The sequence below is a fragment of the Ornithorhynchus anatinus genome, chromosome X1 (genome assembly GCF_004115215.2).
Source record: "Ornithorhynchus anatinus isolate Pmale09 chromosome X1, mOrnAna1.pri.v4, whole genome shotgun sequence".
NCBI classification, from domain to species: Eukaryota; Metazoa; Chordata; class Mammalia; order Monotremata; family Ornithorhynchidae; genus Ornithorhynchus; species Ornithorhynchus anatinus.
The window spans coordinates 48,261,085-48,404,798 of NC_041749.1; the positions used below are offsets into that span (position 1 = coordinate 48,261,085).

Here is a 143,714-nt window from a genome sequence, read left to right on the forward strand (position 1 = left end):
AGGGAAGGGAGTATTGCTGGGGAGATGAGCTGGTGGAAATGTTTTCTGAGGAGTGCAGGGTTGATTGCGTGTGTGGCTCCTCTCCAGGTTGGTCCAGTCCAGTCTGGTTCAGTCTGGTTCAGCCCAGTCTCTCAGCCACCACCTCACCACCCATCCAGTTGCTCAGACACCGAGCCCATTACCACTCCCCAATCCTACCCTTCCCCGAACCTGGGGATTGGGCTGTTTCTGGGGCAAAGGAGGCTTCTTTGGCCCATTAGGTCCCTCCGCCCTCGTTCCCACTGCTGCTGCCCTTGCCGCCAGTAGGGAACTTGGGGTGGGAGCTGGGGGCACTGCAGGCAGAGGGGAACAGAGAGCTTACTGCCCAGGCGGTGGAGGGGAGGATGGGGGGAAAATGGGGGGTGGGGGGAAAGAATGGGTGAGGGAGGGAAAGGGGGTAGGGCAGGCGATGGAAGGAAGTGGAGGAGGAGGAGGAGGGGTTGGCCCTAGGTTCTCCCCACTTCAGTGTGCTAGAGGTCAACCTTGGGCCCTCGTGGGAGGAGCCAGTCCATCCTATAGTCACCCCATGTGACACTGGAAAAGAATGCCTCTGTCCTGGCCCCAACCACAGCTTGGTCTCCCTTAGGACTCCCAACAGACTGCACAGAGAGAGCCACTCCTGGTGTTAGGGGCAAAGGGGAGAGGGAAAGCAGCCCCTCCCTGGAGGTTTCTGTCCTCTGCCCGACGGAGGGGTGGCAGGGGAGGAGTTGGGATGTCCATCCTCCACCCCCAGCCCTTGCCTCATCTAGCTCTTGTCTGAGGAGCTCCATCTCCTATTTCTATTTTTGGCCCTGCCTCAATCTGGCCCAGCCTGAGACAGCCTCATATGTTGTGTGTCCAGCAAAACATGTGTGCCATCATGGACTTGCTGGGAACAATTTTTTTTTCACTTTTATACTTTTCAAAAAAACTTTACTTTTATCTGGCCAGAGAGTTTCTGGCTGAGAGCTGCTAGGAGTTGGTACAATCAATCCCTGATACTTATTGAGCTCCTACTGGGGTTGAACACTGTACTAAATGCTTGGGAGAGTACAATAGCATCAGTAGGCATGATCCCCATGCTCAAGGAATTTACAATTTAAAGAATCCTATCTTTAAGACGGTGAGCCCCATGTGGGCAAGAGACTGTGTCCAACCTAATTATCTTGTTGGACAAGATAATTATCTGGGTATCTCGTTACCTCAGAGCTCAGTACAGTGCCTGGCACATAGAAAGCGCTTAACAAACACCACAATCATTATTATTATTATTATTGTTGATTTTGGTCTCTGCATCCACTCTCCCCAATTTTCCCAAGTCCTGCACCCTGAGGGGCCTGAGAAGAGGAAGGAGAGAGAGAGAGAGAGAGAGGGAGAGAGAGAGAGAGAGAGAGAGAGAGAGAAAGAAGAATGAGAGGAAAGGAAGGGAAGGAGTCAAGGGGAAAGAGGAAATGGAGAGAGAGAAGGGTGAGAGGGAAAATGTCAATGAGGAAAGGAGAGAGGAAAGCAGGGAGGCCTGGGAAAGAATGGTCATATGGAGCTGCAGTGATGAGCCCGTCCCCTGAGGGGCAGTTGCTAGTTATAGCCTTATTAAGTGCTTTCTATGGATCAAGAACTGTGCTAAGTGCTGGAGTAGAAGGAAGATAATCATATCAGACACAATCCCTATCCAGATCTCTAGCAGTCTAAGAATTGGGAGAGCAGATGTTTTATCCACATTATACATATGGGAAACGGAGACTTAGGACTTAGCAGTGTGGCCTGGTGGATAGATCATGGGCCTGGGAGTCAGAAGGATCAGGGTTCTAATCCCAGCTTCACCACATGTCTGCTGTGGGATCACAGGCTAGTCATTTTGCTTCTCTATGCCTCAGTTATCTCGTTTGTAAAATGGGGATTAAGACTGTGAGCTTCATATGGGACATGGACTGGGTCCAATCTGATTATTTTATATCTACCCCAGCACTTAGTACAGTGTTTGGCACACAATAAGCCCTTAACAAATACCATTAAGAAAAAAACAGCGACAACAGAAAAAAAACAAAACCACAGGGAATCAGGAGACCTGAGTTCCAGCCCCAGCTCTGCCACTGGCCTGATGTGTGACTTAATGGTGATGGTGATGATCAATTAGTGGTATTTGTTGAACACTTACCATGTGCAGAGCACTGTACTAATTGTTTGGGAGAATACAATACAACAGATTTGGGAGACACACTCCCTGCCCATAAGGAGCTTATAGAAAAGGGAGAGATAGACTTCAAAATAAATTACAGATATGTACATAAGTGTGAGGCTGAGGGTGGGATGAATGACAAGTGCTTAAAGGGTACAAATCCAAGTGCATAGGTGCGGCAGAAAGGAGAGGGAGTCGGGGAAGTGAAGGCTTAGTTGGGGAAGGCCTCTTGGAAGAGATGTGATTTTAATAAGGCTTCGAAGGTGGCCTTTGGTAATATGAAGGGGGAGGGAGTTCCAGGTCAGAAGGAGGATGTAGGCAAGGGGCCATTGGCGAGATAAACGAGACTGAGGTAGAGTGAGTAGGTTGGCATTGGAAGAGTGAAGCATGTCAGCTAAGTTGTAGTAGGAAATCAGCAAAGGAAGATAGGAGGGGGAGAGTTGATCGAGTAATTATTATGATGATGATGATGATCATTATTATTTTTTGACACTTGCTAAGTGCTTACTATGAGCCTAGGACTGAGCACTGAGGTAGAAACAAGATAACCAGATCGGACACAGTCCCTGTCCCACATGTGGCTCACAGTCTAAATAAGAGGAAGAAGGATTTAATCCCCATTTTATGATGAGGGAACCAAGGCACAGAGAAGTTAAGTGACTTGCCCAAGGTCACACGGCAGGCGAGTGGTGGAGCTATGATTAGAATTCAGGTCCTCTGATTCCTAGGCCCATGCCCTTTGCACTAGGCTATACTGCTTCCATGGGTGATTGAGAGTTGTTGGTAAGGAGTTTCTGTTTAATGTGTAGGTGGATCGGCAACCAATGGAGGTTCTTGAGTGGGGAGACATACATTCAACATATTTTTAGAAAAATGATCCAGGCAGTAGAGTTAAGTATGGACTGGAGTGGGGAGAGACAGGAGGCAGGAATGATGAGTTGATGGTGATGAAGAGTTCCAACTTGTCTAGGGCAAATACCACCAGTCTGATAGATAAGGGCCACCTGACTAAAATACTCAAAATGAGAAGCATCAGGGGCTCTTCACCAATCCGGCCATTCAAAAGAAATGAAAGATATGTGGAATCTGGTTGGAATCTGAAAGGGAACTCTTTTTGAGTTCTTTGAAGGACTATAAAACTCTGATTTTACATGTCTCCTAACAAATCATTTATCAATTGGATGCACAATTGAAAAGCATGCAAGAAAGTATATTCAAATAGAGATTTAAAACCACAAACTAAGATTTGCCCCAGAAAAACTCCAATATAGATCACCAATCCCCACTTTCCAGGCCTACCTTTCCATCAGATTAATTAGGGTAAATGAATTTCTTACCTGTGTGGAGAGAGCTCTGAAGAGGTAGATGAAACTCCCTTGGTTGCACCAGCACCAGGAGCTAAAGCCAGAGGAAGATCTTTCTACTCCACCTATCAAGGTCACTCAGGGGGCTTTGATTCCACCCAGGACCACCCCTTACTATGATGAAAAACAGTCATGAGTCAGCCCCTCTGCTTCCTGGGAAATGCAGCTTCTCTTTCCTTCCCTGCAATTCCCTTGCCAACCTTTGGGACTTTTTGAACCCGCACAACTTTCACCTCAAACTGACAGTGCTACAGCAGTCTTACACAGGAGTGAAAATTAGCTAGGAGATCCCAGAAGGGGCTGCTGAAGAAGATTCTGGAATCTCTCTCCTGGAAGTGGTTAAGAAGTAAGGGGCTCATCAGGATGGAATTTTGCTGGGCCACCCTGCTTTAAAGCAGGGGAATTCATTCATTCATTCAATAGTATTTATTGAGCACTTACTATGTGCAGAGCACTGTACTAAGCGCTTGGAATGAACAAGTCGGCAACAGGTAGAGACAGTCCCTGCCGTTTGACGGGCTTATAGTCTAATCGGGGGAGACGGACAGACAAGAACAATGGCAATAAATAGAGTCAAGGGGAAGAACATCTCGTAAAAACAATGGCAACTAAATAGAATCAAGGCAATGTACATTTCATTAACAAAATAAATAGGGTAATGAAAATATATACAGTTGAGCGGACAAGTACAGTGCTGAGGGGATGGGAAGGGAGAGGGGGAGGAGCAGAGGGAAATGGGGGGAAAAGAGGGTTCAGCTGCGGAGAGGTGAAGGGGGGGGGTGGTAGAGGGAGTAGAGGGAGAAGAGGAGCTCAGTCTGGGAAGGCCTCTTGGAGGAGGTGAGTTTTAAGTAGGGTTTTGAAGAGGGGAAGAGGTGAGGAGGGAGGGCGTTCCAGGACCACGGGAGGACGTGGCCCAGGGGTCGACGGTGGGATAGGCGAGACCGAGGGATGGTGAGGAGGTGGGCGGCAGAGGAGCGGAGTGTGCGGGGTGGGCGGTAGAAAGAGAGAAGGGAATGGCCACAGTGACCTTTGGAGATTCCTTCCAGCCCTGTGATCCTTCAGTGAATAATCCTGGGGTTGGGACAAGGGAGATGATGTTGGTTGGTAGGCAGTGGTTATGTCTGTTCACCATGGAGGAGGGCCCCCATCTGGTTGTGGGCAGGGGACATGTCTGCTAATTCTCTTGTATTGTACTCTCCCAAATACTTAGAACAGGTCTATTCAAACAGTAAGCACTCAAAAAATACCACTGATTGATTCTGGCAGGGTTAGCCATGCCATGATGGAGTCAGGGCTTGGTGGCTGAGTCCGAAAGCAACTTCTCTCACCTCAGTAAGCCTATAGCCGAATTCCTTCAGCTCTCTGTGGTCACCCTGATCAAAAATGTTCCATGTTGTCTCCCTTCCCCTTTCCCTCTCCCTTTCCTTCTCCCTCTCCCTCCCCCTTTCCTCTATTTCTCTCTCCTTTCATTCTTAAGTAACCCAATAAATTCACTCTCTGCTTCACCTCCTATACCTTCCCCAATGAATCAATAAAACACACTATCAAGCAATCACCCTTCAGAGACTTCAGTCCGCCTCTGGCTGTCAGGAGGTCTGGGTTTGCCAGGAAGATTCCCTCTACTTGGCTACAAGCACAACGTCAATCTGGTGAGAAGGAGCTAGGTCCCCAAGGGTTTAGATGGTCAATGGCAGCAGTGAAGCTAGAGGAGGACCGGGGCTTATATAGAGCAGGGGCTCATGCCATTCCCCCACTTGCAGAGAAATGTGCAGTGAGTATGTCTTCCCCAGTGCTAGTCCCAGATCTGCTACTGGACTACTGGGTGACCCTGGACAAGTCACTTAACCTCTCTGTGCCTCAGTTTTCTCAACTATGAAATGGGGATAATAATAATTGTGGTATTTGTTAAGCACTTACTATATGCCAAACACTGTACTAAACCCTGAGGAAGATACATGGTTGGACACAGTCCCTGTCTCACATTGGGCTCACAGTCTAAGTGGGAGGGAGAATAGATAGTGAATTCCCATTTTAAGGGTGAGGAAACTGAGGCACAGAGAGTTGAAGTGACTTGTCCAAAGTCACACTGCAGGCAAGTGACAGAGCTGAATCCCAGGCCTGAGCTCTTTCCATTTCTTAGGCTAAGCCTCATGTAGATCAGGCACTGTCTGATGTAATTATTTACCCCAGGGCTTGGTACATAGTAAGTACTTAGTAAATACCATCATTATTAAGGAACTCTCCACCAAGAAAACCAAGGATGCACATGAACAGATAGTACTGGCCGAGGGCATAATACCTGCTCTTCCCAGGGTGTAATCTGCCAGGGTAGATTCAGTGAGGAAGTCTGTTGGCACTGTTATCTGCAGTCCCTGCTTCTGTTCATACTAGTTTCTTCAGGGAAGTGACAGTGCCTTCCTCTTGACTGTTAGTTTTTTTTGTTTTGTTTTTTATGGTATTTGTGAAGCACTTACTATGTGCCAGCCACTGTACTAAGATCTGAGGTAAAGACAAAGGTAAGCTAATCAGTTTATACACAGTCTCTGTCCCACATAAGGCTCATGATCTTAATCCCCATTTTACAGAAAAGGTAACTGAGGCACAGAGAAGTTAAGTGACTTGCCCAAGGTTACAGAGCAGACATGTGGCAGAACCAGAATTAGAACCTAGATATTTCTGATTCCCAGGCTCGTGCTCTATCCGCTAGGCAACACTGTTTCTCAGTTAGTTGGCATTGGCTGCCTTGTCAATTTTAGCACTACTTAATGACTCCCTGGTCAACAAAACAGTGGCAGGCCTGTTTGATGCTGCTTGCCAGGTGAAGGAGCCCTCCCTAGACCCCACTTTCCATATACATCCAACAGTCTTGCCCCTAAGATCCAGGGTCCTTGCAGAGCTGAACCTGAAACTCGCCCCAAGCTATCTACCATTCACTTCTGTCCATTCACAGTGGGCAGCTCCCCAATGATTCTCTAGCTTTCTGTGGTGGTTTGGAGCATGAGATGGCCCCCTCCTGGCCTGAAAGAGTTAGTACAACTTCTCCGCCAGGGATGGGCTGCAGTGAGGCCTCATTTCTAGCACAACGTTCCGCTCACATCTCTCCTCGCCTCACAAACCTCCAGTGGTTGCCCACCTACCTCTGCCTCAGACCTCACCATCAGCTTTAAGGCACTCAATCAACTCTCCCCCTCCTGCCTAACCTTGGTTCTCTCTCACTACAACCCAGCTCATACAGATGGCTCTTCTAATACCAATCTACTCACTGTGCCTCAATTTAAAGTTTCTCACCTTCAACCCCTCCCTCATGACTGGAATTACCTTCCCCTTCTCATTTGCCAGAACACCATTCTCCCCATCTTCAAAGCCCTACTAAAATCACATCTCCTCCCAGGAGCCTTCCCTAACTAACCTCTCTAAATCTCTCATCCCCCTCACTATTTTCCCTTCCATCTGTGTCACCCCATTAGTACTTAGGCGCTCACCCCTCACCCACCCCCACAACACATATGTTCATCTCCTGCTGTTTCTCTGATTGGCAATTTTTAAAAATATCTCACTCCCCCAATAGATTGTGAACTCCTTGAGGGCAGAGATTATATAATAATAATATTAATAATCATAATAATGGTGGTATTTGTTAAGTGCTTAACTGTATGCCAGGCATTGTATTAAGCGCTGGGGTGGATACAAGTAAATAGATTTGGACACAGTTCCTGTCCCACATAGGGCTCACAGTCTCTAATCCCCATTTTACAGATGAGGGAAGTGAGGCCCAGAGAAGTGAAGTGACTTGCCCAAGGACACAGCAGGCAAGTGACTGAACCGGGATTAGGACTCAAGTCCTTCTGACTCCCAGGCCCCTGCTCTATCCACTACACCATGCTCCATTGCACTCTCCCAAACTCTGCACAGAGAAAGCCATCAATAAATGCCCTTGATTGATGGATCGACAGATTAAGTCAAGAGAAGGTCTTGCTCAGCAGGACCTGAATGCTGCCCTTTGGATCAGAGCACTTCTGCCCCGGTCCTGGGGTGCAGTGAGCCATTTGCTATATCTCCCCTGGGGCTGGGGTTCAGTGAGCCTGCTGCTATGTCTGTTTCCATGCTGGGGTGCAGTAAATTGCTGCTATGTCTAACCTGGTGCTGGGGTGCAGTGAGCCAGTTGCTATGCCTATCCCAATGCTCGGGTGCAGTGAACCAGCTGCTAAGTCTGCCCCCGTGCTGGGGTTCAGTGAGCCAGCTGCTAGGTCTGCCCCAGTTGGAGAGAGAATCTCTTTGGTGTCTTTATCAGCTAGTCAGAGAGACCAGAGGGACATTGGTGGTTACCAGGCCTGTCCTGTGGTACCCCAGGCTGAGACAGAGGTCTCCAGCTCCTCCCACCTGAGGTCTCCTGTGCTCTATGGCTCTGGCACTGGCTCGTCCAGCTCTCCACCCTCTGGAATGGTGTTTGCCTTCAGCTTCCAGGCAGTTTCCTAAATATTTCCTTGCAGGAAACACCCCCCACTTGGGGAGGGCATTGCCCCCGCCCCGCCCTGCCCCCAAAGAAAACAGCTCTTCCCACCCACAGACATTTTCTGGCAGCTTCTGGATGATTTCTACATCCAGCCATCAGCCAGGTACTTAGCTCCCACCAGCCCTGACCTTCACTCTCCTCACCACCAGTGGTAGTGTGTTATTTGGGGCATGTCCCCGATGTCAACAGTTCCACTCACTGAGAGCACGGGGTCCGGAGGGAGCCCTAAGTGCTTCCCCACACTGAAGAGGGTGAAAAGCTACGTCTCTGAAGGACACTTTCCCCTATGGAAGGGAAGATATTTCAGTCTTGAACCCGACTCCTGCCCCTTACCTTTAGGAATCAGTGGATCTGCTGGATCTGAGATTTTCGAATCCCATCCTGGGCCCTCCACCCCAGCAGAGCCCCCAACATGAGCTATGTTGGCTCCTCTCTGGCCCAGTCCTTGGGTTTGGAAGATCGAGAGTGGCTAAACACCCAGCTTGAGGGGACTACCCCTCTTCCTACCCTGAGGGAACAGAGGCCAGACCCTAGAAATGCTCAGGCTGCTCCTTTGGCTCTAAAGAGAAGCTGGACCTTTTGTCTTTACCCAGAAGAGGCTGGGGCTCCAGGCAGCCCTTCTCCCTTTTCCTGGAAGCTCTAGGCAGACACCCCCGTGTCCTGCACACCACCTGGCACTGGCATCCCAGGAATTTCCTGGAACAGTGACCACCTGCCAACAGGAAAAATGACCAGGTCAACTCTGGCACAAGTGAGGAGCCAGTGACAGGATCTGGAAACCCTGATCTGGGGCTTCAGGAGTCTGGGCCCCTCACCCACCCCTGGGCCCATGGTCTCTCCAGACCAGGATTCCGTCTATGACTAGGGTCAGAGAGATCTGCTCCTTTGCACATGGATGAAACAGAGTGCCAAAATGGTATTCAAGGATTCAGGTCTAGATGCCACATTTTTGAAGTCAGTCAGCAACAGCTCTGTTTCCTTAGAGCTGACTTTGTGCGGGGGCTTGTACAGTGGACCTTCAAATAGTTAGAGAGGCCTCTCCCACCCTTTCATCTGAACTAGTGAGAATGATAGTGTGTCGGTACACAGGCGTTAGCTCACCTTAGATTAAAGTGTGGATGGGTGAGTGCAGCTTTGGCTTATCTGTGTGTTTGTTTGTCTCACTGCCCTTTTGCCTCTTCTGTTGTGTCGCTCCTTAAGAACAGGATTTCAGGGACAGCCGATGTCATCCTTAATTTTTCCTTCATCACAGAGGAACAGACAGTATATTTATTGAGTCACGTGCCTACACACACACACATACACACAAAACAAAACACACTCCTAGAAACAATCCACTCCTCCCTCAGTAAGTGTCTTTCTGACATAGTTTGGGTTTTAGACAGTGAGCAGCAAGACAACAACTTCCACCTCTGGCATCTGCCTCTTTGGAGAGAACCAAGGATCGAAGTTCTACTGCACTGAGGCGATTCTGTCACTGATGTCAGTAATGTCACTGATTTAGAGATCAGTGACATCTCCCAGCAAGCTTGGGCAAGAATTAAAACACAATTCTGACCTAAATCAGTTGCCATGGAATCAAAACAAACCGGGAAACATCAGCTTTGTGGGTGCAATTGAAAGACTCTCAGTGCGATAGTTTCCAAGACAAGTCCGGGCAAGCAGTGATGATGAATGAAGTTATGTCAGAGAGGATCTAGTGTTTTTTCCTGAGGCTTCAAAGCCTCATTGCTTCCTAGTGGGGGCCTCCCACCTCCTGAATTCCTCCTGGATGAGGGATCCCTGAGCCTGACCTCTACCACATGTGACCAACAAGCTGAGATAGCTTGCTCCTGAATCCCTTCCCACCTTCCTCCAATGGGCTCTGCGACCATACAGTGTGCATGGGACTGTTTACCCAGCAATCTCAACGGGCTTCATCTCATCCATCCTTACTACTTTGCAAGGGGATTCTGGGCTGCTCACATTCCATAGGTGGGAAAACTGAGAAAGCCATGCATCTTCCTCACTGTCACTCTTCTAGACAGGGTATCAGTGGCAGCCCCAAGAAGAGAAGACCAGAGCCTCTGAGTCCCAGTTCCAGATCTCTCTCTGGACTCTGTCATCTGCCCTGGAGATGACTTCTAGATAGTTCTAGAATGCTTCACATGCCCTGGAGGCCTAGCAAAATCTGGAGCAGATTCTGGTAGGCAAGCTTGCATAGAGTGATGATGCTTCCCTCATACTTGGCAGTTATCTGAGAAAGGAACTTTAACTGAAGAGGGAGGTTAGCCTCATTGAGACAAGAGCATGCACTGGTTCCGAAGAGTTAGAGTAGAGAACCCGATCGTGTACTTACCATCGTAGGGACAGCTGGATCCCCTTATCACTGGGCTAACTGACTTGCCCAGCTTGGGGGTAGGAATGGTACCACAGAAGTGGAGAGCCAGAGAGAAAGGGTAGGGAGCCACGTGGGACTGGAGTCAGGACACTTCAAGGTTCAGAGAGAAAGGCCAGTTGATAGACAGACTGGATGGGAGCATGAAGGCTCGTGGGAGTACCCCCTGGTCACATGCCTTCCTTCTCCTGGTAACACCCACCCAGTCAACCAATCAATAGTATTTATTGAGCACTTTCTGTGTGCAGAGCATTGTACTAAGCAGTTGGAAAAGTTTAATGCAATAGAGTTGGTAGACACGATCTCCGCCCTCAGGGAGCTTACTTACAATTTAGTGAGGGAAACAGATATTAAAATGAAATACAGTAAAGGGAAATGGCAGAAGGTAGAGATAAGTGCTATGGGGCTGAGTGGGGTGAAGAAATGCCGAGTGTTTAATGGATCAGATCTGAGTACATAGGTGATGCAGAGGGGAGGTTGGGTAGGAGAAATGAGGGCTTAGTCAGAGATGACCTCTTGGAAGAGATGTGATTTTAGGAGGGTTTTGAAGATGGGGAAAGTGATGGTCTGTCACATGTGAAGAGAGAGGGAGCTCCAGGCCAGAGGGAGGGTGTGGGCAAGGGCTTGGTGGCAGGATAGATGAGATCAAGGTACAGAGACTAGGTTGGAATTAGAGAAATGAAGCAGGATGGGTTGTAGTAAGTGATTAGTGAGGTAAGTTAGAAGGGGGAGAGTTGACTGAGTGCCTCAAAGCCTACGGTAAGGAGTTTCTGCTTAATGTGGAGGTTGATGAGCCACCACTGGAGGTTTTTGAGCAGTGAGAAGCTATGGACAGAACTTTTTTAATAAAATTTATTCAGGAAGCAGAGTGAAGTATGGACTGGAGTAAAGAGAGGCAGGAGGCTGGGAGGTTAGCAAGGCAATTAATGCAGTAGTCAAGGTGGGTCATGGTAAGGGTTTGAATCAGTGTGGTAGCAGTTTGGTTGGAGAGGAAAGGGAGCATTCTAGAGATGCTGTGATGGTAAGACAGATAGGATTTAGTGATAAATGTGTGGGTCGAATGAGGGACATGAGTTGAGGATAATGCCAAAGTTAAAGCCTTGTGAGATAGCGAGGATGGTGGTGTTGTCTTTAGTGATAGGAAAGTCAGGGGGAGGACCGGACTTCATTCCAGTTCCCTGCCTCAGTTGAGCCATTCCAGCTAGAGCCATGTTAATGGAAATGAATGTTTCTTGTGGCTCCTGTAAAACCTTCATCCTGGGGCTGTTCTCTGGGCCACATCTCATTGGTTTCTCCAGTTCTGCCCAAGAAAGATTCATTGCATTTTTATGGTACACCTGAGAGCTGTGCCTCCATCACCTTTTACATCACCTTGGATCTAGACCAGCCCAAGAAACAGCTTGTAGTCTCAGTTTTAATGAACAAATCGCTCTTCACCAGGACCAATTCCCAGATGGAGTGGGGTAGACAAGGCAACAGGAAGGGCTGTTGACTTGTAGTCAGCTAGAAGTGAGAGAAAATTTTCCTGAAGGCTTGAGATAAGAAACTTGCTAGGCTGTAAAACCCTCCGGGTATCTTCAAATGAACAGGTTATGAGATTCAGTTAGTGGAAAAGAAGGACGGGGTGCAGGGCCTACACCCAGTAGCTACCCCAATAAAAGCTTTTTGATGATGATGATGATGATAATGTTGATGATGGTTGAGTAAGTCACAGTTCACATGAGGGCTGTTTGATTCTTGATTCTAGAGGGAAGGTGGGAGCTCAGGGCTTTCCTCCAGAGTGGCACAATCCAACCCCCTGCTAACTCCATAGGTCTCCATGGTAAACTCAGGCCTCACTAGCCCTAGCCCAAACCTTAGGCCCTCACTGGCTCCCATTCTCCTTTCTGGCCTACCTTGGGCACCAGGGAGCCAGAAGGATTCACAGAATGGCAGGTTTGCTTGTGGACTTTCAAGGGCCTTGTGAGGGAGTTTGAGCCATTTGGCGATGTTGGCGGTCTCTCAGAATTGGGGAGAGTGACAGGTTCATCACATTTCTATCAGCCACTCTGATGCAGTATCCTGCAGCTCTTTGCAAGTGTCATCCAATTGCACTTGGCTTCTTGCCTGTAAATATTCTGACTCTTGCCCTAATGAGAAAGGGGTGGACTTTGGCAAGCCATTGTAATGACTGGCTCCCCCATCTGATTATTTCCATTCTATAACTTGAGGAAAATTGGTCACTGACAGTTGATCTAAAGGTTGAATGTACTGCGAGCCAAAGTGGCCCACTGCTGCTGTGGCCTGTTCTGATTGGCTTGCCCAAAGGAGCAGAACTGTGGATTGTCTGGAAGATCGAAAGAGACACATAGGAGGAGAGAGGCAATGTTGAAATATTACAAGTGAGAGAGAATCCAAACCTCAGGCCCAAGGGGACTAGTCCCTGGTCCAACTTTCTGGGGCCTCAAACACATGGCTGTATGCACCCAGACTTCCCACCCATGACAGAGACCTAGGGTCCTCCTCACACCACCTCTGAGGTAAGTAACAGATGGCCCTGTAGGGCTTTCCCACCCCTTGAAGCTGAAGCAGGAGGTCAGAGGTCACTCTGAAGTGCCGGGGGCCCACAGAGGAGGGTTAGCCCACCAAGTTTCCCTTTCCTCTGCTCCAGCACCAACTGATTCAGTCCGAGTTGGAAAGTGCAGGGGGCAGGCTGCTTCTGGAATGGCAGAAATTCCTGTCATGCTGGTGACACAGAGGCGGACACCGTGGGAACCCTGCAGGCCCTGAGAGAGCTTTCTGATGAAATTTGGTGACAAGCGTGGCCGTAGAAAGAAATCTGTCTCAGATTCCTGCTGGGGGTGCCTCTGACCAGACCCTGACTCCAGGGTCTAGATGTAGTGTGGGTGTCCAAGCAGACCCCAATCCCCTCAGGCAGGGACTCCCCAGTGTGCTGGGTAACCCTTGAGACAGATGCCTTCTGTCTCGCTCCCAAGGACCTATTTTCCAGTTTAGTTTCACAGGGCACAGGCTAATTAAGCAACAAGACACAACAGGGTGGGGTGATACTACTGTGTGAGAGCGATCGCCCCACACCCACGGGAAGCCCGGCTTGGCTATGTGCCGCTCGCCACCCTGACAGCAGAGGACAAGGCTCAGGGAGCTCATGTTCCAACCACACCCTGGTAGCACGCTGTTTCTATTCTTTTGGGCTTGTCTGAAAGTCACGAATATTCCCAGACAAGGCTTTGGGGTCTTTTCCCTTCAAGTCTCAGAGGTGAAAGCTATCTGAGGTAAGCAGGCCACCCTCCCAATCCCACTCTGGCGGTCTAAAGCTGAAGCACTGTGAGGGCCAGGAATACCTGGGAAGAGAGGAACCAAATATCCGAATTCTGTACACTGAACCATTTTGCCCCTTGAATGCAGATCTTCTAGATCTTCCAGAACCACCACCTGCTTCTTTTGAGGCCCTGGATGGATAACCAAAACGACAGATTCTCCTCTATGCCCAAGTCCCGCCCTCACAGTAGTTTGATGCTCCTGGAAGTTCATTCCTTGTTGTGCCTTTTAGTACAGATCCAGGAAGGGCCCCAAATAGCCCCTGGGGACCTGGAAGAGTTGATGAGCTATAGTGAAGGGAGGGACAGGGGAGAGGGACTAGAACACAGGGGAGAATAAAGTCACCCAGAACATTTTTGTCCAAAAGGGAAGGGCAGAAGAATAATATTTTTGGCTTTGGCTTTGGAAAGGAAAGAGGCATGTTTTGATTTTTCAAATAGAAATTTCAAGACCTTCTGAAATACTTGCTTCTTGGAGTTGTATGAATCCAGCTCAGTTTTTCTCTTGCCTCCAAGGTCCTGCCACTCTGGCTGATACTCCTAGTCAGTGATAAGGACACTAGGAACTCAGGCAGAGCCCCAGACCCCTCCCAACCCTGGAGCCCCTTCCCACATGGGCCCAGATTGGGAGCAAACCTGTCTTCAGCCCTCTAGCCTTCAAAACAAAGCTCTAACTGTCAGTGCCCACTGGAAAGTCCCCCAGTCCTTTGTCAACTTCCACCATGCCCTCCCTTCCTAGGTCATTTCCTGATTCCTGAAGCCCACAGGTGAGATGGAGGCCACCTTGACTTCTCCCTCAGCAGGGAGAGATGTGGTGGGCAGGTCACAAAGTCAGAAGGTAGTCAGGTCTAACAGGCTGCTTTGATACTGCCTGCCCACATTTTAGCAGAGCTACCCTGCTCTGAAGCCCTTTCTCTCAGCAGGGGTGATGTGGGTAGAATGGCCAGTGGGAGAAATTGTCCTCCCTCAGGCTGAAATCAATTAATTTTTTTATCATATTTTTAAGTGCTTACTATAATATTGATGGTATTTGTTAAGCGCTTACTATGTATCAAGCATTGTTCTAGGCACTGGGGTTGATACAAATTAATCAGGTTGGACACAGTTCCTGTCTCACACAGGGCTCACAGTCTAAATAGGTAGGAGATAGCTATCAAAAGCTCGTTGATAGCTTTAGGAAGCCTAGGGGCCTGAGGTTTATTTTTATCTTGGACAATGGCTTCCTTGCTAGGTGACCCTGGAGACATGTTTTAAAAGATCTAAATTCTGATTTCTCAATCAGTCAAATGTCAGACAAATCTTGGCAATTCCTAGTTGACTCTTATAGAGCCAGAAAAAAATTCTCTGCTCATACTCTCATCAGAGGACCCACGGGAGGAGAGCTGATTCTAGGAGGAGAGGAGAATTCCCCTTCACAAATGTGGACGTGAAAATCAAGAAAATGCAATCTGTCTGACAACCATATCCTGGTTTCTTCTTGCAAGAACTCCCCAACTTGCCATCTCTAAGGGAGCCGGCTCAAGGCTACTGCAGGTGGAGAGTAAGCAGGCATGCCGTGATCTCAGTCCTCCCTTCAGGTCTTCAGAGAAGCCAGTTAGCAATGATGCCCTCATCCTGTCCCTCTTCACTCATTCAGTGGCATTTATTGAACACCCACTATGTGCAAAGCACTGTGTGCTAATCACAAAGATAAGAATTAGCCAGAGTCCTTGGCCCCCAAGGGATTCCCAATCTAAAAATAAAGGGGAAGAAGAGGTTGGCAACAAACACTTAGGGAAAGATGAAACAATAAAAACCCCAAAACAACATAAATAGCAAGAGCAGTGATCAATGCAGTAGGAGCAATAGAGCATTGTGGTACAGGATTCAAGTTCCTCAAGACTCAGGTGAGGCTGTTAGAAGTACAACAGTCACCACCAAAACCACAGTGACAGCCACAGTCACTGTCACAGACCCAGCCAGAGCCACAACCCCAATCCCAAACAAAACAGCAACCCTCGCCACAGCCTCCCCGGTTTTCTTAAAGATAGTTTAGGACCTGCTGCCTCTGTGTCATCATCCTGGCCAGGTGGAGATTAGGGCCCGAACCCTACTACCAGCCCATTTATGGAACATGGTTAATGTCCCAGTAGACAATGTAGAATCAAAATAATGAAATTTATCTGAGCTTGAGATGTATGTTTTCCCTGATAGGGAGCTTTTTGGCACAGCTGAATACATGAGTCACTGCAAGCCATGGACTCCCTCCATGGACTCCCATTCAGATTTTCAATTCCTCCTGCCTAGGTGGTCATTCATCTGACTTTAGGAAATCATGACTGCCCCGTTTCAGGTAGTCTGTCTCCTGTCCCGTGAGGATTCAACACTGGATGACTTCATGTTTGGTATTTTAATTTTTAAATGTCCAGCAACTGTAATAGTTCTGCAAATTCCATCGAATAATCTTTTTTGGCATATGTCCTGTGTGTGTGTGTGTGTGTGTGTGTGTGTGTGTCCTTAGGAAGCTCATCTGAACAGAATATAGTGCTTCAATTGTTGGATGCACCATGATGAAGCGAGAGCAGTTGACCGCTTGTCAGTTTGGAAACAAAAAATCTGATGAGTGGAACTAACAATGGACAGAAGTACAAATGTGAGTCATTCCCACTGATTTTTGTTTTTGAGGGCTGCTATTTACTTAGTAAATGAAATAAGGTGTGTGATGGTGTAGGGAGGCAGGTCAACAAAAGGGGATGGGCCCAGAATTCCCTTATGCCCTCAGAGATAACCTTCTGCTCCCAGAAGTCTGTGTCTTTCCTGGAAAAAGCTGACCCACTGCATTGGAAAAACTTGTGGAAGGGCCAGGTTTTGCCCTGGATCTGCATGGATCCCAACTCTTAGAGGTTGAAAAGAGAGGGGTTGAGTAATGAAAAGTGAGAGTGGAGGGCAGAGAGAAAATCTATTTAGATCAGAGAGGGAAATGAGGGCAAAGGATGGAAGAAGGAAGATAAGGAGGATGGGGGGGAGGAGGAGGAAAAAAGAGGAGGAAAGGGGCCGAGTGAGAATTCTGCCCAAAGTAGTTAGTTCTATTTGTTAATTAGATTGAGATTAGCTCCTGGTGAGTTCTTTTAGGCCTTCATGGTTATGAAATGTGTCAGAGTTTTGCAAAAGTCTGGACATAGTTCTGTTGGTCCAGCCATTTCACATGCCAAAGACGGCAGAGAGAAGAGAGGTAAATACAATTGAGTTGGAGTCATTCCTGGTTGGCTCTTATCCAGTCAGATTGGCAGGGATTTAAGTGGCAGCATACCCCCACAAGCTGTAGCATGTTGGGAAGGATTTGGCTGCAACTTTTGTGCTCTGGACCACGGGGGCTATAAGAAGTCTGCAGATGGCTCCTCCAACTGAAATGTTCTGTGACTCATTGTCTTCTCATGCTGTTTGATTTTATGTAGTAAATCCCTTCTAATGAACTTGCCACCAACCCCCTTGCTTCTCTGTTAGATCACAGTCCACTCTGGGCCAGAGCCACCGAGTCTTGTTTATCCTTGACACACTCTTACTAGGACTTACTACAGAGCTTTGTCTCCAGTAAGTGTTCAATCTGTATCATTGAATAAATAATGAATGAATAGGGTATTTAAGATATGTTGGTAAGAGATGTTGTGTGAACACAAGTACATGAGTGGGGTTTGGAGGTTGGAAATTAAACAGGGAAAGCCTTCTTGAAAAGATGTGATTTCAGAAAGTCTTTGAAGATGGGAAGAACTGTGGTCTGGTGGAGGTAAGCTCCAGGAAGAAGGAAGTGAGCAAGAGTTCAGAGGTGGGAGAAGAGAAGACCAGGTACAGTGAGTAAGTTGGCTTAAGAGGAACAAAGAGGGTGAGCTAGGGTGTAGTGGGAGAAGAGAGTGGATAAGTAGAAGGGAGTGAGCTGATTGACTGGCTTACAGCCAAAGGTCAGGAGTTTCTGCTAGATGTTGTTGGGTATGGACAAAAATTGGGGGTTCCTCTCATGCTGTCTCTTGCTGTCTCTCAATGTCCCTTTCTTTCCTCCTTCACCCCCTTTTCCCACACTCATTCTCTCACTTGGTTTCCTGCCTTCGTGTACTGGTCTTCAACTTCCTGTTCACAAACGCACTCTTCCTGGATGTCATCCTGGGTGGTTTGGGTTTGGGTGCCCTGCCTCAATACCTCAATGTTTGAACCATTAGACATTCTGAAGTAGACTCTGAGTACCATAAATTACCATGCTTATCTGCAGAACTCTAATAATAACTGTTGCCTAGTGGGTAGAGCATGGGCCTGGGAATCAGAAGGACCTGGGTTCTAATCTCCCTTCCACCACTTGTCTCCGGTGTAATCTTGGGCAAGTCATTTAACTTCTCTGTCCCTCAGTTACCTCATCAGTAAAATAGAGATTAAGACTGTGCATCCCATGTGGGAAATGGACTACGTCCAACCTGATTAGCTTGTACCTACCCCAGAGCTTAGTACAGTGCCTGGCACATAGTAAGTGCTTAACAAATACCATAAAAAATTACTAATAGCAACTGAGTGTACATATACAACTGGAATAAATTCTATGATTTCTACAGTAAGGGTTAATAATTGGAGGTTCGTTCCACACAGAGCTTCCTTAGGTTCTGGGGGACATATTTGATGATTTGGTCAGATTTAACTAGAGCTGTACTGGTAGTCATTCTATTTATTGAGCACCCTTTGGGTGCATTGCACTGTACTAAGCACTTGAGAAATTAAAACAGAAACAAATGACGCAAGAAGCTTATAATCTTTTTTACCTTGTGAGAAACAAAAGAGGGAGTAGGATGAGGATAAATACTACTACTCAGCATCCATTTAGTGTGGTATGCTGAACTAGGTGATTGAGAAGTACAGAATAAAGAAGTGGTATGTTCCCTGCCCACAAGGAGGTCACACTCTATTGGGGGAGACAAACATAAAGTAATCCAAATACATGCAAATGGACTGAGGATGGGTATAAAGGTTTTAGGTTCCAGAGTTGGCCAGTGGGTTTATATAGCTTTGGGTGCTGGGAAATTGGTCAAGAAAATGTTTTTGAAGGGGGTGGGATTTAGGGAGGGTTTTGAATGTGGGGAGAGCTGTCATCTGTTTAATGAGGGGAGGAATAGAGTTCCTAGACAGGGGAACAGTAGGGGTGAGGTATAGTTGAGGATGAGGAACAGTTAGAAGGTTGGCATGGGAGGAACAAAGAGAGCGAGTTGAGAGATAGTGGGTGAAGAGAGTAGAGGTGTTTGCAGAGAGAAAAGCTTCATATAGATGATTGGTGCGGTAACGTAGTGAAAATCATAGTAGGGAGAGGCTGGAAACTGGGAGACTTGCAAGGAGGCTGTTGCACTAGTCAAGGGAGCAAAAGACAAGAGCTTGTACCAGGGTGATAGAAGAATCAGCAGGATTTGGCAGTAGATTAAATGTGAGAGCTGAAAGGCAGCAAGGATGATGAGGGTGATGGTATTTTTGACCAAGATGGGAGTTAGGTGGAGGACTGAGTTTACAAGGTAAGATGAGGAGTTTTGTTTTAGATATATTGACTAGGGAGCAGGGCAGCAGGGGAGGAGATATGCTTTCTGTCCAGGTGAGAGCTTCAGGTTTCTGACCATTGAATTGAATTTTGTCTGCTCCTGGTAAGGTAAGAAATGAGGCCACAGAGAAGCAGTGTGTCCTGGTTTAGAATTGGCTAGAATTGGCATGGTTTAGGGGAAAGGGTCCCCTCTCAGGGTCACACCTAGAGAGTTTCCAGAACTCTACCGGTCTTGGCTACGGGAGGAAATGTGAAGCAGAAGCCTACCCATTCCATACCTAGCTTGGGCAGTGGCTAGTGAGTGGAAAGTAATCTGCTACAAGTCAAAACTTACCCATGCTGGGGAGCAGCAGCATGGGAGAGAGTCGAGGGCAGAGACCCTAGTTTACTGCATGGAAGACAGCAATGGTAAATACAGAAGTGGTTTACTTCTGTATTTTTATCAAGAAAACTCTATAGATACACTACCAGAATGGAGAGGAGGGCATTCTGGGAGAGATGTGACTGTGGTGTCTCTATGGGTCAGAAATGACTCGATGGCATAAACAAGGGCATGGGCCTGAGAGTTAGAGAATCTGGGTTCTAATCCCGGCTCCACCACTTGACTACTGTTTGACCTTGGGCAAGTCATTTAACTTCTCTGTGCCTCAGTTACCTCATCTGTAAAATGGGGATTAAGACTGAGAGCCCCAAGTGGAACGGGGACTATGTCCCATCTGATTAGCTTGTATCTACTCCAGCGCTGTGTACAGTGCCTGGCACAAAGTAAGTGCTTAACAAATGCCATTTTTTTTTAATAGACACCTGCCCACCCACAGCTCCCTTGGGACTGGGGAGGGTCAGCCTGTTAGGGGTCTGAAAGAGTGAAAGTGAGGGACCACCTATCTTTGTTGTTTCTCCCCTGAAGCAGGCCAGGCCTCCCCTCCCCTTTCCCCCAAGGTGGGCCAAAAGGATGGGTGGTTGAATGGTACCTACCTTGAACCATGAAACCATGAAAGTCTACTCCCAACTCCTCTCTTCTCCCATTGCTGCTTCCCCAGCTGGATCGGACTTGCTGCAGCCTCAGAGTGATTGGGCCCATCTACCTCACCAGAGCCTGCTGATGCAGCTGCCTTTCATGTGGAACTCAAATCCCAGTGCTAAGCACTTTGCTACACTGCCATCAGGGAGAAACGAATCCAACAGCTAGCCCAAGGTAATCTGATGTAGATTTGGGGTCAGGGGTACTCAGGTCACTACTTATTAATACTTGGAAATTGGAGATTCATTCTGGTTTGTCTTCCCTCCCTCCCTTTCATGGGGATCAGAAGCCTCTAGATAAACAGGAGGTTACTGGTCATTCCTTTTAATTTTACCAACTCTATTTAAAGTCCAAACTGAACAGCAACTCCACACACTCTCTCCCCTGAAGCAGTGCAGACCTACCCCACACCTCTCCCCCAAGTCACTGTTCCCAGCTTCCATTTCAGCCTCTTCTTCCCCATCCCTCCCAACTCCATCTCTTCTCATCACTGTCACTGCCTCCACCTCCAGCAGCCAAGTGACCTTTCCATGTCCCTCAGCCTCCCACACTCCTCCCAGCTGCCCCACCTGCCAGGATTTTCCAAGAGGGCTGAGGTGGGGAGGAGGGAGAGGAGGGGGAGGAGGAGGAGGAGAAGGAGGAGAAGGAAGACCAGGACGATGAAGAAAAGGCCCTCACCTCCCACTCTGCTTGCTGAAAACAATTGCTGTGTTTCACATTGCTGGCAGTGAGGATTGGGCGGGGGTCAGCTTCCCAGCCACTTTCCCACCCTTCCTTGGGAACGTGTAGTATCTTGCTCCCAAGGGGAAAGACCTGGACTCATAAAGTACCTTCACACTTGAGTAGCTTTCCAACTCTTCAGTGAGCCTTTGGGTGACTAAAATGAAACTGACACATATGGAAAATGTCTTTGCAATGAATAAGAGGTTGAAATCAAGGTTAAAACATCCAGCACCACAAAAATAACTGACATGTCAGATGAAAAGAAAATACAGTCGCATTTTCCCAGAGAAGGCATTAAAATCAGTAAACACAGGGACAACCAGCTGAATCAACCTGACCTTGTCAATCTAGGCTCCTGCTTTGATTGACCTTAGTCTTCGTCCAATTTTCAGAGTCCCTGCGTCCTCCAGATTCTGCAAGGAAAGTATAGGACCCTAGGAAGGCCTTTATCTTATTTTACACCAAGGTGCTTCCCAACACCTGCTCCCAACTCTGGTAGGGAGAGGGTCACCCAAAGCTGGGGTAGAGGCATCTGTACCAGAGGAAGAGGAAGGCAGGTGAGTTTTATTGGTTTTTCTATTTGGCTTCTGCTTAAAGGGCGAGCAGATGGATTGGAACCAGCTGGCTGGTTGGTAGATCCCACTAGTCTACAAGGTTGTGTCAAGACAATTCCTCTGAAATGCCCCATTCATTTCCACATCCCTGTTGTGGGTTGAGAGAAGGAACTCACTGCTCAGGCTGCTGACCTCAAAAGGCTTTTACAGTTCCCATCATTGGCCCCACTTTGATGGCCTGGCCTGGGTGTGGGCAGGGAAAGCCCTGAGAGACTGTAAAGAACTGTAGCCAATCAGACGCTTGAGCACATGTGCGGTAGAGGTAGCCCCTCCCATTCCCTCTTCTACCACCACAGTCCCTTAGGCTCCCCTTGGTGAAGGAGGCAACTTTGGAGCCAGAGGTAAGACTCAGGAACGACAGCAGCCCCTTTGCAGACAGGAGTGCTGCAAGGAAGAGCAGAGTTTTGGGGCGGTCCATCCATTTTGCTCTGAGCTGTTGAGTTACCCATTTCCCTGCTCCAGTGGCAGACAGAAGAAGAGGGTGACTTTGATAATAATAATAATGATGGTCTTTGTTAAGTGCTTACTATGTGTCTAGCCATGTTCTAAGAGCTGGGGGAGATACAGGCTAATCAGGTTGGACACAGTCCATGTCCCAAATGGAGCTCAACAGCATTAATCCCCATCTTACAGATGAGGTAACTGAGGCACAGAGAAGTTAAGTGACTTGCCCAAGGTCACAAAGATGACAAGTGGCCGAACCAGGATTAGAACCCAGGTCCTTCTGACTCCCAGGCCCATGATCTATCCACTAATGATTAATAATTAATGATTATTAATTATCCAGTCTATTCTTCACTCCACTGCCCGGCTCATCTTCCTGCAGAAACGATCTGGGCATGTCACTCCCCTTCTTAAACACCTTCAGTGGTTGCCTATCAACCTCCGCTCCAAACAAAAACTCCTCACTCTAGGCTTCAAGGCTCTCCATCACCTTGCCCCTTCCTACCTCTCCTCCCTTCTCTCTTTCTACTGCCCACCCCGCATGCTCCGCTCCTCTGCTGCCCACCTCCTTACCATCCCTCGGTCTCACCTATCCTGCCGTCGAGCCCTGGGCCACGTCCTCCCGCGGTCCTGGAATGCCCTCCCTCCTCACCTCCGCCAAACTAATTCTCTTCCGCTCTTCAAAACCCTACTTAAAACTCACCTCCTCCAAGAGGCCTTCCCAGACTGAGCTCCCCTTCTCCCTCTACTCCCTCTACCACCCCCCTTCACCTCTCTGCAGCTAAACCCTCTTTTCCCCCCATTTCCCTTTGCTCCTCCCCCTCTCCCTTCCCATCCCCTCAGCACTGTACTCGTCTGCTCAACTGTATATATTTTCATTACCCTATTTATTTTGTTAATGAAATGTACATCTCCTTGATTCTATTTAGTTGCCATTATTTTTACAAGATGTTCTTCCCCTTGACTCTATTTATTGCCATTGTTCTCATCTGTCTGTCTCCCCCGATTAGACTGTAAGCCCATCAAACGGCAGGGACTGTCTCTATCTGTTGCCGACTTGTTCATTCCAAGCGCTTAGTACAGTGCTCTGCACATAGTAAGCGCTCAATAAATACTATTGAATGAATGAATGATTATGGTATTTGTTTAGCATTTACTGTGTGCAAAGCACTGTTCTAAGCACTGGGGTTGATACAAGGTAATCAGGTTGTCCCACGTGAGGCTCACAGTCTTAATCCCCATTTTGCAGATGAGGTAACTGAGGCACAGAGAAGTTAAGTGACTTACCCAAAGTCACACAGCTGATAAGTGGCAGAGGTGGGATTAGAACCCATGACCTCTGACTCCCAAGCCCGTGCTCTTTCCACTAAACCACGCTGCTTCTTACTAGGTCAAGCACAGAAGTCTCTCCCCTGACATCCAGCACAGTTGCTCCATCCACTGCTTCCCCAATACCCCCAGCTTTCCATCCATTCCATTTCCCTATGGCCTTTCAACCAGCTTCCCTGCCCCTCCAGCTTCCTGCAGAAACAGTCTCCCAACCACTACCCTTTCAACTTTACTGCTCTTCCTGCCTCTTGTGGCAGTATCCTTTTGGGATGCAGCCTCACTGTGCATGCTGTTCACCAAAAGGACCAAGTAAATGGGTCATCAAGGGATGCCTTGTAAGTCAGTCCTCTAGACTGTAAGCTTGTTGTGGGCAGGGGACTTGTCTACCAATTCTGTTATACTGTACTCTCCCAAGCAGCTAGTATAGTGCTCTGCACACCGTAAGTGCTCAATAAATAGCATTGATTAATTGATAGATTGATCGGTTACTGCATGCTGAAGTCTCTGCTGTGACAACCATACAACCAGGAGAGATGCAGACAATTATGAGTTCCTTCACCGGACTCCAGACCAGCAAGATGTCTGAAAGAAACCAAGACGAAGGACAAGCCTACACCTAGGAAACACTACTCACAACTTAATTTCATCTGAAACCCAGAATTTAATGATGGATAGACAGCACCCATAGCAAGAGTAGATGAAGTAGCAAACAGAGTTAAAAAGTGTCATGTGGCCAAATACAAAAGAGTAGATAGATAGAGTTTAACAAGGTGTCCATTTGAAAGTCTACCGAACTGTGGTAGTGACCAATATCCTTCATGGCTCCCACAGAAGACAAAGCAGGTTCAAGAGCAGGTTTACCAGTGTCACCTGTGAGCCACAATCAGCAGCAAATGGCAGACAGGACCAACCACCAGCAACTAAGTCCCAGAATGCAGTCAGCTCACCAACACAGAAGCAATGTTCCCCTGAGCCCAGCTTTGCTGTGCAGGACTTGTGAGAAGAATGGACCACAGCAGTATCTCCAAGCAGCTGTAGTGTGATGAGCTGAAAGGGATCTCCAAGTTGGGAGAACAGCATAAACTACATAAAGACCTGGTGAAGCCCAGCCTAGACATGTCAAGATCATGGTGAACTGAAGGCAGACTACTGCAGTGAACTGATCAGCCTGTTAGGCAGCAATGGGGAGAGGGGCTGCTCCCCTCCAGCAAAGGCTTGGTGAATAATAATAATAACAATAATTATGGTACTTGTTAGGCACTTACTATGTGCCAAACACTGTTCTAAGCACTGGGGTCCCTCTTGGACACAGTCCCTGTCCCTCATGGGGTTCACCGTCTAAGTAGGAGTGAGGACAAGTATTGAGTCCCCATTTTACAAATGGGGGTAACTGAGGCACAGAGAAGTGAAGTGACTTGTGGGGCTCACAGTCTAAGTAGGAGTGAGGACAAGTATTGAGTCCCCATTTTACAAATGGGGGTAACTGAGGCACAGAGAAGTGAAGTGACTTGTGGGGCTCACAGTCTAAGTAGGAGTGAGGACAAGTATTGAGTCCCCATTTTACAAATGGGGGTAACTGAGGCACAGAGAAGTGAAATGACTTGTTCAGGGTCACACAGCCAACAAGTGGCAGAATCGGGATTAGAACCCATGTCCTCTGTCTCCCAGGCCCGGGCTCTTTCCACTAGGTCATGCTGCTTCTCAAGATGATTGAGATGCCAGGAGGCCATAGTAGAGAGGGGTCCTGGTAGTCCAACTCTCTAGCGCAGCAGGGATCTATCCTTCCCCGTGTACAATGTGGACCAGAGAGTCCATTCCTGATTGGTCTTTGACATCCAGATCTCAATGGCAGGAGGGGTCCCTTTGAATGTGAAAGTGACTAGAGAAGGGCTGTCCCATCCATGGTGGGCAGAGTAACCCGTGTCACCACCACTTGGGCCACTGGCACTTCTGTCCTCCCACTGGCCTTAGGCAGGTGATGAGACCAGGAGGCAAGATGCATGGGCTAGGTAGTGGTGAGGTCCGTGGCTGACAATGTATAGGTGTAGCTCTTTGTGTAAATCTGCATGAGGATAAGTGTGAGAACCGGTAAGTGGGCATTGGTTCAGTTTAGAGGTATCTGAATGTAGAGGGCAAGATTTCTGATTCAGGTTGGCTTTCTTTTTCTTTCTGTTTTTGTTTTTCAAAGTCCTCCGCGAAGGCAGATGGACCACGTATTTCTTCTTCATTTGATAATCCATATCGCAGTTTCCCCCTGTTGAGGCAGCGAAATTAACAGAGAAATCAGCAGACTCTTCAAACATCTAATTATCCTCTCTTTTTCCACTTCCCACCTCTTCTGCCTCAACCCTAATAACATAGCTTAAGATTCCTACTCTAGCTCACTCACTGATAAGCACAGGAATAGCCAGACAGAACTTGGATGGGGTGATTACTGACTGACAAAATGCCATTCCATTCTATTTTAAGACTTTTATCTGAGGCCTATCTCTCGGCCCCAAAGACTGTCCAATACAAACATGGACACATTGTTATCCTCTGGGTCAGGTTGGAGGAAGTAGGTGTTGAGGCAGGGTTTCAGTGTGATGGTGCAGCATCTGGGTGTGGGGAAATAAAGAGTAGAGGAGTTGGGAGTGGGAAATGGAGGTGGTGAAGGGAAAGGAAATGGGGTAGGGCTAGACAAGAGGGGAAGGGAAGAAACAAGGAAAGGCTAGAGAATTGAATTGAGGAAGGTGGTGTGGGGCCATCAGCCATGCCCCATCCAGTTTGTAGGGCTGCAACATCCTGCTGTCATTTCTATCCCTCTCCTTTGCTCCCAGAATACCCATGAGTGCATGTGTGACTGTGTGTATGTGTGTGCAAATATGTGTGTGCATGGGTGTGTGTGAAGGAGGATGTGGGTAGCTGAAGAGTAGTAAATTAAGCCTCTCCTAGAGGAAAATTTCATTCCCAAGGCCAAGAATCTTTAATGAGTCTACACTAGTAATAATAATAAAAATAATAACAATGGTATTTGTTTAGTGTTTACTATGTGCCAGGCACTATACTAAGTGCTGGGTTGGATTCAAGCAAATTGAGTCAGACACAGTCCCCGTCCCATGTGGGGCTCACAGCCTCAATCCCCATTTTACAGATGAGGTAACTGAGGCACAGAGAAATGAAGCGACTTTCCCAAGGTCACACAGCAAACAAGTGACGGAGCTGGGATTAGAACCCATGACCTTCTGACTCCCAGACCCGTGCACTAACTGAAGTGCAGGGTTAGGCATTTTTTGGTGGATTGGGACTGTGAGATCAAGTGGGTAATTCAGGGGCAAGCATCTCAATTTTCCTCAGTTGCAGTATTTCCCAAGAAAGATCCTGTTAATGGCCTCAGTTCTGCTCATTAATTTGCCCATGTAGACACAGTCTAGATTCTTCTTCCTTGCAAGATTCTGAAGTTCTCATTCTGCTAGTGAGGGTCCCTCGAGATTAGCCCATTTTCACTCTACAGGGGAAGAAAACTGCAGCAGGGACCATGGAGGGAAGAGGACATCAGTTCTACCCACTTCACTGAAAATTCACCTTAGGTTTCCAGCTCCAGCAATTGAGTAGACCTGACCTGGAGCTGGTCCCTAAAGAGAATTTAGGGATCACCAGGAATGGCTTCTGGAGAGACCATCTTCTCTGAGAAACAGGAAAGGCTCCCATGGCAGGGACTGTCCATCAGGAAACCCCCTTCCTGTCCTCCTTTCCCATGAACCATGTTTCAGATCATTCATCTCACTCATTTTTTCAGAAGCTTCCGGGTGTCAAAGTGTCCTCTATTCCAGTCAGAATCCTCCAACTCCCTCCACCTTTCCTCATTACTTAGATTCTTGAGTCTTGCTATCATCTCCTCAGGCTTTTGCTACACCCTCTTTCCATAGCAACGATTTCCACTCCATGGAATATTGTTTACACAAAGGGAATTGTTGGGGTCTAAACAGCCCATTATCCAATCACCAAGTTGGCTAATGAGCTACGACAGAGGTCTGGAAGCCCGTCCTTGGCATGCCTGACCTTCATCTGGCATGGGAGAGGTGAGGAGTGGCTGGAGCCAAGCATGAGAGTCTGCTCAGTGTCCTCTCCAGCCTGCCCATCCTCCCCTACACTGGGGCAATTCCCCACCAATCCCTGAACCTAGAAATTTTCTCAGATGTTCAGCAACTCCTGTAACTTGTTTCCTCCTGGGAAAGTAGACCACCATTCTTGTCATCATAAAAATGCAGCAGAGGTGGAAGTGGGTACCAGAGATGTAGAGGAAAGTGAACTCTGGTCCCTAACTTTGCTTAGCTCTGGGTTAGAATGCTCAGGAGTTATCTACTATAGATCACCTGCCCTTTAATAAGTTCTTCTCCCCCATTCCACTTTCTTTGGTCATCACTCACTTTGCTCCTGTTACTGAGATGCACCCCTTCTACCTCTCCTTATACCCACTGCCAATCCACAAAGGTAGGTGAGGGACTGAATTCTGGGAAAAACAGCTAGGCTCTCCCTACTTTAAATCAGGGAAATGCCAGGAAAATACTTAGTAGAGGCTATTTGCTCAAAATACGCTCCCTTGACCGGATCAAAAACTCATCCTAGACCTCTGGAAATGTAGTTGGTGGATTCATTAGGGCTGAGGGACTGCCCTCAACAAACAGGTTTCTATTAATGAGGGTGGCGTAATCAAGGTGGAGGAATCTATGCTATAATAGTCAGCTCGGTCTGTGAAGTTCACTCCTGGAGCATTGGCAGAACCTGACACTTGACAGTCAGGTCCAGACTTACATCCACCAGGTCTACCATGAGGTCGAGAGCTGTATTTCTCCTTCTCACTCTGGCACTGTGCTTCATTCCAGGTGAGTAACCTTGGTCTTTTTATCCAAGCTTCTCTACCCAACTCCTAAAACACTCTGGAAACCTGGCTTATTCAAAGGCAGTTTTGATCTCAGACACCTCCTTAAAAAGGATTATGATATCATCTGACTGAAGAAGGGATTTGCCTTGGAAGAATACCATATTCCCGAAAGAGGTCGCAAACAAGCAGAGCTATGAAGTGTGACTTTGGGGATCAGAAACTTCCCATATCTTCATTTATTGGGAATTTGATTTAGGCTCCAACCCCATCCACAGACAATATTAGAAGTGACTATATTCTTTGGAGGATGGGAGAATTTCTTAACCCAATTCTGGGGAAAAGTGATCTCTCTTGAGGCACTGCATGCTGAGATACACATAAAAGTCTTCCAATTGCCTTTCCAAAGCGAAGGCTACTTGTCCAATGACAGTGCTTTGCAGCTCAAAGCATTGATAACAAAGACGGTCTTTACATTTCAAATCAGAATGAAAAAGCATTTCCTGCTCCTCTAAGGCATGGAAATGTTGGGTGATGATGTGACAAGAGACATGGTTTCCAAGAGTAGGGCTTGTGAGGCTTGGATGTGGGCAGAAATCTGAGGCCCTGAATAGGGGCTGGAGTAGTGGGCCTGGAGTGCCCTGGGGGAGACTGGGGAATGGGGAGGTGGGAGGGGAGAGGGGCCCGGAGGGCCTCACGAGCCCTGCATTGATGCCTCACTGTGGATATAATTCTATGCAGGAGACATTATCAGCATTCCCTCCCTAAACAGAGAAATGATTCAGGGATTAAGCATAGTTTTGTACTAAGCAAGGCTGAGGATTTGCAGAATTGAACCAGGGTGCAAGCCTGCTGGAATTTAGGAGGACATTTAAAAATTCTAAGGGAAGGTTTGTCACCCTGAACTCTGGCGGGGATGATTGACTGGGGGATTGGTAAACGGGGAATTCGAATGCTTCGACAGGTGGGAGAACAACTGAGCAGTGCCTGGAGTTTCATGTACCATTTCACCACTGGATATCCTGCCCCAAAACACTTCTGCGGTTTTAGCAAGGAAAGCTACATGGCCACAGAGGAAGGGACCTTTCTTTTGCAAGATTCTGTTAATTACTCAGCTACTTTTAGTGCCACATTCCTCTGTCATTTTACCTGTTGCTTCTGTTTTTTTTATCCCAGATGTTTCCAGTGAAGATGAAAATCAGGTCAGTCCTGCTCGTTTTGTTTTTTATCATTGCTTTTCTCGAATAATAGAAGACAAATGTGGTTTATGACCCCCCCAAATAGACATGTTCCTGCAACACTGGGCAGGCAGGCGGGCGGGCATGAGGTAACTTGATGAAAAAGTTTTCTGGGCTGTGTAGGAGTGTGAATCAGGAATGAAAGGCTCTGGGCATTGCCACTGAAAGATAGGGTCTGTGGGGTTGAGTTTGTGTTTCTGGGTGAGTATTTGTGTTTCTGGATGAGTATTTTCATTTAATTGGTACGGTCCCCTTTCATTTGAGAAAATGACTTCTTGAGGGAGTTTCCCCAGCTGCCTGGTCCACGGGAGTTTAGACCGACCCTTGCTGGATCTGTAAAAGGCGCTCTCCACTGTTTTCACCCCTTGGAGTATCTTGCCCTCAGTCCTCATTCAAATTCCAGCTTGGTAAAGAACCTGGAGAATGGAGATCTCGGTGAACCCAGTAACCATGGTGGCCCCAAGCTCATTCCCCATGTTGGATCCTTTGGAGAGATTAGAAAAGGAAAAGCTAATCTGCAGGAGGATATGAAAGTAGGAACATGAAAACTGAACATCCGCAAGGAATTTTCTGATTTTTGGAGCAGAAAGGAAATTATTTGAAAGGAGTCAGGACTCTGTCTAGACACTGCATCCTGTCCGCTTCTTGAGTCTAATGACAGCTGTTGGAGAATTTGTCAGGACACATGCATGCTGACTGGGGCAGGGGAGACCGGGGCCAGAGTCGGTTTGCCCTCTGGTTTGCAGTGAGCTCTTCTTCCCTTCTTCTCAGTAGTGGAGAAGTGCAGTTGCAAAATTTGGCAGCCTCCATTTCTTCATCTTGCTTCTTATTCATAGTGGCAGCTGGGGTGGATTTCCCCTGATTCTCAACTGCTGTTACATAATGCCAAGGACCCTTGTCACCCAGGCAGTTGTGGGAAGAGGGTTTGGAGTGCCGGGGCTCTTTCCACAATAGGCAAGCATGTTTGCAGCAAGCTAAGTGAAAATCCAAGGGCAAATCCGCAGGCTTTCTGCCCTTTACTCAGGGTCACTGGGGACCCAGTCTCTTGGTGCCATCCAAGTAAAGGGCCTGGCAATTACTTTCATTGTCTGTGAGAGTAGAGGTCAGGAGAGCGAAGGTCTGTCTTTGGCAGCTAGGGAGCAAAATAGTCTGCACTCTCTCTGCCGTAGCCCAGGAATGTATTTGCTGACAGCACATATTCAGCAGAGTTGGTGGTCCTGCCCCTTTCCCTCATCCCCATTGCCTGGATCCTGGGGCAGCCCAGAGAGGGGATAGGGTAGGAGGGGGCAAAATATGGGGGGGAGGAAGGGGGCTGGAAAAGGCTGATATGCTTTAGGCCATCAGAGGATGCATGGATAGCAGGAGTCCTGGGCAGGTCAAGGGGGCAGGGGCCCGAGGGGCTGAGGATGTGAGTTTTCATAAGGAGAGGCTGAGGCCACACACCCAAGGACTGCAACTGTGAGTTAGATACTGGATTCTGGGGTCACCCTAGATGGTGACCATTGGCTGATTGATGGAAGAGGGAGAAATTGAATACTTCTACCCAAAACTCAGCTCTGAGTCACCCAAGTTACTTGCTCAGGCACAGTGGGAGACCCACGGAGAATTGTTGACCAGCCCTTTCTCAGCATCAAACTGTCAGGCAGTTTTGTCAGCGATGGGGTGTGTGACTGGCCGAAATGGGCCATGGCTACGTCGCCCTGCTGACAAATGCAGTTTTTGGGATTGGGTGTGGGATGTGTAGGGGAGTAGGAAGAGGTGGAGACCATAGCAAGTTTCTTCAAGGGACTGGCCTCAGCCCCGGGCACAGCACTGTATCTCTCCAGGAGCAGAAAGAAGATTCTCTCTCCCTTCACTTCTCCACATTTAAGATATGAAGATTAATGAACCCACTGGACCAAGGATGCGGGTGGGGGATGAGAAAGGGCCAAGGAGCAATGTTCTTTATTCCTCTTTACTAGTGCTACCCTATTCCTTGGACACCTGGTTGTCTCCTGGGCAGCCAGGATCTTGCTCTATGACTGCCCCTTGTGGCCTTCGATGCCTGCCAAAGCATTCCTTTAACCATCAATTGCATTTACTGAGTTTCTACTGTGAGCAAAGTAGTCTACCGGTTGCTTAGCATGCGCAGAGAATCGTTCTGACTCCTTTTGTGTTTAGAGCACTGTCCTGGGCACCTACTGTGCATTGAGCACAGGACTGGTGTGTGCACTCTACTGTGTATAAAGCCCTGTGCTGGAGACCCATTAACCACCAAATATTGTACAGAACACCTATTCATTCATTCATTCAATCGTATTTATTGAGTGCTTACTGTGTGCAGAGCACTGTCCTAAGTGCTTGGGAGCATACAATGCAACAATAAACAGACACATTCCCTGCCCAGAATGAGATTACACACCTATCAATCAATCAGTCAATCATATTTATTGAGTGCTTACTGTGTACTGAGCACTGTATTAAACACTTGGCAAAGTACAATATAATAGAGTTGGAAGACATGATCCCTGCCCACAAGGAGTTTATGTCTACAGGGGAAGAGAGTGCAGAGGGTTGTACTGTGCTTACTGTGTGCAGAGCACCATACTGGGTGCCTTCTATGCACAGAGCACTGTATTGGTTACCTAGTCTGTGCAGAGCTCTCCACTAGGTGCCTATTGAGGGCAGTGTTTAATTTGGCACCCTCTGGGTGTAGAGCACTGTATTTGTTGAATACTGTGTGCAGAGCTCTGTATTGAGTGCCTTCAGAGTGCCTCCTCTGCACAGAGCACTCTGGTAGGTGTTTGGGCGGTAGAGGAAAAGATCCGGTGGCTGCCCTTGATGAGTTTACCACCATAATCCAGACGGGTTAAACAATGTGTGTGGAAAGTACACATTGCATGCAATACAATAGGGTGTTCCAGAGGGTATTTGCCAATAATTAACCAAGGCTTGAGAAGAAAGTGGCCTGCCTTCTGTGCTTTTTGCAGCAAATGCTTGAGATTGCTTTTACTTGCATAGAAGCAGCCACTGACTTCGTTGGTCCAGTCCCAAGATCAGCCCCCAGAATGCATGGCACATAGTAAGTGCCTAAAAATAGGCCATATTTCTGGCCAAAGCTGGGCTCCTTTTAAGGCCATTGTTTCTAATTTTCCCCTGATTACCTAGCTTGTTTGGGGTGGGTAGTGGGGTGAGGGAGGGGTGTGTGTGTGTGTGTGGTCTTAAATTCATTCATTCAATCATATTTACTGAGCTATTACTGTATGCAAAGCGCTGTACTAAGCACTTGAATTCTCCAGGAAATGATGCAGTCACCCCCCCCGCCCCCCACTTCACTTAACTGGACTCTTCTGAGGAGCACCCCCATTTCTAATGGGGTTTGTTTGTGAAAACAGAGGTGAAAGTCTGGGTCCAATGTACTTTTGTCCTCTCCCCAGATGGACTGCAGTGAATTTCGAGTGGTGATGAAAAATGGAAAATTGTTCTGCAACAAGGACAGGAGCCCTGTTCGTGGGCCGGATGGGAGAATATACAGCAATAAGTGTGCCATGTGCAAAGTGATACTGTGAGTAAAGACCACCAGAGTGGAGCAACCATGGAGAGAGTAGAAGAAAAAGTGTGTGGGGCAGTCCTTGGGGAATGGTGACTCCTTGCTTCTGGCCCCACGAGTAGCTGGGTTTACGTCTGGCGAGCTTAGGGCCCCAAACCCTCTCTGGCCTGAGTTATCCCCGGACTGAGCCTTGTGTGGAGGAAGCGGAGAGACTTGGCTTTTCCCCTCCAGGCTGACTCCGCTTTGTCTCACTGCTACCTGGCTGCAGGGGTGTCTGTTGGTCCCTCCACCTTGGGCATTGCTCTCTACTTCCCTGAGGACAGCCAGCCCTACACTGGGCCAGGTTGGATCCCGGCCCAAGGTGGTGTCTCACCCTGGCAAGGGTTTCTCCAGGTTACATTGAGCTTCCTGGAGTGGAGCTTGGAAAACTGGCTGGCCCTGTCCCTCGCCACCTCCACCCCATGGTGAGGCGAGGGGCCCAAAGGGAGGTCTGACCTAAATGACATCACATGCCTGGGTCAGAAGCTGGGGAGAACAGGAGCTGGAGCAGATGGATGGGGAAATCCAGGACTCGGCTTATGCTCAGGCTGGATAAGTGGCTTTCTCCACCCATCCCAGTCCCCCCACTACCGGCTTCATGCTCAATGGAGCAAACTGGTGTGCAGGGGAAAGACCCAGAAAACCACAGATGAGATGAATCCTAGGTAAGAGGAGCAGAGATAGCCCAGATCAGTAAAATCCCAACATAAACCACAGCATAACCGGAGCCTTCAACAACAGTTTTTCATGGACCACAGCTTCTCTCAGAGCTGTTTTTGGTCCTAAAATCTCTGCACTTCCTGTCTTGCCCCTGATATTTCTCTAAGCTTCCTGTCCCTAATATGATGCTGCTCCAAGCTTGCAGTTAAACCCCTAATGTTGCCCTGAGTTTCCTGTCCTGCCCTTGATGTCCCAAAATTTCCTTTCCCATATCGACTCTGCTCTGAGTTTCCTGTCCCATCCCTAATGCACCTCCAAACTTCCTACCCTGTACCCAGTGCCACTCCACACTTCCTGTTCTGTTCCTGAATAGCCTCTGAACTTCCTGTTCCACCTCTGGTGCTGCTCTGAACTTTCTGTCCCACTCTGATGCTGTTCTGAGCTTTCTATCTTAACAAATTCTATGTGTTAATGGAAGAAGCAGCTTGACCTAGTGCAAAGAGCACAGGACTGGGAGTCAGAAGACTAATTTCGACTCTGATGCTGGCCTCCTGTGTGACTTTGGGCAAGTCACTTAACTTCTCTGACTCAGTTTCCTCACCTGTAAACTGGGGATTAAAAACCTGTTCTCCCTCCATCGTTGACTGTGAGCTCCACATGGGACAAGGACTGTATCTGATTTGATTGTATTTTATCTCACTTAATGCTCAGTACAGTACTTGGCACATATGGATTGCTTAACAAATTCCACAATTATATTTATTCTTTCTCTTATTATTGTTTTTATCATCATCATCAACCTGTCTTGCCCCTGACAGTTAGGGGTGGAGCTGAGGGGCCAGGTGTCAGCCTAAGACTGGTGTCAGCCTCAGACTAGCTGACCAAAGGGAGCAGGAGGAAGAGTGGACTATGCAGCCAGCCTTGCATGACTGAGAATCAATTTTAAGTAGTAACACTTGCCCAGAAAGTTTCTTTCTTGCTCCAGGGAATCTTCCTGACAACAGGATATTTACACTGGCATTAGAATTTCTGCAAAAAATGGGTGTTGAATAGTAGGAGGCAATTTTTAATTGTTTAGCGGTGTAGTGCTCTATTGATACGATTACTGTTGATATTTTTATCTTTACTAGGCAGAGTTATGGTAACATAACTGGACTGATAGCTCCAGGGGGCCACCTAACTACAAGTTGCTGCTGGTTTTTTCAAAACACCAACACCCCTCAAAATGCCCCTTAGACTGCAGGTTCGGATGGTCAGCAATGATAGGCCCTAGGTGACCCTTTCCTTACCTTATCTCTTCCAGAGAAAAAGAAGCCAGAGCGTGGGAAAGGACCAGTCGTGGAGAGAGATCAGTCACTCTGGCCAAGGTGAGGCTTATCTGGGTCAGGCCTTGGACCCACCGCTCTACCCCTCTGCCCCAACACCCAGAGTAGTTCACATTGGCCCTGTGCCCTAGGAAAGAAATAGGCACAGCTCAAGTCCAAGGGTGGCTTTCTTGGGAGAGGTGGAGCTGGAGGAAATCGCAAGTGCGGGGACAGAGGTGTCTCAGCTTCCCCCACCCCCATTGGCTACCTTGTAGCTTTGTGGGGATTGAAAGTTTCCTAGGAACCACTCTGGGAGATTGCAGTCAGCTCTAGCCCCAGCCTCAGACCCAGGTCAGCTGGAGCCCCACCTCCAGCCCTAGCACAACCCTAGCCCAAGGCCCAGCCCCAGTCACAGTCCCAGCAACAGCCTTAGCCCCAGCACTAGCACAACCCCAGCCCAAGGCCCAGCTCCAAACATATCCCAGCAGTCCCTAGCCCCCAACCCAACACAACCTTGGCAGCAGTGAAGCTGTCATGAAAATAGGAGGTTTCTGGTGACACAGTGACTTGAAGTTTGACTATGAAGACAAAATTTATGAGAGACTGACATTACATTCTTCTTTGCATGTTTCATTTTTCTCTTTGGATTTCTTCTCCCCACCTGAGCTAGGCCCTGTCTGAACTCTTGGGGCCACTGTATCTCGAGGTGGGGGATTTGGAGTTCTGCTCAGCCCTGAACTGGGGTGAATCCTCTAGCTCTCAGACTATCAATTAATCTTATTTCTTAAGCACTTACTGTGTGCAGAGCACTGTACTAAACACTTGGGAGAGTACAAAATAGCAGAGTTGGTAGATACATTCTCTGCCCAAAAAGAGCTTACAGTCTAGAGGGGGATACAGACATTAAAATAAATGACAGATATGTACAAAAGTACTGTAGGGATGAGGGTGGGATGAATAAAAAGTGCATATTCAAGTACAAGGGCAATGCAGAGCAGGGAAGGAGTAGGGGAAATGAGGACTTAATCGGGGAAGGCCTCTTGGAGGAGGTGTAATTTTAATAAGGTTTTGAAAGTAGGGAGAGTGATGGACTGTTCGTTCTGAAGTGGGAAGGAGTTCCAAGCCAGAGACAGGACTTGGATGAGGATTAGGCAGCAAGATAGATGAGGCTGAGGTACTGTGAGTAGGTTGGCCTTAGAGAAGCAAAGTGAACATGCTGAGTTGTAGTAGGAAATCAGAGGCGATAAGATGGGGTGAGCACATGTGGAGGTGGGTGGGCACCACTGGAGGTTGTTTGAAGAGCGGGGAGATTTGGACTGAACTTTTTTTAGAAAAATGATCCAGGCAGCAGAGTGAACTGTGGACTGGAGTGGGGAGAGGCAGGAGGCAGAGAGTTCAGATAGGATAGTCAAGGCAACTGGTTTGCATATCAGATTATCACAAAACAGCCTTTATGGGTTCATTTGCATGTTTCCATTTCCTTTTGATGACCCAACAAATTTGTATGCATAGTTCTTTCTGAATGGCTGAGAAAGGGTGGAGTGAAGGGACGACTATGCCTTTGCTTCAAAGAAACTTTAGCGTTCTAAGTAGCATGTCCAGTGTCTGCTCAACTGTATGACTCATAGTGGAGTGGTACCTGGGTAGGGATCTGGATCAGAGCTCCTCTGGAGCCATGGATCTCTGCAGAGTGTTCCTGCAGCTTGGCCTTCCTCTGTGGGTGAGAGAGAAGAGCTGTGATCCCTCCGTGAGAGGTAGAGTAGAGGAGAGATCTGTTCTCCCTGACGGACTTGCACTCTGGCTGTCTCCAAAACTGTGCTAGTTTTGCACGTTAGGGGTCCAGCATCATCTTGACCTTGTGTTCTATCAATTGACAGATAGTATTTACTGAACATGTTCTGAGAGCAAAGCCTTATACTAAGTGCCTGGGAGAATGCAATAGTTTAGAGACATGCTCCCAGTCCTCACGGAGTTTAAAATCTAGCGGGGGATCATTTCCAGATGGAAGAAAGAAGGAAAAGTGGATGTGTAGTGCTTCAGGTAGCTATGAGTACAGAAGGGCTAATTTGTTGCCAAGGTACTAAAATGGAAGGATAAAGCCTGGGAAGAATGGGTTGTGTACACCCACTGCCCCCATGTCCTCACCTCCAATTTCCTTCTTGGCCTTTCACAATCTCGGTTCCACCCCCTTCACTCCACTGAGCTCTCTCTCTTTCCCAAAGTCATCAACAACCTCCTTTCCCCAAATGTGACAGACTATTCTGTCCTAACCCTCCTCAACCTCTTGGCTGCCTTTGACACAGTGAACCACTTACTCCTGGAAACATGATCCAACATTGGTTTTCTGACAGTTCACTCCTGCTTCACCTCTTACTTTTTTTCTCATTCTTCCTCTTCCTCCCTCCAATTCCTTAACTGTGGGTGCCCCTCAATCTCTGTTCTGAGTGCCCTTCTTTTTTCAATTTACACCAACTCCCTTGGGGAGCTCACTCACAAAGCTTCAACTACTACTTCTATCCAGGTGACTCCCATATCTACCTCACTTACCCTAAGCTATTGCCTCTGCAATCTTGCTTTTCCCATGCTTTCATGACATCACTATGTGGATGCAGTGACTGTCTCTCCTGCTAGAGTGTAAGTTCCTTGAGGGCAAGGATCATGTCTACTAATTCAACTGTACTCTCCCAGGTACAATAGTGCAGTGCTCAACACAGAGGCATTCGATAAGTGCTAGAAGAGAAATTAATAGGGGAAGACCTGGAAGAGATGTGATTTCAGAAAGATGGGGTGAGCTGAGGGGAGGGAAGCTGGAATAAGTTCCAAGCAGGGGGAAAGAAGTGAGTAAGAGGTCACGGGGGTAGGGTGAGTAGGTTGGCTTGAGAGGAACAAAGAGTGTGAGCTGGGTTGCGGTGGAAGAAGTGCAAGGATAAGTAGGGGAGAGAAAGCTGAATGAGTACCCTAGGGTCAATGGTTAGGAGTTTCTGCTTGGCACAGAGATGGTTGGGCAGCCACTGGAGGATTTTGAGGAGTAGGGAGCAGTGAACAAATGGTGTTTTAGAAAGATGGTCTGGGCAGGAGAATGAAGTATGGCCTGGAGAGGGGAGACATTGGGGGCAGGAAGGTCAGTGAGGAGGCTGATGCAGTGGTTCCCATGCCCAGAGAAAATGGAGCAGCAAGCAGACCCCTACTTGAAGTACCCTAGGGGCCAGGGGGAGGGTAGAAGCAGCAAGCAGGGCTTGAGATGGGCCTGGAAGTGGACAACCTAGGTGAGGTAGAGAAATGTGGGATGGAACATGGGTTTGAAACAGTATCCAAACCAGGGCAGGGAAGGAAATGCATCCTCCTCTTTCTGGGGAATTTAGTCCAAGGTTACTGCAACCCCCTACAAGCCCTCACCCTGGCCCAGGTTAGTCTAATACCACTCAAAGGGCCCCCACACTCCAGACTCAGGTACACCTGAGCATCCCCTGTGTTGAGAGAATGATAATAATAATAATAATAATGATGCTATTTGTTAAGCGCTTACTATGTGCCAAGCATTGTTTTAAGTGCTGGGGTAGATATAAGGTTATCAGGTTGTCTCACCTGGGGCTCACAGTCTTAATCCCCATTTTACAGATAAGGTAACTGAGACACAGAGAAGTTAAGTGACTTGACCAAAGTAACAAAGCTGACAAATGGCAGAGTAGGGATTAGAACCTATGACCTCTGATTCCCAAGCCTGGGGTCTTAGCTGGGGCCTCACCCTGAAACAGGCTGCCCCTTCCTGTGGTGGCTTTTCAGTTCCAATCATGCCAAACCCCATAGTGCTACTCTGCTAGGAATAGCAGTGTTCCTCAAGCAGCTGGAATCATCTTTGAAAAGACTAAGTCTAGTTGTCTGGGCTGCAGCCAGCCACTAAATCCTGGTGTGTTTATTTTTGGGGCATTTGTTAAGTGCTTACTATGCTAGGCATTGTACAAAGTGCTGAGGTAGATACAAGCTAATCAGGTTGGACGCAGTCCATGTCCTGCATGGGGCTCACATTCTTAATCCCCATTTTGCAGATGAGGAAACTGAGGCACAGAAAAGTTAAGTGACTTCCCCATGATCACACAGCAGACAACTGGTGGAGCCAGGATTAGTACCAAGGTCCTCTGACTCCCAGGCCCGTGCTCTGTCCACTGGGCCACACTGCTTCTATGACAAATTCTTTGAAGATGTAAGCACAGAAGCAGAATGGTCTAATGGAAAGAGCACAGGCCTGGGGGTCAGAGGACCTGAGATCTAATCCCAGGTCTCCCACTTGTCTGCTGTGTTACCTTCCCGTGTCTGAAAAATGGGGATTCAATACCTATTCTCCCTCCTAGTTAGACTGTGAGCTTCATGTGGGACCCGATTATCTTGTATCTACCCTAGTGCTTCCTACAATGCTTGGCTCCACAGTTATTTTTATGCATGAATTAGGACCCTGCTCTTTGGCTGCAGCCTTTGTGTCTTGATTGTGTCTGCATTGCCCTGGTCTTCAGAGCAGGGAGTTATTGTCCCTGCAGTGTTTGTGCCCGGGCTACAATCACATCCATTGCCAGTCTGAACCTCTTTGCTTGAGTGGGAAAATCCAGCCCTGTCCCTGGCTGCTGGAGGAAGCTCTCAGGATAAGGACAAATAAGTGGTTTGGGATGACATGTGTGCATACTCATGTCCTAGGCGGGCCCAGGGCCAGGACTCCTGCCACAGGACTGGAGAAAAGGCCCCAGGGTCTGTGGGTTAGGCTGGCTCCTGGAGGAAGCCATTGGCCATAGAGCATTCTTTCTGGCAAGGGCTTTGGGCTTTGGGACTGCTCAGTACAGCTCTTCTCCCAGGGAAGGAAAGAGGCCTGGGTATAGGGGCTTGGGGGAGGTCCCCCTTTTGCAGGCACCCAAATAGCAAAGACAGGGGAGACTTTGGGGCCAACTCTCCCCTCCTCTCCTTCTCCCTCTCCTCTCCATCTCCTCCTCCTTCTCCCTCCTCCTCTGTCTTGTTTCATCCCTTTTCATCTTCCTCTCTCCTCTCTTTGCCTCCCCTCTTCTCTTCTTCCTTCTCCTCTGATTTCCTTTCCCCTCCCCTCCTCTCCTCTCTCTTGTTGCCTCTCCTTCCTTCCCCTCGTCTCTCCTCTCTTTCCCTCTTATCCCTTCTTCTCTCATCCCCTTCCCTCCCCTCCCTTCTCCTCCTCTCTCTTTGCCTCTGTTCTCCTCCCCTTACCTCTCCTCTCCTCACCTCTGTTCTCTTCTCACAGCTGGACTGTAGTGGCTTTCAGAAAGGAGAACGAGATGGAGACTTTCTGTGCAACCTGGATGACACACCTGTGTGTGGCACTGATGGGAAAACATACAGGAATCGATGTACCCTGTGTGCAGAAAATTTGTGAGTACATACAGGGCTTCTCACTAGTGCACATTCCTTCTGGCCAGAACTCAAGGTAACAAGAGTCTCAGCCTGCAGGCTCATTTCCTGTGGGGTTGCTGGATTCCAGTGCTGGCAGTATAGGGATCGGGTCCAGCCCCTCACTACCTCTCTCAGCTCCCACAGAGAGAAAGGGCTCAAAGGGGCTCCTGGATCCTCTCATCTGACCTGAGCAGGAAATGGCCAAGACAGTGACATTAGGAGCAGACCTGTCAGGGAATGTGATGACAGTGTGACCTGAAAATTCCAGAAGCCAAATGGGCTGGGACCCACCCACCCCAGGCCCATAAGCTCACACCTGCCTGGTGTTGACCTTCCTTGGGGCCCTGTCCCACCCTCCATGCCTCACCAAAATTGATCCTATCTGCCAGGTGTTTGTGGCCCTGGTTCAGGGAGGGAACATCAACATCTACCTTCCTTTCAGCTCTTCAGCTCTCCCTCTGGCCCCACCATACCAGCCCTCTTTCCTTCAAATAGCTGGTCTCAGTTCCCCACCCCACCCCTTCTGTCAACTGCAGATGGCCTCTCCACTGCCGATTTTTCACCCCCCCATCCAAGGGTGACACCTTGGCCCTTTCTGAACCAGGTCCCCGTGATGGCTGGAGTGACTGTAGCCAAGCCCCAAATCACAATGCCTGTAGATCCCTTGCAGCTGCGGGTGCTCTTTTCATTTGCTCACCCCATTCCCCTTTACGCCAAGGGCTCAGGCTCCTTGCATGAAGGCTCTCAGCATTCCCAGTATCCTTGCTGGAAACAGCCCAGGTCCCAGAGAACAGCTCCAAGGACTTCAGAAATTCCCTCTCCCTAACTTGGGACTTGAAAACATGGAGTTGGGGCAGAAGGGCGGGAGTTCATCAGTGCGTTTCTGTGCAGCAGAGCCCATGCTGAGGTAGCTGTCTCTTGACTGTTTCTCTAGGAAAACGAGGTCTCTAGTTGATGTCAAGAGTGAAGGGAAATGTGAGAGCCATGGACCAAAGGAGGTGAGATCACATTTCTTAGGGCCAAGAAACTACTTCTGCTGATCATGTTGAGAAGTCTGTCCTGGGAATATTTGCTCTGATAAGTCTCTGGGTAGGGTTTGGAGGAAAAGGGCTCTATACATCTCTAAGGTTTAAGTTCTGATTGGTTGGTTGCCTGGGGAAAAGAGAAATCTAGAAGAGGGCAAGTATGAGAGGCTTTGGGACCCCAAAGCAGAACATAAACAGAACTTAACTGAACCCCCAACTTAACTTACTCCTCATTTTCTTCTCAAACCCACCATAGAGGGCACTTAGTAGAGAGGAGGTGTGTGGCTACCCCCCAAAACTTCTGGGACCACAGTTGTTTTGCCTGTTCCAGCCAAATCCATCCTAAGAGCCCTGGATTAGTATTTGATGGATCTTTCCAACATAACAGTACATTTCTCCAGGGGGAATGAGGCTAAGGTCTGGGAAACTGATCAAAGTCCAAGAAATGTTAGCAGAGAAGGCAGATGGTACATTTTCCTCCATTTCCCAGGATGTGTGTAGAGATTTCCGGGAGTTCGTGACCGAAGGGAGGCTGTTCTGCACTCGAGAAAATGATCCAATCCAGGGCCCAGATGGCAGAACCCATGGGAACAAGTGCGCTATGTGTGCGGAGCTCTTGTGAGTACAGAAATCACTTTGTCAGTACAACTAGGGCAGGAAGGGGTATTTAGAGCACAGTCATGAGGTTTCTCACCTGGCAGTTGGCCCACTGAGATTTATAGACACCTCTAGGGACTCTGAGCCTGGACTTCTGTGGGAAAGAATGGGGTAGAGCCCTACCCTCCAGAGTCTTACCCTCTAGGGTAAGCAGAGGGGGGGTCTGTGGGTATCCCCTAAAACTGCTGAGACCCCAGTGGGAAACCAGTGGAAAGTGTCTGCCCCTGGACCATGTCTGTCTACAGTGACTGGTCCATGTCCCAGATTGGACTTTTTTCCTCCCTCCCCTGGAGGAATTGCTTTAGACTCAATGCTTTTGTTACCAAAATGGGAAATGTCAGGAACATTTCTGGTTGGAGAGCTGAAGATTGTCAGGCATGTGCTAAACATAACATTCTGGGTATTTTTCTTACCAGTGGGGAGGGAGAGCCATCAGGGACAGTTTCAGAAGACAACAGAGTAGAGGACAAGGAGAGCAACTCGTGTGTGGCTCTAAGCCCCAGGCCTGGGGCAAGATTCTCTCCTCACCTGCCCTGCTGCTTTAGCTCCTTCCTGGGCCCCTTGGATTCCCAGTATTGATCCCCATGGTCTGCACTCCTATGTATCTGCTCCCCCTCAGTGCTTGAACCTCTTTAGGGCCTGTATCCCCCACTGTGCCTGCTCCCTCTCAGTCCCTGATTCCCTTCAGGGACTGTATCTCCACTGTCCCTGCTCCCTCCCAGTGCCCGGGCTCTCCCAGGGTCTATATCCCCACTGTGTCTGCTCCCCTCAGTGCCTGTGCCCTCTCAGGGCCTGTATCCCTACTGTACCTGCTCTCCTCAGAGCCCATAGCTCCCACTGGGCCTGTACCCCCAGGGACTTGCAAACCTTCAAGTGACCACCCCTGATCTAGAGAATTTCTAGACAATTCATGGTCTATCTCTTGTGCTTTGGAGATGGGAGAAGGCGTTTTGCCTTCCAGGTCACAGGAAGACAGGTCCCTCATTGCTTCCCAGCCCTCATAAGGTCTCCTCCTCCATTGAAGGGGAGAATTCCTGCCAGCCAACTTGCCCGCATTGCAGTCAAAGCTTGGGGATGGCAAAGGGTCTCCCACAGGACAATGAGTCTCCAAAAGTCATCGAGGGCTGGACAGGAGCCCAGGGAAACTGATGTTCTGATGGAATGGGGAAGGGATGGGATTGGGCCCACTTCCACCATAGAGCCCATTTCCTGCCCCTTCCCCATCTTGTCTGCAGGTCCCTCCCCACCACCACCCTCTTCCTATTTCCATAGGTGATGGGATGATGTTGGGAAGAGTTTTTTATGGTATCTGTTAAGTGCTTACTATCTACTAGGCACTGTACTAAGCTCTGATGATGATGATGATGACGATATTTGTTAAGCGCTTACTCAGCACTGTTCTAAGCACTGGGGTAGAGGTAAGGTTATCAGGTTGTCCCATTTGGGGCTCACAGTCTTAATCCACATTTTACAGATGAGGTAACTGAGGGACAGAGAAGTTAAGTGATTTGCCCAATGTCATACAGCTGACAAGTGGTGGAACAGAGATTTGAACCCAGGTCCCTCTGACTCCCAGCCCCATACTCTGTCCGTTAGACCTCACTGCTTCTCATCATCCAGGGGGATGAGACACTCTACTTTCCCCACCAATCTCCTGACTGCTCTCCCCCGCCCCCCCATCCTGGCCTCAATCACTTGTCTCACAATCACATGGTGACTCTCTGCTCATGCAGGAAGGTGGCGGGTTTCCTCCAAACCTACCTGCAGTAGCAGGGCAGAGTACAGAGCAGAAACCCCATCTCTAGGTCCACTGTGTGTCAACTTCAGCCAGGGCTGATCCTGGGAGATTTTCAGCTGTGGGGAGGCAGCATTCTAGACATTTTCATTCTTGGATTCAGATTGGATCTTTATAAAACACTCATCCTGTTTCTTGCAGCCAAAAAGAAGCTGAAGGCAAAGTGGAAGGGAAAGAAGAAACCAAACTTGAAGAGGACGCCAGAGTTCGCAGAAGTTCTGAAGTGGTAACTACTGGCTTCCCTGGGAAGATGGCTGCAGAGTAGACCAGTAGGAGAAGGGCCAAGAATTGAGCAGCTGGAGGCCTTTCAGGATGGCTGAAGTCATACCTGTCTCATAGCTTGGGCTGGGCCAGAAGCCCTTGGGAACCCCCTTGGGTGAATCATGCTGTGTGAATGTAAATGATCATTGTCTCTCCAGTGGGAACTGAGGATGGCGCTTTATTTTATTATGGAGTGATTATCCAGTGACTGTTCTCTCCATGTGTGTCCTCAGGTCCTACCTGCGGCAGCTTGGAACAGGGCAGCTTGGAGCACAGCAGGCCATCCCCTATTTCAATATTCCTTTATTATTATTATTATTGTATTAGTAATAATAATAATAGTGTTTGCTAAGCACTTACTATGTGCCAAGCACTATACTAAGCTAGAGTAGATGCAAGATAATCAGTTTCCATATGGGAATCACCGTCTTAGTAGGAGGGAGGACAAGTACTGAATCCCCATTTTGCTGATGAGAGAACTGAAGCACAGAGAAGTTAAGTGACTTGCCCAAGGTCACTTAGCAGACAGGTAATGGAGGCAGGATTAGAACACAGGTCCTCTGACTTCAGGGCCTGTGCTCTTTCCTCTAGGCCATGCTGCCTTTATGATGAGACAGCCTAGGTAGTGGGACAGGCGTCCCCTGCCCGATCCGTTCTGGAGCCAGAAGAAGAGCAGGGAAGCTGGTGGCTCCAGCCTGGGATCAGTGTTAGGGCTGGACTTGTATGCTTTCAGGATGGCCAATGGGTCTGTGGGTGTGACTTGCCCACCTGTGGGATCCCATAGCATCTTTTCTGGGCATCTTCTTAGAATGAAAGAGATCACAGACTTCTGAGAATTCTGGTGTCTGTTTTACAGGCCCTGTGCAAGGAATTTCAAGACCAGCTGAGGAGTGGAAGACTCTTTTGTACCAGGGAGAGCGATCCAGTCCAAGGCCCTGATGGCAAGACCCATGGCAACAAATGTGCCATGTGTGCAGACATATTGTGAGTACCTATGTTGAGTTTTTTCCTACAGAGCAACTGGAAAGTTGCAATTTTGAGAATCTCCACTGCAATCATTGGTGCTCCAAGCTTAGAGCAGTATGCCTACCCACTTAGGCAAGTCAACCACTGTTTCAATGGTAAGTAGGGGATTGGGGGAAGATGATTTGAAAAGGATTGAAACAGAACTCAGGAGGGCTAGAAATGACCTGGAGCTTGTTTCAATCGATCTGCATCTAGTTTCTCTGACACTGTTAGTAGTGATTCATTGGCATTTTACCAGACTCTAGTTTGTAACTACTTTCAGTTCACTGTTTCCAGTAAACCTAGGTTCACAGTAACCTTTAATTACTGACAATTAATTCCTTATGAAATGTCAGTGAGCCATTAGGTGTTGCTGATCTGATGGAAGGCAGTCCTATTCTAAAAAAAATAATTAAGAAAATTTAGGAACTTCATTCTAGCATGCTTTCAGCAAATAACAAGGCTGATTCCAGATAATTCCAAAAGAGTATGAAATCTTATGCAGCCACAGAACCTACATCTCCCCAGGGGGTACTCTCCCTGAGTTGGAACCTGGTATTTATTTTAATCAATCAGTCAGTGATATTTATTGAGTGCTTACTATGTGCAGGGCCCTGTGCTAGGCATTTGAGAGAGTACAACATAAGAGTTAGTAGACATGTCCCCTGCCAATAAGAAGCTTATTTGGCCAGGGCTTCCAATGGGGTTTTTCTTTTTTCCTCTGAGGGCTTCCCTCTCCACATGGCTTCCTTTAACCTCTCCCGGGTGGTCGTGGTTAACAGTTCACCTGCTGGTAGCTGAGTCCAGTGGCAAAGGCCCCTTCCTTTCTGTTACCAGGATTTTTATGTCCTCACGCACCCCAGCTGCCTGAACCAATCCCCAAACCAGCATTGATTCAGCTCCAGCCAGGTCATCCAGTGCCAATGGAGAGCTGGCGTTTTATTATATGTCTGGACCAGAGACCCCCTTGTGCCCATCACATCCCACACATAACGTCCTCAGAGGCCCTGAGCCGTGGAGGCAGGCCAAGGCCCCAGGGGAGAGCTGACAATAGAGCATCTCAGAGTCTCCACACTCCCAACGCATCACCTGCCTTTCCCTCTGTCTTTTAGCAAAAGGCATTTTGCTGAGGATAAACAGAGAGCAGATGAGGAGAACAAACGAATTGGAGATAAAATCAAAGTCAAAAGGGAAACTGAGGTGAGCCTGCATCTTTATAATTAGACTATCATCTTTCCTCCCTACCACAAGGCAACAGCTGGCTCAGAGATCTGAAGTGGCATTTAGCCTTGCCACTTCTGGGGAACTCGAAGTGAGAAACAAGGAAAAGCCTCTGACTCTTTTCAATGTGGGTAGCACATCCAAGATCTAAATTCCATGGGTCGGTCCAATGTTCCCTTCAGGTTTGGTGTCTGGTGACATAAGTGCTCTTAGATGTGGAACGAGAGCTCTCTTAACCAAGCCCCCAGCTCTACTGATTTGGGCTATGGGGTCTTCCAGGCCTGTTATCTCTTGAACTGGGCCAGAGTTCTGTGGGCTGGGCTCCTTCCTCTTACCTCCTACAAGAGAATGATGCACTTGTCTGACACTGCCACTGAGCCTTGGGCAGCCGCACTGCCCTTCAAATCCTCCTCAGGGATGCTTCAGAATGTACGGGAGGAACCATTCACTCATTGTCCTTCTCTCAATCACTCAGAGCCTGTGTAGAGAATTCCGGAATTATGTGAGGGATGGGAGGCTTTTCTGCACTCGGGAGAGTGACCCAGTCCTTGGTCCAGATGGCAAAATGCACGGCAACAAGTGCTCCATGTGTGAAGCCTTCTTGTGAGTATGGGACTGGCTACTCTTGCCTTCCCTTCCTGTTCATCTTATTGCTCCCACCTCCCACCCACCTGCCCGTCATCATCTCCTGCTACTGAGCCAGCAAGGATCCTCACATCCCATGGTCCAGGAGAGCCCGGGGCACCATCACATGGTCAACAAGCAGGATAGAGAGGAATCTCTCTCTGAGATGGGGCGAGCTCAGACCAAACCTCTCCTTCCTCCTACAGCCGACAGGAAGCTGAAGATGCAAAAGCAAAAGAGGCCAGCCTGACTAAATCCGATGTTCTTCCCGAGGACTATCCCACATCCAAGAATGAGTCGGATCAGGTAATTTCCAGGGCACCAGAGGCACCTGTATGAGCTCTTTTCCTTTGGTGGCACCAGTGTCTCCAGGGTTTTAGAAGCAGTATGGTGTAGTAGATAAAGGACAGGCCTGGAAGTCAGAAGGTTGTGGGTTCTAATCCTGACTCTGCCGCTTTGCTGTGTGACCTTGGGCAAGTTGCTTCACTTCTTTGGGCCTCAGTTACCTCATTTGTCAAAAAGGGATAGAGATTGTGAGCCCAACGTGGGACAGGGACTGTGTCCACCCTGATTTGCTTGTATCCACTCCAGTACTTAGTGCAGTGCCTGGTACATAGTAAACACTTAAATACCATTATTAATATTATTATTATTGTTGTTCAGAAAAAGATGGTTCTGCAGGAGAAATCCAGAGGCTTTTCCCAGTGCCATTCTCTTGTGGGGAGGAATCCCGCCCTGTTTTCTCTATGAGCTGCTGCACTCATGGGGAAGCAATGATCCCATGGCATGGCCAGTAAGAACGTTCTGCCATAGCTGGAGGGGACTATTCTGACCAGTTAAGACCCTTCCCATCAACTGGGGGCATGAATACCCACCTGTGGGTATATGCATCTACATCTATACCCACCCCCTTACAAAACTCATTTGCTCCCATGACTTCAACTACCACTCTATGCAGGCATTACTCAAATCTACATGTCCAGCACTGATCTCTCTCCCTCTCTGCAGTCTCACATTTCCTCTTGCCTTCAAGACGTCTCTACTTGGATGTCCTCCCATTACCTCAAGCTTAACATGTTCAAAACAGAGCTCCTTATCTTCCCCACCCAAACTCTGTCCCCCTGCCAATTTTTCCATCACTGTAGATGGCACCCCCATACTTCCTATCTCACAAGCCCATAACCTTGGTGCTATCCTTGACTCCTCTCTCTCTTTCAACCCACATATTCAATCCATCACTAAATCCTATCAGTCCCTCCTTCACAACATTGCTAAAATCCGCCCTTTCCTCTCCATCCAAACTGTTACCACGTTAATACAAACACTCATCCTATCCCACCTGGATTATTGCATCAGCTTCCTTGCTGCCCTCCCAGCTTCCTGCCTCTCCTCACTCCAGTCCATACTTCACTCTGCTGCCCAGATCATTTTTCTACAGAAACTTTCAGGACATGTCACCCCACTCGTCTAAAAACTCCAGTGGTTGCCCATCCACTTCTGTATCAAACAAAACCTCCTCACCATTGGCTTTAAAGCATTCAATCACCTTGCCCCCTCCTACCTCACCTTGCTAGTCTCCTTCTACAACCCAGACTGCACACTCGCTCCTCTAATATTAACCTTCTCACTGTGCCTTGATGTCACCTATCTCACTGTTGACCCCTCATCCAAGTCTTGCCTCTGATCTGGAACACCCTCCCTCCTCAGAGCCAATAGGAAGTTTGTCTCCCCTTCTTCAAAGTCTTATTGAGGACACATCTCCTCCGGGAGGCCTTCCCTGACAAAACTCCCCCCCCGCCCCCGCCTTCCTCTTCTCCCACTCCCTTCTGCGTCATCTTGACTTGCTCCCTTTGTTCTTTCCCCCTCCCAGCCTCACAGCACTTTTGTAAATATCTGTAATTTTAAAAATATTAATGTCTATCTTCCTGCCTCTAGACTGTAAACTTGTTGTGGGCAGGGACTGTGTCTGTTTATTGTCATAGTGTACTCTCCCAAGTGTTTAGTACAGTGCTCTGCACACAGTAAATACTCAAATATGATTGAATGAATGAATGATATATGTGTAGCCATGGGGGTACATTCATGTGTGCACATATGAGGGTGTGTGGGTGTATGTGTGTGTCTGTTCCAAGAGAAGCAATGTGGCCTAATGGAAAGAGCACAGGCCAAGATGTCAGGGGACTGGGTTCTAATCCCAGTTCTGCTACTTGCCTGCTGTGTGACCTAGGGCAAGTCACTTAACTTCTCTGTGCCTCAAGTTACCTCATTTGTAAAATGGAGATTAAGACTGTGAGCCCTATGTGGTAAAGAAACTGTAACCAACCAGATTATCTTGTATTTACCCCAGCACTTAATAGAGTGCCTGGCACATAATAAATGCTTAACAAATGTCATTAAAAAAAAAGACCCAAGTCAAAACTGGGTCCCCAAGCCCTGATGTCGGAGAGAGACTGCCCATTGCCTCCCTGGTACTGACCCTGCCAGAGACCAAGTGCCTTTCCCTCTTAATGGCACCCAACTCAGGTCCAGACTGAATGAACAGTCCCAGACTTGAGCTCTGGGCAGAGCCTTGGCCAGTGGGTTGGGCTGGCTGCCCCAGGCCACCGGGATCATTTGGATGATTGTGATCATTGTTAATGGGGTCTGTTTCCATTTCTGAGAAGTCTATGACTGGAACACTATTGACTTCAAAGCTCTCCATCACCTTGCCCCCTCCTGCCTCACCTCTCTTCTTTCCTTCTACAGTGCACCTCGCACACTCCGCTCCTCTGCTGCTAACCTCCTCACAGTGCCTTGTTCTCGCCTGTCCTGCCGTTGACCCCTGGCCCACGTCCTACCTCTGGACTGGAATGCCCTCCTTCCTCCCAGGGGCCAAAGCTCTCTTCCCCCCTTCAAAGCCCTACTGAGAGCCCACCTCCTCCAGGAGGCCTTCCCAGACTGAGCCCCCTTTTCCTCTGCTCCTCCTCCCCTCCCCATCGCCCCTACTCCCTCCTTCTGCTCCACCTCCTTCCCTGCCCCACAGCATTTGTGTATATTTGTACATATTTATTATTCTATTAATTTTATTAATGATGTATATATTTCTATACTTCTATTTATTGATTTTGATTCTATTGATGCCTGTCTACTTGTTTTATTTTGTTGACTGTCTTCCCCTTCTAGACTGTGAGCCTGTTGTTGGGTAGGGATTGTCTCTGTTGCTGAATTGTACTTTCCAAGCGCTTAGTACAGTGCTCTGCACACAGTAAGCGCTCAATATATACGATTGAATGAATGAATGAATGAATATGGCAATAAATCATTTTACACATTTAATTTGACATCACTTTAGACATTTAATTTGACATGATTTGCTGCCCTCTAAAAAGTATAGCTGTAGTCTTCCTCCACTCCCTCCTTGTCCTCCCCTTCTTTCCACACACTTCTCCTCTTCTTTCTCCTCCCTCTCCTCCTCCTGCTCCTCCTCCTCTTTCACTCTTTCACTTCTTCCTTCTTCCCCCACTCTTTTCTCCTCTTCCACCTCCTTCTCCCACAGCTTCTTCTTCCTCCTCTCCTTTCTCCTCCTTTGCCTTTTATTCTCCCTTCTCCTCTCTTCCTCATCGCCTTCCTCCTCCTCTGTCCTTCTCCTCCTTTCTCACCTTTCACTCTTCCCCTGCCTTCTTCTTCTAATCAATCAGTTCTATTTATTGAGCACTTACTGTGTGTAGAGTACTGTACTAAACACTTGGGAAAGTACAGTATAAGAGTTGGCAGACACAATCCCTGGACACAAGGAGTTTACAGTCTAGAGAGAAAGACAAACATTAATAAAAATAAATCAATTATGGGTATGGATATAAGTCCTGTGGGGATGAGGGTGAGACAAATACAGGGTACATATCCAAGTGCCTCCTCAGTTCCTTGTACACCCTTTTCCACCTCCTCCTCTTTCTCCTCCTCTTTTTTTATCCTCATCAATCAAGTTTATCAATTAGCTTCTATGCACAAGTAACTCCAACTGCTCTCTTTGTCCCCAGGTGTTTCTGGCTGCTTAAGACTGCAGCCACAAAGGAACCAGAGCCTGAGGGAGATATAAGCCTCACAGCTAAAGGGAATTAGTTGCTCTTCTTCTGCCTCCCAAGCTGTCAAATCTCTAAGCTTTCCAGAGAAATCAGAGAATCAAGAATCTATCTGGAGTCAACCACACTCCTAGATGAGACATCCAAAGCTTTCAGCTTTTCAGGGTGGTCCCCTCTGGCCTCAGGATGTCTGCCTTGGGAAGTTTCTAAAACTCCATCTGGAAAAATGAGGGACTAATCAAACTTTAACTGCCCTTTTCTCAATCCCCTAGGCTTTCTGTGGTGAATTTCGAGATTACGTGAAGAATGGAAGACTTTTCTGCACCCGGGAGAGTGACCCAATCCGTGGCCCAGATGGCAAAATGCACGGCAACAAGTGCTCCATGTGTGAAGCCTTCTTGTGAGTATGGGACTGGTTGTCCTTGCCTTCCCTCTCTCCTCATCTCATAGATCCTACCTCCCACCTACCACCCTCTCATCGTCCTCTACTTGCCCTTCCTCCTCCTCCATCATTCCACCACCCATATATCTCCCATCACCCCCTTCCTACTGAGCCAGCAAGAATCAGGGCCCCACCGGCTCTCCTCATGAGAATCACTCAACTAGGGACTCAGGATATTGCCTTAAATTACAATAATCTTCAGGTGAAACTTGGGAAAGTTTACTGGATTATCCAAATCAGATCAGTGCAGTTTGGACCCAGTTAATCATATATTTCAGGCTTGAATTAACTGTCTAACTCATTCCTGTCTACCTAACACCAGAGAAAAAGAGTGTCATTCTCCCTAAGATGGATCCCCATGAGTAATGAGTAATCCTCATGAGTAATGTGCCAAAGCTATTCCTGAAACCCCCTCCTCACTCCCCCAGTAGTACATCCCTGACCATGCAGCATCTCAAGCCACCTTCATGGTCTAGTCTCCTACTTTCTGTTTGGAAAAAGCAGTTTGGAGTTTAAAATGGGAAGAGAGAATAGGAGTCACACAGTCAATCAATCAATTATTAAGCCCCTAGTAGTAGTAAGCATTTTTATTGAATGTCCACTGTGTGCAGTGCTCTGTGCTGAGTGTTTAGGAAATGCAAAAAAAGGACGTTTGACATTCCTGTCCAGGCAAGAACCCTCTAATGGGGAAGATGGAGATAAAAATATTTAGAAATAGAGTAATCAAAATAAAAACAGTCAAGCATATATACAAAAGTGCTGAGGGTGGGTATAAATAAGCATAAAAGTCAATCAATCAGTGGCATTTATTGAAAGCTTACAGTGTAGAGCACTGTACTAAGCACTTGACTGTAAGCTTGTTTTGGTCAGGGAATGTGTCTGCCAACTCTGTTATAGTGTACTCTCCCAAGCACTTAGTACAGTGCTCTGAACACAGTAAGCACTTAATGAATAACATTGATTGAGTGATCGATTGATTGAGAGGACAATGCAATGGAGTTTGTAAACATGATCCTGCCCACCAGTAGCTATGTGTCAAATACTGTTTAAGTGCGCTGGAAGATCCTAGATAATAATGTCAGATTGTCCCTGTCCCACTCAGAGCTCACAGTTTAAAGGGTAGAGAAGATCTTCAAAAATAAATAACCAGACATTGGTCTAGGCTGTTTTCAGTACATTCCATCCTGGATCAGGAAGAGCCAAATTAAATGATCCTCCAGTTGTAGGATTGCATGCAGAGAGAAAAGACCTTGATGCTCAAGGTCCTTGCCTAGTAAGGCTAATTGATTTTCCCACTGCAAAGGAACATAATTGAGAAATTCAAAGGTGACTTGCTTTCTGCAAATCCATTTAGTAAAGCACCCATTTTTACTTACAAAGCAGAGGTGTTTGCATTTTATCACTCCAGCAAGAACTATTGAACAGGCCATCTTCATGTGGTACAAAGCTACAAAGCTTTTATAATCAACAAAAAGTCATGAAAAAAGAAAAACTAGAAGAAAATATACATATTCACTGTACAAATGCCAAGGGTTTCAACAGAAACAGTTGTCTTTGAGAGATGGGAACTATTTAAAGACTGAAAACAGAAAGAAGCTGTTACCTTAACAGCTTGCCATAAAAGTGCTAGAGGTAGAGAATTGGAATGCTGAGAATAAATCAGGGAAGGCTTTTTGGAGGGAGTAGGAATTTAAGAGGGGTTGAAATATGGGGATAGCAGGGGTCATTGGGGTTGGGGCAGGAGGGAGTTCCAGGGCAGGGCAACAACCTGGTTGAAGTGAAAACAGAGGGAGGAGAGTCGAGAGTGAGGTACAGCTAGAAGGTTGGCTCGGGAGGAATGAGGAGAGTGAGGTGGGGAGAAGGGGGTGAAGAGGACAGTTAGCCAAGATGTGGTGAGTCCAATGAGTCCATGGATGGATATAATAGAGTTAGTAGACACTGTCCCTACCCTCAAGGAGCTTACACTCTAGCAGATTGAAAGTGCAAATGTTAATTATATTGGAGTTATTATCCTGGTTTGGTTGGAGTTTTTTGGGACCTGTTTGGAGAGGCACACTGATGTTGGTCCCTGAGAGAAGCAGCAAAAACTCAGTACTGGAAGCTCTAGCCACCTGCCCCTTGTCCAGGACCTGGAATGTTTGGACTGAGAAGAGATGTGCCTATTGAGGCTCCTTCCCATGGGGGTCAGACTTTGTTCCAGGGGCTCAGCAGTGTCCTTGTGGCCCTGTGCAGAAGTCAGTGGTACAAGCTGTCTCTTGGGGCCTCCATCCCTTGAGCCCTTCCGGCTCCCTTCCAAGTCCATAGGGGAGGTAGGGGCAGCCCCCGATGCTGGCTCTGTGCTCACTATTCCAGCAAGAAATAAGGCCTGATGTAGCTCCCAGGTCCATCTTGCCTTTTCTTTGCTCCTATTCCAGCAAGGCAGAAACTGAAAGGAAGAAGAAAGAGGAAGCTGAACTAAGACATAAAAGGGAATTGGAAAAAGCTGCTTCCACTTTAGCGGTAAGTTTGATGTGATCCTGAATAGCCCCCAAATTGGGCCCAGAACACGGTTCCCCAAGTCTTACTATGCACTGCGGTCTCCATTGGCCAGAGACCAGACTCCAGCTTGCCAGCCACCTCAGGAGCCCAGAATGTGCCACCCACTCTGATTAGGGCTGGAGACCAGCCATTTAATATGTACCAGGCTGGGCACCATGTGCTCATCTGCCCAGCCCCTGGTCCCGAGTCTGTGGTGGGAGATGCAGGGAGACAAAAACTGCTTTGACCGCTCCCCCCAAAAGCACAATCAATGGTATATGTGAGCACTTACTGTGTGCAGAACACTGTACCTAGCTCTTGGGAGAGTAAAATATAACAGAGTTGGTAGACACATTCCCTGCCCATAAGGAGAGTTACACACAACACACAGCTCACGGGGGAGGGCTGTGTTCTCCGTACTCAGCACCTTGGGCCAGTCTGGGTCAAATGGTCTCCCAGTTGAGGTCCGTCACCATCCTCTGGAGGTCCTCGGCTTGGTCAGGAGAGTTTCTGGAGAGTCAGTCAACTATCAGAGCCTCAACCTCCTGCCTCTCTTCCCCAGGAGCTGTGCAACGAATTCCGGGGCACTGGGCAAAATGGCCGGCTCTACTGCACCAGAGAGAATGATCCACTCCAGGGCCCAGATGGAAAAGTGCATGGCAACCGGTGCTCCATGTGTGAAGCCTTCTTGTGAGTAGCAACCTTGACCGGGTCCTGTAGTGGGAGCAAAGTGGGGGCAAAGCAGAGGCGAGGATGGGAGCCACTGCTTCCTCGATATCTGTTCTCCCTCCAATTAAACTTTGAGTCCCAAGTGAGACAGGGACAATATCTGACCTGATTATCTTCTTGTAGAGAAACAGCACGGCATAGTGGATAGAGCATAAGCCTGGAAGTCAGAAGGTCATGGGTCCAATCCTGCGTCTGCCACTTGTATGCTATGTGACCTTGGGAGAGTCACTTCACTTCTCTGTGCCTCAGTTACCTCATCTGTAAAATGGGGATTGAGACTGTCAGTCTCACTTGGGACAGGGACTGTGTGTCCAACCCGATTTGCTTGTATCCACCCCAGCACTTAGTACAGTGTATGGCACATAGTAAGCAAGCATTTAATAAATACCATTATTATCATTATTATTATTATTATTACTATCTACCCCAGATCCTAGCACAGTGTTGGGCACATAATGTATGTTTAATGAATACCACCATTATTATTATTGAGGGGCGATCCTTTACCCCTGGCTTTTCCCATGTAACAATTGAGCATTGTGTTTGGAGAGCTGGGTGCCCTTTCCCCAGTCCATTCCTCAGTTCACAGCAGCAGAGAAAAGAAACCCCAGCGGCCACTCTACGAGCAGGAGGCCAAAGGAATCTGCAGAGAGGAAATGACCCTACTCCCAGGTTGTTCTTATGAATAATGAAGAGGTGCCAGCCTCCAAGGGTCCCTTGGTTGACCTATTATAGTCATTTCTCACCATCCCCTGGCCATCCACCTGCCCATCTATCTTCTCTCATTCACTTTCTGTGGTGCATTCATCCATTCATTCGCTCTGTCCCCACCCCATCCTCCCCATCCCCATCCTCTTTCCTCATTACTCAATGGTTCTTGGTCCCACCCCTGCACTCATTCCCTGCTGTGCCATGCCTTCAGCCTCCAACGAGCAGAGAGCAAACGTCAGATACAACTTAGCACTTAGCCCCAGAGAGGAAGGGTGGTCCCAGGATGGGCAAACCTGGTGCTCATATTCCTTTGATTTCTCTTGCAGCCAACAGGAAGCTAAAGCCAAGGATGATGAAGCCAGAATGATTGCTAAAAGAGAAGCTGAAAAGGTAGATACCGCAGTGTGCCCCTGCAGGCATGCATGCAGCGTTGCTGGCCATGGACTCTGAGTCCCAGTGTGAATGATTCGGATGGGCCAGTGGTGTGCTCTTCTTCCTGCCCAATCAAAAATGTTTGATGTCCACTGAAGCCCAGACTGTGGCATCTCAATCTGGGCAGATTACTGGGGATTCAGACCTAACCCAGAATGGAAGCTTTTGGACATGTATCCTTAGCTAAGACACCCAGAAAGGCAGGAGGAGCAACAGAGTAGGTGGGGGAAAGGGCAGAGGTTGCCCACAGGAGAGAGGGAGAACACCAATGACACTTGACTCTCCTCTCTCTCTTAGGCCATGTGCAGTGAGTTCCGGGACCAGCTGAGGGATGGCAGACTCATGTGCACCAGAGAAAATGAGCCTGTGCAGGGCCCGGATGGAAGCCTGCATGGCAATAAATGTGCCATGTGTGCCAGTATTTTGTGAGTACGAACACCCTGGAGCACCTCTCGTGAATATACTTCATTCATGTACACACCTCCTGTAAACACCTCCTTTGTATGCACTATCCTATTTGTGGGCACCACATCCAGTTTATGTATACATCACATTCATGTCTATGTCTTGTGTACTCACCTTGGGTACAGTCCCTTGTGTGTACCCTTTGGAACCTGAAGTCACCAGGTCACCACACAGATAGATGGGTCTGGAAGGTGTATAGGATTTAGCTTCCTCTAGACATACAGGCACCTCCTCTCCATGCAGGACCAAAGCTGCTCCTGCCAAGGGAAATAATTTCCCATTGCTAGCTTTCAGGAAAACCCTAGCTCTGTCTTGTATGACTAACCCCCTCTGCTTGCCGTTGCGAGCCCAGGGCCCTATAACATGAAGTCAGGGCACAATGTGGGAGCAGGGGCAGCAGGGCCAGCAGCTCTCACAGTGGCACTTGGAATGACCAATGACCCCCACATTGGTTTTGGACTGTGGGCAAAGGGGAGAGGAACAGCATGGACAGGAAGCAAATTTCTCCTTTGAGAGGCCAACTCCTATGGACCCCATTCAGCTGTGCCGGCACAATGTTCATTGGCATTGAGCGAAGTGAGAACGGCCTTCCATCTTGGAGGACATCTATCTCAAAGAACTTATTGTGAGAACTGGACTGCGATCGAAGGATAGTTGTGTCCTTGAAATCCTCAGGGGGCACTTGAAGATGATGGTGATAATGATGGAGTCTTTCTTTGGAAATGCCAGAGGAGCCACCATACTTTCATGAAGATTTTGGGATCGACAACCTACTCCGAGGGATGGATTAGGTTGCTAGTGATTTGCATAGTGTCAGTCATACTCTCTCAGTCCATTAGTTGTTTTCCTCCCGGGGCAGGGGGTATGACTATCCAATTTTGGTTGGGGCCCATATGGGAGGGTGCCCTTCATTCTGAATGGTTCCTGTGGTGGTTTATGAGGACAGGGCGGAGCAGGGCAGGGCAGGGCAGGGCAGGAAGCTGGGGAAGAGGTGAGGAGAGAAGGCCAAGCAGGTTTGTTCTGTGGGGATCCCTTGACCTGGCAGCCTGGTGTAGGTTCACCTGGTGTAGGTTCATACCAAGAGCCCCCCAACCCCACCCTAGACCCAGCTACTAAACAGCCTTCCTTTTTTCTGCCCACTCAGCCAAAGAGAAGCTGGTGAGAAGAATAGGAAAGAAGATGAAGAAAAGAAAAAGGCTGATGATGAAAATAAAGTGAAACCAGATGCTGAGAAGGTAGTTACCAGTCAATCAATCAAACAATGAGATTTATTGGGAGCTTACCTGGTGCAGAGCACTGTTCTAAGATTTAGGGAAAGTAAAATACACAGTCAGGGTCCTTGTCAGCAGTTAATGCTTACAAAGTTAGGGCCAGCTTCATGGCTTGGGGCTTGCAGTACACTTCTATCTAGCCCTGGAGGCCTGTGGCTACCACCCGAGGAGATTATATAATTTGTACCTAGCCCTGGAGCCCAGAAGATTGCATTTAAAGGGACTCTCAGAAAATTTAATATTTTCTTCTACCCTGTCCCTTCCCTCAAGACTATGCTTCCCTCAGTCTTCTGCTGGGAGCAGGTGATGGATGGCTGCAAGATCTCCAAGTCCAGCTTCTACCTTAGTGACCTTTTGTAAGACTGGACTCTCTTTGCCACTTTCGCTCTGCCCTCCTGCCCTCTGTGCTTATGCCTGTGTCTTGCCAGGGCACAGATGGGGTTGGCAGGGAGCAGTGCAGACTCCCTCCTCCCTCCCCTGGGCTCTACTTTGGAGCTGCTCCAGATGGAGTAGCCAGAGGGTGGAGGATTGAGACCATGATTGGGGGTTAGGAAGATGAGCTCTTCTCCACCTGACTGATGCCAGTATTCCTCTGTCTTTCCTACTCTCCAGTTCTCCTCATTCCCTGCCCTTTCCCTCTCTCTGCCCTCTGAATATCCCCCTTCCTCCTTGGAGTTTCCTCCCCTCTCACATTGCTCAATCCCCACTCCCTAACCCCCATTTTTCTCCTTCCTTCTCTTCCTTCATCCTGCCTTTCCTCCTGTCTCTCTCCCCATTCTCTCCTAAGTCTCTCCTCTCTTCTTCTATCATCTGGCATCTCTTTCCATTTTTCTCTCTCCACTGTCCTATGGCTCTTTTTCTTTCTTTTTTCTGTCTCCTCTTCCCCACCTCTGTTTTCTTCTCTCCTGTCTGGGTGGAGGGATAATCAGACTGTTCATTTGTATATATTTTTATCACCCTATTTATTTTGTTAATGAGATGTACATCCCCTTGATTCTATTTATTGCTATTGTTTTTGTCTGTCTGTCTCCCCCGATTAGACTGTAAGCCCGTCAATGGGCAGGGATTGTCTCTATCTGTTGCCGAATTGTACATTCCAAGCGCTTAGTACAGTGCTCTGCACATAGTAAGCGCTCAATAAATACTATTGAATGAATGATACTAAGGAACAGAGTGGAAGTAAATCAGTAAGCAACATCTTTAATGATGGAAACATTTCAGTACATCTAAATGCCCAAGAATCAAAAAACTATTCCATGGCCCAGAATGGGCTGACACTGGGAAAAAATTACACAGAAGCACTCAGCTCTCTTCTCTGTTCCAATTCTGGGGAGCCACCTCTGTTGCCTGATGAGTCAGCATTCCTCTCAGGTTGCTATGGATACATTTCCCCTTCCTTCAAACTCCCTCCTTAATGTCCCCACCCCCACGAATCACAGCTAGTCCCGCTTGACACCACGTTTCTCCATTTGTCCATCTGTCTGCTTTCTCTCCCCTTTCCGCTTCAAGGACACTTTCCCTCTGCCCCTTGATTCCCTCCTGCCGCCTCGATTCCCATACACGTTCCCTCCGGCCTACTCCATAACCTTCATTCCACTGCTAACCCTCTTACAGTCCTGCTCCTCTGGAACCTGGCTTTCAGCAGGAAGAAGCAGTGCAGCCTAGTGGATAGAGTACAGGACTTACTAGAGCATAAGACCTTGGTTCTAGTCCCAGCTCTGCCTTTCTGTGACCTTGGGGAAATTACTTAACTTCTCTGGGCCTCGGCTTCCTCATCTGTAAAATGGGGACCTGTTCTCCCTCCTCTTAGATGGACAAGGATTGTGTCTGTTCTGATGATCTCGTATCTAATCCAGTGCTTAGTTCAGTGCTTGGTACAGAGTAAGAATTTTTTTTATGATATTTGTTAAACTCTTACAAAGTGTCAAACATTTTTCTAAGCACTGGGGAAGGTACAAGTTAAATAGGTTGACATAGCCCCAGTCCCTCATGGGGCTCACAGTGTGAGTAGGAGGGAGAAAAGGTATTTAATCCTCATTTTAGAGTTGAGGAATCTGAGGCACAGAGAAGTTAAGTGCTTTGCCCAAGATCACACAGCAAGCAATTGGCAGAGCTGGGATAAGAACCCAGGTCCTCTCAATCCCAGACCTGTGCTTTTTCCACTATGCCATCCTGATTCTCTAAACTTTTAACATATATCTAGTGATATATGTTATCTATTATTATTACTGGGGGTCGAGGCAACCTCTGGCCTCCAGGAGAGCAAATGGATTGTTTGTGAGGAAAGAGGGAAAAGCAGATAAACCAGGGGTTTGTCTCGTTGTGCTTAGAATGTTGGTGCCTGCAGGACAGGGCCATTCTCAGGACTGATCTCTTCCACATACAGCACATTTGAACTTTCATTTACTCAAATAGATCCCAAATTGGGAAATGAAAATGGGCTTTGTGAAAATTAGGGCTCAGAGGATGGGTTTTCTGGCCATTTGACATTTCTTGGAAATTCCATTTCAAGTCCAGCTGTTAAATTCTCCCACTGGGTTAAAATCTTTATTCCTAAATTCTAAAGTTTCCACTTGAATTACGTATATGGCTCCCTCTCGTGGACTCCCTCCGCTATTGCACCACAATACACGGATTCCCCTTTCCCCAATTATTTTTCACCTCTATTTTTCTGTAGGGCAGCTTATATGTATTCAATATGAATATACAACCTTATATTTTGTTGCTAACTGGTTGCTATGTTTTTCTCCAGTTAGGTTCCATTCTAGTTTCGAGAGAAGGGATCAGACTGCTCAATCAATGGCATTATTTAGGAGCTACCAAATGTACAGTTTCATGCTAAATGCTTGGAGAGTCCTGTAGAAACATGACACGTTTTTGGCCCTCAGGGAATTTACAATTAAATAGGGAACACGGAAAGGAAAAAAAAATGGCAAATAGTGTGAGCAAGGAAGAAGGATATAATAGGAAAAGCTACAAATGCATCAGGGTGAAATAGTAGGGACTGTAGTAATACTATTTATTAAGCACATAGTGTATGCAAATCAATGTGCTAAGCTGAAGGAAAGAATACACAGGTGGGAATTAGACAAGGTAGCCCAGCCCTCAAGGAGCTCACAAATTAAGAATATAAATGGGGGAGAAGGGACTAGCAACAATCAGTCAATCAATGGTATTTATTGAGTGATGTGCAGAGCCCCATTCTAAATGCTCAAGAGTATGATATAACAGAATTAGCAGACACATTCTCTGCCCACAGCGAGCTTATAGTCTAAAGACATATAAACATATAAAGGCAACAAACAGGTAAGGGAGAAACAATAAGACTATAAGGGCAGCATAAAAGATAAAGACAAAGATAAACACAGAAATAAAGTAAAAAAAAATCAGGGTAGAGTGGCTAGAAGAACAGAGTTTCCAGCAGCCACAGCCAAAGTGGCCATCTTAGCTACAGCCCTCCTGAGTTTGTGGGAGGCTTGAGCTGCTGCTGCTTCTGTGCTTCCTGCTGAGGTGTAGCAAAGGGCAGGGTAGGATCAAAGCCTCGGGATGACATGGTAGCTGGGTATAGGGGTGAGGGTGAGTGGGTGATTGGCTAGGAAGTTCGACTATCTGATGGACCTCGGAGGAGGGGGTGGGGTTGCTGAGGGCATGTGCTGCTGTTGCTCGTGCCCTTCCTGCCTGGTAGGGAATCAGTAATTAAATATTTAAATAAAAAAACATATCTGTGCTGAGAAAAAGAATGTGAAGGGTGGGTTTTAGGTTAGCATGGCTGGGGTGTTGGTAATGAACTGGGGAAGGCTGATGTTGTTGCCATTCTCTGGGCTGCATGCCAACTCTGAAGGTGGCTGGTCATGCAACCTTTTGGACTTTGTATCTGAAGACCTATGGATGAATCAAATGCATAGGGAAGTCCACCTGTGTAGTAAAGGTGGAATTTTTCTCTCTTCATGGGGACCACATCATAAGAAGGACAGGGGATGGTGTTTAGACAGATCCCCAAATGTGTCCTTGTTATACTGGATAGCTCTGTCTTGACAGACAAGAACAATGGTGTTGTACTAAGAAGATCAGGCCCAGAGATTGGATTACAGAACACTCAATGTTCCTAGCCAAGCCATCAGGTGATAGCCCAGTCTCATAAGGAAACCCATATGCTGTCAGACGATGTTGATGTTTTTCTTAATGACCAGGATTTCACTGGCAGAAAGCTGCTGAGTTCAGTGAACTCCAGCAGAGCCCAGCAAAGGGAACCCCCAAAGAACCCCTCCTCACAGCTTATCCTCTTCCCCACAGGACATGTGCACTGAGTTCCGGAGCCTTTTGAGGAATGGGAGACTTTATTGCACCCGGGAGAATGACCCAGTTAAGGGCCCTGATGGCAAGACCCATGGCAACAAGTGTGCTATGTGTAAAGCAGTATTGTGAGTACCGATGTGGACACCGTCCCCGGCAATGAAAACATCATGGTAGCCAGGGTTTTGTCCCAAAGCCTTGGCCAGAAATGGCCATCATGAGTCACAGGGCATGGGACATTTTCTTACTCTTTGCTGCTGGCAGTGCCACCATAATGAGCCCAGGGTTGAGAGATGGCATTTCCAGTCACCAAAAAGGCTCAGAGCTGGCAAGGCAGATGGGTTCAGCGTTGGCTGGGTGGAAAAAGTGCCACTTCCTCCCCTTCCCCTTCCCCCACCTCACTTCCTCACCATTTCAAACTGGAATTACATTTTTCTGGAGAATTATTAGTCAGGAATGGGCTTGACCCCAAGCCCTCCCAGACTAATGGGGCTTCCCTGCAGGTCAGCGTTCTCTCTGCCAGTATAAGAGGGGTCAGGCAAACACTAAGGAAGTCTGGGCCCTGTCTGGCTGGAGCCTCTGTCTGGCAGAGCCCATTTCCATGCACCCAGGAGGGACTTATTCCTGTACCCTGATAGATCAGCCCTCGGCCTGGGCTTCCCTGAGCGGGAGTCCAGGAGCAGGTGATGGATGGCTGCAAGATCTCCAAGTCCAGCTTCTACCTTAGTGACCTTTTGTAAGACTGGACTAACCCTCTCACCAGGAAAGCCCAAGTCTGCTGGGCTTTCCTTCAGAACTCTCGGGGTGGATGTCATCCGCTTCTGTGCATCACTTTGGTTTAAAACAGCCTGCAGAGTTACTGTAGTTATTGACCCCCTGCCATAGAAAGAGTTGGAGTGGGGGTTGCCTCCCTCTTCCTCAGGGGAGAGCAGCGTGGGCTGGTGGATAGAACATGGACCTGGGAGTCAGAAGGACCTGGGTTCTAATCCTGGCTCTGACACTTGTCTGCTGTGTAACCTTGGGCTAGTCACTTCACTGCTCTAGGCCTCAGTTTCCTCATCTGTAAAATGGACATTAAGACTGGAAGCCACATATGGGACATGGACTGTGTCCAACCTGAATATGTTGTATCTATCCCAGTGCTTAGAACAGTCCTGGGCACATAGTAAGAGCTTAACAAATACCACAATTAAAGGAATCATCTAGGCTCCCAGCTATTCCCCTCTTCTCCTCTAATTTCTCCTTCTCCTCACAAGCATCCAGTGAACCCACTGGGCTTGGCCATTTCCCTCTCTACCCTGAAAAATGCACCAGTGTCCTGTGACTGAGACAGCAATGTGGCTTGCTGGTTAGGGCTAAGAGAAAGCTTGAGAACTTCCTTCTTGTTCCAGAAAGCCGGTGGCCCCTGGCTCTTAAGAGCAGTTCTCCGCTGTCTGCCAGACTTCCAGACTTAATTTGATAAGGTTTAGCCTTTTGTAAGTGGTTTCTGGTTACTCCCTCTCTTACCCAGATAGAGGGAGTCTAAGAAGGCTACTCAAAGGGTAATAAGGGGCAGGGAAAGAATCAGCCTGAGAAAACAATTGGGAGCAGTCTTTCTTTGGAAACAGAAGCAAAATGGATGGGTGGATATTTCACTATTGAATTTATTTCAAATGTTATTGTCAATAGCGTGGTTTACTAAAATAGATCAGAAACCTATTATCAGAAGTAGGCCCTGCTGAAGTCCAGGGATCATAGAGGCATAGAGAACCCCCCTCTCTAGCAACAACAATCGTGTCACCCTGCTGACTATTATTTAGTTCAAAGACACACATGCTGCTGGGTCCAAACTGTTCTTCTCTACCCTCCACTTTGTACTCTACAGCCAGAAAGAGGATGAAGACAGGAAAAAGGAAGAAGATGAGACCCGGAGGAATGCTGGAGCCAATACGAACAGTGAGAATAGTACCGCAGAGGTGAGACTAAGTTGACACTTGCAGACCTGCTAGGAGGGGTGGGCTGGTAGCCTCTATTGTAAAGTACTTTCCCAAGTTCTTAGTACAGTGCTCTTTACAGTAGACACCCAATAAATACCATTGTTTGACTGATTGATTGGTGGGTCAGGCAGAGAGACTGGCTAAATCAGGAGCAGCGCACCCAGGCCTGTGATGCTGGGAGTTGGGAAAGCTGGGTTGTTGGTGATTTGGAATTGGACTGAGGGCAGCCCTCCACCTCGTTCATTCATTCTTTCATTCAATCGTATTTATTGAGCACTTACTTTGTGCAGAACACTGTACTAAGTGCTTGGGAAAGTACAATATAACAATAAACAGTGACATTCCCTGCCCACAACGAGCTTACAATTTATAGTGGGGGACAGACATCAATATAAATAAATAAAATTACACGTATGTACCTAAGTGCTGTGGAGGGGGGAAGAGCAAAGGGAGCAAGTCAGGGCGATGCAGAAGGAAGTAGAAGGCGCCACATCTGGACAATAGGGATCCAGTTTTCTTCCCAGGGTGTTCTGAGGAAGGTGAAACTCTGAATCTCCTTTCCCTCTTTGAAGGCAGAGGAAAGCTTGGTGGCTGCACGTTAGCACCAGAGTGAAGGGTGAGGAATCTGCAGCCTCCAGCAGTTCTCTCTCCCTTCCCCCAGCTCATCTGCACCAGGCTAGAAGAGGGGCCTGCGATCAAACGCTGTCCCTTCACCTGAATGCCTGCAAGGGAGAGGGCAAGCTTGGCTTCAGTCCATGGCTGGGCTCAGGTGGTGAGGGTTCTCAGGAGAGAGTTGGGTAGGAAAGTCCTGGCTAGAGCACTTCTCTCCTCCCTACCCCTTATCCAATGCACCCACCAGCCACCCCTCGACATCATGGCCTGAAATGGCCATTTCCGGCTCCACAGCCCTCTGCAGCAGGGCCCAGGAAGGCCTCGCGCCCCCTGGTGGCCTTTTGGGTTAGGGGAGTCCTTTGTTTTTCAAGGAACCTGGAGGGGGCTGTTTGGGGCCACTGGAGAGGGTCCAGACTGGGTAGGCAAACACGGGGATAGAGCTGCAGGAGCCACTGACCCACAAGGAGGTCAAATTCCTCCCCTTATTCCTTTCCAGGATCCATGCCAGGAGTTCCGGAGTCAAGCACAGAATGGGACGCTCAGCTGCACCCGGGAGAGCGAGCCGGTTCGGGATGCTGATGGCAAATCCTACACAAACAAGTGCATCATGTGCAAAGCCATCCTGTGAGTGCCTGTAGGTGGGGTGAGGGCGTCCTTTGGTCTCCCCCAACTCCACCTTGGGGCGGGATTCTCACTGTCATACCATCATTCCTGACTCTCTGCCTCTGCCACGGGGATCAGAGAAACTTCAAGGGCTCACCTGTCTCTGAACTTTGTTTCTTTCTCTCACACTACCATGACAGCCAGATTTGGTGATCTGATTAGGTTAGTCCCCAAAGCCATACCTCCAATTGCCATCTTGCTCCAAACCAGCCTGGTGCAACTGGTGGTATTTTGTGTGCTCTGTGGAACTAGTCTCCTGCAAGGTTAGGCTGTGAGCTCTCTGCCTATATTATATCTCCTCTAGTGCTTAGCCCAGTGCTTGGCACATACCAACCACTTAACAAATGCCATTATCATTATTACTATTATTATGGCATTATGGCCCTCTTCTGTTGTCCATATACACTCAGTCCCTCAGTGAACTCATTCACTCTCACGGCTTCAACTATCATCTCTATGCAAATGACACAAAGATCTACATCTCTGCCCCTGTCCTCTCCACCTCCCTTCAGGCTCGTATCTCCTCCTGCCTCCAAGACGTCTCTACCTGGATGTCTACCTGCCACCTAAAACTCAACATGACCAAAACTGAGCTCCTCATCTTCCCTCCCAAGCCCTGTCCTCTCCCTGACTTCCCTATCACCGTGGATGGTACGACCATCCTTCCCGTCTCTCAGGCCCGCAACCTCGGTGTCATCTTTGACTCGGCTCTCTTGTTCACCTCGGCTCTCTCGTTCACCCCACACATCCGATCCGTTACCAAGACCTGCCGGTTTCTCCTTTATAATATCGCCAAGATCCGCCCTTTCCTCTCCACCCAAACGGCTATCTTACTGTTACAGGCTCTCGTAATATCCCGGCTAGATTACTGTGTCAGCCTGCTCTCTGATCTCCCTTCCTCCTCTCTCTCCCTGCTCCAGTCTATTCTTCACTCCGTTGCCCGGCTCATCTTCCTGCAGAAACGCTCTGGGCATGTCACTCCCCTTCTTAAAAACCTCCAGTGGTTGCCTATCAACCTCGGCACAAAGCAAAAACCTCTCACTCTAGGCTTCAAGGCTCTCCATCACCTTGCCCCCTCCTACCTCTCCTCCCTTCTGTCTTTCTCCTGCCCACCCCGTAGGCTCCGCTCTTCTGCCGCCCACCTCCTCACCGTCCCCCGTTCTCGCCTATCCCGCCGTCAACCCCTGAGCCACGTCCTCCCGCGGTCCTGGAATGCACTCCCTCCTCACCTCAGACAATCTAATTCTCTTCCCCTCTTCAAAGCCCTACTTAAAGCTCACCTCCTCCAAGAGGCCTTCCCAGACTGAGCTCCCCTTTTCCCTTTGCTCCCTCTACCCCCCCTTCACCTCTCCACAGCTAAACCCTCTTTTCCCCCCTTTCCCTCTGCTCCTCCCCCCTCCCTTCCCATCCCCTCAGCACTGTACTCGTCTGCTCAACTGTATATATCTTCATTACCCTATTTATTTTGTTAATGAGATGTACATCACCCTGATTCTATTTATTTGCTATTGTTTTAATGAGATATTCATCCCCTTGATTCTATTTATTGCTATTATTCTTGTCTGTCCGTCTCCCTCGATTAGACTATAAGCCCGTCAAAGGGCAGGGACTGTCTCTATCTGTTACCAATTTGTACATTCCAAGCGCTTAGTACAGTGCTCTGCACATAGTAAGCACTCAATAAATACTATTGAATGAATGAATAATAATAATAATGATAATAATACCAACTAGAAGGGGAAGTAGGTGTTCCCCATTGTGCAGTAGAGCAAATCTACCATTTCAAAACTGGAACAGGATGGGCTGGTGCTGGCTAGGGGGTCAGTCTTCTGGTTTCACAATGGACAATTCGGTTTTCAACTGTTCTGCCCCTGTCTGGCACAGATAATAATAGTTATTATAATAATGTTGGTATTTGTTAAGCGCTCACTATGTGCCAAGCACTGTTCTAAGCACTGGAGTAGATACAAGGTCATCAAGTTGTCCCACATGGGGCTCACAGTCTTAATCCCCATTTTACAGATGAGGTAACTGAGACCCAGAGAAGTTAAGTGACTTGCCCAAAGTCACACAGCTGACAAGTGGCAGAGCCAGGATTAGAACACATGACCTCTGACTCCCAAGCCCATGCTCTTTCCACTGAGCCATGATGCGACACTGGGCTGACACCGGGCACCTTTCTGATAGTTTTATTTTTAGTTCACAGACCTGGAAAGGGAACATGACTGCTCAGCTGCTCAGGAACAAGTGGGTGGTGGGGAGGGTAAGGGTATCTCAGAGGAAATGCTCTAGTTTTAGTAAATTTGGTCAGCATCGGGCAGACTTCTGTGAAAGGGGCATCTGGGTGACATCACGTTCATCTCAATGACAGGCATTTCAGCGTGCCATCACTGGCCACCTGAAGACTGACCCGGATATCGATCCCAGGCACCATCTCTTGAGCACAAGGAATAGACTGGATTCTGACCCTTTCAAAAAGGACTAGGGATATTTAATTGACTTTATCTGGAATCTGGCAGACCCTGGATTTCCAGCCCATCCCTAAAGTAATCTAAAGCTTTAGAATGGAGAAACAATTCCATATCGCAAAATACACTGTCCCTCTGTCTCTTGTGTCTTCTCACTGACCAATGAGTGTGTGCCCCTGTTGGTTTTATCTATCCTCACTGTGGCTGAAACTGTCTAGTTGAAAGCATTTCCTTGAAGCTTTCTCTTCCCGTGGCCCGCACTGCTGATGGACAGAGGGAAATGAAATGTATTCTGAGAAGTCTTACAGCAGAATTCTTCCTTTTGTCCAATGAGCACATACATACATGAGAACTTGTAAAGAAAGTCTCTTAGAGAAATACATATTTGGTTTATGAGCTTATGTAAGAAGACCAATGGGTAGCCATTGGCAACCAAGGTAGGACCTGTGAAGAAGACTCATTTCCCAGAAGCATGTGGAATTGCATTTTATTTATTTAACTCATTCCCCTCTTTCCTTTATAGAAAGAAAGAAGATGATGAGAAGAAAAAGAAGGACCAGGACAGAATGGCTGATTTCAGCTCCCAAAACAGCACTTCACAACAGGGAGAGGTAATTATTCCCCTGTCATTGGCCGGTATCCAGCCATCACTGGGCTGTAACTTGCTCACTTTATTTCCTCCAAAATCCTGAATATGTCCTTCCTTACCTGGTTTTCTGTAGAAATTCCATACGAGTGTACATTACTTGAGGGCAGGGAACATGTCTCTTGCTACTGTTGTTCTCTCTCAAGGATTTAGTACAACACTGAGCACTTGGTATGTCTTCAGTGTATACCATTGATGATGATGATGATGATAAAGAAATTCTCATTTCCCAACTTGTTCCCAAAGTTAGCTTTGACCACTGCCCAATGCTGCTTGACCTCACATATCAAGAGTTGCAGAAATGTGAAATTTTTCAATTCAAAGAATGGGTGAAGCCACACCTCCTAGTCATCATCGAGAAGACCAGTTCAACATTTTCTGTGTTTTGTTTGGCTTTTTTTTTTCAGAACAATTGCAGTGAGTTCCGGAGCCAGATGAAAAATGGAACACTGATCTGCACACGAGAGAGTGCTCCTGTCCGTGGCCCTGATGGCAAGATGCACGGCAACAAGTGTGCCATGTGCAAGGACATGTTGTGAGTAGCACGAAAGGGCCACCCTGAAGAATACATGCCTGGACATCTCTGGGGGCAGCCCCTGGCCATGTCCTACAAAGCCGCCGCTCAGCCTTGGGCCTGTGGGAGCCAGAGAATGGGGGGCACACACAGGAACAGAGAGAGAGAAGAGAGAGACAGAGAGACAGAGACATGGCTCTTTCCTCTTGGCCATTGGTCAGTAGTCGGATCAACTGTATTGATGGAGCGCCTCCTGGGGGTAAAGCTCTTTGCTTAGGGGCATGGGAAGAAAGCCAACATTCTGCCCCCAAGGGGCTTGCCTTTAGCACTGCTCCTGGGAATGCCGCTCCTGGTGCTTTGGAAAGGAGCCTGCGCCTTTCCTTCGGTATGCTCTGCTCCCCTTGTCCCAGTGGGACTCTGTTACTCTGTTTCCAAGCGGTGGGAAAATGCTCACAGAAACCATTCTCCAAAGACCTTCCATTTGGCATCAGTAGCATTTGACTTGGAAGTTCCCATCAGAAAAAGATTTGATTTGACAGTCGGGGTACTTCTCTCTAGGGCAGAATGATGCCGGTTCACATACCCCTCCCCTATTTCTTCCAGCGAGAGAGAAGCTAATGAAAGAAAGCAGAAAGAGGATGAAGAGAAGAAAAGGACTCATGAGGGGGCTAACAGTACGCAGGTGACAGAAGGGTTTCTTAGCTTCTGGTCTCCGTGGCCTGGAATGGCACCATGACTGCCTCCTGCCACTGAGTGTTCTCTTTGCCCCGGTGACCGTGGCGCTAGGCCACGGTCTGTGGAAAGCGCTTTTAAGCCAACCTGAGCTCCCATCTGGAGCTTGCTCCCCTGCTCGCTTGCTCGCTTACACATGAGGCTTGGTTGCTGCCGACAATATCGAAAATTCCCTGAACTGAGTTCTCTCAGGATCCTGCTGCTTCTGGGGGTTCCCAGCAGCTCATGGATCGGGGTGCAAATGTTGTGCGGGCATGTAAGCCATAGGTGAGGGCCTCAGCATTGGTGGACATAATGCTAATACTAATGATTGTGGGTTTTGTTAGCACTTGCTATGTGTCAAGCACTGTGTTAAGTGCTGAAGTAGATATGATACACCAATATCAGGCAGAGTCCCCTGTCTCACATAGAGTTCACAACCAAAAGGGTGGGGGTGGAGAACAGGCATTTAATCTCATTTTACAGATGAGGAAACAGGGACACAGTGAAGTTGAGTGACTTGCCTAAGGTCATGCAGCAGGCAAGTGGTGGCGCTGATATTAGAACCCAAGCCTTCTGGCTTTCAGAAGTTTGCTCTTTCTACTAGGCCACAGCTAAACCTGGGTGCTTACTCTTTGTGGAGTGCCCTACTGGATACGTACCCTGGGTAAAGCACTATATTGAGCACCTACTATATGCAGAACCCTTTACTAAGCCCCTACTCTTACATACTGTACAGACTGTACATAGTACCTCCTCTGTGCAGGGTACTGTACTGAGAACTCTGGAGATAAAAAGACATGGGCTTGCCCTAAAGGAGCTTGCAAGGACCTTACCTCCAGCCATGTAGAGTAGGGAGTTAATGTCTGAGAAACATGGACTGTTTGCTCCCCTGTGACTGTACAGTAGATTATTCCACTCTTGAAAGCATCCTAGAGCTCGGAAGATGGGAGAACATATAAAGTTGAGCAAAAAATAAGTAAAACGCAAATGGAAATTTATGGAGATTTTCCCTACAGTTTTCCACTTATGTAGAAAATGGATATGGTGGCTTTTCCTAGTATTTCATTGGACATTTTGCCACCAGAGCAGCACTTTCAGGTAAAACCAGACCAAGAGAGACCTCTGAGGGAAAGGTGAAGCCATATTTTTATCCAGCCAAATGCCTGGAAAACTTTATGCCACAGGGCTGACAGTGGGACAGGAAGGACTTTGGAGTAAGTGCTGAAGCTGAAGGTGAATGGAGTCCAGATAATTTAGATTATTTATACCCACCCCCCGCAAAAGACTTGTTACCCAAAATGACTCAGACTGACAATCTACACAGCCTGGGTACGTTCTTTGTCTCCTCCATTAGCATCTAAGTAAGCATTTTGTGAGCAGGGAACATGTCATTTCTTTGTTTTGTGCTTGCAGTGCATTCAATATAGTGTGTTGCACCAAGGAAACACCCAACAAATTCTACTACAACTACTACTCCTTGATCTTAAGCCCTTTTGGGTCACCCTGTTTTAGAGCAGGGACTGGAAGTGAATGTCAGTAGAAACTTTAATACCTGTGGTATTTGCTAAATGTTTAATACATGACAAGCCCTGGGACAGACCCAACATAATCAGGCTGTATATAGACTTGTTCTGAATGGGGCTAAATCTCTAAGGAGGAAGAAAGAACAAGGTATTTAATCCCTACTTCGCAGAGGAGAAAACTGAAGCACAGAGAAGTTCAGTGATTTTCCCAAGGTCACAGAGCAGGGAAGGTAGAGCCAGGATTAAAACCCAGGTCATCTGGCTCTTTGTATGATGTCATGCAGTGTCTAGGCCACATTGGCCCCTCCCTTTGTTTTGGGCCCTGTGCCTTGAGAGCTATAAAGTCCTAAGGAAAGAAAAATACTAAAAGGCTGGGAAACAGACCCATTAGGAAGAGAGGGGCTAGAAATTGAGGAGTGATCTGTCTGCAGAAGAGACAGAGGATTCCCTGTAAAGGCAGGGGTCACTGAGGTCAGCTGAGAGGAAGAACTGATGATTGGGTTGGGAGATTTTAACCTTGATTCTCTGAAGGATTGAGGAATGTACTGCAGTGCAAGTCGGGCACTGGTGCCTGGGGGTCCACGGCTGGGACTGAGACACTCTGAGTCCAACCCTGCCATCCTCAAAAGGAAACAGGTCTGCCCAGTATTGGCAGGGGATGAGGATTGCGGGGCCATGCTCTCTGTCGTCACCCTAGTGAAGCTGCATGGTCTAGTGGAAAGAGCACAGGTGTGGGCATCAGAGAACCTAGGTTCTAATCCTGGCTCTGCCACTTCCTCTCTTTGTGACCTTGGGCAAGTCACTTCACTTCTCTGAGCCTCTGTTTCTTCATCTGTAAAATGGGGATTCAATACCTGTTCTCCCTCCCCTTTACAATGTGAGCTCCATGTGGGACAAGGATTGCGTCTGAACTCAAATATCTTGTAGCTATCCCAGTTTTTGGCACAAAATAAGGACTTACCAAACTCCACAATGATTATTATTATTCTTTTTCTGAGGCTCTAAAGGTGCCTCTTGCTATCACCACACTGACAACAGTGGTTATCTGGCTCCAGCCGACCCAGCCAGATATTTGGGCCAATCGGGTTTCCAAAGATGCCCAGCACAAGCTAGGGTGGGAATCTCTCCCTTTCTCCCAATTGGCAGTTCGACTGCAGTGAGTTCCGGAGCCTGATACGGGATGGCAAACTGATTTGCACGCGAGAGAATGACCCAGTTCGTGGCCCAGACGGCAAGATCCACGTCAACAAATGCGCCATGTGTAAAGGAGTATTGTGAGTAGAGAAATCCGCTTGTAGGCTCACCACCCAACCCCATTCTCCCCATGGTCATCATCATTCCACCTGGGCTAGGTCCAGTGTGGCAACAGGTCTAACTTTTCTAGGGCCTCTCCTGGCCTGAGCATTTCTTCATTCAGATGGGGTGGGGGCAAAAAGACCATGGGCTGTGTGTGTGTGTAGTGGGAAGCTATCCTCTGGGGAGGGGCAAATGCACCGATAATTTCAGGGGAACCATTTTCCACTTTAGGGTATTTTCTTGCTTCATTCTGTGGGGGCTTGGTACAGGAAGAAGAAGCCTTTCTAAGATTTAAAAAGTGGAGTTGATTTTTCTGTAACATTAGCCAGGGTTAGGCAGGGTAAGAAGGGACATAGTTAGCCAGGTGCTTTAGGCCAAGTATACGGTTATTGAGGGGGAACGTAGAGAACACGAGAAGCAGTGAGGGCTAGTGGAAAGAGTACGGGCCTGGGTGTCAGAGGACCTGGGTTCTAATCCCAGCTCTACTGCATGTCTGCTGTGTGACTTTCAGTCAGTCACTCGTGTTTACTGAGCACATAAGCGCTTGGGAGACTTACTGCTCCGTGTCTCAGTTACCTCATCTGTAAAATAAGGATTAAATCCTACCCTCTCCTACTTTAGACTATGTGGTTCATGTGGGACTGGGACTGTGTCCAACCTGATTAACTTGCATCTACCCCAGTACTCAAAACAGTGCTTAGCACAAAGTAAATGCTTAACAAGTAAGTAAATGCTTAACAAGTACTATTATTATTATTATTATTATGATCATCATTATTATTAGAATTAATTTTGGCTGAATTGAGAAGCAGCATGGCCTACTGCAAAGAGCATGGGCCTAGAAGTTAGAGGATCTAGGTTCCCATCCTGGCTCTGCCACATGTCTGCTGTGTGACTTTGGGCAAGACACTTAATTTCTCTGTGCCTCAGTTCCCTCATCTGCAAAATGGAGATTCAGTACTTTCTCTCTCTCCCTCTTACTTGAACTCTGAGCCCCATGTGGGACCTCATTATCTTGTACTTACCCCAGCACTTAGTATATTGCTTGACACATAGTAAGCACTTAACCAATGTTATTATTATTTAATAATAATAATGCATCTCCTGGAGAATACCCCAATTTTTGCCTTCTATGCAGTGGGTATAGACATGGATTCTGACAAACTTCATGGATCAGCTCTGTTTTCTATTGCTCAGCAGGATTCAATACATAACCTCTGAAACCTAGCAGAGGGGTCCTAGGTCTTCCTGGAAAGAAGAGAGATGGTCCTTGTCACTTCCTGCCCCATTTCAAACTGAGAGGGCAGGGACATTTGTGTCAGTCAAACAAAAACGTTGAGATTACCCCAAATTTTTTAATTGAATTAAGAACAGTGCCTGATTTCTGAAAGTGGCTGAGGTGACAACTGGAGAAATGGCTAGGTAAAATTGAATGACCTAAAAGAAAACCACTCCTTTCCCCTTGTCTTTTCCAGTGACCGGGAAGCCCTCGAGAGGAAAAGGTTAAAAGCGAATGATAGTCATCCGGGAAATGAAAAGGTACCGTTCCCATCACTCAGAGACCGCATTGTCCTTTTTGGACACATCCCAGGTTTTGTTCCATTCCTCCTTGTGCTGACAGGTTCCCTCCAGCTGTTCCCAGGGCACATTGGCCTTCCACATAGGCGAGTTCACTGCCATCAAGCTTGGGAATGGTTTCGGGCTCTGAGCCCTCCAAGACCTAGATATGGGCTAGTCAAAGGAAGGGGCAGACTGAAGACATTTGCTTGGATAATTGAAGAAAATTAGGCTTTTCCTGAATTTTCCAGAAAAATGCCCAGCCCTCCCTTAACCTTCTCCTGCCAGTCTTGCCCTCAGGACCCCCTGAGTAATCTACCCTAGTTCCTTCTGTGAAATGTCCAATGGAACCATGCTGCTATTTCTCTGATGTGCCTTCTCACTGGTTTAATTTGACCCTGGTAAGGGCAGCAGAGTTGGTTAAGAGAGTTTTCCAATTCCCAATTCATTTGGTTGCTATAGATAGCAAGTTTGAATAATTTAGCTTCCACAGCTCAGACCACTGGGCCTCAAGGGGAGGTTTTCTTTGTCTGAATAATCCAAATACATGCCTGTGTGTGGTAGGATAGGACAGTAATGTTCCCTACTGTCATGGCTCCTCTCCTAATCTTGGATTGAGCAGGTGGTAGGTACCTCCTTTTTTTAAGGTATTTGTTATGCATTTACTAAGTGTCAAGCACTGTTCTAAGCACTGGCATAGATACAAGTTAATCAGGCAGAATATAATGCCAGTTCTAAATGGGCCTAACTGCCTAGGTAAGAGGGAGAACAGGTATTGAATCCCCATTTTGCAGTTGGGAAACTGAATCACAGAGAAGTGAAGTGATTTAGCCAAGGTCACAGAGCAAGCCAGTGGTGGTACTGGGATTAGAACCCAGGTCTTCTGGCTCCCAGGCCTGTGCTTTATCCACTAGGCCATGCTGCTTCCAGCTGCTTCCTAAATCCTTACAGCTCTGAAGAGCATTGCTCTATGGGCACATGGGGCATAAGGAAAAGTTGGTTCCTTCTATGCCTGATCCTTAGCCCTTCAATAGCTTTGGAAAGTCTGGGTGTTCTGGGCTGCAAACAACGACCTGCTTCGGAGTTCCCCGAGCCCAAGGCCATGCGCTAAAGCCACTCTTCAGACTCCAGAATGCTCTTGGATGGGGGAAGAGGCTATTCACATGGACACTTCTGATTTTGTTTTTGGTTCAAAAGAGGTGGGTGGGTGAGGGCCCCCATTTGTTACTCTCCATCATGGCCACAGTTTGGCTAGTCTATGTCTCATGTCTGCATTTACTAACCAGGCATAACTCCTCAACCTCTCAGCTGCCTTAAACACTGTCGACCACCCCCTTCTCCTGGAAACATTATCCAACCTCAGCTTCACTGACACTGTCCACTCCTGGTTCTCCTCCTGTCTCTCTGGCTGCTCATTCTCAGTTTCTTTCACGGGATCCACCTCTGCTACCCACCCCCTAACTGTGGTTGTCCCCCAATGTTCAATTCTGGGTCCCCTTCTACTCTCCATCTCCACCCACTCCCTTGGAGAATTTATTCACTCACATGGCTTCAACTACCACCTCTATGAGAATGATACCCCAATCTACAACTCCAGCCCTGATCTCTCTCCCTCTCTGCAGTCTCACATTTCCTCCTGACTTTACTTGGATATCCTTTCATCACCTCAAACTTAACATGTCTAAAACAGAACTCCTTATCTTCCCACCCAAACTCTGTCCTCCCCCTGACTTTCCCATCACTGCAGACAGCACCACCATCCTTCCTGTCTCACAAGCCCATAACCTTGGCGTTATCCTTGACTCCTCTCTCTCATTCAACCTACATACTCAATCCATCACTAAATTCTATCAGTTCCACCTTCAAAACATTGCTAAAATCTGCCCTTTCCTCTCCATCCAAACAGCTACCATGTTAATCCAATCACTTATCCTATCCCACTTTGATTAGTGTATCACCCTCCTTGCTTACCTCCCAGCTTCCTGACTCTCCCCGCTCCAGTCCACACTTCACTCTGCTGCCCAGATCATTTTTCTACAAAAACGTTCAAGACGTTTCCTCTCTCCCCAAGAACCTCCAGTGGTTGCCCATCCACCTCCACATAAAAGAGAAAATCCTCACCATTGGCTTTAAAGCACTCAATCCCCTTGCCCCCTCCTTCTTCACCTCACTACTCTCCTATAACCCAGATTGCACACTTCGCTTCTCTAATGCTAAACTTCTCACTGTACCTCAATTTCTTCTATCTTGCTGCCAACCTCTCCCCCACATCCTACCTCTGGCCTAGAATGCCCTTCCTCCTCTTATCTAAAAGACAATTCCTCTCCCCCACTTCAAAGCCTTATTGAAGGCACATCTCCTCCAAGAGGCCTTCCCTGACTAAGACCTCCTTTCCTCTTCTCACAGAGAAGCAGCGCGACTTAGAAGATAGAACACGGGCCTGGGAGTCATAAAGTCATGGGTTCTAATCCTGCCTCTGCCACTTGTCTGCTATGTGACCTTGGCAAGTCACTTCACTTCTCTGGGCATCTGATACTTCATCTGTAAAATGGAGTTTGAGACTGTGAGCCCCTCATGGGACAAATACTGTGTTCAACACAATTTGCTTGTAGCCACCCCAGCAATTAGTACATTGTAAGCACATAGTAAGCACTTAACAAATACCACTATTATTATTAATTATCACTCCCTTCTGCATCACCCTGACTAGCTCCCTTTATTCACCCCCCTCCCCACCCCACAGCACTTATGTACATATCTGTAATTTATTTATTTGTATCAATGTCTGTTTCCCCCTTTAGACTGTAAGCTCATTGTGGACAGGGAATGTGTCTGCTATATTGTCGTTTTGTACTATCCCAAGCACTTAGTGTAGTGCTCTGCTCACAGTAAGCACTCAAATATGATTCACTGATTGAATGACAAGACAGCAACCTGCAGTATATGAACCCCAGGAGATCATCCCTTTTAACAGAGTCTCTTCCCTTTGGAGGGATTGGCCAGCTGGGTAAACAAAAATTCCCTGGGCAACTGCTGGATCCCTTGGAGTACCGTGCTTCAGTCTAGACACAGCCTTCCATGATTGAATTTACAGCCCGGGGCACACTCATTTTTCTGGTCACTCTGGATTCCAGGGAAAGTGACTAGCTATAGAGAAGGTTTGTCCCAAATATGCTGGATCTCGTCCCTGCTCCTTCCTTAGAGCCACTGACTAGGAACAAGACAAAACCCAGAGTGAGCCCCAAGTGACCCTTCAAGGAGCCCAGAATGAGCCCTGGGTGAGCCCTGGGAGAACCTGCTCCTCTCTGTCTGACCCTGGGGAAGCACCCACAAGTAGTTGAGGAGGAAACCTACCCACCACCTCATTCCTACGTTTTCAGCCAGTGCAGAGAGGCTCAGAGTGAAACACAGAATGGGAGAGTAGAAAACCCTGGCAGTTCTTTCTCCTCCTTTACCAGGTGTCAAGTGGTGAGTTTCAGAATCAAGTGAAATAGAGAAGTCAGAAAGTGACGTCTTGGAGCACTAACCCGGCCGCAGGCAGAGGAAGATGAAGCTCTTGTCTCCCCCCTCCCTTTTTCCAGGACCAGTGCAGTGAATACCGGGACCAGGTGAGCCATGGAAATCTCATCTGCACAAGAGAAAACGATCCTGTTCGTGATGCAGATGGCAAATCATACAACAACAAATGCGTCATGTGCAAAAGTTTGTTGTAAGTAAAAGCTAACTGTATTCTTCCAGGAGAAAGCGGGGCAGTGGGTATTCTTGGAGAGAACAGCAAGGGGCATGGAGTGTAATCCCCAAAATGTGCCAGGGATCAAACCTCACCAAACATCGAAGACTAGGGGAGATCCCAAGGAAGGAGGACAGGCAAGCAACCTCTCGGGAACAGGGAACTGTCTTAAAATTTTTGGGGGGACTAGATTTCTGCGAGATGACAAAACCTGAGTTTCTCTTAGGCTGCTGTGCCATCTAGTGAGTTCTCAGCCATGTTGTATTAATTTAGAGAACTCTGTTTCCTGCTATGGCTCCTCTCAGTCATGTCTCCACAATGAACATATCTGAGCAGCGGGGCCCAGTCCTCTGTGCAGCAGGGTCCAGTTCTCTGAGCAGGTGCAATTTTCTGAGCCGGGGGTGGGGGGAGGGGCACTACTCCAAAGAGCAGGGCCCAGTGGAGCCCAGTGCTCCGAGCAGTGGGACCCAGTTCTCTGGGCAACAGGGGCCCAGTACTTCAAGGAGTGGGGGCGTAGTGTTCCAAACCATCCACACCAAGGTGAGTGGGGACATTGGCAGGATGGGGATTTGGGAGACTCAGGGTGGGTCAGGCCACAGATGGGCAGGACCAGATTTGGTCTTGTCCCTGCCCTGCTCCATGGTGAACTTGTCTTGGGTCTCTGCCAGGGCCATAGAATTGACTCTCCCCTTTCCTCCCACTGAACCCACTGACTGTAACCAGAGGAGGGTCCCAGGCTCTGGGGAAGGTCTAACCCAGGCAGACCAAGGGATCCATTGGCTTCCTGTCCTCTCTCCAAGGAAACACCACTGATGTTATTCCCATCAGCCCAGAAATCCAGAGCTGGTGGGGAAGAGGGAAAGCGAGGGAGAGAAAGAGAGAGAGACTGAGAGACTGAGAGACCTGGCAGATGGACAAACCCAGACTCTCTCCAAAAGATTGGCCACTTCTTTCATCTCCAGGAAAAAGGAGGCTGATAAAAAGAAGGAAGAAAATGACAAGAACAAACCTCACCATAGGTCCTCCAATGAAGAAGAAAGCCCAGTTCTGCATTTTTCAAACATGGTGAGTGCCAGCATTTTCAATGGTTCTTCAACTTCTCCTTCAACCTACTCGACCTACTCCCCAGGTGATTAGCCCATACTCAACTTCCCTTCACGGGAGGTTGGAGAGAGAAAGGAGCCAATGGGCCTGATGACAGCAGCCCCTGATACTGACTGCCTGGAGCTTTGGCAGGGGAAGCCAATAGGTTTCCTCTTAGGAATAGGTGAACCCTGGGAAAGAAACCCTTTCTCCTCTTCCTATGCCTTGCGTTCCACTTCCTTTGTCTTCCTACCTTTTCTCCTTTCCCTCCTTTTCCTCCTCATTGCCTTTATAACCACAATAATAATAGTGGCATTTGTTAAGCCCTTACTATGTGTCAAGCCCTGTACTAAGTGGTGGGGTAGATAGAAGATAATCAGGTCCTACAGTGGGTTCTATAGTTTAAATAGGAGGGAGAACAGGTATTGAATCCCCATTTTGCATGTGAAGAAACGAAAGCAAAGAGCATTTAAGTGACCTGCCCGTGGTTACACAGCAGACAAGTGGTGGAGCCAAGATTAGATCCGAGGTCCTCTGACTCCTAGGTCCCTGCTCTTTCTCTTAGGCCATGCCACTTCTTTTTATTCTTCTTGTCCTCTTCTTATTCCTATTCTTTCTCCTCTGCCCTTCCCCTTCTGCTTCCCCTTCTTTTTCTCCCTCCTTATTCATCTTCCCCTCGACTTCTCCTCAGCTCCCCCATCCCCTAGCCTGGGTGGTTGGAGGCGAGGAACCAGTTCTGAGGAAAGTGTGTCTGCCTGCAAGTGTTTGACTGACTTCCTTCCATATCCAGGGACTTGATGAGCTGTGCAAACAGTACAGGGTCATCCCCAGGGTGGGCTTCCTCTGCCCGAAGAACCTCCATCTGGTGTGCGGCAATGATGGCCAGACCTACAACAACCCATGCATGCTGTGCCACGAGAACCTGTAAGCCCCAAATATCACATTTGGAAGAGCCAGGACCTTGCCTGGACCCTGTGGTGGTAGCCTGCTCTGCTGTGCCTGAGGTTTGGGGGCTGCCTGTTCTGGGTCCTGCAATGAAAGCCTGCTGTGCTGCATCTGCATCCAGCGGGTGGAAGCCTGCTCAGCTGTAAGAGGGTTGCCATTCTGTAGCCACCTTGCCTGCAGGAATCTGCTCTGAAATTGCCCAATTTTTCTTCTCTCAATGTCTTCTTGCCTGACTGCACTTGGTCTGGACTCTCTCCATCTGGCTCGGCTTCCTGACTCCTGGGCCACAAGGTCCTATGTTCCCAGAAGAACCAGCAGCTGCCTCACCCAACTATGTCCAGCACTGGTGAATGGCAGGTCGCCAATCCTGGGCAGGAAACTGGCAACTCCATCTGAGGGAGCTGGGAATATTGGTACTGGGTTCCTGACCAACCTGTCTTCCTGGGGCACCTCTGGAGAAACTGAGCCACTGAGCCATCAACCCAGAGCCTGTTGTGCCTCAACTGGTGCTCTTGGAGGAGTCTCTAGGCAGCAGGTGGACAACCTCACTGGTCTGGAGCTCACTTTAGTTAGGGTGAATCTGGTTCCCTCCTGAAGGAGAGCTCAAAGCTGTGTCCTGGGCAGACTGGGCCCATCACAGCATATTCTTCCTGGCTTCTCTGCTACCACTGCTGTAGAGTTTAGGTGAGACATGAATTGGAGGGAGTGTTGGTCAGAGTAAATGTCACCCCGGGCCTTAGCCTCTACCCTCCAGTCTCCCAGCTTCCCAGCCCACCTCAACCAGCATCTGGCACCATGAAGGAGGCTGGGGCTCGGGCTTGGAAGCAGTTTTTCTGGAAACTTGTAATGGAAGGGGCAGGATGTGGCAGCATTTCCCTTCCAAGACTATTTCTGTAACTCAGAAAAGTGAGCCATTTCTCGCTTTGTTCCTTCCCAAGCCCCAGCTCTCTGTGGGCCCAGGAAAATTGAAGTGGACCACTGAGGAGGCTTGGACTATGTAGGCAGCCAATCTGGCTAGTTCTTGCTGTTCTTTTTGAATCACCCCCTGCTCCTTTAGTTCACTTTGCCTGAGGAGATGTTGCCTAAGTGGTTCCTTCTTTCCCCATCTCTCTTCTACCCTGGGCATAGAAGACATAAACCAAGGATGGAAATGAAATGGGGGCAGGGGTAGCCTAGGGTGGGGGTCCCAGTGCTCTTAGAGAAGGAAACATGATAAGATCTAAACCTAGCAGGATTAAGGTCTCCTCTGGGAGGCAGGGAGAGTTGCCTCCCACCCCACCCCTCCACCCCACTCCACACTTGTCCATGCACAGCCCCTGCAGTGTAGAGGGCTCTGGGGGATGCTGGTCTGAATCATGGCTCAGTGCCTGACCATGGAGGTTCTGCTCCCACAGTTCTCCCATCTCCCTTCTCCAGGGTACGCCAAACCAACGTCATCATTCTGCATGAAGGCAGATGTGAGGACAGCAACGCTGCAGGAGTCTCCACACCAAATTTTCCGAGAACCGTAAGCTCACTGGACATTTGGAAGCTTGTTAGTGATGGAAATATTGAGTTCCTATTCTGTGCCATGCTCTGCATCAAACCCCACTGTAGATGCAAGAGACTAAAAGGAGCAGAGAGCAGACCTCTTATTCCCACTTTACAGATGAGGAAACTGAGGACCGAAGAGGCCCAGAGGCTTGCTTAGAGTCACAAAGCAAGTCAGTGGCAGAGCTGGGATGAAAACCCAAGTCTTTTGGCTCACAGTTACCTAGATCTTTCTACTGGTCCTCTAGGCCAGGATTTCTCCCATCTGCAGGATCCAGGAGACCTGCCTATGTGAACCTGAAGCCACTCTGTTCAGTTTGGCCAGTGGCGTGAGGAGTGACCGAAGAGCCGTTGGGCCAAGCACAAGTCAGGTGGATCCTGGCCCATATTCTCTTCACACCAGATCTTCTCAATCAGAAATCAGAACAATTACTCAGCAAATTGGGGCAGCGTGTTGAGAAATTACATTTGGGTAGAATAACTTCATGAATTTAGGCAGTGTAGACCACCGATCGGGACTGTGGGGGCCTGAATCTTCCACGCTGACTCTCTTCCATGGCTAAATTCCCCTGACAATTGTTCAGCTCTAGCTTTCCTCTGACTAAGTATTGCGCCCCAGAGCTGATGAGGTGTCTCTGCCCAAGAAAGAGTCCCCTAGTGACTGTAAAGATAGACCATGCCCTTTTCCACATGTGTTCCACCATTCTGGGGGATAGTGAAAGACCTTGAACTTCTCCATGACATCCTGTAATTGGCCTCTCCCACTCTGCCAGACAAGAGACAAGCATGCTTCCACAGAGGGTGGGGTGGTGGGCAGGGAGGGTGTCACGGAGAAGAAAGGGGGTTGGAGCATTCTGAACCACTCAGAAGGCCCTGCTTGCTGCGCCTGCAGCTTCATGGTCAGCATCTTAGACAATCCTGACTGGCCAGCATCCAGGCCATAGTGAATTCTCTCTGCTGCAGAGAGCGCGTGCACGCACACACACACACACACACACACACACACACACACTCATTCATTCATTCAATCATATTTATTGAGTGCTTACTGTGTGCAGACCACTGTACTAAGCACTTGTGAGAGTGCAGTACAACAAAACACAGACACATTTCCTGCTTATAGGCTAGAGGTGGGGAGACAGACATCAATATAAATAAACTACAGATATGTACACAAGTGCTGTGGGGCTGGGAGAAGGGATGAACAAAGGGAGCAAGTCAGGGAGACACAGAAGGTGCATGCTTCCACAGAGGGTGGGGTGGTGGGCAGGGAGGGTGTCACGGAGAAGAAAGGGGGTTGGAGCATTCTGAACCACTCAGAAGGCCCTGCTTGCTGCGCCTGCAGCTTCATGGTCAGCATCTTAGACAATCCTGACTGGCCAGCATCCAGGCCATAGTGAATTCTCTCTGCTGCAGAGAGCGCGTGCACGCACACACACACACACACACACACACACACACACTCATTCATTCATTCAATCATATTTATTGAGTGCTTACTGTGTGCAGACCACTGTACTAAGCACTTGTGAGAGTGCAGTACAACAAAACACAGACACATTTCCTGCTTATAGGCTAGAGGTGGGGAGACAGACATCAATATAAATAAACTACAGATATGTACACAAGTGCTGTGGGGCTGGGAGAAGGGATGAACAAAGGGAGCAAGTCAGGGAGACACAGAAGGGAGTGGGAGAAGAGGAAAGGGGAGCTTAGTCAAGGAAGGTCTCCTGGAGGAGATGTGTCTTCAACAAGGCTTTGAAGGAGGGTAGAGTAATTGCTAGATTTGAGAAGGGAGGGCATTCCAGGCCAGAGGAAGGATGTGGGCGAGGAGTCAGCAGCGAGATAGGTGAGATCAAGGCACACTGAGAAGGTTAACATTAGAGGAGCGAAGGGTGCAGGCTGGGTTGTAGTAAGAGAGTAGCAAGGTGAGGTAGAAGAGGGCAATGTGATTGAGTGTTTTAAAGTCAATGGTGAGGAGTTTTTGTTTGATGAGGAGGTGACTGGGCAACCAACTGGAGTTTCTTGAGGAGTGGGGAAATATGTCCTGAGGGGTCTTGTAGAAAAATGATCTGGTAACAGAGTGAAGTATAGACTGGAGTGGGGAGAGACAGGAGGCTGGGAGGTCAGCAAAGAGGCTGATACAGTAATCCAGGTGGAATAGGATGAGTGATTGTATTAACATGGTAGCATTTTGGATGGAGAGGAAAGGGCATAGTTTAGCGATGTTGTGAAGGTAGGACCGACAGGATTTAGTGATGGATTGAATATGTGAGTTGAATGAGAGAGAGGACTCAAGGATAACGCCAAGGTTATGGGCTTGTGGGACAGGAAGGATGGTGGTGCCATCTACACACACCCACACACACACACTCACACACGAGCAAACACACTGCACACATGCACATGATCATGTCTATGAATATACACCCTCAACATGCATTCACATGGTAACTCTCCAATCACACATGGTTACCGGACACACAAACACACATGGTCTTGCACACATACATGTGGTAGCACCCACTGATATATGGTCACCCCTACACACACACACACACACACACACAAAACCACACAGTCACCCGATCACTCACTGTATCTATTCAGGCGGATGTTACAGATCCACACTGACTGTGAACCTATGGACTCCAGAGGCATAGCAGGTCCCTGCTCGTATTTCCTATTTGGGACCCACTCTGCGGTGGCATGGGGAGATTGCTGTGATGAGAGAACTCACTCTGGGTGATACCCTTGAACGTCTGTTCACCATGGTGGCATTGGCATGGGGAAGCAGTCTGAGAAAAGACTTTTAAATCCCCTTCCTGGCGAGGCTCAAGCATCTTACCTTCTCTTCAGTTTATTATTTGGAATTAATTTATTGACTTTTATATAAGGATAAATATTGACAGCTACAATAGCTGCCTGTTCCAGTTTCCCCAGATCAGATAACGAACATTAAAGATTGTCGTTGTTTCAGCAGTTGGCACAGGTCTTCTACTGCTCAGCGTTTGAAGGTTCACAATTAGTTTTACTCATCTAAAGGCTGAAGGGAAACTCTGAATCTTCCCCTAACCACTAGGTCAGCCAACGCCATGTTTTCATGGGGGAAGAAGAGAATCAGGGATAGGCACTTATCTCTTGTCCCTTCTAGGCTGATCAGCAATTCAATTACAAACAGCTGAGGCCTCTCTCACCTCCTACCTAAGGTCATAGAGGGGCCACAGGTGGAAGGCCGGGAGTCAGGAGTAATCTTAGGTCATGGGTTCTAATCCAGATTCACCACTTGTCTGCTGTGTGACCTTGGGCAAGTCACTTTGCTTCTCTGTGCTTCAGTTACTTCATCTGTAAAATGGGGATTGAGACTGTGAGCCCCACATGAGGCAGGGACTGTGTCTAACCCGATTTGCTCATATACACCCCAGCTCTTAGTACAGTGTCTGGCACATAGTAAGCACTTAATTAATATGTTAATTACGATTATGATTATTATTATTATTACTGTGCAGTTCAGACCTGGTGGGGCCAAACCAGTACTTGAGGGTCCCTCAGAGAGTCCGAGCCTCCCAATATGACCTGCTGTGGAGGCTGAGCAAAGGGTGCAGGGCCTGCCAAGGGACAGCAAGTGGCACTGTTCAGGAACAGGGCCCAGGCTATCTGGAACTGGCACCACACAAGTAGCAGTTTCCACGAACTAAATTCTAGCCTTCAAATACAAGTTGACTTCAGTTATCAGGATAATTCCAGTGGATAATGATAATGATAATGTTGGTATTTGTTAAGCACTTACTATGTGCAGAGCACTGTTCTAAGTGCTGGGTAATATAGGGTAATCAGGTTGTCCCACATGAGGCTCACCGTTAATCCCCATTTTACAGATGAGGTAACTGAGGCACAGAGAAGTTAAGTGACTTGCTCACAGTCACACAGCTGACAAGTGGCAGAGCTGGGATTCAAACCTATGACCTCTAATTCCCAAGCCTGGGCTCATTCCACTGAGCCACGCTGCTTCTCTGGATGGGCTTTATGGTCATGAAAGAGCCAGGTAACTCAGGCCACGTGTACTTGTCAGGCACTGTGAGCTGGATAATTTGCTCATGTCTTGTCAGTTGTGGTTTTGTGTGTGTGTGTGTGTGTGTGTGTGTGTGTGTGTGCACTTGCACATGCCACTGAGGTTTGATTTGTGCAGCTCCTAACTTCTCCCTGGTCTCCCTGAGCTCACGGCCTCTAACCTCTCCTGTCCCTCCTTCCAGGACCAGTGATGGAGGAGTTGGTGGGAACCTGCAGGGGAAAGTTGAAGCTTGCAAAGTGTGCTCTCACCCTTCTGTATATACCAGGAACCCTTCTGAGTCTGTCTTCCTGCCTGTACAGAACCATCTTGAGCTGCTGGGAGAGGCACCAGCTGATTCCGTCCACCGGCCTTGCCCAGCTCTCTCCTCTAGGGTTATGGGATGCTGTGGGGAGCCCCCACCCTGTCTGTCCAGCTGCTTCTTCAATTAAAGCAAACTCAGCAGAATTTAGTCCTTGGCTTTGTGGGAACCGGCTGCGTCAGAAGAACCTGTGCCGTTGGTGGCGGGTTCATTCATTTCTCATCTCCACATCCTCTACCTTCACAACTGCCACTTAGGCACTTCCATGCCACCAAAGCACTTGGGTATTCTCACCCATCTCGAGGCACTTATGTACATATGTCTCTATTCTCCATTACTCCCTCCTGTCTGTAATTTATTTTCATGTCTGTCTCCCGTGCTAGACTGTAAGCTCCTTGAGGGCAGGGATCATGTCTACTAATTCTATTGTATTGCCCCAAGCATTTAGTACAGTGCTCTGCACACTGTAGGCACGCAATAAATACTATTGATTGATTGATTGATTGTATTAGCATGGGGCCCTTCCTTCCATGGCAGCAGAGTTGATGGGTGGATGTGCCTTTCCCTGGAGTGAGTCTCAGGCTTGGCTGTTGTGCCAGGGCAAGCAGAAGAAGCCAGTGGAAAGTGAACACAGAGCGCTGGGATTGGGGGAGGGTGGGGAGGTGGGGGCAGCACCATGAAGCAGAGAATGGGAACACACTGCCTGCTTTGTAATCAATAAGAGCCAAGACAAGATTTCCCTGTTCACCCCGACTAGCTGGTTTATGATTTCTGCTGAAACAACCACTTGATTGTCAGCTCATACCTCTTCCTTTGAGGGAAACCACGGTTCAGTGAATTTCCAACAATCACAGGCCTTGTGCCGGAAGGTTTGCCGGCTGTTTCTAGCCTGACTGCTCAGGAGATAGCATAATCTAGTGTAAAGAGAGTGGGGCTGGATTTCAGGAGGCCTGGGTTCTAGTCCCAGTTCAACCCCTGGTCTGATGTGTGATCTTGGGCGAGTCACAGCCCTCCTAATAATAATAATAATGATGATGGTATTTGTTATGCTCTTACTCTGTGTCAAGCACTGTTCTAAGTGCTCGGTAAATACAAGCTAGTCAGGTTGGATACAGTCTCTGTCCCACATGGGGCTCACAGTCTTAATCCCCATTTTACAGATGAGGTAACTGAGGCACAGAGAAATTAAGTGACTTGCCCAAGTCACACAGCAACAAGTGGCAGAGGCAGGTTTAGAACCCAGGTCCTTCTGACTTCCAGGCTTGTGCTCTAACAACTAGACCGTGCTGCTTCCCTGTCTCAGTTTCCTCATCTGTAAAATGGGGATAATAATATCCGCCTCTCCCTATCCCTGGGGATATTGGGAGGGTACAATGAGATAACTGATGTAAAAGCACTTTGGAAAAATTAAACCATTATACAAAAAAACAAGGTATTATTCATAATAATTATGCTCACAGCAGTCTGTAACCAAGGGCTGGAACCTCTTTGTACTACCTGCAGCAATTCAGGCTGCCACTATTCCCACCGCTCAACCACTCCAGGAACAGGCCCCAGACATATGGAACTGGGGGTACTTCAGACAGCAACCATCCAAGAAGGGAACTGTGCCATGGTTGCAGTCAGAACACTGATCTGGTGCTAGAAGTAATGCATTTATTAAGCACCTACTGAGTGCAGAGTCTGGTACTAAGCACTGGGGAAAAATAGATGGGTGAGAACTAGACATGGTCACAGGCCCCAAATGTACTCATAATCTAAGAAACAGGGGTAGGAAAGACTGTCAACAGACATGTAAGGAAAGATGAAACATTGAAATCACAAAAACAGTGTGAAAGATAAGGACAAAGATAAATACCACAAATTAAAAACCAGACCAAAAGAGCAGTTGGACACTGTCTTGGGAGCAGAATTTCGGACCCCTCACAACTCGATCCCAACAGCCACAGCCACAGTGACTTGCCACAGAGGCCACTGCAGCTCTTCTAAAAACCCAGTGTCCTTTCAGTGGCTCAGGGTGGGTCAGAAGCAAGGCCCTAGAACAGCACAGGAAGGTGGGGATAGCGGGAGTTACTGGCAGTGTTTCTCAGTGATCTGATGAAGCTGAGGCTGTACACTGCCAATTCTGGATTTCCCCCAGAACTTAGACCATCCACTTTTTTTCATGGTATTTATTAGGTACTTACTATGTGCCAGGCACTGTACTAAGCACTAACTAAGCTAATCAGGTAGGACACAGTCCATGTCCCACATGGGGTTCACAGTCTTAATCCCAATTTTACAGATGAGGCACAGAGAAATTAAATGACTTGCTTGAGGTCACACAACAGACAAGTGGTGGAGCTGGGCTTAGAATCCAGGTCCTCCTGACTCCCAGACCTATGCTCTATCAGATAAACCACACTGCTTCTCTGTTATTCTTCTCTCATATTCTTCCAGTGGTGTCTTCAAGCCCAGCATCTGTGACCTTCCAGGGGGTCATGGCTCAACCTTCAGCTTCAGAGTTGAGGAGAAAAAAATGCAGGCACACAGTGGTCAGTCCACATCCAGATTTCCTGGTCAGAATCAACAGCATTTACTGAGCTTTTATATCTGAGAATGTGCTGGGCATGTGGGGAACATACAAATGACATGATTCTGCCCAGAAAGAAAGTTCAATCCAGTGCAGCAGTGAAGAGAAAAATTGGTACATATACCAAACTGGCATACCCCACAATGAAGCTGGGTTATGTTTCCCAGTAATGTGGATGACTCGTGAATGGCTGTATAGTGGGGCTTGTTTTCCCATAAACTTATATGTCATTAGTGAAATTCCATTCCAGAACCAGCCCTGAATGATGGTTGAATCTGACAGGTAAGTAAAAAATTATTCTGTACATCCCTTTGAGGCTCCTGTATCTTTGCCCCTTCCCCTCACCTGTCCCTAGAGCCTTTTCTGGCCCCTACCTGCACATCAAACTTGGATTCCCCCTCCCTTGTCTCACCAGCCCCCCACCACACCCTTTCCTAACTCCAGTTTTTTTTTTGTTTGAACTTTAATCATTGCAGGTAAGTCAATTTCCTCCCTGCCATCCCCTGCCCTCATCTTGCTCCCTTCTCACTCTCCCCTGCCTCACTCAGTTAGATATTCCAGAGGAGGGGGTGAAGTGGTGGGGGAGTCCGCAAGAACGACTCCGATTGCTAGATATTTAGGTCCTGGCCCTGCCTTTTTGCTCCAAGCAATGGGGAGCTAGCTTCATCTATCCTGGCTATCTTTCTGTTGGAATGCGCTTTGGCCTGTTCCCACCCTCTGCCCTTCCCACGCAAACATTCCCAACATCATTCCCTGGCAAAGGGAGTCCAGTGGCTTCTGGTGTCTCTTCCTCCAATAGAGTGACCAGTTCTATTGCCATGGAAACCAGCAGTGGCATCCACCCTAAGACAAAAAATGTGAGCAAGGAATTGTACTGGTTGGCTTGGAATGCCTTCCCACCCCACATTAGGCAGACCACTGCTCTCCCCACATTTAAGTTCCTCCTTTAGGGTCTCAAAATCCAGAACATGAAATATTAGGCTACCTTGGTAGCCTCCTTCATACCAAGTAGTTTGACTCAGACAGCTGTATGAGGTCCAAAATAGCCATTTATTTTAGTGTTTGGTTAATATCTCTATCTTGTTTCTGTGCCCCTTCTGCCTATTTAAAAGTGGAATTTACTAATGGTCAAACACCATGCTATGCACCTATACTGGGCAAAGGCTGAGTCTCTTAATCCTTTCAATCCTGGTTCTCCTTTCAGATCTTACTGGAAACCAAGAACAGAGGTTTCTATACAGTGGAGGGCATTGGGTTTGGAGGATGGGTACTCAGACATGAAACACAGTGCTCATCCTATTTCCACCTACTGTGGGGTTGGTTAGGACTCCCCCCCGCCCTCTACATTACCTCCATCCAGCAGGATAACATTGGAACTCACCCAGTCTGAGGAGACATCCCCCACCCTGCCCCACCAGAGGGTCTGAGAGCTCAGGGAGGTGGGACTAAGGGGTAGTGCGCCCCACCCCACAGTTGCCCCGCCATAGTCAATGACAAGTCCATGAGGAAACATTAGGGAGATGATTGCATTGGGAATTTTGGAGGGAAGGAAAGTGGCTAGTAGGACCATGATGTCCCCCCTGGATGAGAGGCTCCTTCACTCTAGCCTGCCAGAAGAAGAAGGGCCCTGAAATCGTGGTCTCAAAGGGAGTCTCTGACCACGTGGACCTGGGAAACTCAGCAGGGTAGATCTGGGGAAGGAAGCAGTGAACTCAGAGAAGGAGGGCTTGAGGGAGGAACAGAAAGTGTTCCTGTTGGCAATCCTGGGCCAACTCTTTTGCCTCGCTCCATGCTCCAGGTTTTCCTGCCTCCCCTGGGCACTTGCGGCAGGCAGGCAAGCAGGTAGGCACCGAGTTAACCAAGGTGGAGCAGCCAGATTGAGTCCAGGGAGCTAAAAGGGGTAGGTAACAAGGAACTGGGCATGACAGATACAGGCAGGGACTGTCCCCTGCCAGCAGAGAGGCTAAGAACTCAGAGCCAGAAGCTGATGGTCCATTCCTCAGGTTTGGGGTGCACTCTACGGACCACCACTCAAAATGACATGGAGTGCATGTCCCACAGAGCATGACGTGGGAACTTCCTGGTCAGCCCATGGAAATTCAAAGGACAGAATAAAATTGGGTTTGGCTGGACATGGTTGATTATTTGCTGAGTTTGACGCCATGCCCCTGACACAACTAGCTCTGTTCCTGAGAGTCCAACATGGGCTCAAGATTCCATCTTGGAGCAGAAACCCCATTTTATGGGACTCATTTTTGCCAAGGAACTCACCCTCCTAGCTCAGTGGCTGGGGAGAACTAGACCAGATCAAGATGGTTGAAGGGACAAGCATCCACCAAGGGGAGGAGCAGGCTGTGAAGGACACAACGTGGGGGAGGGTGGAGAGCTGGCTCCGGTGCTGACAACTTCAATAACCACAGTAGCCTGGAGACTTGGCACCCGGGCAGGGCTAAGGGTTGATTAGATTGTGCAAAAGCCCTGGAGTGGGACCAGAGTGGTTGTGTGGGAAGACGTTGGGAAACACAGGAGCATTATGCAAATGACAACAGAAAATTCCTGCTGATCCAGGGTTATCTCCACACCCCTCCCACTGTCCCTCCCCACTTCTGTCCATTCCTTCTCAAACAGAGCATTAGACCCATCCATAATTCCATTATGTGCTCAGGCTAACAGCCCATTCAGCCCGGAATTCTGTCGGGGAGTAATCTTGGAGGTGGCCAAGAAAGTCACCCTCATGGATAGGAATGGGCCATCGAATGCCTCTATCTTTCCCCTCACTATGGACTTGCCAACCATGAGTATATTTAGCTTTCCACTAGCCTTCTACTACTCCTTTTTTATAGTATTTGCTAAGCTCTTACTGTGCGTCAAGCACTCTTCTAAGTGCTGGGGTAGATACAACACATTCAGGTTGGACACAGTCCCTATCCTAAATAGGGCTCACAGGCTAAATCAGAGGGAGGAGAATTTAGCTCTCATTTTATGTTCCAGGCCAGAGGCAGGATGTAGGCAAGATGTCAGCAGTGAGATAGATGAGGTTCATTCATTCATTCAATCATATTTCTTGAGTGCTTACTGTGTGTAGAGCATTGTACTCAGTGCTTGGAATACACAATTCAACAAAAGAAACAATCCCTGCCCAACAATGGGCTCACAGTCTAAAAGGGGGAGACAAACAGCAAAACAAAACAAGTTGTCAGACATCAGCCATCAAAATAGATAAATAGAATCATAGATATATACACATCATTAATAAAATAGAGTAGTAAATAATATATACAAATATACACAAGTGCTATGGGGTGAAGAAGGGAGTAGGGCAGAGGGAGGGAGTAGGGATGATGGGGAGGGGAGGAGGGGGAGAGGAAAAGGGGTGCTCAATCTGGTAAGGCCTCCTGGAGGAGGTGAACTCTCAGTAGGGCTTTGAAGGGGGAAGAGAACTAGTTTGGCAGATGTGAGGAGGGAGGGCATTCCAGGTCAGTGGTAGGACATGGGCCAGGGGTCAACGCTGGGACAGGTGAGAACGAGGCACAGTGAGGAGGTTATTGGCAGAGGAGAGGAGTGTGCGGGCTGGGCTGTAGAAGGAGAGAAAGGAGGTGAGGTAGGAAGGGGCAAGGTAATGGAGAGCTTTGAATCCAATAGTGAAGAGTTTTTTCTTGATGCGAAGGTTGATAGGCAACCACTGGAGATTTTTGAGGAAGGGGGTGACATGTCCAGAGCATTTCTATAGAACGATAATCTGGGCAGCAGAGTGAAGCGTAGATTGAAGCAGGGAGAGGCAGGAGGATGGGAGATCAGAGAAGAGGCTGATGCAATAATCCAGTTGGGATATAATAATAGATTGTACCAACAAGGAAGCAGTTTGGATGGAGAGGAAAGGGCAGATCTTGGCTATTTTATGAAGGAGAGTCTGGAAGGTTTTGGTGCTGGATTGGATGTGTGGGGTGAATGAGAGAGCAGAGTCCAGGATGACACCAAGGTTGCAGGTTTGTGAGATGGGAAGGATGGTAGAGATCAAAGTATAGTGAGTTGGTTGGGATTAGAGGAGCAAAGTGTGTGAGCTGGATTGAGGTAGTTAATCACCTTGCCCCCTCTACCTTGCCTCACTGATTTCCTGTTTTAAAGCCGATGGTATGGAGTTTCTCTTTTATGTGGAGGTGGATGGGCAACTCCTGGAGTCTCTTGAAAAGTGGGGAAATATGACCTGAATGTTTTTGTATAAAAATGATCTGGGTAGCAGAGTAAAAGTATGGACTGGAATGGGGAGAGATAGGAGACTGGGAGGTCAGCAAAGAGGCTGATGCAGTAATCCAGGAGGGCTAGGATGGGTGATTGTATTAACATGGTAGCAATTTGGATGGAAAGGAAAGGGCAGATTTTAGCAATGTGAAGGTGAGACCAACAAGACCTGGTGAGAGACTGAAGATGTGGGTTGAATGAGAGAGAAGAGACAAAGATAATACCAAGGTTATGGGCTTGTAAGACAGAGAGGATGGTGGTGCCATCTATAGTGATGGGAAAGTCACAGGGAGAACAAGATGTGGGTGAGAAGATACGGAGTTCTGTTTTGGACATTTTAAGTTTGAGGTGTTGGCGGGACATTCAAATAGAGATGTCCTGAAAGCAAGAAGAAGTGTCTGACTGTGAGATGGAGAGAGATCAGGGCTGTAGGTGTAGATTTGGGAATCATATGATTAGAGATGGTAGTTTAAGCCTTGAGAGCGAATGAGTTCTCTAATGGAGTGGGTGTAGGTGGAGAATAGAAGGGGACCCAGAACTGAGCCTTGAAGGACTATCACAGTTAGGGGGTGGGAGAAAGATGAGGAGCCTGTGAAAGAGACTGAGAATGAGAGGCCATTCATTTATTCATCCATTTACTCATGATAGGAGGAGAACCAGGAGAGGACAATGTCAGTGAAGTCAAGGTTGGACAGTGTCTCAAGGAGCAGGGGGTGGTCCACAGTGTTGAAGGCAGTGAGAGGCCAAGGAGTATTAGAATGGAGTAGAGGCCATTGCATTTGGCAAGAAAAGGATTACTGATGACCTTTGAAAGAGCAGCTTCTGTGGAGTGAAGTGGGTAGAAGCCAGATTAGAGGGGGTCAGGGAGAGAATTGGAGGAGAGGAACTTCAGATAAATAAATAAATAAATGGTGGTATTTGTTAAGCGTTTACTATGTGCAAAGCACTGTTCTAAGCGCTGGGGGATACAAGGTGATCAGGTTGTCCCAAATGGGGCTCACAGTTTTAATCCCCATTTTACAGATGAGGGAACTGAGGCACAGAGAAGTTAAGTGACTTGCCCACAGTCACACAGCTGACAAGTGGCAGAGCCAGGATTTGAACCCGTGACCTCTGACTCCCAAGCCCACGCTTTTTCCACTGAGCCATGCTGCTTCAGATAGCGGGCATAGACAACTCGCTCAAGGAATTTGGAGAGGAATGGTAGAAGGGAGATGAAATCATAACTGGAAGAAGGTGTGGGGTCAAGCTTCCCCTTGACTCTATTTATTGCCATTGTTCTTGTCTGTCCATCTCCCCCGATTAGACTGTAAGCCCGTCAAGCGGCAGGGACTGTCTCTATCTGTTGCCGACTTGTTCATCCCAAGCGCTTAGTACAGTGCTCTGCACATAGTAAGCGCTCAATAAATACTATTGAATGAATGAATGAATGAATGTGGGGTGAAGGGAGGGTTTTTTTTAGGATAGTGGAGACATGACCATGTATGAAAGTAGTGGGAAAAAAGCCATTGGAGAGTGAGCAGTTGAAGATGGTGTTCAGGGAGGAAGAAGGAAGGGGACAAGTGGTTTGATAAGGTGCAAAAAGATGCATGGCCTAGTAGATAGAGCATTGGCCTGGGAGGCAGAAGGACCTGGGTTCTAATGCCAGCTGCCAACTTGTCTGCTGCATGACTTTGGGCAAGTCACTTCACTGGGCCTCAGTTACTTGTAAAATGGGGATTGAGACAGTGAGCCACATGTGGGACAGGGACTGGGTCCAACCTGATTAGCTTGTATCTCCCCCAGTACTTAGTACAGTGCCTGACACATTGTCTTGTCTTGTCTCATGCTGTCAAGTCACCTCTGAACATAGTGAATCTCTCCCTGAACACCCCACCTCCATCTGCAATCGTTCTGGTAGTATATCCATAGAGTTTTCTTGGTAAAAATTTGGAAGTGGTTTATCATTGCCTTATGTGCAGTAAACTTGAGTCTCTGCCTTCCACTCTTTCCCAAGCTGCTGCTGCCCAGTGCAAGTGAATTTTGACTTGTAGCAGATTGCCTTCCAATCACTAGCCACTCCCCAAACTAGGAATGGAATGGGTATGCCTCCGCTTGACTCTCCCTCACGTAACTGAGATTGGTAGTACAGTGCCCAGCACTTAGTACAGTGCTCTGCACATAATAAGCACTCAGTAAATACTACCGAATGGTAGAGTACTGGAAACTCCAGGTGCGATCCTGAGGGGGGACCTGGCGCATAGTAAGTGCTTAACAAATACCATAAAATAAAATAAAAATGTAGAGGGCATGGTGTTTGAGAGGAGGTAGGAGATCTCTTCTTGAGGTGCTGCTGGGAAAGGTGGGAGAGTCAAAGAAGGGACAGGAAGAGGGAGGGACTGGAGAGGAGCAGGGGAGATTTCAAGTTTAAGACTTTAGATTTTAGGGACCCTGTGGTCATCCATTCTCCTTGCAGGTCCCATCCAGTGCAGTTGTGTTGAAGTCAGCATAGGCGGCTGACTGCAAAGAGACTGACTCCAACCCAGGATTTCATTGTGGTTGTGGTTTGCCACTTGATGTTCAATTTGACATTGAGAGATCTGTCCAGAGAGTTAGATGAAACATCTGCACGGGTCCAGGTCTCCCAGATCTCCTATTCAGTAAAGGGATTTGGTTGCATATGAAGTTTCCCGAGCCATTCCTTTATTTTACCTCTGCCTGCCCATTGGACTGAATATGCTGGAAACACACACAAAACAGGTGTGACTGACAACCTAGTGAGGATTTTTGCATATCAACAGCTGCCTCTTTCATGTCAACCCTGCTCTCCTTTATTCTTAAACATTAGCCTCTTTACTCTCAAGGATCTAAAAATCTGCATTCAATTTAGCAGTTAATCAGTGGGCCACCAGATTAAGCAGTTATTGCTGCTGAAAACCTCTGCTATAACCCTTAACTTCTTTGACCTCACCATCAATCATCCCATCTCTGACCTTCCTTCCTGCCCTGCACTTTCATCCCCTTCCACCCAATCCCTCCCCACCCCTCAAACCATCCCCTGATCCCTCTCCCACCCCATCCCTGTCCTTTTTTCTCAGCTTCGACCCTCATCACTGCCCTCCAACCCCTAACCTCAGAGGCAGACCCCATTAGATGACTCTAATCCAAACCTTCCCCACCCTATGCACTGTCTTCTCACCCAATCCCCATCCCACAGCTTCAGCCAAGTGGGACCTGTGGAACCTCTGTCCTATCATGGGAAAGCTTCTCTTCATTTGTGACGTGCTCTGGAACCAGTCACTGCTCCTCTTCGCCATCACTGAAAATGGGCTCTCCCCAGGGCTCTTGCCTGCTGCTTTCTCCAGAGGGAGCTTCACTTTCTCCCATTCTCCAAGACTCCTTCTTTCTCCCCAGTGCTACTTTCACAACATCTCACCTCCCTCAACTCCAGTTACTATACAATCTCTACCTTCACCAACTCTAAAATTCTTCCTCACCTGCCTTCTTTCCCTCACACCCACTCCCTGCAAATCGCAAATCTGTCCTGGTTCCCCACAGAGACCGCCAATCTTTTTACCACATGCAATTCTCTAAAGTTATTATGCCCCATTTGATCTCTATACCCAAACTACCTTCCCTTGACACACAAATTTACACTCTCAACAACTGTCCTCTCCGCTGAACTCGACTCCTTCATTCCCCCGTCTCTTCACCAATCTTATACCACTAACCCACAGATCTGGATCACCTCTACAGTAAGCTTCCCCTGCTCCTTTGCACAAGGTGCAGACAACTGCTGATGGAAATCCTGACATTAGGCCAACCTCATCCATCTCAAATACATCCTTTCCTCCTTTAATTCTGCCCTCTCCTTTATCTGACAACACAGTTTCTTTATCCTTACTGAATCCCAAGCCTATTGCCCATTTAATTCCTTACTCAAGCTCCCTATCCCCCTGACCCCTCCGTCTCTTATCCCTAATGATTTGACCACTTACTTTATTAATTGTGGTACCTGTTAAGCACTTACTATGTGCCAAGTACTGTTCTAAGCACTGGGATAGATACAAGTTAATCAGATAGGACACAGTACCTGTCCCACATGAGGCTCACAGTCTAAGTATTAGTCTTTATTGACTAAATTGAAACCATCAGGTGGGGTCTCCCTTAAATGTTTCCTGCTCCTTTCAAGCCTTTCCTTCCTCCTTCCCCTCCTTTGACTCTCCAGATTTCCCAGCTCTCAAAAGGAGATCTGCCTTCTCTTAAAATCTACCTCTTCTACCTATGTCTCTGATCCCATCCCTTTCTACCTTATCAAAATTCTTGCACCCCCACTTTTTCTCTATTCAAACACCATTTTCAACCATTCACTTTCCAATGGGTCCTTCTTCACCAATTCCAAACATACCCCTGTATCCCCTAGCCTAAAAAAACCCTCCCTTGACCCCATGGCTTCCTCCAGTTTTAACCCCATCTTTCTCCCATAATTCCTCTCCAAACTCCTTAAGTGAGTTGTCTATGCCTGCTGTCTCCACTGCGTCTCCTCCAATTCTCTCTTTGTTCCCCTCCATTCTGATTTCTTCCCCCTTCACTCCAAAGAAATTGCTCTCTTTCAGATCACCAATGACCTTCTTCCTGCCAAATCCAATGGCCTCTACTCCATCTACTCTCAGCTGCCCATGACATAGTGAATCATCCCTTCACCCCCACACACACAACTGCCCCGCTTTGCCTTGAAATGTTATCTAACCTTAGCTTCATTAACATTGTCCTCTCCTGTTTCTTTTCATGTCGGGCCACTCTTCATCTCTTTGACTGTTAGAGAGAGGGAGACAGTCGAGGTGCCTGCAGAGTCTCTCAAGGCCCAATTCTTGGGTCCCTTTTTATTCATTCATTCAATTGTATTTATTGAGCACTTACTGTGTGCTGAGCACTGTACTAAGCCATTGGAAAGTACAATTCAGCAACAAATAGAAACAGTCCCTGCCCACAATGGGCTCTCAGGCTAGATGGGGGGAGACAGACATCAAAGCAAGTAAACAGGCATCAGTAGCATCATTATAAATACATAGAATTATAGATATATACACATCATTAATAAAAATAAATAAAATTATAATTATAAGCATGTACATATATACACAAGTGCTGTGGGGTGGGGAGGAGGGTAGAGCAAAGGGAGGGAGTAGGGATGGTGGGGAGGGGAGGCGGAGCAAAGGAAAAGGGGAGCTTAGTCTGGGAAGGCCTCCTGGAGGAGGTGAGCTTTCAGTAGGGCTTTGAAGGAGGGAAATATGCTAGTTTGGTGGATTTGAGGAGGGAGGACATTCCAGGCCAGAGGTAGGGCATGGACCAGGAGTCAACGGCAGGACAGGTGAGAACAAGGCACAGTGAGAAGGTTAGAACTAGGCTGGGATGTAGAAAGACAGAAGGGTAGTCTCCATGTATACCACTCCCTTGGTCAACTCATTCACGCCCATTGCCCTAACTACCATCTCTACATGTATGATTCCCAAATCTGCCTCTCCAACCCTGATTTTTCATGTTAATGTTAATAGAAACTGAACTTTCGTTTTCATGTTAATAGAAATGCAGTCAGTGTTGTTAACCTTGGATTTTTGAATTTTTAATTGGCTCCTACTGGTTGCAAATATATTCTTTTTTTAATGTGCCTGTCCTCCAGCATTCAGATCATAACCCCCTTGTGGGATTGGAACCATTTCTGCATTATTTGTCTGTCTCTACCCTAGGTCCTGGTCCAGGGCTTGAAACAAGGCCACTAAGGAAAACAGAGAAAATATTTGCCCAATCTCCTGTGGATCACAATAATGAGGAAGTATTCCTCACAACGTGAAACATTCCCTATGAAACAGTTTTGTATTCCGGGAATGTTGTAACTGGGGAGGAGACCCAGCTGAGCTGTATTTATAGGAGAGCTGGATCTGAAGGAACTTACCCTGAACTCACACCGACTTCTACCCCAGCTAACCAACTCTCCCTGCCGCCTCCACCATGAAGAGAACCAGTGTCTTTGCTATCCTCGCCCTGGCTGTGGCCTTTTACGTTGGTGAGGGTTTCGTGTTGCTCTGGACCAACTGTATGCTAGATTTTTCAGAGGCAGCAGTGGTGAAGTGAGAAGTTGATGATGATTGCTAAAATAGGGCTAGGTAGATGGTCAATCTGATTCATTTCATCTCTAAAATGGTTATAGGAAATCCATATTTTTTTGTAGCTATTAACCAACCCCACCAAGAAATTGTTCAACCCTTTTTTTCTGTGGAAATGGAGTTAAGGGCTTTAGACCCCGATTTGCAAATGGAATGGTACGCAGTCTGGGAAAACTCCAAATTGCTATCCCAAACCTAAATTATAGTTAAAAACAGCCCCTGATCCCCTGAGCTCTGCTCTGTAATCAATCAAAAGTATTTATTGAGTGCTTACTGTGTGCAGAGCACTGTATGAAGCACTTGGGAGAGTAGAATACTATGGAGTTGGTAGACACATTCCCTGCCCACAACAACCTCACAGTTTAGAGGACTGTAGCCGCAACCCATAGGTTCAATCGCAGGAATCTGTCTGCTAAGGAGTGAGCCAGAGTCCCCATCCCTTAATCCCCTCTCCCTGGGGCCATTCAGCACTAGAGGGGGGTCACTGATGAAGCCAAACTCTTGGCCAGGAGATTATTGTTCCTCCTTACCCACCGGGTGGCTCAGGCTCTGGGAGAAAGTGGCTCAGTGGGTGAAGAGGGAGCACGGGCATCCATCTAGATACCAGAGTGCTAGCCCCCTGTCCAGGAGTCCTCTGGTCCTCTAGAGGTCCTAAGCAGGAAACCCAGCCCCAGCCCTGCCCCATCCCCACCCTACCCCTCCAGGCTGAGCTCTGCTTTCCCAGAGACTTGAGAGAAGCCCCCATTCCTCCCAGTTGGGTGGGAAGAAGCTTATGTTGGAGAAAGTTCCCCTTTCATGTTAGTTTCTTTATGAATGAACTTCTCAGGGGGAAATGTTTGTTAATTGCATTGTTTTTGTGACAAATCATGACTGAATCATCAGCCTCTGAACAAGTTAAATTGTCACAAATTCATTAAATGTATACAATTGTCATTTATCTCTGTTTGTGGAGTTGAACAATGGATTCCTGACCTTCAACCTGACTAATTCATTTGAAGACCTCTAACTCTTAGCAATGTGTTTGTTTTTTTCTTTTCTAGATACTGTCACTTGTGGGACTGAGGTGAGTTAAATGTTTTCTCCTTGCTCTTGTGTTTCCCAGCCCCTTGTCTGGGAGGAATAATTTGGGCAGGAGTGCTAACCGAGTCAGGGAAACCAATTTAGAAAGGAACAAACTGTTTTAGCCTCGTTGTGAACAGGAATTGCATCTACTAATTCTAATAGGGCTTAGTATAGAACTCTGCACACAGTATGTGATCAATCAATAGCATTGACAGATAGGCTGATTGATTAACAGAGAAGGACTTCCATAACCCTTGGAGATGTATGAAGGGGACAGCTTCCATTCATGGAGGGACAGGAATTCTCAGCCTGAAATGGTGAAGCTGAAGGACCATCATTGAAATCTACTGTATCCTGAAAATATTAATAATAGTATTTGTTAAGTGCTAAACTATGTGACTAGCACTGCGCTGGGGTAGATACAAGACAATCAGGTTGGACACAACTCCTGTCCCGCATGGGGCTCACAGTCTAAGAGAGAGTGAGAACTGAAATTGAATCTCTATTTTTATAGGTGAGGAAACTATGGCATAGAGAAATTAAATTACTTGCCCAAGGTCACAAGCAAGCAAGTTGCATAGCTAGTATTAGAACCCAGGTCCTCTGAATCCCAGGACTGGGCTCTTTCCACTAGGCCCCCCTACAAGTATGGATAGGGTGGACAGAGTATTATTAGCCATATACTATGGCTCACATATTCCATTCCCACCACAACTGCACCACTAGCAGACACCCATTGAATTTTGAAGACAAAGTTTAGACAAATCCAATCCATCAATCTGTGGTATTTATTGAGTTCTTACTCTGTGCAGAGCACCATTTTAAGTCTTTAGGAAAGTGCAATAGAGTAAGGAGACACAATCCCAACTCTCCAGGAGTTTATAATCTACCAGGAGAGAGAGATATTCAAATAAATGACAGGAGAAGAAGCTGAGTACAAAGATATGTGCATAAATGCTATAGGGGTGGGGGTGGGGGATAAGTGCCTAAGGGCTTAAGGGGTGATGAACTCAATTGCATAGTTGATGTAGTAGGGAGCTAAACTAGGATGGGGTGATGAGTGATTAGTCAGTGAAGGCTTCCTGGAGGTGTGATTTTAGAAAGACTTTGAAAGTGGGGAGAATACTGGTCTGCCAGATGTGAAGTGGTAGGAAGAACCAGGCATTTAGGTAGGCATGAGCAAAGGGTTGATGATGAGAAAGATGAGAGTAAGGCACAGTAAGTAGGTGCCTTTCCCATCACTGTTGATGGCACCAATCCTGTAACCTCGGTTTTATCTTTGACTCCTCTCTCATTCAATCCATTCCAAGTGCTTAGTACAGTGGTCTGCACACAGTAAGTGTTCAATAAATATGATTGAATGAATATTCAATCCATCACCAAATTCTGTCAGTCCCACCTTCACAACATAGCTAAAATCCTCCCTTTCCTCTCCATACAAACTGCTACCACGTTAATACAATCACTTATCCTATACTGCCTAGATTACTGCATCAGCCTCCTTGCTGACCTCCCAACCTCCTGTATCTCCCGACTCCTGTCCATGCTTCATTCTGCTTCCTGGATCATTTTTCTACAAAAACATTCAGTACATGTCACTCAGCTCCTCAAAAAACTCCAGTAGTTGCCCATCTACCTCCACATAAAACGAAAACTCCTCACCATTGCCTTTAAAGCACCTTGCCCCCTCATACCTCACCTCTCTTTTCTCCTTCTACAACACAGCCTGCATACTTCACTCCTTTAGTGCTAACCTTCTCACTGTCCCTCGATCTTGCCTGTCTCACTGCCGATCTCTTGCCTATGCCCTGCCTCTGGCATGGAACACCCTCCCTCCTCTAATCCAACAGACAATTCCTCTCCCCCACCTTCAAAGCCTTATTGAAGGGACATCTCATCCAAGAGGCCTTCCCAGACTAAGCTCCACTTTTCCTCATCTCCCACTGCCTTCGGTGTCACCCTGACTTGTTCCCTTTGCTCTTCTCCCCTCCCAGCCCCACAGCACTTATGTACAAATTTGTAATTTTATTTATTTATTTCATGTATTTGTATGTCTGTCTCCCTCACTCTAGACTGTCTCTCCATTGTGGGCAGGGAATGTGACTATTGTTGTATTGTACTCTTCCAAGTGCTCAGTACAGTGCTCTGCACACAGTAAACACTCAATAAATATGAATGAATGAATGAAATTGGTAGTACAAAAGTTGGTTGTAGTAGAAGAGGATTAAGTAGGAGGGAAAGAGTAGATGGAGTGACTTAAGGCAATGGTGAGGAGTTTCTGTTTGATGTGGAGCAGGATGGGCAAATTTTGAAGTTTCTGAGGAGTATGGAGACATACAGACTGATGTTTTAGAAAAATTATCCAGGCAGCAGAGTGAAATATGGGCTGGAAAAGGGAGAGGCTGGATGCAGGGAAGTCATTGAGGAAGGTGATCCAGTAGCCAAGTAGCCATCTGTTCTGGTCCTGGGCCTGCAAAGGGGCTTGGCAGGGATGGGGTCTTTCAAGGCAAAGAGTCAAGGTCCCAGGCTGCGGCTCCCCTCACCTGTCCTTGTCACTGCCCCCAGCCCTGCTGTGATGGGTTGGACAGGGTTCGGAGAGGCTGAACAGGCCTCGTTATATCCCAGCTAGACTACTGTGTCAGCCTTCTCTCTGATCTCCCTTCCTCCTCTCTCGCCCCGCTCCAGTCTATTCTTCACTCCTCTGCCCGGCTCATCTTCCTGCAGAAATGATCTGGGCATGTCACTCCCCTTCTTAAACAACTCCAGTGGTTGCCTATCAACCTCCGCTCCAAACAAAAACTCCTCACTCTAGGCTTCAAGGCTCTACATCACCTTGCCCCTTCCTACCTCTCCTCCCTTCTCTCTTTCTACCACCCACCCCGCACGCTCCATTCCTCTGCCGCCCATCTCCTCACCATCCCTCGGTCTCGCCTATCCCGCCGTCGACCCCCGGGCCACGTCCTCCCGCGGTCCTGGAACGCCCTCCCTCCTCACCTCCGCCAAACTGATTCTCTTCCCCTCTTCAAAACCCTACTTAAAACTCACCTCCTCCAAGAGGCCTTCCCAGACTGAGCTCCTCTTCTCCCTCTACTCCCTCTGCCACCCCCCCTTTACCTCTCCGCAGCTAAACCCTCTTTTTCCCCTTTTCCCTCTGCTCCTCCACCTCTCCCTTCCCATCCCCACAGCACTGTACTCCTCCGCTCAACTGTATATATTTTCGTTACCCTATTTATTTTGTTAATGAATTGTACATCGCCTTGATTCTATTTAGTTGCCATTGTTTTTACGAGATGTTCTTCCCCTTGACTCTATTTATTGCCATTGTTCTTGTCTGTCCGTCTCCCCCGATTAGACTGTAAGCCCGTCAAACGGCAGGGACTGTCTCTATCTGTTGCCGACTTGTTCATCCCAAGCGCTTAGTACAGTGCTTTGCAAATAGTAAGCGCTCAATAAATACTATTGAATGAATGAATGAATGAATGTCTGTCCTCTAGGCGATTTCTTGCTATGCTCCCAGGGAGCATGAGAACACTGGAGCAACTGTGTCCCTGTCCTGGCCCCTTGAGTAGAGCAGAGTGTATCTGCCTGAAAGAGTGGGGGGCCACACCCGCAGAGACCCTCCCCTCCAACCTCCCAGTTGGGCTCTCAGGTTGTGTCACAGGACATGTCTCACACAGCGTGGTGCCTGCAACTTCCTGGCTGCATGGCTGGGAGCACAAAACTGCTGTCACTACTCCTGGCCTGTCCGCCCCATTGCCCACCCTATCTGGGCCAAGAAGTGCATGGAGGACTGCTCCTATTCTCTCCACCACGAAAAGACAGAGGTTCCCTCATGCTACGAACACTGCAATTTTCTATTCTTATGGCAGAAAAAGGCAGTGAGTAAACTAAATCTTATCGGTCCCATTTTTCAGTGAACCACCAGACTATTCCCTTTAGAGCTACAGAGGGAACCATATGGGATGGGCACCTGGAGGGTCCTCAAGGCCCCACAGCAATAACAATATTCACTTGCTTCATACACAGGTTGACTGCAGCAGGTACCCTAGTGGTGAAGAAGGCAAACCAATACCATGTCCAAGACACTTGAGTCCAGTGTGTGGCAGCAATAATCAGACCTACAGTAACGAGTGTTTGCTCTGTTCCTACAACTCGTAAGTACTGAACATTCTTTGTCCTGAATCACTGAACCAAAGGTCAGAAAGGCAAATGATGGACTGAGGGCTAAGGGTAACCCAATTAAAAAGGGCAGATGAATTAATCAATCATTCAGCCAATCGTGTTTATTAAGTGATTACTGTGTGCATAGTACTGTTCTAAGTGCTTGGAAGAGTACAATAAAACAGAGTTGGTAGACAAGTTCCCTTCCCACAAGAAGTTTACAATCTTGACAGGGCAACAGGCATTAAAATCAATTATGGATATGTCTATAGGGCTGAGGGTGTGGCTAATAAAAAGTACAAATCCAAATGCAAGGGTGGCACAGAAGTGAAAGGGAGTAGGGGAAATGAAAGTAGACCTCTTGGAGGAGATGTGATTTTAGGAGGCTTTGTAGGAGTCGACAGTGATGGTCTGTTGGATATGAAGAAAGGGGGAGTTCCAGGCCAGAGGCAGGATGTGAGCAAGGGGTCAGCAGTAAGATAGACAAGCTAGAAACACAATGAGTAGGTTGGCATTAGAGGAGGAAAATGAGTGGGCTGGGTTGTAGAAGGAAAGCAGTGAGATAAAGTAGGAGGGGTGCTTTAGAGTCAATAGTAAGGAGTTTCTGTTTGATGCAGAGGTAGATGAGCTACCACTGGAAGTTTTTGAGGAGCAGGGAAATATGGACTGAATGTGTTTTAAGAAAATTGATCCAAGAAGAAGAGAGAAGTATAGCCTGGAGTGGGGAGACACAAGAGGCAGAGAGATCAGCAAGGAGGCTGATGCAGTAGTCAAATTGGGATAGGAAAAGTGCTTGAATCAGCATGGTAACTCTGTGGATGAAGAGCTCTAACACATGACATTCCAGAGGCACAGCACTAGTTTCAGCCAGCCATGGGGAGAGGGAGAATGTATGCAAGATGGGGCAAGAATACAGAGGATGGGGGCACTGGTTGATCAACAGCTGGGCTGCTAACCCAAATAAAGGGACTCAACTCCAGAGGTCCCAGCAGAGTCAAATACCATGGACAGTTTCAAGACTTGTCAACAAGATGTTCACAAGTCAGGTGGCCTGGCTTTTGTCTCCATAACTGTCCAGTGTCTTTGCAATGTTGATGATAGTGAATCTCAGTTACCCACTTCAGACCTTTCCTAGCCAAAGCACAGCAAGGTTTGGGGGAGGGTATCAACTGTGAATGGAATGGAGTTTTACAAACTGGGGCGTGATCCTGAGAACAGTTTTCCAGGCGAAAGAGAGATGAATGGCTATGACTTCATCCAGTCCCTCCTGGCCTTTGAGGGTTAACACTTCCTCTTGCTCTGAGTGATAAACACCCAACTCTGGCTTTGAAGGGTTAGCACCCTCCCTGGCTCTGACTGACTGACCATGGCGATTACTTCTGTAATCTCCCTTCTGGGTCCAGTGCAATTGTTCTGCATCCTGTTTCTGTTCATTCCATGATTCAATTTGACACCAAATGACTCTTCCTCCTGACTGCAGGGAAATTGGACTCAATATGACAAAACTTCATGATGGACCATGTGTGAGTATAAGGAACTTTTCACCCCCTACAAAGTTCCCAGAACTATCAAGTGCAAAGACAAGTCTAGTAATATGTCTATATGTGTGTGTGTGTGTATTTGATTCCTCAGTACTTTTCAATCTTTGGTCCTGATTCCTGGATGTGGAAACTTGGACCATCTGGTACCTTTCTGTGAGCCCTGCCTACTCTGACTTTCCCCTAGTTTAGGTGTGTGCTCTCCTACTGGGTTTCTTAGCAGCATGGCTCAGTGGAAAGAGCCTGGGCTTGGGAGTCAGATGTCATGGGTTCGAATCCCGCCTCTGCCACTTGTCAGCTGTGTGACTGTGGGCAAGTCACTTAACTTCTCTGTGCCTCAGTTACCTCATCTGTAAAATGGGGATTAAGACTGTGAGCCCCACGTGGGACAACCTGATTCCCCTGTATCTACCCCAGCGCTTAGAACAGTGCTCTGCACATAGTAAGCGCTTAACAAATACCAACATTATTATTATTATTAATTACTGAGCCCCCTATCTTCTCTCCCTTTCTCTGTCCCTCCATTTCCTGTGAGTGTCCTCCATTCTTTGTCCCATTCTGCATCCCTCTTTCCTTTTGGTTGAGTCAGAGCCTGGCAGCCTCTCTCCTTTTCCATCCCCTCCCACTCTGCCTGTTTCTCTCCCTAGGCCTGGATAGCTCTCTTTCTGTCTTTGGCCTTTTCCATTCACACCCTTTCACTCACTCTGACCTCATTTGCTCTGACTCCCTTTGGGCTGTCTCTCTGCCTTCCTGGTTCTTCCCCTAACTGCCTTCTCTGGTCTGGCTCTCTTTATCCCCTCTGTCCTGTTTCATTCCTGCTCTTCCCACCCCCAACAGGCAGAGGGTCATTCTATGGTCCTACTGAGCTCTTAATTGAGATCAGATCCAACAAAAATGAAGGATATGAAGAAAGAAATTGGACATTTTTACAGATCGACTGCCAAGAAATCAAGCCCTTTTGCACATTGGAATACTTTCCTATCTGCGGCTCTGATGGAAAGAATTATGGCAACATATGTGCCTTCTGCAATGCCATTCTGTAAGTATACAATTTCATGATTCAGTGATAGAAATTACCTTACCTACCACCATGCACTAAGGGCTTCAGTGACTCCCTACCCCAAGGTTTCTTTGTGCCAATACAGATCAGGGTGATGAATGTAGAATAGGGAAAGAAGTCACTGCCCACCTTCTTCCTGTTCCACCCTACATTTCTGAGGTAGTAAGAAAGAGTAGTAATAGTGTTCATTAAGTGCTTACTGTGTGCAGAGTGCTATACTAAGCACTGGGAAAGAATACACAGTTAGGAATTAGACAGGCTCCCTGTCCCTCCCGGGGCTCACAGTCTAAAAATAAAAAAGGGGAGTGGAAACTGGCAACAGGCACAGGGAGAAATGAAACAAAAAATTAAGACAACATGAAGACAAAAACTAAGCTCAGTAGGGTGCTGTAGTTACAGGAGCAGAATTTCAGGCATCTCGCAGCCTGTGTGACTGTGTGTCCACAGTCACAACCATAGCCAGCAGCTGCCACCACAGTCTTTTCGAGGTTCTGTGGACCTAGCACCAGGTTGCAGCTGCTTTTCTCCATATGCCAGTGTGGGTACATTGGGTTGAGATGGAAGTTCCTTGATGACATGGAGAAGAGCTGGGGTGGGATTCCAAGGAGGCAGTGGGGTAGTCCGATAGAGGAGAAAGGCTAAGAGCCCTGGGAGACATGATGAAGGGTAGCAGGCACTGGGAGGATGCTGATGGAGTGGTCCAGGATGTGATCAGCTGCTGCTTAAGCCCATGTAGGCAGCCCAAAATGCAGAGTCCATGCTGGGAGGAAAGCTCTTGCCTTAGGTTTCAGCTACCAGGTCCAGACTGGGACCCACTGGGATCTCTGATCCAGACACAGTCCTCAGAGTACACGGTCTTCGATCCAGTCAGGTAGCCAAGCTCCAGTCCTCTTCCCAGGTAAACCTGGCCCCCAGATGCGAACCTTCCCTGCTCCAGCCCTGCCAGCTCTGCTCCCTCACTGCCACCTTTCCCTCTCATCTGGCTCCTCAGATGCCCTGGATTCCCTTTTCAGGAGAAACCTTTTCCACAATGCTTATACTCCACCCATCACCTCATTATACCAGTTTCCTTTCCTCTCAAATCTCTCACCTTAGATAAGAGGGAGCCCAGACCTGGGGATGAAATCACTGAGTTATTCTAAATAACTGGAGGTAATCTAAAGGGGCCAAAGTAGGAGGAAGACAGAGCAATTACCCTCTAAATTTGCCAATGCCAGTTACCAGGGAGATGGCAGGGCAATTTGGAGTCTGAATGATGCCGTGGAATCATCTCCACTGGCTGAATTCTTGGTTAATTGTTCAACCCCCTCTCAGTGTGACCAGGGTTGGGGTGGGGGGAAACTAGTTCTGTAGGATGGCATTTGTGGTCTCCATGTGCTCAATGTGTGTTGTGGGTGTCTCTTACAGGAGAAGTAATGGAACTCTTCACTTGGTCAAATTTGGAAAATGCTGAAATACACAATGGCTGTGATCTGAAATGCCCTTTCTGTTTTCGCTTTCTGCTCCTCAACCCTTTGTAGAAGCCTCACTTCTTCCTGGTCTGTGTTCCTGGTTGTATGCCATAGCATTCCTCTCTTTTCAATAAAGACTCTCAATAGCTGCATTGTTCTTCTCACTGATGTCTGTCAATAAGATGATCTCCTCCTGTGTCCTAAGTCTTTAGAACAACAAACAATCTTGGCTTGGAGGGAATGGAAGACCCTGGGCCATGTGTGGTAACCTGGGACCCAGCTGATATCAGTAATAACCTAGGGACATTGGCCTATATTTCCAAAGCTGATTCCATCCATCAGTCAGTCAATCAATCAATCAATTGTATTTAATGAGTGCTTATCTGTGCAGAGCCCTGCAGTAAGTACATTAGAATTTGTAGACATGATTTTTGTCTTCAAGAAGCTTACAACCTAACCAGAGAGACAAACACCAAAATAAAATGCAGGTAGGGGCAAGCAATAAAGTCTACAATTATCCACTTAAAGGCTCCAAGGGAGTTGGGGTTGAGTCACAAAGTTCTCTGGTGACACAGTAGTGCTGAAGTCACTTCTGGAGAATAGGATGGAGAGATGAAAGATTAATCAAGAAGAGCCTGGAAGAGATGTGATTTCAGAAGGACTTGGAAGGTGGGCAAAGTAGTGATCTGCCAGATGGGAAAGTTGAGAGAGTTCCAGGCAGGAGGGAGAATGTGAACAAGAGGTCGATGGCAAGAGAGATGAGAACACAGCACAATGAGTTTGTTTGGCTAAATGGGGAGGCAGACAAAATACATTAGGGGAAATACAATTACAAATTTAGACACAATCAGATTTCTTCCCCCACCTATATCCATCTTTGCTTTTTTCCCACCACACGCCAGCTCACAAGCTTCACTCTCCCATGCCAACCCAACTCAGTGAGCTGTGTGCTCATCTCTCTCGCTATCAGCCTCTTATTCACATCCTCCCTAATATAATTATGCAAAGTTCTCCAATGGTTGCCTATTCCTTTTTGCATCAACAGAAACTCCTAACAGTGGGTACTTAGTAAGCACTTAAACATATTAATCAATCAATCAATCATTGGTATTTATTGAGTGCTTATTGTGAGCTAAGCACTTGAGAAAGTGCAATACGTGGAGTTAGTTGTCTGCCTCCACCTCTAGAATGTAAGCTTCATGTGGGCAGGGATCACAGCAACCAACTCTATGTATTGTACTTTCTCAAATGCTTAGCACACAATAAGTGCTCTATAAATGACCAGTAATCGATTGATTGATTACTATGTGCCAACTGTTAGAACTGTTAGAAGTTTCTTCTTGATGCAGAGAGGAATAGGCAACCATTGGAGGACTTTGCAAAATTATGTTTTCGAAAGATGCTGTCAGTAGAGAGAAGGCAGGGAGGTGGAGGCAGGGATGTCTGTAAAGAGGCTTATGCAGTAATTGAGTTGGGATATAAGTATTAGGACCAGTATAATGTCAATTTGGATGAAGAGGAATAAATAGATTCTGGAGATGTCATGAAGAAAGAATTGACGGGATTTAGTGACCAACAGAATATGAGGGTTGAAAGAAAGAGGTGTCAAAGATAATGCTAAAGTGGTAGGCTTCAGAGATGGGGAGAATGGTGGTGGTTTTCAACAGTTATGGGAAAGTTATGGGGGAAGGTTTGGGAGGGAAGATAAGAAGCAATATGGCCTAGTGAAAAGAGTAGGGGTCTGGGAGTCAGAGGACCTGAGTTCTAATCTCGGCTCTGCCAAATGTTTGCTGTGTGACCTTGGGCAAATGACTTAATTTATCTGTTCCTCAGCTTCCTCAACTGTAAAATGGAGATTAAATCCTATTCCTTCTTAGTTAGACTGTGAGCCCCATGTAGGACAGGGACTGCGTCCAACCTAACTTGTATCTACTCCATAAGCACTTAATAAATATAAAAATAAAAATAATAATGATTTCAGTTTTGGACATGTTGAATTGGAGATGATGGGGGGACACCTGATCCTTTCCATTCTGATCTCCCAATCTCCTGTCTCTCCCTGCTTCATTATCTTTCTGCAGAAACACTCTGGACATGTCACCCCCCTTCTCAGAAGTCTCCAGTGGTTGCCTATCAACCTTCACATCAAGAAAAAACTCTTCACTATTGGATTCAAAGCTCTCTATCACCTTGCCCCTCCTATCTCACCTCCTTTCTCTCCTCCTACAGCCCAGCCAGCACACTCCGCTCCTCTATCACTAACCTCCTCACAGTGCCTCATTCTCTCCTGTCCCACCGTCGACCCCTGGCCCACGTCCTACCTCTGGCCTGGAATGCCCTCCCTCCTCACATCTACTAAACTAGCTCTCTTCTCCCCTTCAAAGCTCTAAAATGAGAGCTCATCTTCTGCAGGAGGCCTTCCCAGACTGAGCCCCCCTTTTCCTCTCCTCCTCTTCCCCTCCCCATCGTCCCTAATCCCTCCTTCTGCCCTATCCCCTTCTCCACCCCACAGCACTTGTGTATATTTGTACATATTTATTATTCTATTTATTTTATTAAAGATGTGCATATAGCTATAATTCTATTTATCTATTTTGATGCTACTGATGCCTGTCTACTTGTTTTGTTTTGTTATCTGTCTCCCCCTTCTAGACTGTGAGCCCGTTGTTGGGTAGGGATTGTCTCTGTTGCTGAATTGTACTTTCCAAGCGCTTAGTACAGTGCTCAGAACACAGTAAGCACCCAATAAATACAATTGAATGAATGAATGAATCTTTTTACCTCCTCCAATTCTCTAAAGTTATCATGCCTCATTTGCTCTCTATACCCATACTACCTTCTCTTGATGCATAAACTAATGCCTCAACACCACCTTCTCTATTGAACTCAACTCCCTCACTCCCCTGCCTTTCTGCTGTTCTCATACTGCTAACCCATATACCTAGATAACCTCCATTAATACACTTCCTCAGTTCCTGTGCATGAACTGCATAGCTCTGCTGGTGGAAATCTTGACATAAGACTAATCTCTTCCACCTCAAATACTTCCACACTTGCTTTAATTCTGCCATCTCCTTCATGCTTATTGAATTCTATGCCCATTTCCTGCACCAGCTGTTTCAGACTTTCAACTCCCTTCTCAAACTCTTTGCCCTGACACACCCCTTCCATTTCTTTTCCATAATGACTTGGCCATGTACTTTATTGATTAAATTGAAAACATCAGGCAGTATCTCCTTAAAATCTCCAGTCCCTCCTTCCTCCTGCCTCTCTCTCATCTTTCCCAGTTGTATCTCAAGAGGCAATCTCCTTACTCCTCTCAAAATCTACCTCTTCTACTCTGACCCCCAACCCTATCCCTTCACACTTTATCAAAACACTTGCGTCTCCTTTCTTCCCTCTCCAACCATCATCTTCATTCAATCATTCATTCAATCGTGTTTATTCACTCATTCATTCAATTGTATTTATTGAGCGCTTACTGTGTGCAGAGCACTGTACTAAGCGCTTGGAAAGTACAGTTTGGCAATAGATAGGGTCAATCCCTAACCAACAACGGGCTCACAGTCTAAAAGGGGGAGACAGATAGCAAAACAAAACAAGTAGTCAGGCATCAATACTATCAAAATAGATAAATAGAATTATAGATATATACACATCATTAATAAAATAGAGTAATAATATATACAAATATACACAAGTGCTGTGGGGAGGGGAAGGGGGTAGAGCAGAGGGAGGGAGTAGGGGGAATGGGGAGGGGAGAAGGGGCAGAGTGAAAGGGAGGGCTCAGTCTGGTAGGGCCTCCTGGAGGAGGTGAGCTCTTAGTAGGGCTTTGAAGAGGGGAAGAGAGTTAGTTTGGCAGATGTGAGGAGTGAGGGCATTCCAGGTCAGTGGTATGATGTGGGCCAGGGGTCAATGGCGGGACAGGTGAGAACGAGACACAGTGAGGAGGTTAGCAGCAGAGGAGCGGAGTGTGTGGGGTGGGCTGTAAAAGGAGAGAAGGGAAGTGAGGTAGGAGGGGGCAAGGTGATGGAGAGCTTTGAAGCCAAGAGTGAGGACTTTTTCCTTCATGCGAAGGTTGATAGGCAACCACTGGAGATTTTTGAGGAGGGGGGTGGTGACATGCCCAGAATGTTTCTGTAGAAAGTTAATCAGGGCAGCAGAGTGAAATATAGACTGAAGTGGGGAGAGACAGGAGGTTGGGAGATCAGAAAGGATGCTGATACAGTAATCCAGTCGGGATATGATGAGTGATTGTACTAATGTGGTAGCAGTTTGGATGGAGAGGAAAGAGTGGATCTTGGCGATGTTGTGAAGGTGAGACCTGCAGGTTTTGGTGATGGATTGGATATGTAGGGTGAATGAGAGATCTTCAACCATTCTCTTTCCAATGGCTTCTTCCCTACTGCTTTCAAACATGCTCATGTACCCTATTCCTAAAAATATCCTCCTTCAACTCCACAGCTTCCTCCTGTTATCACCCCATCTCCCTTCAATCATTCCTTTCCAAACTCCTTGAATGAGTTAACTCTCACAGCCTCCACTTCCTCTCCTCCAATTGTCTCCTTGACACCCTCAATCTGGCTTCCATCCACCCCCATCACTCCATGGAAACTGCCCTATTCTCACCAAATCCAGCGGTCTCTAGTCAATACTAATCATCCTTGACCTCTCAGCTGCCTTTGACTCTGTGGCCCACTCCCTTATCCTGGAAACATTATCCAACCTTATCTTCACTGACACTATCCTCTCCTTGTTCTCCTATCTCTCTGGCCACTCCTTCTCAGTGTCTTTAGCAAGCTCCTCTTCTGCCTCCCTTCCTATAACAATAAGAGTCCCTCAAGGTTCACTTCTGGATCCCCTTTTATTCTTCATCTACACTCACTCCCTTGGAAAACTCATTTGATCCCAAGGTTTCAACTGGCATCTTTATGAGGATGATTCCTAAATCTACCTCTCCCTTCCTGAACTCTCTCCTCTACACCCTCACATTTTCTCCTGCCTTCAGGACTTCTCTACTCAAATCTAACATGTCCAAAAGAGAACTTGCCATCTTCCCACATAAGCCTTACTCATGACTTACTCATCATTGTAGACAACACCATTATGCTCCCTAACTTTGGCATTACCCTTGACTTTCTCTCTCATTCAACCCACATATTCAATCTTTCACCAAATCCAATCTGTTCTGTTTTCACAACACCACTAAAGTCTGCCCTTTCCTCTCCATGCAAACTGCTAGTATGCTCATCTGAGCACTTACTATATCTTGCCTGGACTACTGCATTAATTTCCTCACTGACCTTTCTGCTTTCTGTCCCTCCCCACTCCAGTCCATACTACATTCTGCTATTCATACAATTTTTCTAAAAATACGTTCAGTCTACATCTCTTCACTCCTCAAGAACCTCCAGTGGTTGACTGTCCACCTCCATATTTATTTATTTATGTATCATGGTATTTGCTAAGAACTTACTATTTGCCAAGTAATGTTCTAAACCCTAGAGTAGATACAAGTTAATCAGGTTAGACACAGTTCCTGTTCCACATGGGGCTTATAGTCTAAGTAGGAGGGAGCACAGGTATTGAACCCCCATTTTAGAGTTGAAGAAAATGAGGCTTAGAGGAGTTATGTGATTTGCCCAGGATCACACAGCAGGCAGCTGGCAGGGCTAAGATTAGAACCTGACTTCTAGGCCCGTGGTCTTTCCCCTAGGCCACGCTGCTTCCCTAAATAGAAACATCATACAGAAACTCCTTACCACTAGCTTTAAACCACTCAATTTGCTAACTCCCTCTTACCTTACCTAGCTAATCTCCTACCATAACCCAATCTGTACACTTTATTCATGTATTGCAAATTTACTATACCTTTTTTTATCTTGCCATTGACCCCTTGCCCACACCCTCCTCTGGCCTGGAACTCCTTTTCTTTCCTATATGACAGACCACCATTCTCCCCACCTTCAAGGCATTGCTGAAGTCACGTCTCCTCCAAGCGTTTTTTTCCGAATAAGCTCTCTTTTGCCCCAGCCTTCTTCCCCCTGTGATGCCTACGCACTTGGATCTGTACTCTGTAAACAATTATTATTCACCCCACCCTCAGGGTCACAGAACTTATGTATATAACATTTTATTTATTTATTTTAATGTCTGTTTCTCCCTCTAAACTGAAAGCTCCATTTGGGCGGGGAATGTGTCTACTAACTCTATCGTACTATACTCTCTCAAGCACTTAGTATAGTACACTGCACACAATAAGTGCTCAGTAAATAACATTGATTGATTGTCACCCACAACAGAGATTTTAGCCTGGGGATCATTGAAGACCTGTGTGGGATCTAGCAGTGAGTGGGACTATTTCTACAGCTGATTTGTGGGATTTGATACTTACAGAAAGGTATCTCAAAAGACACATTTGTTGCTATAAGTGATGCCATCAGAACCATGAAGTGGATTATATTCCATGGTCCAAAAAGACATTCTTTTGCTATAGATAATCTGCCAAAAATAATCACTTTTTCTCTTCCCTTCCTTTATTGTCTTTGAGCCCAGTGCTCTCTGGTGTCTTCCTCTGCCTGTTTGTGGAGGCCAGGAATGGTAATGAGATAGGCTACAGGAGATATAGAGAGCCAAAGCAGAGAGGTCAGTTAAAGGTAGAACTGGATGGGCAGAGAGAAAGAGGGCCCAAAGAGAGTCAGAACAAATAAGGTCAGAGTGAGAGGGCGAGGCTAGGAAAAAAACAAAGGTAGGAAGTGAGCCAACCAGTCCCGGAGAGAGAAACAGGTAGAGCAGGAAGGGTCAGAAATGACATGATTGGGAAGAAAGAGATATACAGAGCAGGATAGAAGATGGAGGATGCTCACAGGAAACAGAGTGGTGGTGAGAGGGAAAGAAGTGGCTAAAAGGAAATGCAGGAAATAGCTTAGTGGAAAAAGAACAGGTCTAGGAGTCAGAGGACCTGGGCTCAAATCTTAGTTCCGCCACTTGTCTGCTGTATAACCTTGGGAAAGTCACTTAGCTTACCTGTATCTCCATTACCTCATGGGGATTAAGACTGTGAGCCCTGTGTGGGACAGGGACTGTGTCCAACCTGATTATCTTGTCTCTACCCCAGCATGACACAATGCCTGACACATAATAAGTGCTTAACAAATATTATAAAAATGTGGGCAGGAGAGGGACAGAGGTGTTCTTTTATGTTCCTTTGCCCAGTGTAATTTTCCCCATTCTCCCCACACTCCTCAGGGTTTAGGAAGAATGGGACCAAAGAGAAAATTGGGTCTATCAGATTCCCTAAGGTGGCACCTCCTGGAAAAAAGCAGATTTCAGTGAATTAGTGGACAGAAATCTCATTTCTCAATTCCCCAAACAGAGTTGAAGCACAATTACAATGTATCAGTGAATTTGGGAAAACTTTTCTTTATCAGTGCCTAATGATTCAGCTTGCTGTGGGCTGGGAACATGTCTGTTTATGGATGTATTGTCCTCGCTCAAGTGCTTAGTGCAGTACTTTGCACAAAGTCAGTGCTCAATGAATATGATTGAATGAATGAATTCAAATATGGTTTGTCATGAAGACAATATAATCAACAAACACTTCCCCATGATTCACAAACAAACTGATCTGAAAAAAGAATTTTCATTCATTCATTCAATTGTATTTATTGAGCACTTACTGTGTTCAGAGTACTAAGCGCTTGGAAAGTACAGTTTGGCAACAGATAGAGACAATCCCTACCCAACAATGGGGTCACAGTCTAGAAGGGGGGAGACACACAACAATACAGAGCAAGTAGACAGGTGTCAGTGGCATCAAAATAGATAAATAGAATTATAGATATGTATACTCATTAATAAAATAAATGGAATAATAAATATGTGCATATATTCACAAGTGTTTGGAGTGGTGAGGGGGTAGAGCAGAGAGATGGAGTAGAGGTGATGGGGAGGGGAGGAGGAGCAGAGGAAAAAAGGGGCTCAATCTGGGAAGGCCTCCTGGAGGAGGTGAGCTTGCAGTAGGGCTTTGAATGGGGGGAAGTGAGTTAGTTTGGCAGATGTGAGGAGGGAGGGCATTCCAGGCCAGAGGTAGGACGGTAGGGTCGATGGAGGAACAGGTGAGAACGAGGCATAGTGAGAAGGTTAGTGGCAGAGGAGCGGAGTGTGCAGGCTGGGTTGTAGAAGAGAAGGGAGGTGAGGTAGGAGGGGGCAGAGTGATGGAAAGCTTTGAAGCCAAGAGTGAGGAGTTTTTGCTTCATACGAAGGTTGATAGGCAACCACTGGAGATTTTTGAGGAGGGAGGTGACATGTCCAGAGCATTTCTGTAGAAAGATAATCTGGGCAGCAGAGTGAAGTATAGACTGAAGTGGGGAGAGATAAGAGGTTGGGAGATCAGAAAGGATGCTGATGCAGTAATCCAGGCAGGATATGATGAGTGATTGTATCAACAAGGTAGTGGTTTGGATGAAGAGGAAAGGGCAGATCTTGGCGATGTTGTGAAGGTGAGATTGGCAAGTTTTGGTGACGGATTGGGTAATAATAATAATAATAATAATAATAATAATAATAATGTTGGTATTTGTTAAGCGCTTACTATGTGCCGAGCACTGTTCTAAGCACTGGGGGAGATACAAGGTAATCAGGTTGTCCCACGTGAAGCTCACAGTCTTCATTCCCATTTTACAGATGAGGTCACTGAGGCACCGAGAAGTGAAGTGGCTTGCCCAAAGTCACACAGCTGACAGGTGGCGGAGCCGGGATTAGAACCCATGACCTCTGACTCCTAAACTCGGGTTCTTTCCACTAAGCTACGCTACTTACATGGGCTGAATGAGAGATTGGAGTCAAGGATGACACCACGTTTGTGGGCTTGTAAAATGGGAAGGATGGTAGTGTCGTCCACAGTGATGGGAAAGTCAGGGAGAGGACAGGGTTTGGGAGAGAAGATAAGGAGCTCAGTCAGAGATGTTGAGTTTTAGGTGGTGGGCGGACATCCAGATGGAGGTGTCCTGTAGGCAGGAAGAGATATGCACCTGGAGGGAGGGAAAGAGAACAGGGAAGGAGATGTAGATTTGCGTATCATCTGCATAGAGATGATAGTTGAAGCCATGGGAGCAAATTCATTCATTCATTCAATTGTATTTATGATGATGATGATGATGATGGCATTTGTTAAGCACTTACTATGTGCAAAGCACTGTTCTAAGTGCTGGGGGAGATACAAGGTTATCAGGTTGTCCCACATGGGGCTCACAGTCTTGATCCCCATTTTACAAATGAGGTAACTGAGCCACAGAGAAGTTAAGTGACTTGCCCAAAGTCACACAGCTGACAAGAGGTGGAGGTGGGATTAGAACCCATGATCTCTGACTCCCAAGCCCATGCTCTTTCCACTGAGCCATGCTACTTCTGCTTACTGTGTGCAAAGCACTGTACTAAGAGCTTGGAATATACAATTCGGCAACAAATAGAGACAATCCCTGCCCAACAACGGGCTCACAGTCTGAAAGGGGGAGATAGACAACAAAACAAAACAAGTAGTCAGGCTTCACTAACATCAAGATAAATAGAATCATAGATATATACACATCATTAAGAAATAATATATACAAATATGCACAAGTGCTGTGGGGAGGGGAAGGGGGTAGAGCAGAGGGAGGGAGTAGCGGGAATGGGGAGGGGAGGAGGGGCAGAGGAAAAGGGAGGGATCAGTCTGGGAAGGCCTTCTGGAGGAGGTGAGCTCTCAGTAGGGCTTTGAAGAGGGGAAGAGAGTTCGTTTGGTGGATGTGAGGAGGGAGGGCATTCCAGGTCAATGATAGGACGTGGGTCAGGGGTTGACAGCAGGACAGGAGAGAACGAGGCACTATGAAGAGGTTAGCAGAAGAGGAATGACATGTATGGGGTGGGCTGTAGATAGGGAGGTAGGTAGGAGAGGGTAAGGTGATGGAGAGCTTTGAAGCCAAGAATGAGAAGTTTTTGTTTCATGTGAAGGTTGATAGGCAGCCACTGGAGATTTTTGAGGAGGGGAGTGACATGCCCAGAGCATTTCTGAAGAAAGATAATCCAGGCAGCAGAATGAAGTATAGACTGGAGCGAGGAGAGACAGGAGGATGGGAGATCAGAGAGGAGGCTAATACAATAATCCAGTAGGATATTATGAGAGCTTGTACCAGCAAGGTAGCAGTTTGGGTGGAGAGGAAAGGGCGGATCTTGGCGATGTTGTGAAGGTAACACCAGCAGGTTTTGGTGACGGATTGGATGTGCAAATGAGTTCACCACGGGAGTGAGCATAGATGGAGAACAGAAGGGGACCAAGAACTGTCCCTTGAGGAACCCCTACCGTTAGGGGATGGGAGGGGGAGGAGAAAGAGCCTACGAAGGAGACTGAGATTGAATGGCCAGAGAGACAAGAGGAGAACCAGGAGAGGACAGAATCCATGAAGCCAAGGTTGAATAACGTGTTGAGGAGAAGGGGATGGTCGACAGTGTCAAAGGCAGCTGGGCCCTCAAGGAGGATTAGGATAGAGTAGGAGCCATTGGATTTGGCAAGAAGGAGGTCACTGGTGACCTTTGAGAGGGCAGTTTTGGTAGAGTGGAGGGGACAGAAGACAGATCGGAGGGGGTCCAGAAGAGAGTTGGAGTTGAGGAATTCGAGGCAGTGAGTGTAGATGACTCATTCTAGGAGTTTGGAAAGGAAGGGTAAGAGAGAGATGGGGTGATAACTGCAGGGGACAGTGGGGTCAAGAGAGGGTTTTTTATGATGGGGGAGACTTGGGCCTGTTTGACAGCAGAGGGGAAGAAACCATTGGAGAGTGAGCGGTTGAAGATAGAAGTTAAGGAGGGAAGGGCTGAGAGTTTTTACAAGGTGAGAGGGAATGGGATCAGGAGCATAGGTGGAGGGGGTGGCACTTGAGAGGAGGGAGAAGCTCTCCCCTGAAGATACTGCTGGGAAGGATGGGAAAGTAGAGGAGGGAATCGAGAGTGGGGGTGATGAAGAGGAGGGAGGGGTGACTTTGGGGAGCTCAGACCTGATGGTAATTTTACTAATGAAGTAGGTGGCCAGATCGCTGGGGGTGAGGGATGGGGGAGGGGGAGCAACAGGGGGCTTGAGGAGGGAGTTAAATATCTGGAACAGCTGATGAGGGTGATGGGCATGGGAGTCAATAAGGTAAGAGAAATAGTTTTTCCTGGCAGAGGAGACGGCAGAGTTTAGGCAAGAAAGGATAAATTTAAAGCAAACAAGGTTGGCCTGGTATTTAGACTTCCTCCAGCACCTGTCCAGTAGCTCAAGCATAAGAGCGAAGGAGGTGGAGTGACAGTGATCCAGGGCTGTGGGTTAGTGGTGTGACAAAGGGATAGAGGTGCAAGTGAGTTTCACATTTCTCCAATGTGGCTTCTCTCAAAGTTCAGCCTAGTGAGGTCCGGAGGGGGCTGGGCATCTTGCTCAGGAGCTTTAGAGGACCAGAAAACTCCTGCCCAAGGCATCTAGGTGGGTGCCCATGCTCCCTCCTCCCCTACTGAGCTACTCTTTCCCAGAGTTTGAGCCACCCTCAGGCTGAAGAGAAGAAGGAACCTCTGGAAGACACAGAAATAATGTCCTGGTCCAAAGTTTGGCTCCATCAGTAACTCCCTCAGGTGCTGAATGGCCCCAGGGAGAGGAGGCTAAGGGACAGGACTCTGGCTTCCTCTTGCGGTCAAATTCTTGCAATTGTGCCCATAGAGCGGACAGAGTTCAGGGGGCCTCATTTGTAATGATGAGGTTTGGGTTTCCTGTGGCAAATCACCACCTTGGAGCAGGAGTGCATTTGGGTTAGCTCTGCTCTGGGAGACACAGCCTCCATTCATACCGACACAGAGGACTGAGCAATCACCTGTGAATTTGTTCTGCCTGACAGAGTGTGGCTATGTCCAGATCCTGAATGCCAAGTGGTCTGTCTAAATGCCCAGATTGGCTATCTACTCAGCTCACACCATCCTTAGTTGCCAAATCTTCGCTTCACTGGGTGCTGCAGAGACCTTTCCTTAGGGAATCTGAGGTATGTGCTATTCAAGGCACAGTGGAGTGCACTTACCAGCGTAGAAGGCTGTGGCCAGAGCAAGGAGAGTCAAAGCATGACAGCCATAGCAGGACAGAGTTAGTAAGCCTGGGTCTGAACCAGTATGTGTGTGTGTGTGCATGTGTGTGCGTGCATGCATGTGCATGTATTTCCTCAAACCAATCTCCCCCATCCTAAAAAAACCCTCTCTCGACCCCACTTGCCCTTCCAGGTATCGCCCTATCTCCCTACTACCCTTCCTTTCCAAAATCCTAGAACGAGTCGTCTACACTCACTGCCTAGAATTCCTTAACTCCCATTCTCTCCTGGACCCCCTCCAATCTGGCTTCCATCCCCTCCACTCTACCGAGACTGCTCTCGCTAAGGTCACCCATGACCTCCTTCTTGCCAAATCCAATGGCTCCTATTCCATTCTAATCCTCCTTGATCTCTCAGCTGCCTTTGACACTGTCGACCATCCCCTTCTCCTCCACATCTTATCTCACCTTGGCTTCACAGACTCCGTCCTCTCCTGGTTCTCCTCTTATCTCTCTGGCCAGTCATTCTCGGTCTCTTTAGCAGGCTCCTCCTCTCCCTCCCATCCTCTAACTGTTGGAGTTCCTCAAGGGTCAGTTCTTGGCCCTCTTCTGTTCTCCATTTACACTCACTCCCTTGGTGAACTCATCCGCTCTCACGGCTTCAACTACCATCTCTACACAGATGACACACAGATCTACATCTCTGCCCCTGTCCTCTCCCCCTCCCTTCAGGCTTGTGTCTTCTCCTGCCTCCAGGACATCTCCACCTGGATGTCTGCCCGCCACCTAAAACTCAACATGAGCAAAACTGAGCTCCTCATCTTCCCTCCCAAGCCCGGTCCTCTCCCAGACTTCCTTATCACCGTGGATGGTACGACCATCCTTCCTGTCTCACAGGCCCGCAACCTCGGTGTCATCTTTGACTCGTCTCTCTCGTTCACCCCACACATCTGATCCGTTACTGAGACCTACCGGTCTCACCTTTATAATATCGCCAAGATCTGCCCTTTCCTCTCCACCCAAACGGCTACCTTACTGCTACAGGCTCTCGTAATATCCCGGCTAGATTACCGTGTCAGCCTTCTCTCTGATCTCCCTTCCTCCTCTCTCTCCCCACTCCAGTCTATTCTTCACTCCGCTGCCTGGCTCATCTTCCTGCAGAAACACTCTGGGCATGTCACTCCCCTTCTTAAAAACCTCCAGTGGTTGCCTATCAATCTCGGCACAAAACAAAACTTCTCACTCTAGGCTTCAAGGCTCTCCATCACCTTGCCCCTTCCTACCTCTCCTCCCTTCTCTCTTTCTACTTCCCACCCCACACTCTCTGCTCCTCTGCCGCCCACCTCCTCACCGTCCCTCGGTCTCGCCAATCCCGCCGTCGACCCCTGGGCCACGTCCTCCACGGTCCTGGAATGCCCTCCCTCCTCACCTCTGCCAAACTAATTCTCTTCCTCTCTTCAAATCCCTACTTAAAGATCACCTCCTCCAAGAGGCCTTCCCAGACTGAGCTCCCCCCCTTTTCCCTCTGCTCCCTCAACCCCCCCTTCACCTCTCTGCAGCTAAACCCTCTTCTCCTCCCTCTCCCTCTGCTCCTCCCCCTCTCCCGTCCCATCCCCTCAGCACTGTACTCGTCCGCTCAACTGTATATATCTTCATCACCCTATTTATTTTGTTTAATGAGATGTACATCACCCTGATTCTATTTATTTGCTATTGTTTTAATGAGATGTTCTTCCCCTTGACTCTATTTATTGCCATTGTTCTTGTATGTCTGTCTCCCCCGATTAGACTTAAGCCCGTCAAAGGGCAGGGACTGTATCTGTTGCCAATTTGTACATTCCAAGCGCTTAGTACAGTGCTCTGCATATAGTAAGCGCTCAATAAATACTACTGAATGAATGAATGAATCTCTCCTATAAATACAGCTCAGCTGGGGCCCCTCCCTTTTCACCACCTTCCTGGTACACAAGATTTTGCTTCTTAGGGATTGTTTCACATTAGGAGTTGTAAACTTCTTATTATTGTAAACTATTTGAGACTGAGCATTTCCATTATTTCCAGAACCACGTAATGTAGAGGTAACCTCTGTAAATGGAGAATAAGATGCCACCTGAAAGGCTGCAGCCCTCTAGTGCAGGGTATGGTGATGGGTGTTGGGTGATTTAGGGTAGGTTTGCAACCGTCCGAACTTGCAGGGCAACCTGAAATTCCTTTCCAGGGTTGGGACTGGATATCCTGGTTTCTCAGGATAGTCTTGCATCTTGTGGAGATGACCTGATCCCAGAAATTCCCCTGTTTTGAAATGCCCCAGCTGCTGAGACAGGAAGGATTTCTGGGGTTCTAGGTCCCAGGATCCCTGCCAGTCTGTGTGCTCCAGAAATGCTGGAACCATAGCCTCCCTGCCTCCACCTTCTAGGCTTGGGCAGTAGGGGCCAAGGGACAGGCAGCAAAGGGAAAAATGAATTGAGAAGAACAGCACATCCTTTGGGAAAGTGTCAAACAGAGGTTAATGGCAACATAACATCAGACTCCAGACCTAACTAAGGGCTTCCAGAGGTTCCTTCTTCTCTTAGATACCCAAGGAACCAGCCAACAAATTAAGAGGTCTGAGGCAATGCATTTGCTGTATTGTACTTTCCCAATCTCTCAGTACAGTGCTCTGCACACAGTAAGTACTCAATAAATATGATTGAATGAATGAATGAATGTTTTTTTATGGCATTTGTTAAGCACTCACTACGTGCCAGGTACTCTTCTAAGTGCTGGGTTAGATACAGGGTAATCAAGTTGGACACATCCATGTCCCACAGCCTTAATTCCCATTTTACAGATGAGGTAATTAAGGCACAAAGAATTTAAGTGACTTGCCCAAGGTCACACAGCAGACAAGTGGTTGAGCTGAAATTAGAACCCAGGTCCTTATGGCTCCCAGGCCCATGCTCTATCCAGTAGGCCATGCTGCTTCATTTGCTAACTTGGTATTGTTAAGCACTTATTATATCACAAGTATTTCACTAAGCATTGGGGTAGATAAAAGATAATCAAGTCAGACACAGTCTTTGTTATGCACAGGACTTAGAGTCTAAGACAGCCTAAATAGGAAGAACAGGTTTTTTACCCAAATTTTCAGATGAGGAAGCGGAGGCATAGAGAAGTTAAGTGATTTGCCAAAGTCACAGTAGGGAGGAGGCACAGCCAGGTTTAGAACTCAGGTTTCCTGCTTCCCAATCCTCTGCTCTTTCCACTAGATAATGCTGCTCCTTGTGTTACTGGATCTAAGTGCCTATTATGACCATCACCTCACACTTAACATATCTAAAACAGAACTTCCTAGTTTCCTATCCAAACTCTGTTCTTCCCCTGACTTGCCCATCTCTGTAGATGGCACCACCAGCCTTCCTGTCTCACAAGCCCATAACCTTGGCATTATCCTTGACTCCTCTCTCTCATTCAACCACATATTCAATCCATCACTAAATCCTGTCAGTTCAACCTTAGTAACATTGCTAAAATCCTCCCTTTCCTCTCCATCTAAACTACTATCATGTTAATACAGTCACTTATCCTATGCCACCTTGATTACTGTATCGGCCTCCTTGATAACCTCCCTGCCTCCTGTCTTTCCCCATTCCAGTCCATACTTCACTCTGCTGCCTGGATCATTTTTCTACAGAAATGTTTAGACCATGATTCCCCACTCCTCAAGAAACTCCAGTGGTTACACATCCACCTCCGCTTCAAACAGAAACTCCTCACTATTGGCTTTAAAGCACTCAATCACCTTGCCCCCTCCTACCTCACCTTGCTACTCTCCTACTACAACCCAGCCTGCACATTTCTAACACACATTGCTAACTCTCTAATCGTACCTTGATCTCATCTATCTAGCCACCGACCTCTCTCCCACACCCTGCCTCTGGCCTGGAACGACCTTCCTCCTTAAGTCTGACAGATAATTACTCTCCCACCCTTCAAAGTCTAATCAAAGGCACAACTCCAAGAGGCCTTCCCTGACTAAGCCTTCCTTTCCTCTTCTCCCACTCCCTTCTGCATTGCCCTGACTTGCTCCCTTTATTCATCCTTCCTCCCAGCCCCACAGTATATATTAGGTGACTCCAGCCAGCTGGCCTGGTAGTTCTGGGGAATCTCACATCCTTCTTTCCCAATGTCCACTGTCCATCTTTCCTGTGACTCCTCTTCCCATGTCCCCGGCCCTTCCTTCTCCTCCGCCACCCACACAGGCTTGTACGTCAGGGCAATGGGGTGGGATGATGGGGACTGCAGAAGTGTGCATGTGAGGGGGAGGTGTGTGGCCTTGGAGGTTCTGGGTACTGGTGGTTCAGGATGGAGGAGTACCCACGGACTGCCCCAGCCATCGCCTGACACATTTTCCCCTGTTGGACACTGTACACCAAATGGCTCTCAGACAGCTAGAAAGTCTGGGTTTCTCAAAACCTGCTCAAAATCATAGCTCCTCTAAGAGGCCATCCTTGATTAAGCCTTCATTTCCCCTATCTGTCCTCCCCTCTGCATTGACTATACACTTGGCCGTGTATCCCTTAAGCACTTTGATACTCATCCCAGCTCCACAGCACTCGTGAATATATCCTTAAACTATGCCATTTCCCCTATCTGTAATTTACTCTAATGTCTGTCTTCCACTGTAGCCTATAAGCTTCTTGTAGGTAGGAATCACATCTACCAACTTTATTGTATTTTACTTTTCCAAGTGCTTAGTACAGTGTTCTACAGACAGTGGGTGCTTAATAAATACTTCGATTGACTGATTGATTGATTGATCCCCCAGCTACCATTTTATCCCTTCCATTGTCTTACTGTCCTCCCCGTTTCTACTCCCAGAGGCAGATGTCCTGCAGAAATGCTCTGGGCATGTCACTCCCCTTCTTAAAAACCTCCAGGGATTGCCTATCAACCTCTGCACGAAACAAAATCTTCTCACTCTAGGCTTCAAGGCTCTCCATCACCTTGCCCCCTCCTACCTCTCCTCCCTTCTCTCTTTCTACTGCACACCCCAAAGGCTCCATTCCCCTGCTGCCCACCTTCTCACCATCCCCCCTTTCTAGCTTATCCCGCTGTTGACCCCTGGCCCACGTCCTCCCACTGTCCTGGAATGCCCTCCCTCCTCACCTCTGCCAAACTAACTCTCTTCCCCTCTTCAAAGCCCTACTGAGAGCTCACCTCCTCCAAGAGGCCTTCCCAGACTGAGCTTCCCCTTTTCCCTCTGCTCCCTCTGCTGCCTCTCTGCCCCCCCTTCACCTCCCCTCAGCTAAGCCCCCTCTCACCCCCTTTCCCTCTGCTCCTCCCTCTCTCCCTTCCCCTCCCCTCAGCACTGTGCTAGTCTGCTCATTTGTATATATTTTTATTACCCTATTTATTTTGTTAATGAAATGTACATCTCCTTGATTCTATTTATTACTATTGTCTTTGTCTGTCTGTCTCCCCAGATTAGACTGTAAGCCCGTCAATGGGCAGTGATTGTTGCCAAATTGTACATTCCAAGCGCTTAGTACAGTGCTCTGCACATAGTAAGTGCTCAATAAATGCTATTGAATGAATGACTGAATGAATGAATGAATGAATGTCCGTGTATCTGATGTCACTTCCTGGATGATCTGGGCATTTCTACCTATTCTGGGGTATGTTTGAATATTGTCACAGTTGAGTATCTCCTCCTAACCCTCACCCTCCAGGGTGGTTTCTGCACAGTTCTATCTAAAGTTTAGCGTTGGCTGACATGACTTCTGAGCTTGAAGAATCTTGATTGGCAGGATCAGGGGAAAGGGCAGGGGGAGGGTTGTCCTTCTTCTTCTGCTTGTTTCTCTTCCATCGTGGGAAAGTCATCTCTTTTGTGCCCCTGCAAGATTGTGATCCGGTCACTGTTCAAAAATGAATACATTATCCTACCGCCTGGCTTAAATTTGTTTCATCCTAAGCAAACCCCCATACACTTATATTCCCAAGCCCCCAACCCTTGTACCACACAACTGTTCTCAAATCTATTTTCTTACTCCCCAAATCCCCAAACCTTACATTGCAACTTCTTCCAACCCTGCCCTCTCTTTTCAGCAACTGAAAGATCTGGAGTCCCCACTGATGCCCACACAAACTCTTTGAGCAGTTTCATCAGCTTCACATCTACAGAGATGAGGGCTGTTTCTGTGTGATGCTTATATATGCTTCTTGGAGATGAAGGTCATGGGGAATCTGGAAGAACCTTGACTTAGACTTGGTTTTTTGAGGTCCATTAAGTAATGCTTAATACTACATAGTTTATCTTAATGTTGACCCCACATCACTGGTTAAGAGCAGGGTTAATTTACCAGGCTTGTGCAGTTCTCTGTATGGTATCACTCTTCTTTGACAAACAATAGCAGCCTCTGGCTTCAATCCCAGCCTTATTTCCTAGTCACCAGGCCTCTGCTCCTGTTCCCCCTTGCCCTTTTCTCCTCTTTCTCCATCTTCTACCTTCTTTTTATTTGATTCTCCACTCTCAGCCTCACCCTACCACATAGCCCTGGTCCAGTATCCCTTGTGAGGTTTGGTCCAATTGCAAGGAGACCCCCTTAATAATGATGGTATTTGTTAAGCACTTACTATGTGCCAGGCACTGTTCTAAGCACTGGGGTAGATACAAGGTTTTCATCTACATGGTCCTGGGAGTGGAGGATGCTGGTCATACTTCTGGGCCTAGATTCTAAGGGAACATAACTTTTTCAATCTTTTTTCCCAGTCACCTGCAAGGGTAAGCTACCATTGCTTTCTGCTCTAATTTATTTTGGTAACTTGGTACAAGGGATGATCATCAAGCAAAGTGCAGTGCTGTCCTGACTGTAGAATGGAAGACTTCACCATTATAATTCATATTGGCCTTGTGCTTCCCCAGTATTGGCATTAGTTCTCCTCACCCTCTGCCTTCATCCAAGCTACTCCCTTCCTAGTAAAGCTAAAGGCTTTGATCTGGGAATAATGATAATAATAATAATAATAATGATAATAATGATAATGATAACAATAATGATACTATTTATTAAGCTCTTACTATGTACTAAGCACTGTTCTGTTCTAAGCACTGGAGTATATAGATATAAGTTGATCAGATTGGACACAGTCCCTCTCCCATTCTAAGTAGGAGGGAGTAAGATTCAATCTCCATTTTACGGATGAAGTAACTGAGGCACAGAGAAGTTAAGTCTCTTGCCCAAGGCCATACAGCAGACACGTGGCAGATTAGAAGGAAGTTCCTCTGACTCCCAGGGCCATGCTCTTTCCTCTAAGTCCCGTTGTTTCCATGGGGCTCTGTCCTGTCTCTGATAAGAATGGGCCCTCCACCCACAAAGAGACCTGGACATGATTATCTGCCTGTCATTAGCCCTCTAAAGAGGCTACCACCTTAGACCCATTGCATTGTGGACTGTAGGGAAGGGACCAGGCTCCCGCCCTGATGGCTGCTACTCTCGCCAATCATCCTAGTGGATGGGGCAGGAAGGGCACCAATGGCTGTCTCAGGGAGGGCCACAGGGCCCCCAGGGCCCCCAGGGCCCCCAGGGGCTGGTCAGCAGAGTGTACTCTTCCCTTCCTTACCACTGGGAAACATCTGTTACTCCGGAGGCCGGAAACCATCTCATTCATTCTGCTGCCTGGGAAAGCACTCAGCCCTGTGGAAGGGATGGAGGGCAAACCAATGTAATTAGTTTGACCCTGCCCTTGACCTCTAGGAGTTCACAGTCAAAGGGAGAGGACAAGTGGATAAAAACTGATACGGTTCAAGTCTTCAAGGTGAGCTGCCTTACATGGTGACAGCAAGACTTGGGACTCCTAGAGTCCTCAATGCTGCCTTGGGAAATTCCCATTCCAGCTCCCCTGCCGCCTGGACAGTTTCTTAAGAATTCTCTCACTGATCCAGTGAATTCTTCTATGGGGTCAAATTGGGGCCATAGGGAAGCTCCAGGGTGGTGTAGCCAGGAGTGGGTGGTGTACCCAGTGGTCAAGGGGTAGATTCTCTCCTGAATGGAGACAGAGGTTTCAGCACTGTGGGGACCACCAGATGGGGGTTTTCTTCATCACCACCCCCAACCCCTACTCCTGCCAACCTCCCTTCAAACACCCCAGCCTGTCAGTGGGCCTCAGACTCCCTTCTTGTATTCTATCTCCCACCTCACTTTCCCTCTCTGGCAGGTGGGTGGGGTTTCAGTCCACAGAGACTCAAATAGGTTAGGAAACATCAGAAAACCAGATTCTGTGAGATGAATCGTCATTTGCAAAGTTCAGGGGCGTGGTTTTCCAAATCCCTGTCTAAATAGTAACAGAGTTTTCCTAATAAGAGCTTTCTGTTACTTGTCTTACTTGGGGCCAGGAATGCCCTTTTTTATGGAACAAGGAGACATTGGATGAGAACATTTAACTGAAAATCCCAAGGTTACAAGGAAAAATCGATCAGATTTCCCCAAGTTTACTTCCTCTTGAGACTGACCCAGTGGTTCTCAGGATGCTATTAGATAAGTCTTCACTTGAATAGGAAATACAGACAGTGTCTTGCTTTGAAATGTTTTCAATATTAACTTCTTCTAGTAGTGATGGCATCAATTAAACACGTACTATGAACAAGGCCCTGGGCTTAGAAGATAAAAGTAGGGAGGCATGAGGCCCCAGCATTTCTGAGAAACCCTGACTGCTGAACCAGAGTCCAGGGATTTGCAGCCTCTCAGATTGAAGTTTGATCTCCGTTTCACCGGAGGTTACCTCTGGTTAATGAATTTCCGGAAATAATGGAAATATTTGCCCAATCTCCTATAAAAATAAATATTTCCTGTAAGATGAGATGGCCCCTAAGAAGTTGATCATTATGTTCCTGGGATTTTGTAACCAGTGAGGGGCCCCTGCTGAGCTATATTTATAGCTGAGATTGTTCTGTGGAAATTCACACACACACACACACACACACACACACTCTCACTGGGGCCGACCCAGACCAACGAACTCCCTAAATGCCATCGCCACCATGAAGGGAATCTGGGTCTTCGCTCTCCTTGCCCTGGCCTCCACCTGTTACATTGGTGAGTGTGTTCCCCTGTCCCTGGAATAGTAGTAGTAGTGGTAACAGAATTCATTAAACTGTAAGCCCGTCAATGGGCAGGGACTGTCTCTATCTGTTGCCGATTTGTACAATCCAAGCGCTTAGTACGGTGCTTTGCACATAGTAAGTGCTCAATAAATATTATTGAATTAATGAATTAAACACGGTCACCTGTCGCCCAGGGACAGGGTCGGGAATCAGCATGGCGAGAGTGAAAGACTGGGATCAGAAAAGCTGAGTTTATAGAAAATGTATTCAGTGCAGCAAACTGAACTTCCCTTTTGAGGGAATATGATTATTTAATTATATTGGAGCTTACCAGGTGGGAGGAATATAATTACATGTTAATTGCATGTGGCGAAACACCTAGTTCCCACCCACGAATGCTTCCCACTTGGGAGGAATACATTTATGCGTTACATGCATGTGGTGAAGTGCCCTAGCTTCCAACCCCTGGAACATTCAGGGGGATACTCACTCATCCCATGGCTCATCACTTGGTGCAGGCAGAGGGGGCATCCCACACTCTGGGCAGAGGTGATAAACAGCCAGCTGTTACAAGTCTCGATCCTCTACCCAGAAGGTCAGAGGCTGTAGGTATTTATTACTTTTGCTTCCAGACTGTTCCACCTTCTGGCCTCTGCTTCTCCAGTCTCCACCCCTTCTCGACTGTAAGCACGGTGTGGGCAGGGACTATCTCTCTTTATTGCTGAATTGCACTTTCCAAGCACTTAGTACAGTGCTCTGCACACAGTAAGTGCTCAATAAATATGATCGAATGAATGAATGAATCCACCCTCCCCTCTCCTCCATACCTTATTTGGTTGGTATGGGGGCAAAGAACATCTTCTTTATTCCTGTCCTGGGATGTCAATCTAGAGGTTTTGGTTGCAGGAGCTGTGCCCTTCCCATGCTTCTGAGTTCCACTTTGCTGGCTTGGGCAATCATGAGATAGCTTTTGACCTTGAGACGGTGGGTACTTCAGTTCATCTTGGGACAAACACATGCACTAAAACACTATAGATGAGACATAGATACAGTCCCTGGCCTCCAAGGAGCTCACATTCCGAGAATGAGGCAGGAGAGCAGGTCCACAATAGACGAGTAAGGAAAGACAAACAAAAATATAAAAGACAAGGATGATGGAAAACACACAGGAGTAGCAGGATTTCAGAAGTCCCAGCTGCAGTCTAAAAGTTGAGAAAGACTCACACCCTCTCATCTCACACTGTTTGAGTCCTCCTTGGGCTGGAACAGGGGTCAATGGAAATCTGGGTGGCCACTTTCTTTTGTGGTAGGCCTCTGGAGGTAAGGCGGTATGGTGTAACACACATCTTAGGTTCCCCAAGGTCAGGTCTTTGAAGCACACAGTGAATAATAATAATGGCATTTGTTAAGCACTTAGTATGTGTCAAGCACTGTTCTAAGCGCTGGGGGGGATACAAGGTAATCAGGTTGTTCCACATGAGGCTCACAGTCTTAATCCCCATTTTACAGATGAGAAGAGTTGGCAATTAGGGATGGACGTAGGCTGAGAATCTGGTCAATCTGGACATTCAGATGAAACAGTTGGTTTACAAGGCCAAGGGGGTTTGAGACTGTGAGTCCCATGTGGGACAGGGACTGCGTCCAACCTGATAGCCTTGTATCTTCCCCAGGGCTTAGTACAGTGTCTGGCACATAGTAAATGCTTAAGAAATACCATTATTATTATTATTCATTCAATCATATTTATTGAGTGCTTACTGTCTGCAAAGCACTGTACTAAATGCTTGGGAGAGCACAAGACAATAACAGACACATTTCCTGCCCACAATGAGCTCCCAGTCTAGAGGGGGTGACAGACATTAATATGAATAAATAAATAAATAAATAAATAAATAAATAAATTAATAAATTAAATGTATATACAGATATATACATATGTGCTGTAAGGATGGGAGGGAGGATGAATGAAGGGAGAAAGTCAGGTTGAAGCAGAAGGGAGTAGGAGAAGAAATGAGAGCTTAGTCAGGGAAGGCTTCTTGGAGGAGATGTGCCTTCAGCAAGGCTTTGAAGTGAGACAGAGCAATTATTTGTCTGATATGAGGAGGGAGGGCGTTCCAGGCTAGAGGTAGGATACAGGCGAGAGGTCAACGGTGAGATAGACGAGATCGAGGTACAGCGAGAAGGTTAGTATTAAAGGAATGAAGTGCGTGCTGGTTTGTAGTAATAATAATAATGTTGGTATTTTACTCTTACTATGTGCTCTTACTATGTGCAGAGCACTGTTCTAAGCGCTGGGGTAGAGCAAGGTGAGGCAGGAGGGGGCAAGGAGATTAAGTGCTTTAAAGCCAAAGGTGAGGAGTTTCTGTTGGATGCCGAGGTGGATTTGCAACTGCTGTAATTTCTTGAGCAGTGGGGAAACAATGTCTGAACTTTTTTATGGAAGGAGCACTGTACTTACTAGTGCTTGGGAGAGTACAATACAACAGAATTAGTGGACACGTTCCCGGTCCATAATGAGCTTAGAGAATAATTAGAGAAGCAGCGTGGCTCAGTGGAAAGAGCACGGGCTTTGGAGTCAGGGCTCATGAGTTCGAATCCCAGCTCTGCCACTTGTCGGCTGTGTGACTGTGGGCAAGTCACTTAACTTCTCTGCGCCTCAGTTCCCTCATCTGTAAAATGGGGATGAAAACTGTGAGCCCCACGTGGGACAACCTGATTACCCTATGTCTACCCCAGCGCTTAGAACAGTGCTCGGCACATAGTAAGCGCTTAACAAATACCAACATTATTATTATTATTATGAGCTTACGTCCTAGAGGGGGAGATAGACATTAATTTGAATAAATAAGTAATTTTTAATGTACAGTTTAAAGATATGTACTGTGCTGTGGACTTGGGTGAGGAGAATATTAAGTGTTTGAAGGTCACAGATTGAGGTGCATAGAACTCAGGTCCTCTGACTCTCAGGCCCAGGCTCTTTCCACTAGACCATACTCTATTGGCCCAGCTGAAGGAATCTCTCCACTAAGGAAGGAGCCAGAGTCCCCTTCTCTTCACCTCCTCTCCCCAGGGTCATTCAGCACCGGGGGAGGGTCACTGACACAGCTGAACTCTGGGCCAGAAGATTATTGCTGAATCTGCCAGAGGTTTCTCCTCCTTTTAAGCCTGCAGATGACTAAGGCCCTGGGAGACCGTGGCTGAGTAGGTGCAGAGGGAGCATAGGCACTGCCTAGATGCCAGAGGGCCAGGTCCCTGGGCAGGTGTTCTCTGGTTCTCTAGAACTGCAGAAGGAAGTCCAGCCCCTGCTCTGCCCCACCCCAACCATACCCCTCCAGGCTGAACTCTGTTTTCCCAGGGATGTGCGAGAAGCCCAGTTCCTGCCAGTATATGGGGAGAAGTCATGTTAGAGAAAATTCTCTTTTCAGATCAGCTCATTTGTGAGCCAATTTTCTGTGTAGAAATGTTTGTTGATTAGAAGAAGCCTTCTCCAGTTAAATCTTCTTTACTCCAACTCCTTCTCCCTTCTGCATCTTCTAGGCACTTGGATCTGTACCCCTTGGGTACTTGATTTTTACCCCATCCTCGGTTCCAACCACTTATGAATATGAATATGTACTTTTATTTATATTAATGTCTGTCTCCCCCTCTAGACTGTAAGCTCATTGAGGGCAGGCAGTGCATCTACTAACTCTATTGGATTTTATTTTCCCAAGTGCTTAGTAAGCGCTCAATAAATACCACTGATTGATTATGTAAAACCAAGTATGAAACATTTGCTGAAATAACAAAGTTTCACCAACTCACGAGTGTATGAAGTTGTCATTTGACTCTATTTCGAAAGTTTGAAAAATGGATTCTTGTGATTAACCCCCTAAGTCAACTGATTCAGCTGAACTCCAATTCTTTGAATCTGTTTTTTTCTAGATGATGGCAGGCGTGGAACTGAGGTAAGTCCCCCCTCTTCTCCTTGCTCCTGTGTTTCCCTTAGCCTGGTTTGAGAGAAGTAAATTGGGCAGGAGTCCTAATACAATGGAGAGCACTATCCTGCAAAAGCAACAGACAATGGCTTCTCTCCCGAATGCGAAGGGTAGATGGCTTCCTTTCGAGGATTGTCATACTGAAGGGGCATTTGAATCCTCCAAACCCAGCCCAGCTATGGGAACGTTTGCCATTTTCCCACATTCAAAAAAAGCTTTCAGCAGTGGCATGCTCAAGGGAAACACTATAGTTTTAAGCTAAGGAGTCTATGACTTCCTCACCCTTAATGCTTGGAAGGCAGAGAATCAGTGCATCATTATCAATACAAAGTTCATCATCATCATCAACAGAATTTATTGAGCTCCTACTGTGTGCACAGTGTTTTACTAAGAATGATAATAATGTTAGTGGTATTTGTCAAGTGCTTACTATGTGCCAAGCACTGTACTAAGCACTAGGGTAGGTACAAGATAATCAGGTCAGACATACTCCCTGTCCCACTTGGGCCTCAGAGACTAAGTAAGAGGGAAAATAACTATTGAATCCCCATTTTACAGATGAGGAAACTGAGGCACAGAAAAGTTAAATGTCTTGCCAAAGGTCACACAGCAGACAGGTGGCAGAGGCAGGATTAGAACCCAGGTCCTCTGACCCCCAGGCCCATACACTTTCCACTAGGCATGTTGCTTCCCATAGGTGCCTACTGAGTGTGGAGCACCATCCTGAGCATCTGCAGTGTGCATACAACTGGATTGGGTCAGTACTGCATGCAGAGTATTGTACCAGGCATCTGGGAACATATAAAAGAAGCAAAGAACACAGTCCAAGGCCCTGATGATCCGACCATCTACTGGGGATGACAAGTGGACACAAATTACCAAATATTAAACAGATCCCCCCCCGACCCAACCCGTCCCCCCAGACTGTAACCCCGTTGAGGGCAGGGATTGTCTCTATTGCTGTATTGTACTTTCCAAGCACTTATTACAGAACTCTGAACACAGTACATAATAAATACGACTGATTGAATAAATAAAAGAGTAAAAGTAGAACACCAAATAATAGAAATCATAGCCCAGTATTTAGATATCTAAATAATTACTAAGAATAGCAAATGGATGGAAGGAATTTAGATGAATTAAGGAAGTCTTCCTGGATCAGGCAGCCTTTTTGAGGCTCTGTGGTTGTGGAAAACAGTGGTTCCATGAATTTGAGGTGAGAGGGAGTTCCAGGCAGGGGGATAGGTGTTAGCAAAGGATCTGTGACAGAAGAGTACAAGGTGAGTGACAGCTAGGAGGTGAGCAGGGGAGGAGCAAAGCTGGTGAGTTGATGCCCAGAGAGTGGAAAGAATGGATAGGGGCAGAGGGAGTCTCCACAGAGTTCCAACTCCCTCCCAGTCTGGAGGCATGACTGGGAGTTGCCTTGCTGGCCCACAATTCTTACTCCCTTCCAGGAACATCAAGAGCAGTGCTCTTACTTCCTCCTCCAGAGGGTGACATGGGCTCTAAGATGCTAATTTTTCCTGTTCTGAGAATTGGAACTTTCTGTCCTCATCATTGATTCAATTAGTGGTATTGAGAACTTATTGTGTGCAGAGCACTGGTCTAAACACTGAAAAAGTACAGTACAACAGTTGGTAGACACATTCCCTGCTCACAAGAAGTTTATAGTCTCATCCATTGTGGTACATTGCCAGCTCTCATTTTTGAATAGTGAATAAAGATAGATATGGATAGTGAAAACCTGCCCATGGGTGTAAGTGTAGCTTGAAAGATGGATGCAGGACTGGTATTCTCTCCATAATGCTTGTAACAATAAATCCTTGTTGCATCCCATATAGGGCCTTTCTCTTGTTTCTGAGCCTTCCTCTGGACATCCAATCCTTTGCAAAGCTTTTATTCGAGGAGAGAAACCCCTCTACAAATTGGGGCCCACTAGGTGGGTCTGATGTGGTGGACTTTCAATGGTCACTGCTCTGTCATACCATTTGGCACTGAGCTTCCCTGGATCTGAATATCAATTATTCTGCTTCCTGGTTTCTATGTGCCTGTTTTCAGTTCATTTTCCTGCCATGCCCCCGGGGGGAACTCCGAATTTTGTTCCATGAAAAGAGTATAGTTTTCCACAGACAATAATGTAAAACTCTGGTAAGAACCCCAGAATTGGCCAGGAAATTCTGAATAGATTGAAACAATGATAAAAGCCACAATGAATATAGTTAAAAGATGCAATAGCAATGTAAATATTTATATAGCCTCTTCCAAGATAAGCCAGCCATCTTGGTTCAATTTTTAATTCATCTTTTTCATGAGCAGCTGTAAATACAATATTTTCAAAGTGTGATTTTCAAAATGATATCTTTCACATCTTTTCCAGAACAAAGGCAGTTTATTCTCTTAGTCCAGAGATGTCACTAAGTAGATCTGCCATGGTTTATGCTAAATCTGGGCTTTGAAGTTTCTCCTCCTCCTCCTCCTCCTCTGTGGTGGTGGAAGGCATGTTTAGGAATTGGTTGCAGTTTCCTGCAGGACTCCCTCCTTATCTGTGATGAAGGGGGCTCCATCTGAATTCTTCAGAATGTGGCATTTAGTAATGAGTAAAAGTCCTTGGTTTAGTGAGAGTCTGCATATCCTTGGATTTCTTCAGCTTTGGGATCCCTCCAATGATAAAATATGCTCCTTAGTTTGATCTGTATGTTTGGTCTCAGATTTCTGGAGGTGCTTCAAGGTATTGTTGATGCATTTCCTGCTTTGTTGAAAGTGGAATTTTGGACTTTAAATCATTGTCCTCAAACAAGTCAATCAATAGGATTTTTTGAGGGTCTACTGTGCCTATTATGTAAAGAGCCACTGTACTAACTGAGAGAGTAGGGGGCAATCAGAAAACCCAATCCCTGCCCTTTAGGGGTTTAAAATCAGAAGTTTGCAATAATTCACATACAGGAGAAAGAAGGAAACTGGATATGTAGGTGAATGAATATTAAAGTATCCATAGAAATGCTCCAGAAAGTGAAGAGTGCATAAGAGTATAGGTGACACAGAAGTGCTGAAATGGTAGTTGATTGGGATAAAACTGGGGGAGAAAAGAAATTAATCTGGGAAGACCTCCTGGAAGAGAAGTGATTTCAGAAGGTCTTCAGAAGGAAGATGGAGACTATTGTGGTCTGGTAGATATGAAAAGAGAGGTTTCAGGCAGGAGGAAGAATGTAAGCAAAAGGTCAGAGGTGAATGAGTAGAGAAGAACAAGGCATAGTAAGTTTCTTTGAAAGGAAAGAAGAGTGTGAGCTGGGGTTTACTGGGAGAAAAGAGTGGATAAGTAGCAGGGAAAGACCTGATTAAGAGCCTTAAAGCTAATGGTCAGGAATTTCTATTTGATGCCGAGAGGTAGTAAGTCTTAAACTCACCTACTGCTTGGACCAGATAAATGCAGGTGGTTTAGGGACTACAGCCCCAGGCCCCAGGCCAAGGGGTGGCCCAATCACTGCCCATAACCATGCAATTTGAGCCACTGCTGCATTAAAGGGAAATTGTATACCTTTGGACTACCAACATGGTTGCTGCTTGGAACATGATGAAGATGGCATCCAAGATGGCCACTGTGCACATATAACATCAGAAGGAATAACTGGAGTTGATACCCCTCCAATGCTACGTGTTCATAGACGACGTGGCTCTTTGAAGTGGGAGGACTGCTGATAAAGGATTTGGGGGGAAGGAGAGTTTGGAGACTATGATGCTTCTCACTCAGAGTTCAGCTCTGGTCCCCAAACACTGCCCTGGCATGGTCCTAGCTCTGCTGCTATTACTATGGCTAGCACCACCCCCACCACATCCTCCCACCCAAACACCATCCCAGAGATGAGACAGCCCTCAGTGACCATCCAGGTGTCTGCTTGAGCCCCAGTGACTGGCATGGCCATGTCTTAAAGGAGACATAGTCCTTTAATTGACCCAGCTCTGGCTAGAGGCAGGGGATGGGCAGCCCATGTGAAGAACCTGAATGTTCTCCAGTTAAACCATGGCTAATTATGATGATGATGATGATGATGATGATGACAACAGTAGTAATGATAATGTATTAATTAAGGCCTTACCATGTGTCCAACACTATGCTAGATTTGAGATAACTGAGTCAGACCCAATCCCTGTCCCACACAGGGCTCATAGGGAGGAAGAACAGGTATTGTGTCCCCATTTTATAGATGAGGAAATTGAGGCCCAGGAAAGTTAAATGACTTGTCCCAAGTCACATAGCAGACAAATGGCAGGTTGGGGTTAGAACACAGATCCTCTGACTCCCAGGACTGTGCTCTTTCCTCTAGGCCACTGCTGTGAGATTCCACTCCGCCTCTGGTCCCAGTGAAATCTGTTGGACTGAAGAGATCCTGGATGGATGGGAAATGATTGACAGGCATCAGCTTAGGCTAGTGGGAATTGCTGCTGGATCTCGTTCTTTCGGTTGGGAGGGTTGATTCACTCTCCTGCTCTAATCCCATAGTCGAGATTGGAGGTAAGCATGTGGCAGAGGGAGTCCTTAGACTGCCCACTGTGACCCCTGTGGGTGAAGGTCAAATCCACCAGGGACTGCTGGCCCCCAGGTCTTCTCCTTCCACTCAACACAGCTCTTGCTCCCTTCTCTGACCCACCAGCCAGACAGCAATGGAGTCTTCCCTCTAGACTTTGAGCTTGTTGTGGCCAGGAATTGTGCCTACCAACTCTGTTGCACAGTAAGATCTCAATAAATACCATTGGTTGGTTGGTTGACAAAAACTCTAATTTCCATCTGGAGAATGAAGGGGGAGTCGGGGAATGCCCAGTCTACTCCTCTGACACCAAGGTACTTTTCACTGGAGGGGTCAGGAGTTCAGTGGAGGAAAATCAATCAATTGTATTTATTGAGCACTTACTGTGTACAGAGCACTATATTAAGTAAAAGTTTCTTCATCTGTAAAATGGGGATGAAATACCTGTTCCTCTTTCCATTTAGACTGTGATCCCCATGGGAGACAGGGGTTACGTCTGATATGATTATCGAATACTAACCTCAGTGCTTAGTAAAGTGCTTGGCACGTAGTAAGCTCTTAACAAACTTCACGGTTACTATTATGAAGTGGGCGAGTGGCCGAGGGTGAGGCTCCAGCTGTGGCTTTGGGGTGGAGAGGAAGGAGAATGGCAGTGAGAGCAGAATGACACAATAATGTCACATATCAGGTAAGAAGGTCTGCCAAATCTGAAGAACCTCAAGGCCCAAGGGGTATTTAATCTGGCCCTGCCCACAACCTTAAGGGCTGCCTGATAGGCAGTGTCTTAGAAGTCCCCATTCACATGGGTAGTTGGGCTCTTGGCTCTACTAGGCTTTCTGCAGTGTTGTCATTGAGCACCTTGTTCAGGGATAGTTTCTTTAAGTTTGGTACTTATCCTTCTTGATGGTTTGGAGGCCACTGTTCAACTGATTGGCTGTATGGATAGAGCAAGGTGGTCTGAAAGCAAGATTTTATCACTCTCTTTTTTCTGGGAATCATTGGCTTATTCCCCTTAGAGCTACCTGGGGAACCATGTGGAATGGGCACCTGGAAGGTGCTCAAGCCTCCAGAACAACAACAGCGTTCACTTGCTTCCTATACAGGTTGACTGCAGTGGGTACCCCAGGGCTGGAAATGGCAAAATTACAACATGTCCAACAAATGTAAGTCCAGTATGTGGCAGCAATGATCAAACTTACAACAATGAGTGTTTGCTCTGTTCCTATGTTTCGTAAGTATTGAATTTGGTAACCTACATCTTCCTTAATAATCGAACTTGAGATCAGAAAGTCAAATCTCCAGATGCAATGGGGAGCAGGATGACATTTGGACAGGAAAAAAATAAGTGAACACTGGTCGAGGATCAGGAAAAGGAGAACATATAGAAATTTGTTCTATCCAAGAAGACTATGAGCAATGCCACAAAGGCTCCCGTGTCTCTAACAGGATGCTTGGTTGGACATAGACCATCTCACATAATTTCCTTGGCCCTCAATTTCCTTATCTGCAAAACCCCTGCTTCTCCCTGACTTACACAGATGTTGCAAAAGTAAAAGAAAAAAAGCACGGGGAAAGGGATCTGGAAAAACTGAAAAAAAAGATGTCCAGAAATCCTAGATGTCATTATTACTAGCTCTAACTTTCCGTTTAGCATCCTAGTATGACCTACTCAGTCAGGTCTAGAGGGCATTTTAAATTGCTCTTCATTTCTTCTCTGATTCCTTTCATTTCTTCTCTCTGTTGAGAGACAGTGCCCATGCCCTTCCATATGGGGAGAGAGAAGGCAAGTGTTTGATGCAGGGAGCAATCAAGCACTCAGAAATCAGAAGCTGCATTCTCATTTTGGCCATAAACCCAGTTTCATGACAAAGGCTGTCCCTCTGCCAGAGAAAACCCTGTTTTGGGAAGAGATATCAAGTGTGAGTCAGGCTGGGGTGTGAGAACAAGAAGGGCAATTATTGAGGCACAAGCCCCTCATTGGCTTTGACTTCATACAGCCCACTCCTGACCTCATTTTTTACATCCTCTCTTGCTCTGAGTGGTTAATACTGTGTTTATCAACACCCTCCTGGCTTGGGGTGGTTAGCCTATGAGCCTGGTTATACCTTGCCTAATGAATCAATCAGTGGTATTTATTGAACACTAACTGTGTTCAGAGCACTCTACTAAGTGCTTGGGAAAGTACAGTCCAACAGAGTTGGTAGATGTGATTCCTGCCCATAGGATGCTTACAGTCTACAGGGGGAGACAGACTTTGTTTAATGGTATTTGTCAAGCACTTCCTATGAGTAAAACAGTGTTCTACCCACCGAGATAGATACAAGTGATTTAGGTTGGACACTGGTTGTTGTGGCCAGGAATTGTGCCTACCAACTCTGTTGCACAGTAAGATCTCAATAAATACCATTGGTTGGTTGGTTGACAAAAACTCTAATTTCCATCTGGAGAATGAAGGGGGAGTCGGGGAATGCCCAGTCTACTCCCCTGACACCAAGGTACTTTTCACTGGAGGGGTCAGGAGTTCAGTGGAGGAAAATCAATCAATTGTATTTATTGAGCACTTACTGTGTCCTGTATGGGGCTCACAGCTTAAGTAGGAGAGAGGATAGTAGAACTTAGGCACAGAGAGGTTAAGTGACTTGCCCAAGGTCACACAGCAAGAGTCCAGATTGGATCCCAGGTCTTATGACTTCCAGACCCGTGCTCTTTCCACTAAGCTATGAGACATTACAAAAAGGGGAAATAGTAGAATATAAGGATTTGCACATAAGTACTGTGGGTCTGGGGTGAGTATCAAAGTACTTAAGGGGTACACAACCAAGAGCATTGTTGACACCAAGGGGAGGGTGGATAGATGGAAGGGAGGGCTTAGTCAGGGAAGGCCTCTTGGAGAGTTTGGAAGATGGGAAGGTGAAGCAGTGTGGCTTAGTGGATAGAGCATGTGCCTGGGAGTCAGAAGGACCTGGGTTCTAATCCTGTCTCTCCCACATGTCTGCTGTTTGGCCTTGGGCAAGTCACCTAACTTCTCTGGGCCTCAGGTACCTCATCTGTAAAATGGGGACTAGGAGTGTGAGCCCCATAAGGGACAAGGACTGTGTCAAACCTGATTAACTTGTATCTAGAACAGTGCTTGGCATGTAGTAAATGTTTAACAAGTACCATAATTATCATTATTATTTTACTATTTCTATTATTATTATTGGTCTGTTGGATATAAAGGGGAAGGGAGTTTCAGGCCCAAAGGAGGACGCAGGCCAGGACTTGGCAGAAGGATAGATGAAATCAAGGCACAGAGCATAGGAGCAGAGTTTGCAGAGTGTGTTGTAGTAGAAAATCAGCAAGGTTAGGTAGAAGGGAGTGAGCTAATGGAGTGCCTCAAAGCCTATAATGAGGAATTTCTGTTTGATGCGGGTTTAGATGGTCAACCACTGGAGGTTCTTGAGGAGTGGGGAGATGTGGACTGAATGGTTTTTCAGAAAAATGACTAGAGTGGGGAGACACAGGAGGCAAGGAGGTTAGAGAGGAGGCTGATTCAATGGTCAAGGTGCAATATGAAAAGTGCTTGGATCAGCATGATAGCAGTTTGGATGGAGAGGAAAGGGCAGATTCTCTAATTCCTCCTGGGCTAGATGCCCTTATTCTGAATCCAATTCAGATCAGTTCTGAGTGCCTACAGAGCACCAACCAACATTTCCAACATACCTGTAATTTACTTATTTATATTAATGTCCATCTCCCCCTTCTAGACTCTAAACCTCTTGTGTGCAGGGAAGGAGAAGCAGCGTGGTCTAGTGGATAGAGCACAGGCCTGGAGTCGTAAGGACCCTGTGTTCAAATCCCGGCTCACCAAATGTCTGCTGTGTGATGTTGGACAAGTGACTTCACTTCTCTGGGCATAAATTACCTCATCTGTAAAATAGAGATTAAGACTATAAGCCCCATGTGGGACAGGGACTGTATCCAACCTGATTAACTTGTATCTACCCCAGTGCTTAGAACAGTGCTTGACACATAGTAAGTGCTTAACAAGAACCATAATTATTAATTATTACTAATGTGTCTGTTTATTGTTATATTGTACTCTCCTAAGCACTTAATGCAGTGTTCTGCACACAGTAAGTGCTCAATAAATACATTTGACTGACTGATTTCCTCTCATCTGCAGAAATAGTGGACTTGATGTAAAGAAGCTTCACAATGGATCTTGTGTAAGTATCTACTATTTTGTCCCTTGTAAAAAGCTCCCAGAAATAATGTCAATATCCAAGGCCAAGCCAGGATGCATGTGCATACGCACGTGTGTGTGGGGTGTGTGTGTGTGTGTGTGTGTGTGTGTGTGTGTGTGTGTGTGTGTGTGTGGTGTGTATATGCATATATATCTGTGGGAGTGTATGTGAATCTGGGAGTATGATTGTATAAGTTTCCTCAATAATTTCAGTCACCCCTTTAAGAGACTCCCTGCCTCCTCTTGCCTTTCCCTAGCCTCAGTGAATGCTCTACTGCTAGGTCTCTTTCCTGAGTCCCACTGAATCTCATCCACCTCTGCCAGTCACACAAGTGGGGCGTCCCTGCTTCCAGCTCCTGAAGCTGATACCCCAAGTATTGCTCAGCTGAACTCCACTGAACAAGACTTCCAGGGGCCCGGTGACCTTCCCTCCTTCAAGTTCCCTCTGCACCTTCTTTGATTCTTTTTTTGCATTAGGTGTAAGTGTCACTGCCAGGACTTGGAGTTCTGATAATAATAATAATGTTGGTATTTGTTAAGCGCTTACTATGTGCCGAGCACTGTTCTAAGCGCTGGGGTAGACATAGGGGAATCAGGTTGTCCCACGTGGGGCTCACAGTCTTAATCCCCATTTTACAGATGAGGGAACTGAGGCCCAGAGAAGTTAAGTGACTTGCCCACAGTCACACAGCCGACAAGTGGCAGAGCTGGGATTCGAACTCATGAGCCCTGACTCCAAAGCCCGTGCTCTTTCCACTGAGCCACGCTGCTTCTCCGTGGCCAGGCTCTGACCCAGAGCCTGGGGTGGCATGGTCCGAGGTCTTGGTGTACACTGGGGGTTAGGGCAGCCTTGGGGAACCCGCCGGAAAGGACCCTTAGGAAATAGGATAGCCTATCTGATTGGAAGTGAAAGCTGCAATCCTCTAGCCCACATCTCCCATAATGAGGAGGCCTGGGGAAAGAGCAGCTACCACAGTAAAGACCAATGAACTTGAGGGAAGGGGCCCACAGGCTCCTACAAGTAAGGCCGCAGGCCAGGGCTTAGAGGCAAAGGGAATAAATAATCAATCAATGGTATTAATTGAGCACTTAATGTGTGCAGAACACTGTACTAAGCACTTGCGAGAGTACAACAGAGTTGGTAGGTGTTCCCTACCCACAAGGGGCTTACAGCCTACAGTTTATAGCCCCCATGTCATCCCCTCACACTTCCTGCACTTCCTGGAGAGAAAGCTGTCTCTGGGACACAAAATCACACTCCAGCATGCTCTCAGCCACCGGGAATTTTACTGAGAATTTTACATAATAATAATAATAATAATAATGTTGGTATTTGTTAAGCGCTTACTATGTGCCGAGCACTGTTCTAAGCGCTGGGGTAGACATAGGGGAATCAGGTTGTCCCACGTGGGGCTCACAGTCTTAATCCCCATTTTACAGATGAGGGAACTGAGGCGCAGAGAAGTGAAGTGACTTGCCCACAGTCACACAGCCGACAAGTGGCAGAGCTGGGATTCGAACTCATGAGCCCTGACTCCAAAGCCCGTGCTCTTTCCACTGAGCCACGCTGCTTCTCTTACATCACCCTGACTTGCTCCCTTTCTTCATTCCCCACTCTCAGCCACATAGCACTTATGTACATGTCTGTAATTTATTTGTATTGATGTCTATCTCCCCTCATTAGACTGTAAGCTTGTTGTGGGAAGGGAATGTGTCTTTTTATTGTTGTATTGTACTCTCCCAAGCTCTTAGTACAATGCTCTGCACACAGTGAGCACTCAATCAATATGCTTGAATGAATGAACATTCCCTTCCCCACAATGAGCTTACATATGGGGAGACAGACATTAATATAAACTACAGATATGTACAAAAGTGCTGTAGGACTGGGAGGGGGGTTGAACAATTGGAGCAAGTCAGGGCAATGCAGAAGGGAGTGGGAGAAGAAGAAAGGGGGGGCTTAATCAGGGAAGACCTCTTGGAGGAAATGTGCCTTCAATAAGGCC

General features: G+C 47.3%; 2 protein-coding genes and 1 non-coding gene across 3 annotated transcripts in view; all 3 read left to right on the forward strand.

The window, feature by feature from the left end:
• Window positions 1-19,490: 19,490 nt before the first annotated feature.
• On the forward strand, window positions 19,491-19,628 carry LOC114807217. Its single transcript, XR_003755269.1, has one exon. It is a non-coding gene; the product is annotated as a small nucleolar RNA SNORA7 (small nucleolar RNA).
• An 8,590-nt stretch (window positions 19,629-28,218) lies between these two features.
• SPINK5 (serine peptidase inhibitor Kazal type 5) lies at window positions 28,219-85,745 on the forward strand. Its single transcript, XM_029049768.1, has 31 exons — window positions 28,219-28,300; window positions 29,473-29,498; window positions 32,951-33,078; window positions 35,066-35,129; window positions 40,321-40,448; window positions 41,404-41,467; window positions 41,985-42,112; window positions 44,088-44,172; window positions 45,064-45,191; window positions 46,325-46,412; window positions 46,909-47,036; window positions 47,264-47,363; window positions 51,388-51,515; window positions 53,972-54,056; window positions 54,637-54,764; window positions 55,841-55,904; window positions 56,244-56,371; window positions 57,556-57,646; window positions 61,976-62,103; window positions 63,840-63,930; window positions 65,060-65,187; window positions 68,218-68,305; window positions 68,748-68,875; window positions 69,458-69,536; window positions 72,238-72,365; window positions 73,863-73,926; window positions 77,526-77,653; window positions 78,637-78,739; window positions 79,548-79,681; window positions 81,119-81,209; window positions 85,486-85,745. Exons 1-31 carry the CDS (start codon window positions 28,246-28,248, stop codon window positions 85,492-85,494), a joined length of 3,045 nt encoding a protein of 1,014 aa, XP_028905601.1. The 5' UTR covers window positions 28,219-28,245; the 3' UTR covers window positions 85,495-85,745.
• Window positions 85,746-128,857: 43,112 nt separating this feature from the next.
• Window positions 128,858-143,714, forward strand: part of LOC103165365 (ovomucoid-like) — a 20,490-nt gene continuing 5,633 nt past the window's right edge. Inside the window, exons 1-4 of the mRNA XM_039910430.1 lie at window positions 128,858-128,975; window positions 132,908-132,930; window positions 138,587-138,646; window positions 141,649-141,691. Of these exons, the coding sequence (XP_039766364.1) occupies window positions 132,908-132,930; window positions 138,587-138,646; window positions 141,649-141,691 (126 nt within the window). The 5' untranslated portion in view covers window positions 128,858-128,975. The remainder of the gene's footprint in view (window positions 128,976-132,907; window positions 132,931-138,586; window positions 138,647-141,648; window positions 141,692-143,714) is intronic.

Coding starts and splice junctions, on each gene's coding strand:
- SPINK5 (XM_029049768.1), top strand. CDS start 28,246: ATGAGGTCGAGAGCTGTATTTCTCCTTCTCACTCTGGCACTGTGCTTC. Junction 28,301..29,472: donor GGCACTGTGCTTCATTCCAG/GTGAGTAACCTT, acceptor TTTTTATCCCAG/ATGTTTCCAGTGAAGATGAA. Junction 47,364..51,387: donor CCAAGAATGAGTCGGATCAG/GTAATTTCCAGG, acceptor TCAATCCCCTAG/GCTTTCTGTGGTGAATTTCG.